At 38.0% G+C, this 140,607-nt stretch overlaps 3 protein-coding genes across 3 annotated transcripts; all 3 read right to left on the bottom strand.

Moving 5' to 3' along the window:
• Window positions 1-3,901: 3,901 nt before the first annotated feature.
• On the bottom strand, window positions 3,902-14,668 carry LOC143271162 (killer cell immunoglobulin-like receptor 3DL1). Its single transcript, XM_076563196.1, has 5 exons — window positions 14,599-14,668; window positions 9,917-10,201; window positions 8,444-8,749; window positions 6,762-7,055; window positions 3,902-4,053 (listed from the first exon to the last, which is right to left on the bottom strand). The coding sequence occupies exons 1-5, from the start codon at window positions 14,666-14,668 to the stop codon at window positions 3,902-3,904; spliced, it is 1,107 nt and encodes a 368-aa protein (XP_076419311.1).
• A 16,650-nt stretch (window positions 14,669-31,318) lies between these two features.
• LOC143271148 (killer cell immunoglobulin-like receptor 3DL1) lies at window positions 31,319-38,627 on the bottom strand. The gene is made up of 8 exons (XM_076563139.1): window positions 38,564-38,627; window positions 38,019-38,303; window positions 36,558-36,863; window positions 34,341-34,665; window positions 33,473-33,495; window positions 32,104-32,271; window positions 31,564-31,610; window positions 31,319-31,465 (listed from the first exon to the last, which is right to left on the bottom strand). Exons 1-8 carry the CDS (start codon window positions 38,625-38,627, stop codon window positions 31,319-31,321), a joined length of 1,365 nt encoding a protein of 454 aa, XP_076419254.1.
• A 31,106-nt stretch (window positions 38,628-69,733) lies between these two features.
• Window positions 69,734-117,312, bottom strand: LOC102923502 (killer cell immunoglobulin-like receptor 3DL1). The gene is made up of 10 exons (XM_076563076.1): window positions 117,249-117,312; window positions 116,679-116,963; window positions 115,229-115,534; window positions 113,301-113,594; window positions 76,332-76,616; window positions 74,879-75,184; window positions 72,899-73,192; window positions 70,636-70,761; window positions 70,061-70,083; window positions 69,734-69,958 (listed from the first exon to the last, which is right to left on the bottom strand). The coding sequence occupies exons 1-10, from the start codon at window positions 117,310-117,312 to the stop codon at window positions 69,812-69,814; spliced, it is 2,130 nt and encodes a 709-aa protein (XP_076419191.1). The 3' UTR covers window positions 69,734-69,811.
• Between the last annotated feature and the right edge of the window lie 23,295 nt (window positions 117,313-140,607).

Genomic DNA, 140,607 nt, shown 5'->3' with positions numbered 1-140,607 from the left:
TAGAGGATAATAGTATATTGATAAAAATTTAAAGTTATTTCTGTTAAATTGCATATGTGATTCTACTTTTGTTTGAGATATTTTGTGTATTGATACAAATTTGAGGTTACTTCCACTATACTTTATATATGTTTCTACCCTTTCTTAAAGAACTTTTGTATATTGATAGAAATATAGATCATTTTTGTTATAACATACTGTATATATGTTTCTACTCTTGTTTAAGGTATTAGACCTATGCAGTTCATTTAAAACATAAGGTAAAGTTCTAGTTTTTTAAAGCTATTATTATAAACTATTTAGGATAATCAAGAAACATAGGTTAGTATTGAGTAATTCATAATAATCAAATTTGTAGATATATTAGGCTTGTTTTCTAGATTATACAGAGATACATTTTAGATAAATAAATGTGTGGGATGACTCATCCTTAACAGGCCTCAGGCCAGCCAGCCCAAACCAGTAATAAGATATTTTCTGAGAGCCAAACTGTGCCTTAGCAACAGCAACTGAGCCATGATCTGAAGAAGACCTGAATCAATGACAGGCAGCCATGTATCAATAGCAGATGCATATCCATCAGTCCTTCCCCTGCGGCAGGGTGGAAGATATATAAGACTTGCCTCTCCCTTAATAAACTGAGCTTGTTATTTCAGCATTCTCCCAGAGTCTGTGTCCTCCTCCAAAAGGAACAACAGGACAGGACCCTGCCACATAAATGTTCTTCAAACACTTCAAAGACCTATAGAATGTGGCATTGATAACTTAAGATTTTTAATGACAATGAGAGACATCTGCTCCTAGAAACATAAATTTATTTCAGAGATAATGGGCATTGAAGAAACTCCTTATGGATTTTGCTGTCATCATGTAAGGTTAGCCACTGGGCAAAGAAACTGCTCTTCCTTTTGACTGCTGACAATGTGCTGTGCAGACTGGACATGTAGGACACACAAGAAGAAGGCTGTTAAACTGTGCCAAAACAAAACTGGACAATCCTTCAAAATTCTTGCTTCACAGAAGAGTCTGCCAGACATTCTGCAGCACACAAAGGAAAGCAATGGACAAACTTTGCCAATACAAGGCAGGCCAGTCCTTCAAATTTCCTGCTTTACTGAAAAGTCTCTCATATACTCTATGCATGTAGGCTAAAAGTGGATATCCCAACATTGCAGAGAAACTTTAGGTGACTGTGGAGGCAGCCAAATGTCTCTGTTGTCAGGTTGTATTACATCCTTCTGGGTCTTTTATGGAGTTGAAGATTAGATAGCTGTAGTTGTAGTTGTCCTTAGATATGATAGAAAGTAAATTAGGTATAAAACTTTGGATTCACTAAGATAGCATAGATAATGCATTATTTTCTCTAAATATGCTAACTACAAATGGACTGAATATTGTAAATGTAATTCTCACTTCATAATTGTTTTTGTTGTGTACAGTTTCACTATGTTAAAATTGAAACCTTTCATTTTTGATTGGGAAAAAAGAGGAAAACATTTTAGAATATTATTTTAAGATGTGTTATATTGGTTTATGTTTTGAAATATTCGTCTACTGATGCAAAGGCTTGCTACATTTGTTTGATTAAAGAAAATTAACCTGCAGTCAGGAGGCTGAGTCAGCAACTGGGTGACAGGAAGTGGTAGGGAGGAACAATATGCAGGCTTTTCAGTGGGGGCAGAGCAGAGGGACATGGACATGATGGTTTTGGGCAGATGCAAGCAAGGAGAGAAGGTGAGCTACTTTCTATTCAGCCTCTCTGAGCAAGCAGAATTTCGCTTCAACCCTTGAATCCTGAATTCATTAGAGGGGTAGAGATCTAGATGAAGTTTCCCATAGTGTCCTTGAGAGAGAATGCCTGAGGGCATAGAATCCCCATGGGCTATGACCCTGGGGCCATACCACTGCTGGTAGTTGCAGAGGTGCCTTTGCTGATCAGGACAACCATTGCTTAAAAAGCATTTTCTGTATTTATTGAAAAAAAAAACAGTCATCAGTACAAAGAGAGCTTTTATTTACAGATACAGAAAGAAGAATTTTTGTTAAAGTTGTACAAACCCAGGCAATTGCAAAAATAAACTCTAAGCAGCCTTTAACATTTACAAGTCCATTTTGTTATTTAGTTCTCTGCACAGAAGTTTTACACTTAGACATAAAGTTAGTCATCAATGTAACATTAGCTATCCCAGTGTATGAGGAGAAAATTATGGGAGCTGGGATGACACAGAGGTGGCTATACCTCAAAAAGCCCACACTAGCATGGGTGATGCTATGGGAAAGCTGCATCCCTGGAGCTCTCTTACATGCTGCTGGGTGAACTGGAAGGTCTCCTCTCCTCTGTTATTGTTATTACTCTTAAAACATTAGGAAGGACCCTTGTGAATCCTGTATGTTTCAGCATTTTCCTGAGATTTTTTTGAGTTTTATTTACTGAGACTTAATGAGTTCTCTTCAAAAGGCCATGTTTCAATTAATAGGAACTATTTTTTCAATAGCATAATAATGGGAAAATGTAAGAAAGAAGAGGTGCTTTACTTCAAACACATCTTAGAAAATGTTTCAATTATGTGGAAGTCTATGTTGAAATACTAATGAAATATGTAGATGATTCAAATGAGAGAAGACTTTGTCACACAGCATTGGGGTACACAGAACAGTTTAAGATAAAGTCCAATATTAAGAGGGGGCTTCCTGAATGATGTCATCAGGAATGCAGAAAGTCAAGATAGGGTAATTGGTGGGAATATAATCAAAATACATTATATAGATGTAAGAAATTGACCTGAGACTCACTATGTTGCATAACATCATTCCATATTAGTCATAAACACTAATAAAGAGTGAGCCTCCTGTTGATCTGCAATTGTGAGATACTCAACATGGTTAAAGCTTCATGTAGGTCTAGAATTTACAGCTAGTCAGGTTGTAGAGGTCTGCCAGAGTGAAATGAAATAGACACCCATGGACTAAGCAACAGCATTTGATTTCTGTCTAGTGTACAGTGAGAAGCATGTCTTTTTTTAATTAAAGAAAACCACATTTGAATTCTTGTAGGATTAATGAAGGATGGTCCCAATGTTAGAGAACTCTGTCTGCAGATTCCAGCTGTTGTTTCTCTGAATCTATTGGTCTTTGTTGGAGTAAGGGCTGTGGTCTCCAAAGAAGACTTCCTTGGATTTTTCTTTGAGAACTCATGGAGTACAGACAATCTTTCAATTTATCTCATCATTTCATAACTTTCATGCACACACTGGTACTTGTGGAGGATTTCTTGGGTCTCTGGGAAGCAGGAGTGATCAAATGTTTGAAAAAGGTCTTCATAAATTTTGGGTATAACAACTTCTACATTTCTGTTTTAGGGTTCTAGAAATGAGTAAGTATAAAGTTATATTGTATGCAGATATTATTGTAGGGTATGAGGGAAGGTAGACTGTGTAGAAGATTATTCGCTCAGGAGGGCTGTCTGTTCCATCTTCTTTGCACTTCAGAATCTTGGTCCACAATGGCTGCATTTTAGGGGACAGAAGTAATTAAAAACACCTAAGAAAGCACTTCTGCATGTTCATATCAAATACTAATGTATTAATGAGATATGTGGAAATACCCAAGGCTACTCTTCTGCCACACAGCAGAGTTGGATATGCTGCATCTCTATGTTCCAAGCCCCATCTCATCCTTGCTTTATGTTACAGGATTCTCTTTCTCTCCATCGCTCTTTCTGATAAAACCTTCTCCTAGATATTAGTCTGCATTGAATGTGAATGTAAAGTGAAGAATTAGTCACTTTACTAAGGGCTGAGGGGAAGAACAAAGGCTCAGCTGTTCTCTCTGTAAAGCCCTGAATCAGTGGACCTGTCCTGGGTTAAGTAAAAGAAGACCACACACCTGTATTCCTCCAGGTTCAGTTTTTCACACTCCTCAGATGATACTCACTAGCTTCTTCCTGATATTTATTCCTTTTGGCATAGCACCAAGAATGAACTAAGAAGATGAGGAGGACAATCATCATGAAGGCCAACAGTCTTATCAGAATATACAGGAGCTTGTGATTATCTGATGGAAAATGTGAATACAATAAGACACAAATCTTAGGATCTCTGTAATAGATTGCCTTACATCTATTGGTTGATAGATAGTGAATGTAATTTTTCATTAGGGCAGGAGTTTTAATGGGGAACTTACTACTATTATTCTGCTGAATCAACATAGTACTACACTGACTCTTGATGACTTTTCATCAACCCATGGTTTTGACCCATGCATTAATGCTTTTCTTAACCTCCAGCAGGGAAGCTTATATTTGCAACCCATGGTGATCAATACAGATATCCATAATTAGGAAATGTCCAGACAACAAGAGATTATGGAATGATTGTATCTAAATAGGACATTTATATCATATCCACCTCTCTACAGGCTCATTGTTCTTTGTGAAAATAATGGACCAAAAATGGCTGAATGACGTTGATGATAACTACAAAGAAATAGGGCCTCCTGGACACAAGAGGGCGGTTGCATATATGAACTCACAGGAACTAGTGACAGCATTCACAAGATCAGTACAAGCTGAAGCCAGACCAAATTCCAGCATGAATGGGGTAGAGGTGGACAACATGAAGTACAACCCTAGCCAAGAATCTGTAGGCAAATGAAAGCTGCTGGGAGATGGAGAGTCAGTTTCAAAAATGTTACTAGTAACTTGACCATAGTCCAGTGGGAGGTCACACATCCATGAATATATGTGCATCACAAATTGAAGTTCATCGATAAAAAAGACAACACAGAGTTTGGTGGATAGGTCCAGGAGGAGTTGGGGGAGGGGTGAATGTCATCAAAGCACATTGTATGAAATTGCCAAAGAACTAATACAAGTAAAATATTAAAGATAAGTATCCTGATGGCATATGGCATATGCTTATGTGTTCTATTCTTTCTCATATAATTCTCAGAATAAATTTAATATGTGCTATACATGTTAGGAATGAAGGTAAGGAGGACCCTTCAAGAATACCCTGGGCTCTGTTACTGTTTGCAGTGTAAAATGCCTTATGGTTTAGCTAGAATTTTCTATGGCTTCAGAGTATAAAATCCAGGATATGCAATCCTTAACATTCCATGAAGCACAGTGCAGGGGGAAAGTACTAATGCACTTTCTTTGCCAATCTGCAGCTTTCCTGAAACTTGTCACACTAGATAACCCCGAAAGCCCAATTTTTTTTTATCTCTTACAGCTTCTTTTTCATGTGACTTGTGCATGAGTGCTCCATCTCATCCATCTTATGCCACTGACAGAAAATGCCAGGACACAATGTACAGCTTATGTGTTCAGTGTCTGAATCTGAGATTCATTTCAGTGCTCAGTTAATAAGCTCTGCAACTTTTACACCTATAACACCACTGAACCAAACATTAACTTCTTCAAAAAGGAAAAATGAAGTCAAGGCCATTTCATCACAGATAGTGTCCTTATAATATGTTCCTTTCTGCTTTCTTCCTTATTCGGGTCTGATCACCTCCTCTCCAACATGAACACAGCTAGAGTGAACAATTTGTTGTTATTTGGAAGGGAGTAAAATTTCTACCCCTGTTCACTTGTAGGGGGTCACAGGTGCAGAAATTAAAGACGGTTAGTCCATAAAGGTCCCATGCTGCCCCTAAATATCTTGTCATGTTGTAGAATTTGAGAATCAGAGAAGCGATGAGAAAGCTAAGACTACAGAGCTGTGTGACGGACAGACGAGACAACGTATGAACCTAAGAGATTTTGGTGCCTAAGGTTCTACAACAGAGAAGAGAAATCATTTACTCACTAGTTTTGGAGTCTGTTTCTGTAGAAGAAGGGTAGTTTCTGGATGAGTTTGCTAAAGAATGGGAACAGGAGAGGGAGATAGGTCAGTGATACTTTCTGTCTTTTATGGAAACTTCTTTGAAGTTGGCCAGTGACCAACACCCACTTTACCCATGATTTCTGAGTCTTATGGGTTATAGGATGCCTTTGTGTAGTTTGATTAGAGGGTATTACTCTGTCCTTGGATTTCAAGTTGTGATGACTTAATAGGAGTACCATGGAGATATCGGTATGTGTGAGAGATTAGGAGGGCTGCTCCATCTCTGAGCTGGCCAAACCGGTCCAAATTCATCCCTTATGAGTCTGTCTTGACCCCTCTTTATACCTGCATGGAAACACAGATGTCTCAGTGGGTCTGGCCAAACAGAATAAAGATTATTTTGGAATTTCTCTTTCTGTCATTTTGTAATCTGATATTTTTTTCTATCAAACATGAATTATCTTTTAAAATGTTTTTAATTAGGTATAATTATATTCCTTTCTCTCTTGCTTTCAACTCTGTAGTCCCACACAGGTACTGTTCCTTCAAGTTTTCCCACACCTCCCCCATCCTTAAATTGATATCTTTTTTTCTTTGATTATTGATGTTATATGTGTGTATATATTGATACACACACACACACACACACACACACAAAGCTTACTGAGTCCTTTTTTGGAATATATATATACACATGTACATACATATATACATACACACATAGCATACACATATGTATGTGTTTTATGTATGTGTATGTATATATATATATATAAATATATGTTTATATATATTTATATGTTCAAAACATCTCCTAGAACTCCTCCATACCTTCCTATGAAAATTTCTCTCCCTCATCAGGAGAGTGATTCTCAGATATGGTTTCAGTTTTTCTTAGTCACAAGACTTGAGATAGATATGAGAATTTCTTACCTGTGACAGGAAGACACATGGGGTCACTTGGGGATGACCATGCACGTGAAGAGTTTCTGAAAGAGCCATAGCACCTATAGGTCCCTCCCTGGACCACAGGTCCAAGAAGGAAGTTGGACTGGAATGTCCCATTGTGGCTCTGCACTGCAGGCAGCCCCTGCCCCAGAGGCACCCCTTCTCTGGTCAGATGGAACATGTCAAACTGATGGTCAGAGATGCAGGACAAGGTCACGTTCTCTCCTGACATCACCACAGGGTCTATAAGGGCTGACAGAGAAGGTTTCTTGTATAAACCTGGAAGAAAGGAGGCAGAGACATTTAGAGGGGCTGCTCCCTACCAGTGTTTATTTTCTCCTCATTTCTCTCTCCTCCTTCTTGGTTTGTGATCTCTCTCTTTCTTTGTTTCTCTCTGTTTCTCTGTCTCCCCCTGTCTCTCTATCTCTCTCTGTTTCTCTCACTCTCTCTGTCCCATCTTTATCTCTCCTTTATTCTATTTTCTGATCTTTTCCCCTCTCCATCTTACCTTCTACGTTATTTTGCCAGTGTCTGCCTCTACATGCATTGGTTCATACCATCTGTGTTTTTAAGTTTGTCTTCATTAACATATGTTATCTTTTTATAGCTATTGAATTCCTTATGACATTTTCTTGTATATATAATGTATTAGTGTATTTGTTTTCAAAAAACTTGAAATTAAAATATATTAAATGATTTCATGGCTTCTTTTTAAGTGCCATTCCATATATATTTCTATATGTAATGTTGATCATTTTGTGCTGTTATTCTCTTTTGTCCATGAACTTCCCCTGATTCCATTTCTTTTCCAATTGTTCTATTTTGTCCTTTCAGTTTTTCCAAATGTTTTGTCAATGAATTCTTTTAATTAGAGGCACTTGTCATTTTGTTTTAAATAGAATGCCATGTAATGGACTTCATTAAGACATCCTCATACAGTTCTTCCTGGTTCCCTCACCTGTACCAACTTTGCAGGTCCTTTCCCCACATTTCCTCTTCCATGGCATATGTATTCCATGTCTTTCCCAAGGAAAAGCCTTGTAGCATTTTTTTCAGTCACCTAGAGTGTGTGAATAATTGGAACTTGGACAGAAAACAGTTTGGAGATGTAGAAAAGAAACAGCAATTGGAGGCCTACTCAATTTCCTAAGGCTATGCTATTCTAGGATGAATAATCAGTCAACCACAAGAAAGGAAGAATGTTAATCAACACAGAAATTCTATGTCTGTTATCTGCACCAAGGTCTCAGGACTCATGAAGAGCCAGACCTACCCAACACATAAACTCAGGTCAGACACATGATATGTCTAGGTCTTCCGATAGATGTCTTATGGATATAGAAGGTAAACAAAATCTGAATTGTTGAGGCCTTTGAACACTAGTAGAAGGACATCATTGTCTCTGATTCATATGAAGCTCACTAAGTTGTCCCTTTCACTTTACTTCTAGTTATGACTTCTTTGACCTCTCTGTATCTGTGCTAGATGATATAACAAATGGTCTGTTCTTGTGTCTCCATTTTAGTTGTTTATGTCAGTAATATACTCACTGAGGTTGCTTTTCTCTACATTTCCCATACTCATCTTCATAACCCTCCAGAACTTCCAATAGATAGAATAACTGCTCTGTATCACACAGAGCTGATTAGCAGGTAATACCCTCTTACCTGTGATCTTTATGTCAACAGGGTCACTGGATTCCGACCACTCATATGGTGTGTGATTGTAAGAACCATAGCATGTGTAAATCCCAGCATGGTCAGGTGTCACAGGACCTATTGAGAAGTTGGCTTGGGATCCCCCAATATGAGATTCTGCAGAAAGCTCAAAAGAAGCCTTTATTATTTTCTTTCTATGTGAAGTCAAAATGAAGGTTTCAAACATAATCTCTGAATGACACTCCAGGGTCATCTTCTCTCCTGCTTTTACCAGGGAAGTTTGTAGGGCCAACAAGAAAGGCTTCCTATACAGTCCTAGGAATAAGGAGATTGTGAGTATGAACCTGATGCCAGTCTATGAATCCAAGAAAATCTATGTTTTTCCCCCTTAACCTGTTCTTCCTGTCAGTGTCCCACTGTCCTGTCTCTGTTTATGTTGACTTTGTACACGGACTCCTCCATCATTCTCTGGACATTTCCCAATTCTGTGACTCTAGTACCAGCACACTATTTTCCCAATGGCTTGCTGTGAGAATGTATCTGCTGATACTGTCCACCACAGTTCCTGTTGTTCCTTTCTATGTTTTGGGAATTCTGAAAACCTGGGAATGTTTATGCCATGCTCTTTCATGAGACCTTTTTAATACTATTTTGGACTAAGTATACTAATTGGCAAGATAAGGGAATTTGAGGTGAAGGTAGGTATCAGCGCAACTCTTCTGACCTTCTCTATGGTTCAAAGTTCAAAAAGCATCCCAGATCTGGCATCATAAGCATTGTTTCTTATAACAGGTTGATGTATTACCAACTGGATATTCCTGTTCTCTGCACATCCCTGCCTAGTTCTTAATTTTTCCTTGATGTAGGTTCCTTATCCAATCACTACCATAACAAATCATCACAAATGGGATTCTTAAAGAGAACACAAGTGTTATGAAGATCAGAATTCTGAAACAAGCCCAAACAGAATAAATCAGTTATCTGCAGGGATTTGTTGCTGCTGATATCACTAGGGAAGTATCCACTACCATTTTCCTTCAACTTTTAGAAGTCTCAAGCACTCCTTAGCTTGTGGACCTGTCCTCCACTGTCAGAATTAGCAAGAGGACGTCTCCTTCATAATGCTTTGTTCTGCCTACAACTGAGTTTTCCTTATTTGGTATATGAGCCATTGTGGTTCTATAGAGTCAGGATAATTCAGGACATTCTCCAATTCTGCTGTCAACTTGTTAATGTCTGAATTCCATCTTCAAGCTCAATCTATCTGTGACACAACACTCCTTAACACTGCCTTTACACTCCCGAAGGCTTAGGCACAAGAAAGTGCATGTCCTTGGGTTTATGTTATGTCCACCATAGGACCCATTTCTGTGTGTTGAGAATTCCTTTATAATGCTGAGACTCTGACTAAAACTTGTTCTGAAAATTCAAGCATGAGGAGCTTTGGGGAAATGAAATTACACTCCAATTATGATCTCTGACCTGATATTATGATCTCCAAGGGGTCACTGTGTGATGACAGTTCATTAGGGTACTGATGATTGTAATTATAGCATCTGTAGGTTCCTCCAAATTCCGGTGTCACGGGACCCAAGAGAAGGTATTTGTAGAATTTTCTGTCATGGAACTGAGGGATAGGAGGTCCAAGTTCTTTGTACAGCTTGAACATGGAAGACTCCTTATGATAGTCACATTTAAGATCCACATATTGTCCCAGTGTAACAACATGGCTTGGCCAAGCAGACAATGAAGGCTTGTCATGAATTCCTGCAGGAAGATACACAGAAAAAAATGTATTGATTCCCCTTTTATTCCTGAGTGCTGAGTGTCAATGTTCACTTCTTCTTGGTCATTTATACAACCATTTTCTCTGAACTGAAGCATCCCTGTTTCAATGTGAGAGGTAGAAATGATCAGGGGATACAGGAGGTAAACAAACATCATATATATTGGAAAGCTGAAACTTGCAAGATTCATCAGCTTTTCCCAGTTCTGTAGAAACAGTAAGCTATAGGACTTGCTGAATTCTAAGTGGAGATATTTAACACCCGTTTATCTCCCTGCAAGTTGTGCAGAGAGCTCCCTGGTTTTGACTTTCTTGATAATCACCTACATTGAGGTGTGCTTTCAGTAATGCTTTTGAGTCAACCTTTGCTTCTGCTAATAATCCCTCATCCATACTGCTATTAGTAATCTCATTTAACTCATAAATTCACCTATTTAAACTTTGATGCAATCAGCTTGGTCTGTCATGGGCTTCATTTATGGGGTGAGCAGATTTTCATGTGTTGTATATTCCCAAGGATAGTCTCAAACACAATAGGGTCATTTTCATGTAATGAGTGTCCCCCAACTACCACATATCTATGGTTTATCTTTCTATGATAAGATATGTTAACTGATAATGTAGAGTAAGTGTTAAATAACAAAGTAGATCTGGTCATGAAAAATTGTAATTTAAAAATAAATTACATCAGATGCTAGAGTAAAAAGATTCATTTGTAAGATAACAGATGGGAATTGTGGTCACTAAGACAGCAGAAAAGGAATGCTCTTGATTCACCCTCACTGACTCTAGAAGTCTAACAATACTAAGATTAGAATTATATTGTGATTATTCCAGACCTCAGGGGTGAGGATGAGCTGTCCCATATGACCACAGAATTGAAAAAAATCTACAATAAAACAGAGGAAAATAGTCTTTGAACTACTCTGTCCCTTCTGTACTCTTGTACAGAGCTTCATTCACAGAGGTCAAACTGGTTCACGTTTTCACACCAAGAGTGATAAGTTAGAGGCAGACATATAGTTTCTCAACCATTTCAAGGCTTCTTGCATGTGGAACTTTGAAAGTATACAACTGCTCTGTCACTTGGATCACATGGTGATGAAAAGGATTTGGACTCATGATTGACAGCCCATGCATCTTGGTCTATGTTCTGTATTCACATGGTGGATATTCCTGAGGAAAGAGACAATAGCAAAACACTCCAGTGAAGACAGTATGGACTCCAGACCTGAGGACATCTTGCAACACTGTCCTGGAAGAGGCGATTATGTACCCAATGAGAAACTGTCCCCGATTGTAGAGAATAGTCAGTGATTTTACTGAACCAGAAGCACAGGAAACAACAATATCTGATCTTAAAAGAGAGGAAGCAAAGTAGTCAAACAACAGAAAATGACACCGGGATCATCCTGTACAGGGTTGCAACAATTTGTCCAGATCTATTCTCAGTTAGATTAATGGTAAAGGTCTATTTCCAACCAAAGACCTTCTGCATGTGCAGAGGAGGTGATTCTCTTCACTATGCAAGTGTGTTTTGTAAGAACTTAAGCGTGAAAATCAGAGAAGTCAAACCTGACAGAAAACAATGGCGAGACTTTGGAAGTAAACACAGAAGGAAGGAAGGCCTATGAAGCCCACAACAAGTAATTCACAGTAGTACTTTTACCAAAGTGATAGAATTATAACTATGAATAAATATTTGGAGCTAAGACCCACAGATGAGAGAATATGTGGCATTTTTTCTGGGTCTATGTTATCTCAGTTAAATGTTTTATAGTTGCATTTACTTTTTATGAAAATTTTATGGTTTCATTGTTAACCACATTATATCTGTGACACATTTTTATTATCCATTCATCAGCTGAAAGACATTCAGGTTGTTTCCATGTCCTAGCTATTGAAAATAGAGCAGCAAAGAACATGACATGAAATGTATCCATGACATAAGATGTCAATTCTTTTGATACATTCCAATGGCTAGGAATGATGCAAATATAGTACTCATTTATGAAAATCTCCAGAAATTAAATTTAAACAGGAAAATCCTTTATAAAATAAAAAGACATGATATAACTTAGAAAAGAAACTGTCTAGAATATTTTATAAAATTTGGAAGTTAATCATTCAACAAGCTAAAAATTTTGGCAACATCCCTCTTAAGTCAAGATCACAACTACTGAGTGGACAAAACATGTGGGTCATCTTGATGTGTAAATAGGAAAAGGGTCTTGCTGCCAAGCCCGATTCTCTGCATTCCATTGCTGTGACTCTCATGATGAAATTCAGAAGGTTGTCCTCTGACTTCCACACTTGTGGCATAGTACAATCAATCAATCAATAAATAAATGAAAAAATGTAAAAAGTTAATAGAATGTTTCCATAGTATACTTGACACAATAGGAGAATGTGTGGGCTTAGACCAGGCATTAAATAATCTGATGGGTAAATACAGAAACTAAATTAAAATTCAATCAAGAAGAATGGCAGGATTTTTTGATGCCATCACAATACCAAATTATGAGTCATAAAAATTCAAGAAAGGGTAAAGAAATATAAAGGTTTTCTTGGGTGTGTAGGGGGGTTAGAACTAGGATGAGTTTAGGTAGGGGTGAATATAATTAACACATTGTGTGAAATTCTAGAAAAATCAATAAACTATTAACAAAAAGAGAGAAATAAGAGAACTAATAAAAATAAAGTGAAAAATCATAGAGAAGAAAGTTTAGTATATTGTTGAAACTTGGAATAAAATGTACATGGTCAAGTACAAGAAGGTCAAAGGACACAAAAGAATTCCAACCCAAATAATCACAATCACAGAGCACATTATTATCACAAGAGATCCTGAAATCAGAATGATAAAAGAAGCAAAGAACACATGAGGGACTTTCAACATACCTAATGGCATACATCTGAGCAAAGATTTCTGGGCCCAAGTGTCCAGGATGATTTATTCGATGAAGTGAGTAGAAAAAAGAAAATCTGCCTATAAATGTCAGCAACTCTGTGCTTTAGAAATAGACATAATGAATTTCTGAGAAAAAGATTAGGGGATAGAGCTCATCACCACAAGCACAGGAAACTCTGTGGAGTTCTTCAAACTAAATGTAAAGGCTGCTATTGAGTTGCATGAAAACATCTTCATGTGGAAAAAGTAAAAGATTCTCACTGAAAGCAAGCCAAACTAAGAAGATGCAATAGTGTGCCAGTGGTACACAGATTCTATCTGTAGCATAGATGTGTGTAGATAAAAATAACAACTTCAATGGTTGTCAAGTGAGTCACATATTTAAAAAGTCATAAATTATTACACGAAATTTCAAAATATGTGGAGGTGGTCATTTTAGAGCATGGCAAGGGGGAAGATTATTTTAATTAAAAATATTGATTATCTGTCAAGTGTAATGGCCCACTGTTTTAATCATAGCAGTTGGGTGGCACAGGCAGGCAAATGTCTGAGTTCATGGGCAGCCTAGTGTAAAAAATGACTTCTTGTATATTTAGAGTTACAGAGAAAACCTGTCTTGAAAAACCAAAAAAAAAATTTAATTGATCAAAGCTGATGCCTGACTCTGCCAGGGACAGTGCCAGCGAGTATCTGGGAGAGACCTGAGAGGCTGGTTCCTTGGATCCTAACTTAGAAGTTCAGAAGACTCACCAAGGAGTCACTCACAGAAGCCACCAGTCAACACCCTGTGATATGTGCTCTCCTGTTAGAATGAAACCTATGTATTGGGATGGGTAGTATCTCAAAGTGTTAAGGATGGACCTACCTGCTTCTGTCAATGTTCTCAGGATTAGGAAGAAGCCTGCAAAGAAAAAGTCATGCTGGATGGTCCATCTCCTTCCAATAGTGTATCCATATGACCCTCCCCTTTCCTGTTGGGTCTCTGTAGAGTAGAATCAGAGTTCACTTAGTTAAGATGAACTCAGGAACCAAAATCCAGCACAGAAGTCAGTGTTTCTACTGAGGATGGTTCCAACTTCCCAGAACGACATTTCCACTCTGGTATTCAACACCCTTCATTCCCTGGAGAACTCACCAGTACACACAAGGTTTGGGAGTGGAGACAGCATGGTGTTGCTTCAGCTGACAAGAGGTAGAGCCAGAATAAAACTTACAGGATGTTGTGAGAGGCTCAAAGCATCTACCTGACCACAGCACGGAAAGCTGACCAACAGAGCACATCCGCTGTCACTCCCACGTTTATTGATTTTTTTCCACATAGAGTTTTTCTGTAGCCCTGTTTATCCTGGAACTCACTTTGTAGACCACGCTGGCTTTGAACTCAAAGTGCACCTTAATCCCATCCCAAGTGCCTGGATTAAAGGGTGCGTGTTGCCTTATGAGGCTTTGCAAATGCTTCTCGTTTACCATGGCCTTGGAGGATCACAGCTTCTTGGAATACTTCAGAGTTCAGCTCTTCAGCCACAGCATTCACCATGACTACAACTGAGTTGCATCCTGGACCAAACGCTTTTTATTTCAAATAATCAAATTTGATTATGGTACTAAAGGTTTGCATGTTGTAGCTTTTTACATCTGAGGCTGAATGTTTCCTCTGGCTTTCTGTGCATCATATTGAATGAATACTATTCATATTATAACAGCAATCCTAATGTGTCAATCAAAATAATCATCCTTGTAGTAATCCAATGTTAGGTTATAATTATTCAATTTTTTTACATGATTGTGTAGATTTTTAGAATAATAAAATTCCACTTATTTTCAAAAATCAAAGAAATAAAGCAAGTATATTTTTGTTTTAACTGAAAATTTTAAAGATGTACCATTCATATTCTTTTAAAAAATTCATTTTAAATTATGTGAATATATACATGTGTGTGTGTGAGTATGTGCATGTGAGTGCTGGTGCCTGGAAGGCCCAAAGTGGGCATTGATTGGATCCCCTGCAGCTGGAGTCTCACAGTTGTGAGCTTGGGGTGTAGGCATTGGCATATAACACTGGGTCATCTGCAAGTGCAGAGCACACTCTTCACCTCTGAGTGATCTCTACAGCCCTGTGCACCTACCATTCTTTACCCAAATGCCCAGATACATATTTATTATGCTGTGTTTTTCCACTTCATGTTTTAATGATTGAGATAGAAATTTCTGAGAATGTTTAATTTGTACAATTCTACAAATTTTTTTGCATTTTATAAACATTATTATTTTATAACCCTAGTTCTTGAGTCTACATCACTAATTCTTTAATTCAGTAGGACATATTAAATACACAATAGTGAACTGAGATAAGAAACATCAGTATTCTAATGATGTATTTTTACAAGAATCTGTCAGAGGACAATAACCTGAAAGACACTGCAAGGAAATGGGATTTTGAATCAAGGCTACACACTCTGGGAATGTACTATGTATATGTAGTATTTAATATCTCCTATATTTTATTGCATTGTTATGTTTTTTATATATTACTCTACATATTTAAACTTAAAGTTTTGTTAGTATATGTTTTCAAATAAATTATAATTCTATCATTTCTCTTGCTTTTACTCTTCTTAATCTCTCATTTATAGCTATTTTGTTCTCTTAAATACATCTTTTTTATTAAGAAATTTTCAGTGACTGATGAAAGCAGATGGAGAGCTCCACGGCCAAGTCCCAGGTGGAGCTCCAGGAGTCCAATCATCAAGAGAGAGGAAGGATTGTATGAGCAAGAGATATTAAGACCATGATTGGAAAAAGCACAGGGACAAATAGCCAAACTAGTGGAAACACATGAACTGTGAACCAATAGCTGAGGAGCCCCCATGGAACTGGATCAGGCCCTCTGGATAAGTGAGACAGTTGAATAGCTTGAACTGTTTAGGAGACCCCTAGGCAGTGGAGCCAGGACCTGTCCTTAGTGCATGAGCTGGCTTTTTGGAACCTAGGACCTATTCTGTGACACTTTGCTCAGCCTTGGTGCAGGGAGGAGTGACTGGACCTGCCTCAAATGAATCTACCAGGCTGAGCTGAATCCCCAGGGGAGACCTTGCCTTGGAGGAGGTGGGAATGGGGGGGTGAATTTGGAGGGAAATCTAGGGGGTGGGAGGAGGGAGGACAGGGGAATCCGTGGCTGATATGTAAAATTAAATTATAAAATAAAAAAGAGTTACACTTACAAAAAAAGAAATTTTCTATTCATTTTACATTCCAACCATAGATACTTCTCTTCTCCCTCCTTCTACCACCTAGCCTTCCCCCTTAAAAGACCCCACATTCGCAGCTCCTCCAAGGCAAGGCATCCCATAGGCAGTCAGCAGAGCCTGATACACTCAGTTGAAGCAGGTGCAAGCCCCACTGCACCAAGGCTGTGTAAGGTGTCCCACTACAGGTAGTGGCCTCCAAAAGGCAGTTCATGCACCAGGGATAGATCCTAATCCCACTGTCTGGGGGCTCCTTAAGCAGATCAAACTACACAACTGTCTTGCTTTTGCAGAGAGCCTAGTTCAGTCCCATGGAGGCTCCCAGCTCTTGGTTCACAGTTCATGAGTCCCCACTAGTTTGGTTTGGTTGTCTCTGTAAGTTTCCCCATCATGATCTTTTTTTTTTTAAAATTTATTTATTTATTTTTTATTTTACAACACCATTCAGTTCCACATAATAGCCACAGATTCCCATGCTCTCCTCTCCCCGCCACCCTTCCCCTCCCCCAGCCCACCTCCCATTCCCACCTCCTCCAGATCAAGGTCTCCCCCGAGGACTGGCAGGTCCAGTCCCTGCCTCCCAGACTGAGCCAAGCGTCCCTGCATAAGTCCCAGGATCCAAACAGCTAACTCATGCAACGAGCCCAGGACCTGGTACCACTGGCTAGATGCCTCCCAAACAGATCAAGCCAAATGACTGTCTCACCTATTCAGAGGGCCTGATCCAGTTGGGGTTCAGCCTTTGGTTCATAGTTCATGTGCTTCCATTCATTTGGTTATTTGTCCCTGTGCTTTATCCAACCTTGGCTTCAACAATTCTCGCTCATATAAACCCTCCTCTGCCTCACTAATTAGACTCCCAGAGCTCCACCAGGGGCCCAGCCGTGGATGTCTGCACCCAGATTCCTCAGATCACATCACCAGTGAGGCTACCTGGAAAACGGGACCCCAAGAAAGACACGGAGAAATGGATGAGATCTACATGAACAGCCTGGACATGAGTGGGACCAATGAAGGGCGACGGTCGAGGGAAAGAGAGCTGGAGATCCTAGCTGGATCAAGAAAAGAGAGGGAGAACAAGAAATAGGAGACCATGGTAAATGAAGACCACATGAGAAGGGGAGGAAGCAGAGAGCTAGGGAGGCCCACGGAGATCCACAAAGATACCCCCACAATAGACGGCTGACAATGGTTGAGAGACGGCAGGAACTGACCTACTCTGGTGATGGGATGGCCAAACACCCTGATAGTTGTGCCATAATCCCCATCATGATCTTGATGCCCCTTGCTCATAGCATCCCTCTTCACTCTCTTTGACTGGACTTTGGGAGCTCAGTCTGGTGCTTGGCTGTGGATCTCTGCATCTGCTTCCATCTCTTAATGGATGAAGGCTCTATGATGACAGGGTATTCACCAATCTGATTAACAGGGTAGGCTAGTTGGGGCATCTTTTCTACTATTGTTAGTAGTCCAAGGTGGATCCTTGTCCATGTGGATTTTTGGGAACTTCCCTAGTTGCCAGTTTTTCCCTATCCCCACGATGTCTCCCTCTATCATGGTTTCTCTTTCATTGCTCTCCCACTCCGTCCTTGTTTCATCTTGAACTTAAAACCTCAAAAACATCTTTATCTTTAATTACTTTTATGTATCTACACACACACACACACACACACACACACTACTAAATATAAAACACAATCTGACTAATCTGTATAATGCTATTATATGTATATAATTTTAGTGTTGACCACATTCTGAGGAAATGAGATCTCACAGTAAGCCTCCTTTACCTCTGGTTCTCACAATCCTTCCACCATTTCTTACCTGATGTTCCTTCAGCCTTAGTTGCAGGAAATCTGTTGTAGATGGGTCTTCTGGAGATGTAATCTGCACAATTACTTTTTATCTATATTTGTATTCATTTCCATTTTTGTAATAGTGTTTTCTTTTGAGGCTAAACAAAGTTTATTTTGATGTTGGAATTAGATTTATCTACGGGTGCAAGGGAAAATCATGTGATATTTGGAATGCAATTAGGAATTAACTTGTTTAGTAAAGTGGCAGTTGTAGATTTCTCCAAGGTCAAAGGCTGCACTAGCTCCGGATAGTTTGGTAGATTTCCAGAACCAGGCCATATTTCCTGTATTTGAGCAGAACTTGAGTCCAGTTAGACAGCTGTGATCTGCCACTAAGATATGTGTGCCACTGTTGCACACTTAAGATCACTGTGCCATGGTGGTCATGAAGAAGCTAAACACAGTTTCCATTCTTTACCTTTAGAAATGCTGAACCATCAGCAGTAGCTTCCTGGTAATGCTTCTTGACCATAAATGGCTCAATGTGTCCACAATGACTAGTTTTAAAAACAATTACTTCGGTATTTGGGAGATGACTCAAGATTGAAACACTATCTATCATCTCTCTCTACCTACCTATGTAGTTATTATTTGTCAGTTGATCATGTTTACCTGTCATCTTCAATCAATCAACACATCTGCCATTCAATCATTTATGTATTTGTTATTTATCAAACTATCTTTGTTATCTATTTATCAATTATCTTTCTTTTATAGGTCATCTACTTTTGTCTGTCTGTCTATCCTTTCTTTTATCTATCTCTAGCTCTCATATTGGTCTGTATATCCATAAGCACTTATATCTAAAAAAAGAACAGTCTTGAGAGCCACTCTTAAGGGTTTTGTCCCTTGTAGATGTAACCAACCGTCTTATTAAAATAAGATACACAGAACCAATGTAAAAGAGAAAGCCGAGAGGTCGGAGCTCAGAGCTAAAATCTTACCTCCTACAGTGCTCCTAGCTTCTACAAAAGAGAGAGCTCCTTCCTGTGTGTCTGTCTTTAAATAGTCTTTCTGTTCTGCCTTCTCATTTGTTGTAAACTCAAACACATGACCGCCTCATCACGGCCTGTAAGTACTGCCCTCCAGGTCTTAAAGGTGTGTGTCTCCAATGCTGGCTATATCCCTGAACACACAGAGATCTACCTAGCTTTTCTACCAAGTGCTGGGATTAAAGGTGTGAGCCACCACCACCACCACCACACTCTTGCTATGGTTCTAATAGCTCTGACCCCTGGGCAACTTTATTTATTAACATACAATGAAAATCACATTTAAGTACAAATAAAATACCACCATAGTCCCTCAGTGTCTTCTTTCCAGAATCCCATCGTCACCATGAAACCCAGATGATATATCATGGGTTGAATAGAGACAACCAAGCTCCACAGCTCAATACCCAGGTACAGCCACCTCGGCGGAATGCTAAGGAGAGTACAGTATCCTTGGATGCTACTACAATTAGCTAGTCTTGGTGTTAATAGAAGGTCTAGCTTTTGTGGAAGCCCCATATTACTTGCTAACTTTCATTTCAGGACTCACTGAGAGGCAGGAGTGTGGTGTCCTGTGTGGCCACGATGTTAATATGGCCTCAGCCCAGTTAGCTTCTTGTCTGTGTGTGTTCAAAACAGACAAGATACTTGTGAAAGAGTAGAATGCACAGGATGGTGAATTCTGATATCCTGACCGCATATTTCTGTATCTGTTAATCTGAAGGCAAAAGATCAGTTCCTTCTTGAAATATTTAGTTTTCAATTGATCTTGGCTGGATTCTTAGGAGAGACAGAAGAGTCCTTCTGTGTGTATTTCTGACATGTCGGAAGGTTTTCCTCAAAGCATGTCTTTCATTGCTCATATTTCTGATTCTATTTTCACCTCAAATTTCTTTTTGATTTTTTTTCTGACAGGATTTATTATGCAGTTCAGTTTACATCCAGTTTATTAAGAACAGATTGGCCTTAAACTCAAGTTTCTTCTCTCTCAGCCTGCCAAATGCTGGGAATACACGTGCACATCACCACACTTGTATTTACCCACTTTTACTTTTATTTTTCATTGAGACAAGGCTTATTTGACTCACAGTTCCATCATTGTGAGTGAGTCACAGAGATATTCCCTAGAGACAGACAACAGGTCACATTGCATCAACAGTTAAAAAAAAACAACAATAGAGAACAATGAATGCATGCTTGTGCTCAGCTTGTTTTCTTCACTCTTAAACAGCTTGGGATACCCTGCCTAGGGAATTCTGTCATTCCCTAAATAGTGGACAGGTCTTCTCACACCAATTAAATTAAACAGGTAAAATTTCCCCCAGATATGCCCATAGTCCAACTCTTTCTGATTTAGAGCAATTCTCTATCAGACTCTGTTTTGAAGTGACTCTAGATTATGGCAATTTGACATTCAAAATAAAAATAACAATAGAAGAAAAAGCAAGATGATACTACCATGTAAAATTGCCTAAAATCTTTAGACCGAAGTCTTACCACTTTATTTAACTATACCAACCAATCATGAGAATATACTGGAGGGACTCTTAGTCATCAGCACACCTAGGACACAGTTGCATATTCATGTTTACTGATCCACTAGGTCGTCACAGCTGCTGGGAGTTCCTTTGCTTCACAGCCATGTCACCAGAGACCAGCCTCTCTCGGCACTCTTCCCCGTCCTCTGGATCTTACATTATTTTCACTGGGTTCTCTTTTGTGTAGTTCCCTGAGTCCTGGAAGGTATTGATTTATATGTTTCAAGATTGCTTTTTGTTGGAGGAGTTAGGGAGATGAGTTAGCATTGGATATGACCAACATACATTGTATACGCACATGAAATTCCTTTCAAATTAAAAATTGCTTCTATTAAGAAAATATCTTCTTTTATTCCCAAGACCTTTTTTTCTAGTTTTCTATCTCTCTTACACACACACACACACACACACACACACACACACACACACACACACACACACACACACACACTTGCTCTCTCTGTCACAGACATATACAAATTGACAGAGATATATACAAATGTTATAATGAAACACAATACATTGTATGTTAACTTAAAAAGTTAATTAAAATGGAAAACTACCAGCTTACTTTCAGATAAAGTTTACACATATAAAATATGCAGTTTTATATTTCTGAATCTGGCTATTTGATGAACACAATGATTTCTAGTTGCATCCATTTTCTTACATTGGACATTTTTTTTTCTTTTGCTGCATAGAACTTTTAAGTCATACAGTCTTTGAAAATACCTTTCTGCTGCTTTCTTGGAAGGCAACTTGGAATAAAGAGACTTCAAATAAAATTCCATCTTCAGGATTCTCAGAGTCCCTGAAACTTCAATGCTTGGGATGTTGAAGCAGAAAGAACACAAGTTGGAGAAAACATAATGAATCCCTCTATCAAATTATCAATTAACAGACAGACAGAGGGACACACACACACACACACACACACACACACACACACACACACACACAGATGCATCCCACAGTCCCAGAGCATGAAAATGCAAAAGAGTGCTTACAACATAGTGTTCTAGTTATGGTTTTTGATTTGAAACAAGCTATAGCCATTAGGGAAGTGGAACTCTCAATTGAGAAGACACATCCACATGATTAGCCATAGGCAAGGCTGTTGGTCATTTTCTTAATTGATAGTTGATGTGGGGAGGCCTAGAGCACTGTGGCTGGTGCCACTTCTCAGCAGGCCATCCTAAATTGTCTAAGGAGGTAGGCTGAGCAAGGCATGGGGAACAATCCAGTATGTGCTGAATCTTCATTGAATCTACTTCTGTTCCTGTCTCCAGATTCCTGCTTTGATTCCCTCAACAAATTGGGACCTAGGATATGGGAAGGTATGCAATCCAAAGAAGCCCTTTACCCCAATTAGCTTTTGGTCATGGGGTTTTATCACAGTAAACTGAATCTATATCTAACATTGGTAGTGTGTACAAAAGTTGTGTGACTCTTATTGATCCCAAATAGGGCACCAATGACAGGTCAAATAAATGATCTACCCAGGTCTATTTTTAAGAACTATTGAGTTTATTAGGATCATGGTGTTATGGGTCTGGTGTTGCTCAGATAGTCAGCAGTCTGAGCACTAATAATATTTTTCATAAAGTATTATGTTTTTAGAATAAAAAAGATATTGCTACTTATTTTATGATCTAGTTAAAACAATTAATTTTGACAATTTTTGTGTTTGTGTTGTGTATTTTTTATTAAGAATTTTTTTCATTCATTTTACACTCCAATCAAAGATCCCCCTCTTCTCTCCTCCTGCCCCCCCAGCCTGCCCATCCCAACAAACCCCACATTCCCCCACATGAGAAGGCAAGGGCCTCCCATGGTAGGTACATCCAGTAGAGGCAAATCCAAGCACTTCCTCCAGGCTCAAGTCTCAAGTCTGCACAAGGTGTCCCATCATAGGTAGTGTGCTCCAAAAACCACGCTCATGCACCAGAGATGGATTCTGATCCTACCACCAGGGGCACCCAAGCAGATTGAGCTACAGAATTGTCTTGCCATGCAGAGGGCCTCGTCCAACCAATGCAGGCTCCACAGCCATTGGTTCAACTTTCATGAGTTCCAACTAGTTTGGTTTGGTCTCTCTGCATATTTCCCCAATATGAATCTGATGCACTTGCTCATAGAATCCCTCCACTCTCTCCTCTATTGGACTCCTGGAGCTCCACCTGGTGTTTGGCTGTGGATCTCTGCATCAGCTTCCATCAGTCTTTGGAGAGAAGCTCTGTGATGACAGTTAGGGTATCCATCGGTCTGATCACTGTGGTAAGCCAGTTCAGTTCAGGCACCATCTCCACTATTTCTAGTAGTCCAAGCTGGGGTCATCATTGGGGATTCCAGGGAACTTCCCTAGCACTGGGTTTCTCTCTATTCCCATGATGTCTACCTCTTTCATAGCTTTCCCATACTAACACTGTTCCAGCTCGACCAACCCAATCCCTTATGTTCTCATCCCCTATCCCCTACCCTCCATTGCCCAAACCTAATCCACTGTTTCTTCATGGAAATCTCAACTATTTCCTCTTCCCACAGAGATCTATGCATCCCTCTTTAGGTCTTCCCTGTTAGCTAACTTCTCTGGAGTTGTGGATTGTCATCTGGTTATTATTTGCTTTCATTTAATATTCACTTGAGTGAGTACATACCATGTTTGTCCTTCTGAATCTGGGGTACCTCACTCAGGATGATATTTTCTAGTTCCATCCATTGGCCTGCAAATTTCATGATATCATTGTTTTTTTACTACTGAGTGGTACTCCATTGTGTATATGTACCACATTTTTAAATCCATTCTTCAGTTGAGGGGCATCTAGGTTGTTTCCAGGTTCTGACTATTACGAATAATGGTGCTATGAACATAGTTGAGTTGTGTCCTTGTGGCATGATTGAGTATTCCTTGGGTATATGTCCAAGAGTGGTATAGCTGGGTCTTGAGGAAGATTGATTCCTAATTTTCTGAGAAACCACTACACTGATTTCCACAGTGGTTGTACAAGTTTTCACTCCCACCAACAGTGGAGGAGGAGTGTTCCCCTTGCTCCAAATCCTCTCCATCATAAGCCGTCTTCAGTGCTTTTGATCTTAGCTATTCTGACAGGTGTAAGATGGTATCTCAGAGTTGTTTTGATTTGCATTTTCCTGATGACTAAGGATGTTGAGCAATTCCTTAAACGTGTTTTGGCAATTTGAAATTGTTTATTTGATAATTCTCTGTTTAGCTCTATAGCCCACTTATTAATTGAATTGTTCATTATTTCGATGTCTAGTTTCTGTTTTTTAATATATATTTTGGATATCAGCCCTCTGTCAGATATTGGGTTGGTGAAGATTTTTTTTCCATTTTGTAGGCTGTCATTTTGTCTTATTTACTGTGTCCTTTGCCCTACAGAAGCTTCTCAGTTTCAGGAGTTCCCATTAATTAATTGTTGCTCTCAGTGTCTGTGCTATTGGTGTTATATTTAGGAAGTAGTCTCCTATGCCAATGTGTTCAAGACTATTTCCTACTTTCTCTTTTATTAAGTATAGTGTAACTGGTTTTATATTGAGGTCTCCGATCCAATTGGACTTGAATTTTGGGCATGGTGATAGCTATGGATCTATTTGCAATCTTCTACATGTTGATATCCAGTTATGCTAGCACCATTTGTTGAAGATGCTTTCTTTTTTCCATTGTGCAGTTTTGACTTCTTTGTCAAAAATCAGGTATTTACAGGTGTGTGGGTTATTGTCAGAGTCTTTAATTTAATTCCATTAGCCCACATGTCAGTTTTTATGCCAATATCAAGCTGTTTTTTTTATTATTTGCTCTATAGTAGAGTTTGATGTCAGGGATGCTGATGACACCAGAGGTGGCTTTGTTGTACAGGATTCTTTTAATTATTCTGGGTTTTCTGTTTTTCCAAATGCAGTTTAGTAGTGTTCTTTCCAGGTCTGGGAAGAATTGTGTTGGGATTTTGATGAGCATTGCACTGAATCTGTAGATTGCTTTTTATAAGATTGCCATTTTTACTATTTTAATCATACCTATCCAAGAGCATGGGAGATATTTCCATTTTTTCTGCTGTCTTCTTTGATTTCTTTCTTCAGAGACTTAAAATTCTTGTCAAACAGGTTTTTTTACTTGCTTAGTTAGAGTTACAACAATGTATTTTATATTATTTGTTGTTATTGTAAAGAGCGATGTTTCTATAATTTCTTTCTCAGCCCATTTATTATTTGTATATAGGAGGGCTACTGATTTATTTGAGTTAATCATTTATCCTGCCATATTACTAAACAGTATCAACTGTAGGTGTTCAATGGTAGAATTTTTGTTTTCACTTATGTATACTATCATATCAGCTGCAAATTGTGAACGTTTAAGTTCTTCCTTTTCAATTTCTATCACTTTGATCTCCCTTTTTTGTCTTATTACTCTAGCTAGAACTTCAAGTACTATATTGAATAAATATGTGGAGAGCAGACAGCCTTGTCTTATTCCTGATTTTAGTGGAATTGCTTTGGATTTCTCTCCATTTATTTTGATGTTGGCTGTTGGCTTTCTGTAAATTGCCTTTATTATGTTTAAGTATTTTACTTGTATTCCTGATCTCTCTAAGATATTCATCATGAAGGAGTCTGGATTTTTTCAAAGGCCTTTTCAGGCTCTGATGATATGATCATGTGGTTTTTGTCTTTCAGTTTGTTTATATGGTGTATTACATTGACAGATTTTCTTATGTTGAACCATTCTTGCATCTCTGGAGTGAAGCCTACTTGTTCATGGTGGATAATTTTTTTTGATGTGTTCTTGGAGTCTGTTTGCCAATATTTTATTGAGTATTTTTGCATCAGTGTTCATGAGGGAGTTTGGTCTGTAATTCTCTTTCTTTGTTGCATCTTTGTGTGGCTTGGGAATCAGAGCAACTGCAGCCTCATAAAAGGAGTTTGGTTATATTCCTTCTGTTTCTATTGTGTGTACCAATTTGAAGAGTATTAGAATTAACTCTTCTTTGAAAACCTGGTAGAATTCTGCACTGAAGCCATCTGGCTTTGGACTTTTTTTGGTTGGGAGACTTTTTCTGTTTTTGTTTTTTTTTTTTTTTTTTTTTTTTTTTTTTTAGACAGGGTTTCTTTGTGTAGCTTTGTGCCTTTTCCCGGAACTCACTTGGCAGCCCCCAGGCTGGCCTCCCAGGTTGGGAAACTTTTAATGACTGTTTCTATTTCCTTAGGGGTTATTTGTCTATTAACTGGCCACTGGGGCCAAGTTGGCCGGGTGTTACCGGGGGAATGGTTGGGGCCCAGGAATGGGTCCTAGGGGCAGGGTTCACTGGGTATGAACAGAGTCACTTACCTCTAGTCCTGATGAGAGCTGGCAATGGATTTATTGCTTTCTTCTATTTTCTTGTTTGTCTTTTCCTCAATTTCTTTAAGGGAATATATGGTGGTATTGTGTTCCCCAAAATATTGTACACCCTAATAAACTTATCTGGGGTCAGAGACTGAACAGCCACTAGATACAAAGGCTAGAAAATGGTGTCACTCACACCTTTAATCCTAGCACTCCAGAGGTAGAAATCCCTCTGGATCTCTGTGAGTTCAAGGCCACATTGGAAATGGCCAGGCATGGTAACACACACCTTTAATCCCAGAAAGCGAGCCTTTAATCTCAGGGAGTAAGGCAGAAAGCAGAAAGGTATACAAGGCGTGAGGACCAGGATCTAGAAGCATTTGGCTGGTTAAGCTTTCAGGCTTCTAGAAGCACAGTTCAGCTGAGAGCCATTCGGATATGAGGACTCAGAGGCTTCCAGTCTGAGGAAACAAGACCAGCTGAGAAGTTGGCCAGGTGAGGTTAGCTGTGGCTTGTTCTATCTCTCTGATCTTCCAGGTTCACCCCAATAACTGGCCTTAAGTTTGTTCTTTATTAATAAGAACTTTTAAGATTCATGCTACAGGAATATTTCATTTCTTCTTTAAATCCTCTTACATCTTCATGGAATTCTTTTTAAGGTTGCTTTCTTCTGCGTCTTTTACATTGTGATGTTCAGGTATTGCTGTTGTAGAAGGGCTAGGTTCTGGTGATGCCATATTGCTCTATATGTTGTTGTATGTATTTTTGCATTGGCTTCTACCAATTTTTCCCCCAATAGGTGCAAGAGGTGCCTGTGTCTAAGTGAGCTGCTATTTGTCCAATCTGTGCTTGCTGTTTCTGTGTCTCAGGGACCCCTCTGGGTCCAATCTTACCTCTTGGTCTAATTGAAGTTAGCAGATTCTGTATCTCAGGGAGCTTCTCTTGGTCCAATTTAAGCTAACTGATTCTGTAGCTCAGAGAGTCACTCTTGGTCTTATCAGGGCCCTTGTTACAGTCAAAGCTGGCAGATTTTGTGTCTCATAAGCCCCTGATGTCGCAGGGCCATGAGTATTGGATTAGGGTGTGGGTCTTGTAGATTGCTGGGTCCAAAGGGTGGTTTTGGTGGAGGAGCCTGCCCATAAGAGTTTTCCCTTTTGGCCAGCAACAGGGGCAGTGTTGGGTGGGGATTCCTGAAGACTGGCTGTGTCCCAGGGCTTACGTTCTAGAGGCTTGTGTATGTTTTATACATATGAATTTTTCTTTTTTGAAATTAAGGTTTTTTTTAGCGTACAAAATAATGGTATCATGATATTTTCATAGTACATACTGTACTCTGTTCTTGTCTCCTCCCTCTAATGTCTTTTCAGTTTTTCTTTTGCACCTCAGTTTTCTGCTGCCTAATCCCAAAACATTTCCTGAGTTCTTCTGATTTTACACCACTAACACATAAGGACAGACTGTCTAATTTCACCATGAGAAAACACACATTTCATGTCACACACACATTCATATTTATATCAAGATAATGCCTTTAAAAGAAAATATCAGATTTATAGTTACTGTCTTAACTTATTTAACTTGAGGACCCCCAGTACTATACATTTTCTTGCATATGGCATAGCTCTATTCTTTATGGCTGCATAAAAATCCATTTGAGATGCATGAACGGCATTTCTTAACACACTCATGTGTTGATAGGCATCTATCCTGGTTCCCTATCTTGGCTACTGTGAACACTGCAAGAATAAATACAGGTGTATTGGTAGAAGTATTAAGGCAACTCTATGTAGTTAAAAGGGAGGTTTTTTTGTGGGATAACTTACAAGCAAAGGGATAGGTTACATGGTTGGGGAAAGGTGTAGTGCAGTCCAGTGGTGTTCTCTGGAGAACTCTGCTTGTTCTACCTCCAGCATCTAGGATCCAGGAACCAAGAGCACCGGCACATCTGGATCTCAGATCTTAAGGGCTCCTGTTTCAGTCCAGCCTCATAGGTGTGATAGTTACCAGAAGTCTCAATGGGGGTAATACTTCCAGGTCAAAGCTGGAACAGCTACCCATTGCATCTCCCCCTTTTGTCTAAATAAGAAAGTTCTAACCTAATACAAAACTATATATAATAGGAATGATTATCAAATATTGTCCATGAGTAATAAGGAATAATGACCTAGACAAGATGGAACTACAACCAACACAAACAATATCAAACAAGGGACACATACTAAAATCCAGAGAAGTCTGGAGCATGGGTAGATGGCATGTTACAGAGATCATTCTAAAAGGTGCCCTATACTTAAGAACCTGAATCTAATACTCAATATGTTCTAGCTAAGATAGAAGATTGTAACTAACTGTTAAGTCTTCAATCCCAACTAAAAAAAGGCAGATCTCAGGGAATCCTGTTGCAGAAGGGGAGGAAGAATTGTGGGAATAAGAGGGCTAAAGGACACCACAAGAAAGCCCACAATATGAACTAAACTGGACACAGAGAGACTTGTAGAGCCTGAACTCACAACCAGAGAGCTTGCATGGCACTGATCCAGGTCCTCTGCATATATGTTATAGTTTTGATTATTATATGGTGTGGAGATATTTTTTCTGGTCCTATCTCTTTGGTGTTCTATAAACTTCTTGTTCCTCATAGGCATGTTGTTCTTAGGCTGGGAAAATTTTCTTCTATGATTTTGTTGAGTATATTTTCTGCTTCTTTGAGCTGGGATTCTTCTTCTTATATTCCTCTTACTCATAGGTTTGGCCTTTTCATAATGTCCCAGATTTCCTGGATGTTTTGTGTTTAGAATGTTTTAGAATTAACATTTTCTTTGACCAATTCATCTTCCTCCCTCCAAGATATCATCCATGCCTGTGATTTTCTCTACTATTTCATATATTCTGTTGGTGTTTGCATCTGTAGTTCCTGTTTACTTACCCAGATTTTCCATTTCCAGAAGTCCCTCCTTTTATGTTTTCTTTATTGTTTCTATTTCCATTTTCATGTCTTGAAGAGTTTCCTTTACCTATCCATTTTTCTATTAGCTTTTTTTGGCATTAGTTACGAGATTTATTTATTTGTGCCTATGTTTTATTTGTCTTTTCTTCAATTTCCTTAAGGTATTTTTAAAATTTCCTCTTTAGGGACCACTATCATCTTCATAAAGTTCATTTTAAGATCATTTCCTTTGCTTCATGTGGGTTGGAATGTTCTTGCTGTAGTAGGATAGCTGGGCTCTGGTGGTGCCATGTCCTTTCTGTTGTTGATCATGTTCTTACACTGGTATTTAGGCATGTCATATTTGGATGATTATAGGTCAATGTGTTGATCCCTGAGATTGCTACAGCTCTGCCTGTTTTATCAGAAGCCAGGCTGTTTCTAATAATCCAAGGTAAGACACCACCCACTGCCCACTAATACACCTTAAATCCTTCCCAACCACTTCAGAATGCACCCTCTGCCCCAGGCTCTATTTTCTAACCTATAACTTTGACAGAAGACTTCTGCTTTACTGGAGGCCTGTATAGTTCCAGGGACCCAAAGTAAGACATTGCCTACTGACACTAACATCTCTTAAAGTCCAACTGACAGCCCCCAAGAGTATCCCCTCTTCTTGGCTTCATACTCTACCCCACAACTTCAGAAGAAGCCTTCTGTTTACCTAAGGCAAGGCTGGATCTAGGAACCCAGGGTAAGACACTACTCACTGCCAGGTAAGATTCCCTGAAGCTGATACAACAGCTCCCAACTGCACACTCTCCCCTGAGCTCCAAATTCCAGACCACATCTTTGTCAGATTATTTCTACTATACTGAAGGCCACACTGTACTAGGAATCCCAGAGATCAAGAAGCACCCAGACACCTCAGTCAGGTGATTTTTAAAGGCCAAGTACCTAAAGTAAACATTCTGTCTATATGTAAACAGAATGTCATCTGGTACAAAGAAAGCTTTTATTTGCAGAAACAGAAAAGGAATTGTTAAATTTATATAATACCAGGCAATGACAAAAATAATCACTAAGCAGAATAAATACAATCACTTTAACATTTGCAAATTCAATTTTGATATCTAGTTATCTTAATCACAGAAATTTTAAACTTTTAAACATATAGTTAGCCATCAATGTAACATTAACCATTCCAATGTATAAGGAGATACTTACGGGTGCATGGGTGACATGAAATTTGGTTCACCTAAAAAAGCCAGTGTCAGCATGGGTGAAGATAAAGGAAACCTGCATCCCTGGGGTTCCCTGCATATTGTGCAGCTTGGTTAACTGAAGGGTCTCCTCTGCTTTTGTTTTTACTCATATGAAATTAGGGAGGACCCTTGTGAATTATGTATGTTTCAGCATCTTCCTGGCTCTTTTGAAGTTTAGGTTAGTTTTCGTGACTTAATTATTTCTCTTCCAAAAGGCAATGTTCCAATTATGACAAACTAACTTTTCAACAGGAAGGTAATTGAAAAATAAGAGAATCAGGTGCTTACTTCAACAACACCTTACTGGGGATGTATACATTGAAATATTAGAGAAATATGAGGCTGGTTCTGGTGAGAAAAGACTTTGACACACAGCATTTGGGGTGCACAGTACAGCAAATGATAAAACCCAATGTTAAGAGTAGGCTTTCAGAATGATGTCAGCAGGAGAGTTAGAAAGACAAGTTTGGGTAATTGAGTGTGAATATTATATATATATATATATATATATATATATATATATATATATATATATATATATATAGTTTGAATATTCATATTCATATATATATATATTAAATTGTTTTGAAAACCATTATGTTGTATAACATGATTACATATTAGTAACATACACTAATAAAGAGTGAGCCTCTTGTTGATCTGCAATCATGAGAACTCAATGTGGTTACAGCTTCATGTCCATCAAGAACTTACAGCTAGTAAGGTTGTAGAGGTCTGTCAAAGTGAAATGAAATAGAGACCCATGAACTAAGCAAAAGATTTTCATTTCTGTTGAGTGGGTAGTGAGGACTATAACCTTTGTAAGTAAAGGAAAGCCACGTTCAGAACCATATTACAATAATGAAGCATGGTCCCAAAGTTAGAGACCTCTGTCTTCACATTCCAGCTGTTGTTTCACTGTATGTACTAGTCTTTACTGGAGATAGGACTGTGGTCTCCACAGAAGACTTCCTCAGATCTTTCTTTGAGAACTCATGGGATGAAGAAGATCTTTCATCTCAGCTTAACATTTCCTGACTTCCATGTACACACTGGGATCTGTGGAAAATTTCTTGGGAATCTGGGAATTGGGAGTGGTCAATTTTTGTTTGAAGATCATCTGATCAAATTTTAAGTATGTCACCTCCTGCACTTCTTCTCTTTCAGGGTCCTAGAAAGAGGTAAACGTCAAGTGATGTTGTGTGCACACATTCTTGCAGAGAATGAAGAATATTAGACTGTATGGAAGAGGCAGACTCAGGACATTACCTGACTGTTCAGTATTGTTCTCACGTCAGAGTCTTGGTTCATGATGGCTGCATTTTTGGGGGACAGAAGTAATCAAACACACACAATAAAGTACTTCTGCACTCTCATTTCAAATCAGAATTACTAGTGAGAGATATGGGAGATATGTTAAAACCCAAGGTTGCTCAACCACTGCAAATTAGAACCAGATTTTCTGCTGCTTTATGTTCACAGCCCCATTCTACAATGCTGAACCCTAGAAATTCTTTCTTCAGCACATACTCTCTGCCCTCCTCCTCCCCTCCCTTTGCTTTCTCCTTCTCTCTCTCTCTCTCTCTCTCTCTCTCTCTCTCTCTCTCTCTCTCCTCTCTCTCTCTCGTTAAACCTTCTCCTTGATATTAGTGCATGCTTTGGATGTGAAGATGCAGAAGATGCATTGAGGAATTATTCATTGTCTGAAAACTGTGGGGAAGAACAAGGGCTGTGGATTTTCTCTAGAAAGCTCTGCCATAGTTTCCCTGTCTTGGTCAAAGTATTTTTATATAAATTAAGAATACACACCTCTATTTCTCTGCTCTTGTTTTCTCACACTACTCAGATGACTTTCACTGGCTTGTTCCTGAGACTTACTCTTTTTGGCAAAGCAAAAAGAAAAAAGGAGGATGATGAGGAAGACAAGGATCATGGTCACTGACAGTCCAATCAGCATATGAAGGTTCCTGTGGGTATCTGGAGGAAGATGTGAACCAAATAACAGGTAAATCTTAGTATCCCCATTTTGACAGATTGCATAGTATTTATCGATTGATGGATAATTGGTATAATATTGCTTTAGGACGAGAGTCTTGATGGAGAACCCACTAATAATATCCTGCTCAATATAAACAGTATTAAATGAACTAATGAATTATGATTATATCCATATATGAATATATTTCTCAACTCTCACCAGAGGAATCTACATTTGTGACAGATGGTAATTAATACAGATACCAACAACTGGGCAAGTTGTGGAGATGAAGAGACTATAGAATTATGGCACTAAATGAGATGTTTACATCTCAAATCCTTCTCCAAATGTTCAGTATCATTTTGAAAGATATGGAAGAAGAGATTGCAAAAAGAGGCTATGGATATCTATAAGAAAGCTGTCTTCTGTACACTGAGGGCAGGTGAAAAATGAACTTCACAGGAGGTTGAGATAGCAAGCTCAAGAATGGTGCAAGTTCAAGTATGACCAAATGTCATCATGGAGAGTGGAGGTCACATGAGGTCCCATCCCTAGTCAAGGGGCTATGGGCTATTGGTGACTGTTGGGAGAATGAGTGTCAGTTTCAGGAGCGTTGTTACTAGTAAATTGACTATGCTCCAGCAGAGGTCCACACATCCAGGAATATATAGGTGTTATGCAAGTGGCAGAAAACCGCAGGACCCTAGGTTCAAATCATGTGTTCAGTAGCTCAACCTGAGATTGATATCAGTGCTCATTAGATCTGCTTTGCTTCTGTGACACCTTGAACTAAACATTTAATTCTCTTGTAGGGAAAAAGTGAAGTCAAGTCTAATCTGTCAGAAGTAGCATTTTTTTATATAAAATTTCCCCTTCTGCTCACTTGTTTCCTTCTTCAGGCCTCATCACCTCCTCTCCAGGAGGAACAGATTTAGAATGAGCACTTCATTGATCCTGAGAAGGGAGTAAAATTTACTCTTCTTTTCTCTCACCATGGTCTCAGGTACAGAAATTAGAGATGAATAGTCATTAAATTTCCCAAACTGCTCCTAAATAACATCTAATGTTGAAGAGATCAAGAATTAGAGAGGGGAGATGAAGATGATAAGAATACAGAGTCAAGAAGGAGCTGAGACAAAAATAAACCAAAGAGCTTTTGGTCCCTAAGTTTCCAAAATAGAAGAGGAATCAGTTACTCACTGGTTGTGGAGTCTGCTTCTGTGCTTGAAGTGAAATTTCTTGTTGAGTTAACTAGAGAAGGGGACAGGAGAGGGAGAAAGTTCATCAGAGGCTGTCTGCCTTCCCCTTAAGGAAAGTTTTTTAAATTTGGACAGTGACCACCACCCACTCCACCTCTTAGTGCTGAGCCTGTAGAGTTATAGGATGACATTGAGTGGATTGCTTCTGGGTGTTGGCTCTCTCTTTGGATTTCAAGTTTTGATGATTCATAGGACTGCTGTGGGAAGATCTATGTGAGCAAGAGTTCAAGAGGGCTGCTCCATCTCTGCTCTGCCCAAACTGATATGAACCTCATTCATAATGAATCTGGCCAGACCCATTTTTATATCTGCCTCTATACACAGACATCCCAGTGTGGATGCAAAGTCATATAAATAGTTTTTGGGAGATTATTTTCTGTTATTTTGTAATCTGCTACCAAGTCCTCAATTCCATGTTTTTTCTTTTTTTTTTTACAATAGGTTTTCAGTTGAAATATAATTCTTTCCCTTTCCCCTCTCCAGTCCCTCCCAGCAACCCTTCCTCCAAGCTTTCTCATATCCCCACACCACTCTTTAGTTGATAGCCTCCTTTTCATTGAAAATTATTGTTATATGTATATCTAAAGATATGCATATTCACATATATATGTACACATGTCATATACACATACATACATACATATATGTACATATATATATCACATATGCATACACACATATATAAATGTAGCATACACACACATGACATTAGCACTCACAGCATTCCTTCTCTGTAGCTCCCAATGCTACTTTCTCTCTATCATCGATTGGAGGATTCTGAGACATGGCTTCAGTATTTCATTAGTCACACGGTATGAGATATATATGAAGTTCTCTTACCTGTGACAGGAAGGTACAAGGGGTCACTTGGGGTTGACCACAAATAGGAAGTGTTCCTGAAAGAGCCATAGCATCTATAGTACCCTGCCTGGACCACAGGACCAAGATGGAAGTTGGCTTGGAATGTTCCATTGTGGCTCTTCACTGAAGGCAGCCCTTGTTCCTTGGGGCTCCCTTCCCTGGACAGATGGAACATATCAAACTGAAGGTCAGAGACACAGGACAAGGTCATGTTCTCTCCTGGCATCACCACAGGACCCATTAGGGCTGACAGAAAAGGTTTCTTGTATAAACCTGGAAGAAAAGAGGAAGAGACAGTTAGTTACCAGTGTTCATTCACTCCTCAGTGTTCCCTCTGCCTGCGTCTATTTCTTTGATCTCTCTCTGCCTCTTACCATCTCCCTCTCTCTATTTCTCCCTTTCTTTTCTCCTCTCTTCCTCTCCTTCTCTCTCTTTATTTCTATGTTACCATCTTTAGTCTTTGACCTCACTCTGGACTCAAATATTTTTGCTTAATGATATTTTCTGCCTCTATTTGCATGGGTTCATTCCATCTGTCTTTTAAAGTTTGTTGTTATGATCATAATTAATTTTATCTAGCAATAACCTTCATAATGAAATATTCATATGCATGCATAATATATTTTTATGCTTGTTTTAAGTTTTGAAATTGAACTATATATCATTTAGTGTTTTAAAAATTATTGTTACATATATAATTATAGATGTATAATATTAACCATATTAAGGCTAGTATTCTTTATTGCCCTTCTACTTCCAATAATCACATTCATTTTAATAAATGGTATTCTTTATAGTTCGGTTTTTCCAGTTGTTTTGCAAGTCATTGGGCTCAATTAGATTTACTCATTATTTTGTTTTAATTAGCATACCAAGTAAGAGTCTTCATTATGACATCCTCATACAGCTCCTTTTGTTCATTTTCCTCCCTCTTCCCTTTCTTGTACAGCATTGCTGATCTAGTTACTCCCCTCGTTTCCTCCTCCATGTCATATGTCTTTCATTTATTTCCCACCCCTCTCTATTAAACTTTTCTTCTCATGGTCACTTGCTAATTTCATGACCTATAACTTTGTCATCCTATATATGATAAAAATCTAGAATTTAATATCATTCTATTTTTCTTTGTAGGTCTTGAATCTGTTTACACATCTGTGTTAATTAGTCTCTCTTTCAAAGTAGAGAATATTCCATATATATAATATATATTATATATATATATTATATATATTTCTCTTGAACAATGGCCATGGTGATCTTCCCTCTATTGTTACTCTTATTGTGTGTACTGCTCAAATGTGATCCGTCATCTACTTCCCAAGCACTTAGTTCAGAATTTGGTTTTTGCTTCTACCTTTATAAGACTTCTACCAAGAGAGCCAGACATATCATGTGTCTGACAAGCTCTGTTTTGGCATATTTAACATCTGCTATAATTTTTCCATCTCTACTTTCAAAGTTTCCATTCAGGCTTCTGTCTTTTTGTAGTTTTTCTCTTAGCACACATTCCATGTTTACTAATTCATAGTCCTTTCTGGGTTTCCATCTGCGTGAAAGCATAAGGATTCATTAATAACAAGTGTTTCATTAAAACACTTCTAGGCCTATGCATGGTTCAAATTGCTATAAGGCATTCCTGATCCAGAATCAAAAGCATTGTTTCCTCCCAAACATGTTGATGAATTAGCATCCTGACTTTACTGCTCTTAGAGCATCCCTTCCATGCTTCTCAATTTGCTCTTGACTTGAGTTCCTATATTATTTTCCAATTGCTAACATAACAAAAACCAATTATGTCTCAGGTCAGCCCAAATATCTGTCTGGCTCTCTCGACAGAGTTCTTATTGAGGTAGAAGTCAAATTTTTCTGAATGTTGGTAGAAAGACTTCATTCTCTCTGGTTCATATTCTCCTCACCCAATTGACACATTCTGTGTATCTCTACTTATGACTCCTTTGCACCTTCCTGTATCTATGCTTTATGTTATAACCAAGGGTCTGCTCTTATATATTACTTTTCATTGTCTATATCAGTAAAATACTCAACAAAGTTGCCTTTATGTAAATTTTCTACACTCATTTTCTTGTGGCCTTCCACAGCTTTTAGTGTAGAGAATATTTTTCTGTATCACAAAGAGAATGAAAAGTGTGTATGCACCCTCTTACCTGTGATCTTTATATCAATGGGGTCACTAGAGTCTGACCACTCATATGGTGAGTGATTGTAAGAACCATAGCATTTGTAAGTTCCAGCATGGTCAGGTGTCACAGGACCTATTGAGAAGTTGGCCTGGGAACCCCCAAGATGATATTCTGCAGAAAGCTTGAAAGAGTCCTTGATTGTTCCATTTTTGTGTGAAGTCAAAACGAAGGTGTCAAACATAATCTCTGATCGACACTCCAGTGTCACCTTCTGTCCTAAATCCACCAGGGGAGGTTGTAAGGCCAAGAGGAAAGGCTTCTTGTGGATTCCTAAAAATAAAGAAATTGTATGAACCAGATCAAAATCTCTGTGTCCTTGAAGACCTATGGTTCTCCCTCAATTGGTCTGTACTCCCTGTTAGTGCTCCAGGGCACTTGTTCTTGTCTGTTTCAACTCTAGACACAGACTTCTCTATCCGCCTGTGTCCATTTCCTACTTATCCAACTGTAGGATTATCACAATATTTTCCCACTGGCTTGTTGCAAGAATGTGTCTTTTCAACCCTTTTTTCCATAGGCACTATTGTCTTTTTCTAAGACTGGAAAGTGCAGGAAACATGGCAATTTTCACACCAGGCTGCTCTATGTGTCCTTTCTATGCAACTTTGGATAAAGTATAATCCTTGGCAGAATGAAGGAATTAGTATTGAACATGGTTATCAGGGAAACACTTCTAGCTCTATGCATGGTTCAAATTGCTATAAGGCATTCTGATCCAGAATCAAAAGCATTGTTTCCTCCCAAACATGTTGATGAAGTAGCTTCCTGACTTTAGTGCTCTAAGATCATACCTTCCATGCTTCTAAATTTGCTCTTGACTTGAGTTCCTATATTATTTTCCAATTGGTAACATAACAAATTACCACAAATTTCATTGTTAAAATGAATACAAGTCTTGTGGAGATCAGAATTCTGAAAAGTCCAAATGGCACAAATCAGGTTTCTTCAGGGATAGTAACTACTGAAATCACTAGGAAAGTATCCAATTTTTGCCCTCCAACTTCTAGAGCCTCATGCATTCCTTGGCACTTGGACCCTTCCTCCATGTTCAGAGTTTGGGATACAGTGTCCCCCTCATGATGCTTGTTTTTCCCACAAATGGATTTTTCCCTATTTTGTTATATCCACCTTTGTAGTTCTACAGACCTAGAATAATTCAGGATATTCTTGCATCCTGATATCAACTTGCTAAGATCTGAGTTCCATCTTCCAGCCCAACTTTTCCTTAACTTATTTAACACACAGGAAGCCTTAGGGACTAGAAAAATTAATGACCTTGTACGTCTTATAATGCCCAGAACATTATATATTTCTCTGTGTTGAATATTCCTTTATAAGTCCAAACCTCTTACTAACACTGTTTCTGAAAATTCCAGGGTTGGGAGATTTGGGGAAATGAAAGGAACTCAAAACATCATTTCTAACCTGAAATTATGATCTCCACAGGGTCACTTATTGCTAAAATTTTAAAAGAGTAATGAGAATCAAAACCATGGCATCTGTATGTCCCTGCATGTGCTGATGTCACAGGATTCAAGGCAAATATCTTCTGGAATGGTCTTCCCTGGATCTGAGGGATAGGATTACCATGTTCTTTGTACAACTTGAATGCGTAATAGTTAATATGAGAGTCACATTGAAGTTCCACACGCTGTCCCAAAGGAACAATATGGCTTGGCCAGGCAGAGAGTGAAGGCTTGTTATGACTCCCTGCAGAGAAATGCACAGAGAAAATATTTAATGATGCTCCTTCATCCTTGAGAGATGAGTCTCCAATTTTCTCTTCTTTGGGGTCCTTTGTATAACACTTTTCTCTGAATTGATAGAGATGTTCAGGAGATCCAGAAAGTAAACAAACTTTTTCTGTCATGGAGAGGTGAAACATTCAAGATTCATCAGTGGCCCTTCCCAGCTCTATAGAAAGAGTAAGACACGGGACCAGGTGAGCTCTGAGTGTTAATGTCTAAGACCTGTTGGGCTGCCCGCAAGTTGTGCACTGAGCGCCAGGGTTTTGGCTTCATGATAATCACTCATATTGGGGTGTGCTTTAAGTAAGGTTTGAGTCACCCTTGCTCTGTGAGTAACCCCTCATCCACACTGCTATCATTAACTTAGTAAACCCATAGATTCATAGAGTTGTGCTTTGGTGCAATTAGTGTTTGCTCTGCTATGATTTCTTTCATGAGTCAGTTTGTATGTGTTGTACACAATAGGGTCATTTTGAAGTGATGAGTGTGAGAGACTGTGGTTTTTAGAATAGTTATGGTCCACATAGACTCATCTGTTTAATTGCATGGCACATAGGGAATATCACTAATAAGAGGTATGGCCTCATTGGAGTAGGTGTGGCCTTGGTGGAGGAAGTATGTCACTGTGGAGGCACGTTTTGTGGACTCTTATGCTCAAGCTATTAACAGTGTGAAACACAGTCTCAGTCAGCTGACAGTGGATCAAAATGAAGAAATCTCTGTTCCTTCTCGAGCATCATCATCCTGACTGCCTACACACTGCTAGGTTTTCTACCATGATTTTAGTGGACTAAAACTCTAACTGTAAGTGTTTCCTTTTATTAGATTTTCCATGGTCATGGTGTCTCTTCACAGAAGTAGAAACCCTAAGACAAAGACTGTACGTGTTATCAAACCTACCATATATATGGTATATCTGTCATGTTAAAATATTCTAACTGAGAATTGTGAGTTTGGTATCATGAAGTAAATTTCATCATGAAAAAATTATAATTTAAGAAGAAATTACACCCAAAATGTAGAAGAAAATGTTAGTGTGATTGAGATGATAGATCACAATTGATCCCACCAAGGGAGCAGAAAATGTCATTTCCTGATTCACCAACTCTAGAAATCTAACAATGTTCACATGAGAATTATATCATGAATATTCCAAAACTCATGGAAGATGGACAGATAGCTCCCAGGACCACAGAATTGAGAAGATCTAGAACAACGATGAGGAATGAGTCTTTTGAACTACTTTGTCCGTTATGTACTTGTAAAAATTTTCATTCACAGAGTTTATACAGGCTCATTTTTTTCTATACTAAATGTTATAAATTAGAGGCTGATAGATACTTCCTCCATCATTTGGAGACTCCTTATGTGAAATATAGGAAGTCTAGTATAGCTCAGCATCTTGTTTACTTGTATTTAGAATGGATTTGGACTCATAATGGCCAGCCCAAGAATCTTGTTCATTTATCTGTATCCTGAGGAATGAGACAACAGCTACTCTCTGTATTCACGACTATGTAGACTCCAAGGTATACTACCACACAGATCTGGTGGACATCTTGCAACACTGGCCACCCAGCAACCATCATAGACCCTAGCCAGAGACTGTTCCTTATTGAAGAGTGTTTTGAGGCCCCTTAAATCACCAGGGAGTACATCCAGGAACAGCATCTGATCTCAAAATACATGAAGGAACCCAGCCCAAGTATAGAAACTGACACCAAAGTCAGTCAATCCAGGGTTACAACAAGTTTACCTGACTACTATCACCTGTTATACTAAATAGTAAAGGTCTTTTTACCAACACTGAGCTTCTCTACATGGCAGAGGAGTTCATTATTATTAGTGCACTGGAACCCAGGTGTAAGAGCATAAGAATTAAAATCAGAGACATAAAACATTACAGAGAACAATGGCGAGACTCAAGAAGTAAACACAAAAAAGGGAGACCTATAAACCTCATGATGAATAATTCCCAGAGTGTTTTTAATTAATTTACAGAAGTATAAGAAACCACCAACAAAACATGGGCAGGTATCTTCTGCTCATGGACAGGCCAGAACAGTCAGAAGAACAGGTGAAGGCCCCACCAGCATGAAGAGCAGATAGGCTGCACTCCAACACATGTAGCTATCTAACTCAGTAGGTTCAGTTTCCCAGGACTCATTATGCCACCACCGTTCTTGTCCCACCATCCAGAAAAATTTTCAATCACCATATATGGGAAAAGCAAAATATTCCAAGATAAAGTCAAATTCAAACAATATCTATCTCAAGATCCAGCCCTACACAAATACTAGAAAGACATCTTCATCCCAATAACTTTAACTTCACCCATGTAAAAACAGGAAATAATAATTTCACACTAGTAAAGTCAAATAATGGAAGAACATGTATGTTAATATACTTGCCAACAACAGCCCCCCCCCCGAGAGAGAGAGAGAGAGAGAGAGAGAGAGAGAGAGAGAGAGAGAGAGACTACCACTACCACAACCAAAATAACAGGAATTAACAATCATCGGTCATTACTATTTTTGGTATCAATGGACATAATTCTTCAATAAAGAGATCCAGACTATGAAAATGTTGTGAAAACAGGACCCAACCTTCTGTTGCATACAAGAAACACGACTAATATCAAAAGTAAACATCATCTCAATATCTCAGAATAAAGCACTGGTCAAAGAAATTTTAAGCAAAGTGATATAAGAAGCAGGTTGTGTTAGCCATTCTGATATCTAACAAAACAGACTTCTGTAGTGATTTGAAAGGCAATGGCCTGAAAGGGAGTGGGACATTAGGAGGAGTGGCCTTGTTGGGGTTGCTGTGGCCTTATTGGAAGAAACTAAACAGAGAAATACTGGAGCTAACAGACATGATGTCCCAAATGAACATAATAGTTATCTACATCACATATGACCCAAATGCTAAAACATATACCTTCTTCTCAGCAAATCATGATTTTTTTTTCAAAAATTGACCACATACTCTTTTCACAGAACAAGTTTCTACAGATACAAGAAAATTGAAATAACCCCTGTATTATATCAGACCACTACAGATTGAAGCAGGGATTCTGGGAAACAGAAACAAAAATAAGCCTACAAACTCATAGAAAGTTAAGAACCCTATACTGAATGAAAACTGTGTCAAGATCAAGGTAAGAAAGAAATAAAAAACATTACACAGTTCAATGAAAATGAATGCACAATGTACCCAAACCAATGGGACCCAATGAGAACAATACTAGGAGAAAAGTTCATAACTTTAAGTACCTACATATATAAATTAAAGTAATCTCATATTAGCAACTTAACCACACACCTGAAAGTTCTAGAACAAAAAATAGCAAACACATCCAAGACAGCAGGAAATAATCTAACTGAGGGCTGAAATCAACAAAAGAGAAACAGAGACAATCATATAAAGAATCAGTAAAACGAACAGTTTGTTCTTGAGAATATCAACAGAATGGACACCACCTTGTTGTGGGATGTCCTGTATGCTGTGAATGTGTGTTGCTCCGATTGGTTGATAAATAAAATGCTGATTGGCCAGTAGCCAGGTGGAAGTATAGGTGGAATAAGCAGGGCGGGAATATCCTGAGAAGAGGCAGGCTGAGTCAGGAGAAGACAGCCTGCAGTCCGGCAAGCAGCATGTAATGGCACACATGTAAAGTCACAGAGCACATGGTGACAAAAAGATTACAGAAATGGGCTGAGTTTAAGTGATTATTTTATTAGTGGCTGTGGGGTCTCTGAGGCTGGGCTGGGGAAACCTTTCAGCTATACCACCTAATCCAAACTAACTAAAAGGCAGGCAGAGAATATACAAATTAACAAAATCAGAAATGAAATGTGGGACATAACAACAGACATCTAAGATAACAAAGGCATCATTAGGACACACCTTAGGAACATATAATCTACAAAATTGAAAAATCTAAAAGAAATAAATAATTCTCTCATTGTTTACCACTTTCCAAAGTAAAATCAAGGACAGTTAAACAATATACATAGCCCTATAACCCCTAAGAAAACAGAAGTTCTCCATAAAAGCTTCCCCCAAAAAAGTACAGAGTCAGTAGATTCTAGTGAAGAATTCTTCAAGACTTAAGAAGAGCTAATGCCAATATTCCTTAAATTAATCTTAGAAACAAAAGTAACACTGCTTCATTGTATGAAAGCACCATCATTCTGATACCCAAACCATACCAAGATTCAATAAAAATATAATTACAGGCCAATCTCCCTCATGACCATTGATGCAAAAATATTCCATTAAATACTAGCAAAATGCATCCAAGAACATATCAAAAAGATCATCCTCAGTGATCAAGTAGGCTCCATCACAGAGATGTATGGGTGTTTCAATATATGAAAATCTGTCAATGTAATCCACCATATAATTCTGCAAAAAAATCCACATAATTTTCTTATTAGATGTTAAAAAAGACTTTGAAATTAATCTAACATAACTACATGCTAAAGGGATATCAGGGATACAAGGAATATACTTAAATATAACAAAAGCAATATCAAGAAGGCCTTTAGTCAACATCAAATTAAAAGGAAGGAAATTAAAAGCAATTCCATTAAAATCAGGAAAAACACAAGGCTACCCACTTTCTCTATATGTATGCAATTTATCACCAAAACTACACAGATAAAAACTGACTTAATAAACAAAAAAAAAAACAAGAAAAGAAATAGAGGTTGATCAATTGAAGACCCAAAATGTCAATCTGCAAAGCTATGAACACCTGTTTTTTGATAAAGAAGACAGAAATATACAATGGAAAAAAGAAAGCATCTTCAACAAATGGTCTAACTGATGTCTACATGCAGAAGAATGCAAATGGATGGATATCTATTACCCTTCAAAACTAAAGTCTAAGTGGATCAACATCAAACCAGAGATATCAACAGATGGGAGCAGATGCAGAGACCCACAGCCAAACATTAGGCAGCGCTCCAGGAAGCTCAAATAAGAGGGGGAAGGAAGAATTGTAGGAGCCAAAGAGGTCAAAGGCATCACCAGAACATGACCCAAGGATTCAAGTAGAATGGCTCATTACCTTCAGTTACAGAGACTGAAGAGTTCATCAGGGAACCTGTATGGGTCTACGATAGTTACTCTGTATAAGTGTTATGGATGTATAGCTTGGTGTTCTTCTTAGACTCCTGGAATTGGGAGTTGGTCCTGTCTCTGAATCTTATACCTACACTTGGAACCCTGTTCCTCTTATACGGTTTCCTTGTCCAATGTTGATTTAAGCTTATGTGCCTAGGCTTAGTGTTACTTTTTGTGCTTTGCTCTGTTAATATCCCAGAAAGCCTTGCTCTTTTCTGAATATGAAATGAATGTAGGAGAAACTGTGATAGGGATATAATGTATGAGAGAAAAACAAAAAATAATACTTGTCAATTGTTAGGAGAATAAAACACACTGATTCAGCTTTAGAGCTATTATCCAGTGACAAAATAGAAAATATGCTATTTGTTTTTCTGGGTCTGGGTTACATTGGTCAGTATAAAATTTCCTAGTTCTATCTGTGTCAGTGCTAATTCCATAGTTATTTACCTTTGAACAGTATTCCACAGTGTATATGTGTTAAAATTTCATTATCCATTTGTAGCTAGAGTTTTCCTGCCTTGCCCACAGTCAGGACAAATCTCTGTCACCCGCCAGTCCCACAGCCGCTCAGACCCAACCAAGCAAACACAGAGACTTATATTGCTTACAAACTGTATGGCCGTGGCAGGCCTCCTGTTAACTGTTCCTATATCTTAAAGTAACGCATTTCTACAAATCTATACCTTGCCACGCGGCTCGTGGCTTACCAGCATCTTCACATGCTGCTTGTCTTGGCAGTGGCTGGCAGCGTCTCCTTCTGCCTTCCTGTTCTTTTTTTTTCTCCTCTGTTAGTCCCACCTATACTTCCTGCATAGCCACGACCAATCAGGTTTTATTTATTGACCAATCAGAGCAACTTGACATACAGACCATCCCCCAGTACAGCCAAGTGCAGACCATCTCAGACACCTGCACTCAGGCCCATGGTCCTAATCATCCTCTATGCAAACCTGCTGGGTAACGCCACAAGGAACCCAAGAAGGGCTCCCACAGGACATACATTAACATCCCACAGCATCCATTCATCAGCTGAAGGACATTCAGGTTGTTTTCTTGCCCTGGCTATTGAAAATAGAGCAGCAAAGAACATGACTGAAAAAGCATTTATGCCATAGGACGTCAAGTTCTTAGGATACATTCCAAGGGGTGGAAATGATGTAAATATAATAGTTATGTATGATTTTCTCCAATATATTAAATTAACAAAGAAAATCATCTTTTATAAAAGAAAAGAGATGCAATCTAACTATGAAAAAAAGAAACTCTGGGTAGAAAATATTTTGAATTTTGAAATGAATCAACACTAACATAAAAATTTTGGAAACTACCCCCACAGACATAAAAAATCAGCTACTGAATTGGAAGAATATATGGGCCAGCTTGATGTCTAAGTGGGCAAAGGCTCTTTCTGCCAATCTTGACCCTCTGAAAACCATTGCCAGGATGCACATGGTGAAAAGAAAAAATTGATTCCAGCAGGTTTTCCTCTATCTCCACACTAGTGCCATGGCGCAAGCACACACACACACACGCACGCACGCACGCACACACTCACACACATTCACCAAATAAATGTAAAAATTAAAAGTTAATAGAACATTCCAACCGTTTACTTGATTATAATATAGGAGATGAGTGAGCTTAGATCATGCATTGCATGATCTGACATGTAAATAAAAAACCCGAATGAAAATAAATTGAAACCATCCAAATACCAAATTGCAAATTATAAAAATTCAAGAAAGGGAAAAGGAACATCGAAGTTTACTTGGGGGGATGGAGGTGGCATTTAGAATGAGTTTTTGGAGCAGAATGAATATTATTAAAAATATATGAAATTCACAAAGAAATTGTATAATATTTACATAAAGACAGAAAAACAAAGCTTAGAGAAAAAGGAGAGAAAAACTTATTTAGAAAAGTTACTGTACAACACTCTTGAGACATGAAGAAAACTGAAAATGGTCAGGTAAAAGATGGTCAAATGACATGAAACAAATTTAAATCAAATCATCAAGATCACCGAGCACATAATTGTCATGAGAGATCCTGACATCATATTGACAAAAGAGGAAAAGAACATGGGTGACTTCCAGTACAGCTAATGTCAGACTTCTGAGCAAACACCTACAGGACACAGGAGACCAGGATGACCAGCTGAGTGGAAAAAAGAAAAACTGTGCCTATAAATGTCAGCACCAGTCTCCTTCAGTGATGAAGTATATAAAAATTTTCTCAGCAAAACTGTAGCAGACAGAGTTCCTGACAATAAGCTCAGAAAAGTCTGTGGAATTCCTGAAGCTGAAAGAAAGTCTGGTCATGAGTTTCCAGGTGTTATGGCTCACACTTTTAATTGCAGCACTTGATAGGCAGAGGCAAGAGAATATCAGAATTCATGGTTAGCCTGATCTACCAAGTAAATTCTAGGATAGTCAGGGCAACACAGAGAAACCCTGTGTTGAACAACCAGAAATTAAAAGTTTATCCATTATACGTTGATGCCTGACTCAGCCGAGAGCTGTCTGGGACAATCTAGGAGAGAGCTGATGGACAGGTTTTCAGAGTCCTAATTTCACAATTCAGAAGGCTCACCAACAAGTCACTCACAGAAGCCAGCAGCCAACACCCTGTGATGCCTGCTCTCCTGTTAGAATGCAACCTATCTATTGCAATGGATAGTATCTCAATATTTAAAGATGGACTCACCTGCTAGTGCCAGTGTCCTGAAGACTAGGAAGAGGCCTGGAAAGAAAAACTCATGTTGAACTCATCTTTCTTTTTCAGTAGCCTGGCCATCTGACATCCCTATCTCCGTTGTTCTCTGTACATTAGAATCAGAGCTTACTTAGTTAAGATGAACTCATGTACTAATATAAACCATGGAGGCCAGTGTTTCTGCTGTAGCAGATTTAGCCTCCCGGGATGACGTTTCCATCCTGTTATTCCACACCATCTATTCCCAGCAGGACTCACCAGTACAGATCAGGTTTAGGAGCACAGACAGCATGGTGCTGCTTTGGCTGACGAGTGGCAGAACCAGAATAAAACATATTGGGTGTCGTAAGAGCCTTGAGGCGTTGCCTAACCACAGCTCGGAAAGCTTAACAACAGAAACATCCGCCCTTGGTGCCACCTTCATTAATTTTGTGTGTGACAGGGTTCTCTGTAGCCCTGCCTATACTGGAATGCACTTTGTAGACCAATCTACATTGGCTTTGAATTCAAAGCCCCATCAGCATCTGCCTCCCAAGTGCTTCGATTGAATATTTGTGTTCTCATACTAAGTTAAAAAAATCTCTTTTGCCATTGACTTTGAGGATCATAACTTCTTTGAAATGGTTCAGGCTTTAGCTTTTCAGCAGAAGTAGTTACCATGACTACAAGTAAATTGCATCTTGAATCCACCACCTTTATGCAAAATGGTTAAATCTGATTATTGTTCTCAAATTTTTGATGTGTTCTCTTTGCTTTTTAAATTCAAGACTCAGTGTTTCTTCTGGCATTCTATACAACATGTTCCATAATTATTTTTCATATTGTAAGAATAGTCCTAATGTGTCAGTCAAAGTGATTATATTGAATTTTTCCAGTTTTATGTTATAGTTTTTCAGTTTCTTAATTAATCATGTACATATTTAGAATAATAAAATTCCACTTTTTAAAAATCAAACAAAGTGAGTTAGCTTTTTCTGTATTTGAAATTTGTTTTTAGAAGTTAAAAAAATATCAAAAGATGGAGAATCTCTCATGCTCATGTATCAGTAGGAATTGCATAGTAAAAATGCCCATTCTCTCAAAAGTAATCTAAAGAATCTCATCTATGCAGTCACATCAGAATTTCAACACAATGCTACACAGATCTTAAAAAGACAATTTCTGGCTTTAATGTAAACACACAGAAACTGACAGTATAGTTAAACTTTCATGAACACTAATAGAACTGCTGGAGGCCTCACCATTCCTAACTTCAAGTCATTCTGTAGACCTACATTAATAAACACGCCACAGTATTGGTACAAGACAGACACATTTATCCATGAAATCAAATTGAAGACCCAGACATAATTCCAAACATCTATGCATATCTGATCTTTGATAAAGAAACTCATAACATTCACTGGAAAAAAGACAGTATCTTCAACAAATAATTTTGATCAACCTGGGTGGCTGCATGTTGAAAAGTGCAAATATCTTCATACTTATCAATTGCAACAAAACCCAAAACAATTATAACATTCTAAAGATGTACATATTTTCCTTCTAGATACATAGAAATGTAGCTCTCACACCTGAAGGGAAAAAATCCTTTGATTAGCATCAAGCAAACACCAACAAAAACCCCAAAACAAAAAAAATAGGGAGAACAGATGATTTTGATTGTCCAGGCCTAGCTCATCTATTACAACAGAACTCCTGCACCTAAGGCACAGCCAACATCATGCAAGCAGTGAAAGAAAGATTGTAATAAATAGAGCAAGAAGATGTTTGCTGTGAGGTGGCATCTGCTAGAAATGTATATATAAAATCATGTAAATATAAATAACATTATACACATTAATTTGATTACATTCATAAAATTAGGAATATATGTAGATATTCGCCGGGCGGTGGTGGCGCACGCCTTTAATCCCAGCACTCGGGAGGCAGAGGCAGGCGGATCTCTGTGAGTTCGAGGCCAGCCTGGGCTACCAAGTGAGTTCCAGGAAAGGCGCAAAGCTACACAGAGAAACCCTGTCTCGAAAAAACCAAAAAAAAAAAAAAAAAAAAATTAGGAATATATGTAGATATTTAAAGGTAATTAAAAATAAAGATGAATTTGAAAGAAGAAAATGGCTGTATATGAGAAGTTGAGAGGAGTAAGGAAAGGAAAAATGGTTTAATTATGATTTATTTGAAAAAGTATATTAATAAAAGTTTTAAGTTTAGAAATGTAGATTAATACATAAGAAAAAAGCCTAATAATATAATAAAACATTGCAGATACTAAATATTACATATGCATACTACACTCCTAGGATTTCTGTCCTATTTCAAATATTCTCAAATCTATGCAGTGTTTTGCAGCTTCTTGGCCTCTGACAGAATCTTCTAGAAATACATCATGAGAATATTGATATTTCTTGTCTATGTTCATTGTCGAGAATAGTATATGTCCTACTGAAATAAAGAACAAGTGCTGTAGAGTCAGGAAAGAGCCGTGTAAAATAAAAATGTCTGAAAATATTCAAAACCATGTTTTCAAATTGTACATATTAAACATTCTCAGATATTTCCATGTCAACCATTCAACAATGAAGTGAAACAACAGGACATAAGAATACATTTCTGGTGTCTTGGTAAAGAATGGTAAGTGTACAGGGCTAGAGAAATCCCTTATACATTAAGAGTGTGTTCTGAACTTGCAGAGGACCCAACTTCAGTTCCCAGTGCCCACAGCAGGAGGCTCACAACTGCCTGTGACTCCAGTTCCAGGGGATCCAACCAATGCCCTCTTCTGCCCTTACAAGCACCAGAACTCACTTGCACACATTCACCCACCATTTAATCAGTGTGTGCTCTCATACTATGCTAAAGGAGACTCCCCTTTTACAATTGCCTTCTGCCAATTACTAAGGACCATAGCTTGGTTTGTGTATCAGAGTAATTGTGCCTCAGAAAAAAACCTTTCTTTATATTTGTGGAATAACTTGAGTAATATTGGCATCAACACTTAGAGATTTTGGTAGAATTCTACACTAAATCTATTTCTTTTTGCTAGGGAGATATTTTATTGACTGCTTTGATTTCACTTAAATTTCTTATCAAATCTTCACTTAATCTTTATCCTTTATAAGTGGTGTGCATAGAGATAATTATCCATTTCTTCTAGATTTTCCAATTTGGTGCAGAACAGGTTTTTAAAGTATGTTATTATGATTCCCTTGATTTAATTTTGTCTATTTTTTATGTCCCATGTTTGTGTCTTATTTCTTAATTTAGATATTCTTCCTATGGTTTAGTTAAGTAGGATAAGGGTTTGTGAATGTTATTGATTTTTCTCGATGACTAAAATTGTTTTATTGTTTCTTTGTATTTATTTTGTTTGTATTGCATTAAATTCAACCATGAGTTTGATTATTTCTTGCCCTCTACTCCTGCTGGGTGTGATTTCTCCTTTTTGTTCTAGAGCTTTCTGGTGTTGCTGTTAACTTCCTTGTATTATACCTCTCCAATATTTTATTTATGTACTTAATAAGTTTGGCATATCCATTATGTATGTAACTGTGACCTGTAATCATGTTTGTATCTATTTTTCTAGCACCTATTATCTATCTATCATCTATAAATCTATTATTTATCTATCATGTGTCTAGTCATCTTTGTATTTTTTCTATGTATTTATGTATCTATCTATCCATCATCTATTTCTATATCTATCATTTAATATCTATCTATTTTCTGTCTACATACATATATACCTATTAACTATCCATTATCTTTTTTCTCTACTCTTCATTCTATCAATCAGATGATCTGTCAGTCAATTATTTATGTATTTGTGATTTATTAATCTATCTTTCAATCATCTATTTTTGCACATCTTTCTTCTACCCATTACCTATTTACCTCTGCTTGTCATTCTGTCTGCCTATTATATTCTCTTAAGTAGCTGTAAATATCATAAGTTTTTCTGTATATTCACAACATATTTTTCTTTTCAAAGTAAGCACAGTCTTGAGGATTTCCATGGTATTTTCAGTCCCTCAGTCTCCTCTCAAGAATTTTCATTCATCATGCAACCAAGACGGTATGCCATGGGTTGCAGAGAGGCAACCAAGCTTCACAGTCCCAGACACAATTACAGTCACCTTAGCAGAATGCTATGGAGATTAGACTATCCTTGCCTGCCACTAAAACAAGTCAGTATTCCTGTTAAGAGAGAGTCTAGCTTTTGTGGTAGTCCTTTCTTCCTTCATAACTCGTTTTCATTAATGACTGAATGGGGACACAGGAAGGTATTTTTTTATGGGTTCAAGTGCTGATATAGCTGCAGTCCTGTTAGCTTCCTGTTTGTGTGCCTTCAAAACCACAGGTAATTATGAGGCAGTAGGACCCACAGGAGGTGTGAGGTCTCAGTTACTGATCACACTTTTAAATTCATTACTTCACATGCAAAATAACCAGTTACTTTTTTAAATACTTAGTTTGTCTTGTGGGGAATTGCAGAAGAAACAAAGAATCCTTCTGTTTATATTTCCAGCATGAAAGGAGGGTTACCCTAAAATTGTCTAATGTTGCTCAAATTCCCGTCTCTTTTTTCTCCTTATATCTAGCCTAGGTTATACCAGAATTCAGTCATGGAGAAGATGCTAGCCTCAAACTTGAGTTAATTCTCTTCAATTCTGCCCAATTCTAGGAATATAGATGCTCATTCTAACACTTGTCTGTAAACATTTTATCTTTATTTTTATTTTTAAAGGAGAAAAGCTTTGTTTCACTTACAGTTGCATCACTCTGGGTGAATCACAGGGACTGTCACTCAAGAGACATTTGGTCAATTTGGACCCACAATTAAAAATCAGATCAACAACTCAAAAAAAATCAGTAGCCCTCCTATATACAATTGAAAAAGAGCCTGAGAAGGAAATCAGAGATACATCATCCTTTATAATAGCCACAAATGACATAAAATACCTTGTGGTAACACTAACCAAGGAAGTGAAGGACCTATATGACAAGAACTTTAAGTCCCTGAAAAAAGAAATTGAAGAAGATTTCAGAAAATGGAAAGATCTCCCATGCTCATGGATAGGCAGGACTAACATAGTAAAAATGGCAATTTTACCAAAAGCAATCTACAGATTCAATGCAATCCCCATCAAAATACCAACACAATTTTTCACAGACCTGGAAAGAATAATACACAACTTTATATGGAAAAACAAACAAAAAAAACCATAGGATACCTAAAAGAATCCTTTATAATAAAGCAACCTATGAAGGCATCCTGATCCCTGACCTCAAGCTCTACTATAGAGCTAGAGTGATAAAAACAGCTTGGTACTGGCATAAAACCAACATGTGGACCAATGGAATCAAACTGAAGACCCGGACATTAATCCAAACACCTATGAACATATAATTTTTTTTACAAAGAAGCCAAAAATGTACAATGGAAAAAAGAAAGCATCTTCAACAAATGGTGCTGGCATAAGTGGATATCAACATGTAGAAGGCTGCAAATCGATCCATATCTATCACCACGCACAGAACAATTCTAAGTGGGTCAAGAACCTCAACATAAATCCAGCTACACTGAACCTGCTAGAAGAGAAAGTAGGAAGTAGTCTTGAATGCATTGGCATTGGAGATGACTTCCTAAATATAACACCAGTAGCACAGACACTGAGAGAAACAATCGACCAATGGAACCTCTTGAAACTGAGGAGCTTCTGTAGAGCAAAGGATACAGTCAAGAGGGGAAAGTGACAGCCTATAGAATGGGAAAAGATCTTCACCAACCCCACATGTGACAGAGGACTGATATCCAGAATATATAAGGAACTCAAGAAATCAGACATCAAAACGACCAACAGTCCAATTAAGAAATGGGCTATAGAACTAAACAGAGAATTCTCAACAGAGGAAACTCAAATGGCTGAAAGACATTTAAGGAATTGCTCAACATCCCTAATCACCAGGGAAATGCAAATCAAAACAGCTCTGAGATACTACCTTATGCCTGTCAGAATGGCTAAGATCAATAACACTGAAGACAGATTATGCTGAAGAAGATGTGGAACGAGGGGAACTCTCTTCCACTGCTGGTGGGAAGGCAAGCTTGTACAACCACTTTGGAAATCAATATGGCGCTTTCTTAGAAAATTGGGAATCAATCTCCCCGAAGATCCAGGTATACAACTCTTGGGCATATACCTAAGAAATGCTCAATCATACCACAAGAGCACTTGCTCAGCTATGTTCATATCAGCATTGTTTGTAATAGCCAAAACCTGGAAACAACTTAGATGCCCTTCAACTGAAGAATGGATAAATAAATTGTGGCACATATACACAATGGAATACTACTCAGCAGAGAAAAACAATGACATCATGAGGTTTGCAGGCAAATGGATAGATCTAGAAAAATTCATCTTTAGTGAGGTAACCCAGACTCAGAAAGACAAACATGGTATGTACTCACTGATAGGAGGGTACTAGATGTGGAACAAGGATGATTGGACTGCTACTCACATCACCAGGGAGGCTACCTGGAAAACAGGACCCCAAGAAAGACACAGGGATAGCCAATGATGGAGAAATGGATGAGATCTACATGAACAGCCTGGACATGAGTGGGGTTAATGAAGGGCGAGGGTTGAGGGAAAGAGAGCTTGGGGGAGCGGGAGATCCTAGCTGAATCAAGAAGAGAAGGAGAACAAGGAATAGGAGACCATGGTAAATGAAGACCACATGAGAATAGGAAGAAACAAAGTGCTAAAGAGCCCCACAGAAATCCACAAAGATACCTCCTCAATAGATGGCTGGCAATTGTTGAGAGACAGCTGGAACTGACCTACTCTGGTGATGGGATGGCCAAACACCCTAATAGTTGTGCCAGAAACCCCATCCAAAGACTGAAGAATCTGGATGCAGACATCCATGCCTAGGCCCCGGGTGGAGCTCTGGGAGTCCAATTAGCGAGAAAGAAGAGGGTTTATATGAGTGAAAATTGGTGAGACCAAGGTTGGATAAAGCACAGGGACAAATAGCCAAACGAATGGAAACACATGAACTATGAACCAAAGGCTGAGGGGCCACCAACTGGTTCAGGCCCTCTGAATTTGTGATACAGTTGATTGGCTTGATCTGTTTGGGAGGCATCCAGGCAGTGGGACTTGGTCCTGGGCTCATTGCATGAGTTGGCTGTTTGAAACCTGGGGCTTATGCAGGGTTGCTTGTCTCGGCCTGGGAGGAGGGGAATGGACCTGCCTGGACTGAGTCTACCGGGTTGATCTCAGGGAATCTGTGGCTGATATGTAGAACTGAAATGTATTAAAAAATTAATAATAATAATAAAATAAATAAAAAAATTTAAAACTAAAAAAATCAGATCAAGGAGTATTTCCTTATAATGAATGTTTACTTTACTCTTAAAGATTTAAGGACTACCTACTTAGGAAATCATGCCACTCTCTAAATGTTGAGCAGGTCCCTTCACACCAATTGAACTAAACAGGAAAATACCTCCCCCAAGACATGCTCATATGCAAACTCTCTGTGATTTATACAACTCTTAGACTCTAGAAATTATTCTGTATTCTGGCAAATTGATATTTTAAATTAAATTCACACTAGCAGATATACCAAGATAATACTGCAATTTACAATTGCCTAAAATATTTAGAAACAAGTGCTACACCTCTCTTGAGAATATTCCTGAAGGAATTTATCATTAGCAAACCATGCATACAGTTGGCCAATCATGTTTGTTGATCCACTAGCTTATCCTGGCTGCTGTGAGTTCATTTGCAGTATTTCCTTGTCATATTCAGAGACCAGACTCTCACTCTACTCCTTCCCATCTTCTAGATCTTATGGTCATTTCAAAGCCTTCTTTTGTGATGGTCCCTGAAGCTGGAGGGGTCGTTGTAGATGTCCTAAGATGGCCGTTTGTCTCTATATAATGTTTTAGAACTCTTTGACTGATGTGTCTCAAAAATGTTTCAATTTTTCTTGGAAGACTTTAGATCACTACCACCCCTACACCTGCTGGTTTCCTTTCTACTTCTAGTTAATTCTCTCTTCTGCTTTCCTGATACATACACTTCTTACCCACCATCCTTTATTGTCCACCCTTTCATTCTCCTTTTCTCTGTCACATCTGTCTCTATTAGCCTCATGGATCATTGTAAGAGACAGCATTAGTTCTCTCTTTCTCTCTCTCTATCTCTCTTTCACATACACACACAGACACACAAACACATACACAGTATAACATATATGTGTAAATATGCCATGAAGAAACTCTATACTTTGTTAGCTAACCTAAAAATGAATAAAAATTAAAAATATAGAAATATAATTTTAAATTTTTATTCCACATAATGAAATGTGTGGTATTTATCTTTCTGAAACTTGCTCTTATGATAAATTATGATTCCCATTTGCATCCATTTTCTTGTAAACTTTCTATTTAAGTTTTCATTATGAATACATGTTGTTGAAACAAAATATTCATGCCCACTGATCACTAGGGAAACCAGGAATGTTAACCATCCATGCTTGTCTTTTCAAAAAACAGATGTATAGCCTGAATTTTTCCTGGAGATATGGGAATTAAATGTGATTAATACCTTGGTGATCTTTGTTGTCTGAAGGCTCAGATCCTATCAATCTCCTACAAGTAGGTCTAGAAGCAGGTAATAGTCTATATAATCACTGTTTTCTCTGAAAGACCAAGCCATATCAGGCTCCCAAAATGAGGACTGCAGAAACTTAATAGCCTCTGTGTCCCTTACATTATCTGCACAGCCAGGTACTCCCTCAGGCTCCAAGAACCAGGACCAGAGGTGGTTAATAGTTCAAATGACTGATAAGCTATTTATGTGATAGAGAACACACAACAGTCTACCCAAGGCCCTTAACCCAACACAGGTAGCCTATCTTTACAGTCTATCTTTTGGAACAAACCATGTTCTGACATTAGATGCCATTGTACTTCCTTTTGCACTAGGGATTGTATTATATCAGAATTTTTTTTCCCTCAAAGTGTACTGTGTTTCAATATACTTAAAACAAACTGGTTGGTGTCAGACTTCAGAAGTTTGTACCAGTGGAAACAATTAAGTCATGCTGAAACGTGTTTCCTTTTTGCCTTTCAAGTTTAATTTCTTTGCCACCCATAACATTTGCAAGGATCCCCACAGCTGACAACCAGTGTGAAGTGCTAAGTCCTCAGTGAAGGGTAAAACACTTTTCTAGTGTAAGGCAAATCCTATAATGGTATGAACATAGTTGAGCATGTATCCCTGTGGTTTCATTGAGTATTCCTTGGATATATGTCCAAGAGTTGTATAGCTGGGTTTTGAGGAAGGTTGATTGCCAATTTCTGAGAAAACGCCACACTGATTTCAAAAGTAGCTGTACAAGTTTGCACTCCAACCATCAGTGGAGGAGTGTTCCCTTTTTCCCACATCCTCTCCAACATAAGCTGTGTTCAGTGCTTTTGCTTTTAGCTATGCTGACAGGTGTATAATGGTATCTCAGACTTGTTTTTAATTTTTATCTCCCTGAGGACTAAGGATGCTGAGCAATGTCTTTTGGCCATTTGAAATTCTTCCTTTGAGCATTCTCTGTGAGTAGCTCTACAGCCTATTTCTTAATTGGATTGTTTGTTATTTTGAAGCCCAGTTTCTTGAATTCTTTATATATTTTGGAGATCAGCCTTATGTCAGATGTGGAGTTGGTGAAGATCTTTTCCCATTCTGTAGGCTGTCCTTTTGTCTTATTTACTGTGTTCTTTGCCTTACAGAAGCTTCTCAGTTTCAGGAGGCCTCATTTATTAATTGTTTCTCTCAGTGTCTGTGCTACTGGTGTTATATTTAGGAAGTAGTCTCCTGTGCCAATGCGTTCATGACTACTTCCTACTTTCTCTTCTATCAGGTTCAGTGTAACTGGTTTTATATTGAGGTCTTTGATCCAAATGGACTTGAGTTTTGTACATGGCAATAGATATGGATCTATTTGCCATCTTCTACATGTTGATATCCATTTAGGTCAGCACCATTTCTTGAATATGCTTTCTATTTTAGTTTGTCCAGTTTTGACTTCTTTGTCAAAAATCATATGTTCATAAGTGTGTGAGTAAATGTCAAGGTCTTCAATTCAATTCCATTGTTCCATATGTTGGTTTTTATGCCAATACCAAGCTGTTTTTATTACTATAGCTCTATAGTAGAGCTTGAGGTCAGGGATGCTGATGCTACCAGGAGTGGCTTTGTTGTACAGGCTTCTTTTAGCTATCCTGGTTTTTCTGTTTTTCCAAATGAATTTGAGTATTGTTCTTTCCAGGACTGTGAAGAATTGTGTTGTAATTTTGATGGGGATTGCATTGAATCTGTAGATTGCTTTTGCCAAAATTGCCATTTATACTATGCTAATCATACCTATCCATGAGCATGGGAGATCTTTCCATTTTGTGGTATCTTCTTTGATTTCTTTCTTCAGAGACTTAATGTGCTTGTCATGCAGGTTTTTCACTTGCTCAGTTAGAGTTACCCCAAGGTATTTTATATTATTTGTGGCAATTGTTTAAGGTGATGTTTCTCTGATTTCCTTCTCAGCCCATTTATCATTTGTATATAGGAGGCCTACTGATTTTTTGAGTTAATCATGTATCCTGCCAAATTACTACAAGTGTTTATCAGCTGTAGGAGTTCCCTGTTGGAATTTTGGGGGTCACTTATGTATACTATCATATCATCTGCAAATAATGTCCACTTGAATTCTTCCTTTCCAATTTGTATCCCCTTGATCTCCTTTTGGTTTCTTATTGCTCTAGCTAGGACTTCAAGTACTATGTTAAATATCCGTGAGGATAGTGGACAGCCTTGTCTTTTTTCTGGTTTTTAGTTGAATTGCATTGAGTTTCTCACCATTTAATTTAATGTTGGCTATTGGCTTGCTATAAATTGTCTTTATTACGTTTAGGTATATTCCTTGTAATCTTGACCTCTCTAAGATCTTCATCATGAAGAGGTTTTGGATTTTGTCAAAGGCCCTTCTACCATCTAAGAAAATGATTATGGGGTTTTTGTCTTTCACTTTATTTATATGGTGTATTACATTGACAGATTTTTATATGTTGAACCATTTTTATATCTCTGGAGAAGCCTACTCGATCATGGTGGATATTTTTTTTGATGTGTTCTTGGATTCAGTTTGCCAATATTTTATTGAATATTTTTGCATCAATGCTCAAGAGGGAGATTGGTGTGTAATTCTCTTTCTTTGGTGCATCTTTGTGTGGCTTGGGAATCAGAGTAACTGTAGCCCCATAAAAGGAGTTTGGTAGCTTTCCTTGTTTCTATTGTGTGGTATAATTTGAAGAGTATTGGTATTAACTCTTTGAAAAACTGTTCTAATTCTGTGTTGAAACTGTCAACTGCTGGGCTTTTTCTTTTTCTTTGGTAGGGAGAGTTTTAATGAGTCTTTCTAATTCCTTAGGGGTTATTGGTCTATTTATATTGTTTGTCTGGTCTTGATTTAACGTTGGAATGTAGTATCTGTTCAGACAATTGTCCATTTCTTTTAGATTTTCCAATTTTGTGGAGTACAGGTGCTTGAAATATGACCTGTTGAATCTTTGGGTTTCCTCATTGTCTACTGTTATATATCCCTTTGCATTTCTGATTTTGTTAATTTGGATGTTCTCTTTGCCTTTTGGTTAGTTTGGATAAGGGCTTGTTTATCTTGTTGGTTTTCACAAAGAACCAACTCTTTGTTTCATTGATTTTTTGTTTTGTTCTCTTTGTTTCTATTTTATTGATTTCAGCTCTCAATTTCATTTTTTCTTGTATCTATTCCTCCTGGGTAACTTTGCTTTGTTTTGTTGTAGAGATTTTAGCTGTGATGTTCATTTACTAATGTGATATTTCTGCAATTTGTTTATGTGGGCCTTTAGTGCTATGAATTTTCCTTTTAGCACTGCTTTCATAGTGTCTCATAAGTTTGGGTATGTAGTATATTCATTATCATTGCATTCTAGGAATTCTTTAATTTTCCTTCCTTCCTTCCTTCCTTCCTTCCTTCCTTCCTTCCTTCCTTCCTTCCTTCCTTCCTTCCTTCCTTCCTTTCTTGACCTGTTGGTGATTCAGCTGAGCATTGTTCAGTTTCCATAAGATCATACACTTTCTGTAATTTTTGTTGTTGAAATCTAACTTTAAGCCATGGTGGTTCGATAAAATACAGGAGGTTATTCCAATTTTTTGTATCTGTTAAGATTTGCCTTGTGACTGAGTATGTGTTCAATTATAGAGAAGGTTCTATGTAGTGCTGAGAAGAAGATAAATACTTTTTTGTTAGGATGGAATATTCTGTATATATATAAGGGCATTTGAGTCATAACATCTGTTAAGTCCCTTATTTATCTGTCAAGTTTTGATCTGGCAGAGCTGTCTAGTGTTTAGGGTTGAGTGTTGAAGTCTCTCACTATTTTTGTGTGGGCTTTTGATATGTGATTAAGCTTTAGCAATGTTTCTTTTACATGTGTAGGTGCCCTTGTATTGGGGGCATAAATGTTCAGAATTGAAACTTCATCTTGGTGGATTTTTCCTGTGATGAATATGTAATGTCCTTCTCTAGCTCTTTTGATTGATTTCAGATTGAAGTCTATTTTGTTAGATATTAGGATAGTTATACCAGCTTGCTTCTTAAGTACATTTGATTGGAAAGTCTTTTCCCAGTCTTTTACTCTGAGGTAGTTTCTGTCTTTGAAGTTGAGCTGTGTTTCTTGTATTTAGCAGAAGGATGGGTCATGATTTCTTTTCCCTACTTTTATCCTCTGTCTTTTTATAGGTGAATTAAGTCCATTGATATTAAGAGATATTAATGACCAGTGATTGTTAATTTCTGTTAATGTTTGGTGTTAGTATGTGTGTATTTCCCTTCTTTGGGATTTACTGCTGTGGTGTTATCTATTGCCTGTGTTTTCATGGATGTATCTGCCTTCTTTAGGTTGGAATTTTCCTACTCGTATTTCCTGTAGGGCTGGATTTGTGGATAGGTATTGTTTAAATCTGGTTTTGTCTTGGAATGTCTTATTCACTCTGTCTATGGTGATTGAAAATTTTGCTGGGTATATTAGTCTAGGCTGGCATCAATGGTCTCTTAGTGTCTGTATTACATCTGTCCAAGAACTTCTGGCTTTCAAAGTCTCCATGGAGAATTTGTGTGTTATTCTGATGGGTATAACTTTATATCACTTGGCCTTTTTCCTTTGCTGCTCTTAATATTCTTTCTTTATTCTGTAGGTTTAGTTGTTTAATTATTATGTGGCAAGGAGACTTTTTTGGGGCATCTAGTCTATTTGGTGTTATATAAGCTCCTTGTATCTTCATGGATGTTTCCTTCTTTAAGTTGGGAAAGTTTTCTTCCATGATTTTGTTGAATATAAATATATTCTTTGCCTTTGAGTTGGGATTTTTCTCCTTCTTCTATACCTATCATTCTTAGGTTTGGCCTCTTTATGGTGTCCCAGTTTTCCTGGACATTTTGTTATGACTGTTTTCGGCTTTGGTATATTCTTTGATTGATGAGTCTCTTTCCTCTATTGTATCATCTACATCTTCTTCTGAGAAGAAGGTATATACTCATTTGTTAGGGTGGAATAATATATATATATATATATATATATATATATATATATATATATATATATATGTATGTATGTATTTGAATCATAACATCTGTTAAGTCCCTTATTCATCTGTCAAGTTTTGATCTGGCAGATCTGTCTAGTGTTGAGAGTTGAGTGTTGAAGTCTCCCACTATTAATGTGTGGGCTTTGATATGTGATTAAACTTTAGCAATGTTTCTTTACATGTGTAGGTACCCTTGTATTTGGGGCATAAATATTCAGAATTGAAACTTCATCTTGGTGGATTTTTCCTGTGGTGAATATGTAATGTCCTTCTCTAGCTCTTTTGATTGATTTCAGTTTGAAATCTATTTTGTTAGATATTAGGATAGTTGTACCAGCTTGCTTCTTAAGTACGGTTGATTGGAAAGTCTTTTCCCAGTCTTTTACTCTGAGGTAGTGTCTGTCTTTGAAGTTGAACTGTGTTTCTTGTATGCAGCAAAAGGATGGGTCATGATTTCTTATCCCTACTTTTAGCCTCTGTCTTTTTATAGGTGAAATAATTCCACTGATATTAAGGGATATTAATGACCAGTGATTGTTAATTTCTGCTAACTTTTGGTGGTAGTTTGTGTGTATTTCCCTTCTTTGGGATTTACTGCTGTGGGGTTATCTATTGCCTGTGTTTTCATGGGTGTATCTGCCTTCTTTAGGTTGGAATTTTCCTACTAGTATTTTCTGTAGGGCTGGATTTGTGGATAGGTATTGTTTAAATCTCATTTTATCTTGGAATGTCTTATTCACTCTGTCTATGGTGATTGAAAATTTTGCTGAGTATATTAGTCTAGGCTGGCATCCATGGTCTCTTAGTGTCTGCATTAAATCTGCCGAAGAACTTCTGGCTTTCAAAGTCTCTATGGAGAATTTGGGTGTTGTTATCATGGGTATAACTTTATATAACTTGGCCTTTTTCCTTTGCTGCTCTTAATATTCTTTCTTTCTTTATTATGTAAGTTTAGTTGTTTAACTATTATGTGGCAAGGGGACTTGTTTGGAACATCTAGTCTATTTGGGGTTGTATAAGCTTCTTGTATCTTCATGGGTGTTTTAAGTTGGGAAAGTTTTCTTCCATGATTTTGTTTTATATATTTTTTGTGCCTTTGAGTTGGTATTTTTCTCCTTCTTCTATCTCTATTATTCTTAGGTTTGGCCTTTTCATGGTGTCTCAGTTTTCCTGGACATTTTGTTATGACTGTTTTCGGCTTTGGTATATTCTTTGATTGATGAGTCTCTTTCCTCTATTGTATCATCTACACTAGAAAATTTCTCTTCCATCTCTTGTATTATTTTGGTTATGCTTGCATTTGTGTTTCCTGTTCATTTACTCTGATTTTCTATTTCCAGTATACCCTTTGTTTGTGTCTCCTTCATTGTTTCTATTTCACTTTTCACGTCTTGAACAGTTTCCTTCACATGTTTAATTGCTTATTCGTTGTTTTCTTGACTTTCTTTAAGGGATATATTAGTTTCTTCCAATTTTTTGTTTTTCTTTTCCACAATTTCTTTAACAGATTTTTCATTCCTCCTTTAAAGCTTCTGGCATCTTCAATAAGTTCTTTTTAAGGCTGCTTTTCTCTGCTTCTTTTACATTGTGATGTTGAGGTCTTGCTGTTGTAGAAGGTGATGCCATATTGCTCTTTTTGTTGTATGTATTTTTGCATTGACATCTACCCATCTCTTCCTCCAATAGGTGTAAGATGTGCCTATGTCTGAGTAAGCTGCTATTTGTCTAATCTGTGCTTGCTGTTTCTGTGTCTCAGGGGGCCCCTCTGGGTCCATTCTTAGCTCTTGGTCTAATTGGAGTTGGCAGAATCTCTATTGCAGGGAGCTGCTTTTGGTCCAGTTCAAGCTAGCTGATTCTGTGGCTCATTGATTTGCTCTTGGTCCTATCAGGGTTCTTGTTCCAGTGAGAGCTGGCAGATTCTGTGTCTCATAAGCCACTGATGTTGCATGGTGATGAGTATTGGTTTGTGGTGTGGGTCTTGTAGATTGCTGGGTCCAATGGGTAGTTTTGGTGGAGAAGCCTGCCTGTAGGAGATATCCCTGCTGGCCAGCTGTGGGGGAGATTTGGGTGGGGGTTCCCTAAGACTGCTTATGTCCCAGTACTTGGGTCCTAGAGGCTTGTGTAATTTTTATACATATGAATTTTTCTTTTTTGAAATTAAGGTATTTTCTAAGTGTACAAAAGAATGGGATCATGATATTTTCATAATACACATTGTACCATGTTCTTGTCTCTTCCCTCTACTATCTTCTTCACTCTTATTTTGCACCTCAGTGTTCTCTTGTCTGTTTCCAAAACATCTCCTGAGTTCTTCTGATTTTACACCACAGACATATAAATACAATTGTCTAATTTCACCATGAGAAAACATACATTTCATGTCACACATTCATATTTAAATCATGATTATGCCTTTGAAAGAAAATGTCAGATTTATCTTTAATAGCCTAAATTATTTCATTTACCTTGTGGACTTCCCAGTGGTATACTTTTTCCTACAAATGGCACAGCTTTATTTTCCTTTATGGATGCATAAAAATCCATTGAAGATGCATGAACGGCATTTCTTATCACACTCATGTGCTGATAGGCATCTGTCCTCGTTCCCTATCTTGGCTACTGTGAACACTGCAGTAGTAAACCTGGGTGTGCACGTGTTTCTGGCTTTTGACTTTCCATCTTTTCAACCACACACCCAGGAGTTATACTTGAGCTTTTCTATGCCATTTTCTCCTCAGATCAGTTTTATACTTTTAGAAAAAATTTACAATACTAATTTTATATCCATGTGCATGTGTGTCTGTACACTCACATGTGTGTTACATACCCTGAAACGGGAGTTCTAGGTTGTTGTGATCCAGCACACATGAGTGAGAAGAACCGAACTCAGGCCCTCTGCTATAGCAAAGCACTCTTAACTGGTGAGCCATCTCTCTAGCCCTGTTCTCAGCAGTTTGGAAGCCATCACTTTTAGTCTGTATGTTTTGCACAGCTTAAAATTCAACCCTGGGTCTTTTATAAGTTATCAGAGCACTCTGCAAATGAACCACATCCCCAGCAATTTTTAGAAGACATCACCTTCTAAGTAGCAAAGGCTGGTCTGTGTATTCAAAGTTGTCTATTGCTTAATGCCTGGAAATAGTCCTTGTGTCTTAAATATACTTGTAATGCCAACCCAGGTGGTGTTTTTTTGGTACCATTTCCCCCTATTATCATGTAACTACACTATGGACTTCCCAAGTTAATTCAATATCAACTTATTAAATTCAGATGGGCAAATGCATCAAGAGGGTCTGAATGTCTAGAAACTCCCAAGGCCTTCAGAGCAGGGCAGTAGCTCTGATAATGGCTGGATCTCCAGCAGCAAGGCAAAATCACCAGATAATCTTAGAGCTGGATGGGGCCTTTGACATTGTCCCAGCACTTTTCCAAATTGAAAGAGATGTTGAACTAGAATTTAAGCTTTCTGAATCTTCCCTTATGTATGACACCTTATCTTTTAAGGCCATCAGGTGAGTGTGATAAAAAAATAAGTATAGAGCTCACAATGTGAGGCATAATGTTCTATTTGGCTGTTTGATTTCTCTATTTTTCTATCATCCATCTCTCCATCTTTCTCTCTATATCTATAAACTATTTGTATGTATGTATCATCTATCTATCTGTCTATCTATCTATCCATCATCTATCTATTATCTATCTATCTATCTATCTATCTATCTATCTATCTATCTATCATCTATCTATCTATCTATCTATCTATCTATCTATCTATCTATCTATCTATCATCTCTATCTATCGTCTATCTATCTATCTATCTATCTATCTATCTATCTATCTATCTATCTATCTATCTATCTATCTATCATCTATCTCTCTATCTTTCATCTATTTATCTATTACCTATCTACGTAATATCCATCCAATATCTACCATCATTTGTACTGTCTAGTCTATGTCAACTTGACACACAAACTAGTGTAGGCAAATTTCAAAGTGGTCTTATTAAATAAGAAACATGGAGCCAAATGTAGGGATGAAAGTCTTAGAGTTCAGGGAAATAATGAGAGCCACCAGCTAATCTAAACTCACCACACTGTAGTGTGCTACCGCTGCCTGACTTTTATATTAATGGCTTGCTATTTCCTCTGATCCCCATGCAAATTTTACTTGTTAACATACAAAAAAATATCACCACAGTTCAGCACAAATAAAGTATCACCACAAACTAGAGTTGTCTGAAAGTAGGAAACCTTAAATGAGAAAATGCCTCCATGAGATCCAACTTTAAGGCCTGTTCTAAATTGCTTATTTATGGTGATGAGCCCAATCCCTGGTGGATGATGCTGTTCCAGAGCTGGTCGTCATGGGCTCTGTAACAGAGCAGGTTGAGCAAGCCATGAGGAGCAAACCAGTAAGTAGCACTCATTCATGGCCTCTGCATCTACTCCTGCCTCCATGTTTCTGCCCTGTTTCAGTTCCTGTCCTGATATCCTTTGAAGATGAGCATAAATATAGAAGTATATGCCAAATAAATCTTATCCTCCTAAACTTGTTCTTTGGTCATGGTGTTTCATTGCAGCAATAGAAACTCTAACTAAGAAATTGTCTACTAACTTTTCATCCACCTACACAATTCTGTCCCTCCTATTTACCTGTATATACACATGCATGTGCCTTATAAATATAAACATATAAAAACTAAATTGCCTAAAGTCCTTTTTGATATAGTTGGAATGAGTTATTTCCTTTTATTAGATGCTCACCAACTTATGTTTCAAATTTTTATTTTTTGTATATGGGTATTTTACCTGAATGTATGTCTGTGTACAGTGGGGACATCTGGTATCTGTGGACTCCAGAAAACAGCACTTGATTCTCTGGAGTTGGAATTACAGGTGGATGTGAGCTGCCATGTGGTGCTGGGAATTGATTCCAGGTCTTATGGAAGAGTATCCAGTGCTTTTATCCACTGGGCTATTCTCCAATCCTGCAAACAACTTTTTTATAAACAAAATATTCTTAATTTAATATTACCAAATTATTCTCAAAATAAATACATAACTTCTTAATTTAAAATTATGTAATTATCCTCAAACTTGGGGTCAGTCATAACATAGGAGTTAGAGTTTTACTTGGATGGGTAAAATTAGTTTTGTTTGTATTAAAAACCCTGAACTTACTGGACAGAGCAGGTGAGTAGAGGGTCTTTCTCTTTCTATCCCTTCTCTTCTCCCTTGCATCTTACCAGACAGTGTCATCATTTGAGGATATCTGTACTCTTATTTATATTTTTAAATTCATTCACTAGCTTTTCCAGCCAATCACAGTGTGCCCTCCCTCTTTTCTATTGTTCATTCATCTAACCTTCCTTCTTCCTTCCATCCACTTCTCCTGTCTCTTCAGAAAAGGGTAGGTTTTCCATGTATATCAGTCGGACATGGCACATCAAGTCACAGCAAGCCTATGTATCTCCTTCCTGTTAAAGCCTGATTGGCAACATAGTAGGAGGAAAGGGTTCCAATAGTAGGTAACAGAATGGGAGGCAGCCCCTGCTCCCATTGTTAGGAGTCCCACAAGAAGATCAAGTTATAGAACTGTCACATATATGCAGAGGGCCTAGATCAGTACCATGCAAGCTCTCTGGTTGTCATTTCAGGCTCTGCACGCCTCTCTGAGTCCAGGTTGTTCATATTGTGGGCTTTCTCGTGGTGTCCTTTAGCCGTCTTACTCCCACAATTCTTCCTCCCCTTCTGCAACAGGATTCCCTCAGATCTGCCTAATGTTTTGTCTGTTTGTTGACAAATTTCTAAATGATCTTATTAAATAAAAAATGTGGAGCCAAATATAGGAGTGAAAGCCTTAGATCAGGGAAATAGTGAGAGCCACCAGCCAACCTTCCTCACCTACTCTGCAGCTTCCAAATGCTACAACTTCCTGTCTACCCAGGATTTTATTGCCTTGTTGTTCTGCCCTCTCATTGGCTATTTAGCCCAGATACCTCATTTCCTCTTCCTACACAGCTCTGTTACTTTCTGTCCATCTGCACAGACCTCCAGATCTCTATGGTTGGTACTGAAATTAAAGGTATGTGTCACCATGCTGGGCTCTCTTCCCTAGTGTGGTTTTGAACACACAGAAAATCTGCCTGCTAAGTGCCTCCACTGCTGGTGGGAATGCAAGCTTGTACAACCACTTTGGAAATCAATATGGCGCTTTCTTAGAAAATTGGGAATCAATCTCCCCCAAGATCCAGCTATACCACTCCTGGGCATATACCCAAGAAACGCTCAATCATACCACAAGAGCACTTGCTCAGCTATGTTCATATCAGCATTGTTTGTAATATCCAAAACCTGGAAACAACCTAGATGCCTTTCAACTGAAGAATGGATAAATAAATTGTGGCACATATACACAATGGAATACTACTCAGCAGAGAAAAACAATGACATCATGAGGTTTGCAGGAAAAAGAATGGATCTAGTAAAACTTTCCTCTTAACACTGCTTTTATTATGTCTCATAAGTTTGGTAGTATGTGTATTCATTTTCATTCATTCTAGGAAGTCTTTAATTCCTTTCTTCATTTATTCCTTGACTCAGTTGTGATTAGGCAGACAGTTATTCAGTTTCCATGACTTTGTAGGCTTTCTGTTGTTTTTGTTATTTTTGAAATACATCTTTAATTCATGGTGTTCTGAGAGGATGCAGGGGCTGACTTAAATTTTCCTGTATCTGTTGGGAGTTGCTTTGTGACTCACTATAAGGTTAATTTTGGAAAGATTTGATGGGAAGAAGGTATATTCTTTTGTGTTTGGGTGAAATGTTCTGTAGATATCTGTTAGACCCATTTGATTCATAAAGCCTGTTAGCACTATTATGTCTCTTTTTGTTTTGTCCTGATGACCTTTTCATCGGGGGTAGTGGGGTATTGAATTCTCCCATAATTAATGTGTGAGGTTCAATGTGCGATTCAAGCTTTCGGTATGTTTCTTTTACAAATGTAGATGCCCCTGTGTCTGGGGCATAGATGTGAGGAATTGCTATGTCTTCTCAATGGGTTTTTCCTTTAATGAGTTTGAAATATCCTTCCCTATCCCTTTTGATTTTTTTTGGGAAGAAGTCTATTTTGTTGGACATTAGAATAGCTACATCAGTTTGCTTCTTAGGTCCATTTGCTTGGAAACACTTTTTCATCCTTTTCCTCTTAGACAATGTCTATGTTTAGTGTTGAGGTGTATTCCCTGCATGCAGCAAAGGGATGGATTGTGTTTCCATATTCATTCTGCTAGTTTGTGTCTTTTTATTGGGGAATTGAGTTCCATTGCTACTGAGAGATATTAAGGACCACTGCTTGTTAATTCCTATTATTATGTTGTTGGTAGTGTGTGTGTGTGTGTGTGTGTGTGTGTGTGTGTGTGTGTTTCAGATCTCTGGGATTTGCTTATGTGTGTTTATTTATTGCCTGTGTTTTCATGGATATATTTCACCTCCCTGGGTTAGAATTTTCCTGCTTGTACCTTCTCTAGGTCTGTATTTGTGCATAGATATTGTTTACATTTGACTTTTAAATGAAATGTCTTGTTCCATCCATTTGTGGTGATTAAAATTTTTGCTGGGTATCATATTCTGTGCTTGCATCTCTGTTCTCTTACCGTCTATAAAGCACCAATCTAGGCCCTCCTGGCTTTTAAAGTGTCTATTAAGAAGTCATGTGTCATTCTAACAGTTCTGCCTTTATATGTTACTTGGCTTTTTTTTCTTTCCAGCTTTTAATAACCTGTCTTTTTTACTGTATATTTTGTGTTTTGATTATTATATGGTGTGGGAACTTTTTTTTTCTTTTCCTATCTATTTGGTGTTCTGTAAGCTCCTTGTTCCTCATAGGCATTTTGTCTTTAGGTTGGGAAAATTTTCTTCTATGATTTTGTTGAATATATTTTCTGCCCATTTGAGCTGGGGTTCTTCTTTTTCTTATATTCCTCTTATTCATAGATTTGGCTTTTTCATAATGTCCCAGATTTCCTGGATGTTTTCTGTTCAGAATATTTTAGAATTAACATTTTGTTGGACTGATTCATCTCTTCCCTCCAATATATCTTCTATGCTTGTGATTCTCTCTACTATCTCATATATTCTTCTGGTGATGTTTGCATCTGTAGTTCCTGTTCACTTACTCATATTTTCTATTTCCAAAGTCCTTCGTTTTATGTTTTCTTTACTGCTTCTATTTCCATTTTCATGTCTTGAAGAGATTCTTTCACCTGCCTTTTTTCTATTAGCTTTTTTGGCATTATTCATGAGATTTATTTATTTTTTCCTATGTTTTATTTTAGCCCACAACTTCAGAACAAACCTTCCTCTTACACAAGGCAAGGCTGGATCTAGGGACCCAGAGTAAGACACTACTCACTGCCAGCTAAGATTCCCTAAAGATGACCCAACAGCTCCCAACTGCACCCTCTACCCTGAGCTCCAAATTCAAGACCACAACTTTGTCAGATAATTTTTACTATACTAGAGACCACACTAAACTAGGAATCCCAGAGACCAAGCAGTTCCCAAACACCTCAGTCAGGTAATTGTTAAATGCCAAGTACCTAAAGTAAACATTCTGTCTTTGTACAAACAGAATGTCATCTGGTACAAAGAAAGCTTTTATTTGCAGAAACAGAAAAAAAATTATTAAATTTATATAATACCAGGCAATGACAAAAATGATCGCTAAGTAGACTTTAACATTTGCAAATTCAATTTTGATATCTCATTATCTTTTTTTCCAGAGCTGAGGACTGAACCCAAGGGTTGAGCTTGCTAGGGAAGCGCTCTACCACAGAGCTAAATCCCCAACCCCGATATCTAGTTATCTTAATCACAGAAATTTTAAACTTTTAAACACATAGTTAGCCATCAATGTGACATTAGCCATCCCAATGTATTAAGAGATACTTATGGGAACATGGGTGACACAAAATTTGGTGCACCCTCAAAAGCCAATGTCAGTGTGGGTGAAGATAAAGAAAACCTGCATCCCTGCATATTGTGTAGCTTGGTTAACTGGAGGGTCTTCTCAGCTTTTGTTATTACTCATATGAAATTAGGGAGGACCCTTGTGAATTCCGTATGTTTCAGAATCTTTCTGAGCCTTTTGAAGTTTAGTTTAGTTTAGTTCTGGTGACTTAATTATTTCTCTTCCAAAAGGCAATGTTCCAATTCTGAGGAACTAACTTTTCAACAGGAATGTAATTGAAAAAGAAGAGTGCTTATTCAACCATACCTTAGAAAATGTTTCAATAATGGGGATGTATACATTGAAATATTAAAGAAATATGAGGCTGGTTCTGGTGAGAGAAGACATGACAAACAGCATTTGGGGTGCACAGTACAGCAAATGGTAAAACCCAATGTTAAGCGTAGGCTTTCAGAATGATAACTCTAACAGCAGAGTTAGGAAGACAAGATTGGGTTACTGAGTGTGAATATGATATATATGAAATTGTTTTGAAACCCATTATGTTGTATAACATGATTATATATTAGTAACATACACAAATAAAGAGATGAGCCTCTTGTTGATCTGCAATTGTGAGATACTCAACATGGTTACAGCTTCAAGTACATCAAGAACTTACAGCCAGTCAGGTTATAGAGGTCTGCCAGAGAGAAATTAAATAGAGACCCATGAACTAAGGAAAAGAGTTTGATTTCTGTTGAGTAGGTTGCAAGGACCATAACCTTTGTAAGTAAAGGAAAGCCACTTTCAGAATCATATTACAATGATGAAGCATGGTCCCTAAGTTAGAGACCTCTGTCTTCACATTCCAGCTCTTTTTTTCATTGCATCTATTGTTCTTTACTGGAGAAAGGGCTGTGGTCTTCCTCAGAACTTTCTTTGAGAACTCATGGGATGAACATCTTTCATCTCAGCTTAACATTTCCTGACTTCCATGTATAAACTGGGATCTGTGGAAAATTCCTTGGGAATCTGGGAATCGGGAATGGTCAATTTTTGTTTGAAGATCATCTGATCAAATTTTAAGTATGTCACCTCCTGCACTTCCTCTCTTTCAGGGTCCTAGAAAGAGGTAAACATTAAGTGATATTGTGTACACATAATCTTACACAGAATAAAGGTATATTAGACTGTATGGAAGAGAGAAGACTCAGGAGGACCTACCTGTCTGTTCAGTGTTGCTCTCACTTCAGAGCATTGATCCATGATGGCTGCATTTTAGAAGACAGAATTAATCAAACCTATGTAATAAAGTACTTCTGCACTCTCATTTCAAATGCAAGGTAATAGTGAGAGATATGGAAAAACCCAAGTTTGCTCACCCACTGCAAATTAGAACTAGATTTTCTACAACGCTGTACCCTAGAAATTCTTTCTTCAGCAAATACTCTCTGCCCTCTTCCTCCTTTCCTCCCTCCCTCCTTCTGTTCCTCCTTCTCTCCCTGCCTCCCAATCTGTCTCTCTCTGTCTCTGTCTCTCTCTCTGTCTGTCTGTCTCTGTCTGTCTCTGTCTCTCTCTCTCTTGTTAAACCTTCTCCTTGATATTAGTGCATGCTTTGGATGCGAAGATGCATTGAGGAATTATTCAGTAGTCTGAAAACTGTGGGGATGAGCAGGGGCTGTGGATTTTCTCTAGAAAGCTCTGTCTTAGTTTCCTTTTCTTGGTCAAAGTATTTTCCATAAATTAAGAAAACATACCTCTACTTCTCTGGTCTTGTTTTCTCACACTACTCAGATGACATTCACTGGCTTGGTCCAGAGACTTACTCTTTTTGGCAGAGCACCAAGAATAAAGCAGGATGATGAGGAAGGCAAGGATCATGGTAACTGATAGTCCAATCAAAATATGCAGGTTCCTGAGGTTATCTGGAGGAAGATGTGAACCCAATAAGAGGTATATCTCAGTATCCTCATTTTGACAGATTACATAGTATTTATCGATTAATAGATAACTGATAAAATATTGCTTTAGGACAAGAGTCTTGATGGAGAACCCACTAATAATATCTGCTCAATGGAAACACTATTAAATGCACTTCTAATTAAATATTATTATACCCAGATATGACTATATTTCTCAATTCTCGTCAGAGGAATCTATATTTGGGTTAGATGGTGATTAATACAGATACCCACAACTGGGCAAGTTGTGGATATGAAGAGACTATAGAATTATGGCACTAAATGAGATGTTTACATCTCGAATCATTCTCCAAATGTTTAGCATCATTTTTAAAGATATGGAGGAAGAGATTGCAAAAAGAAGCTATGGATAACTATAAGAAAGCCGTCTTCTGTACACTGAGGGCAGGTGAAAAATGACCTTCACAGGAGGTTGAGATAGCATGCCTAAGTATGGTGCAAGTTCAAGCATGACCAAATCCCATCATGGAGAGTGGAGGTGGACATGAAGTCCCATCCCTAGTCAAGGGGCTATGGGCTATTGGTGACTGTTGGAGAATGAGTGTCAGTTTCAGGAGTGTTGTTACTAGTAAATTGACTATGCTCCAGCACAGGTCCACACATCCAGGAATATATTGGTGTTATGCAAGTGGCAGAAAACTGCAGGACACTTGGTTCAAATCATGCGTTCAGTAGCTCAATCTGAGATTGAGATCAGTGTTCATTAGATCTGCTTTGCTTCTGTAATACTCTGAACTAAACATTTAATTCTCTTTGGGGAAAAAAGTGAAGTCAAGTCTAATCTGTCAGAAGTAGTATTTTTATATAAAATCTTCCCTTTTGCTAACTTGTTTCCTTCTTCAGGCCCCATCACCTATCCAGGAAAAACAGAGCTAGAATGAGCACTTCATTGAACCTGGAAAGGGAGTAAAACTTACTCTTCTTTTCACTCACCAAGGTCTCAGGTACAGAAATTAGAGATGAATAGTCCATATATTTCCCATGCTGTTCCTAAACAACTTCTAATTTTGAAGAGTTCAAGAATCATAGAGGGGAGATGATGATGATAAGACAGAGTAAGGAAGGAGCGGAGACAAAATAAGCCAAAAAGCTTTGGGTCTCTAAGTTTTCACAATAGAGAAGAGGAATCAATTACTCACTGGTTGTGAAGTCTGCTTCTGTGCAAGAAGTGCAGTTTCTTGTTGAGTTAACTAGAGAAGGGGACAGGAGAGGGAGAAAGTTCATCAGAGGCTGTCTTCCTTCCCCTTAAGGAAAGTTTTTTAAATTTGGACAGTGACCACCACCCACTCCACCTCTTAGTGGTGAGCCTGTAGAGTTATAGGATGACATTTAGTGGATTGCTTCTGGGTGTTGGCTCTCTCATCTGATTTCAAGTTTTGATGATTCATAGGACTGCTGTGGGAAGATCTATGTGAGCAAGAGTTCAGGAGGGCTGCTCCATCTCTGCTCTGCCCAAACTGATATGAACCTCATCCCTAATGAGTCTGGCCAGACCCATTTATATATCTGCCTCTATATATATACATCCCAGTGTGGATGCAAAGTCATATAAGGAGTTTTGAGGAGACTCCCTCTCTGTTATTTTGTATTCTGTTTTCAAGTCCCAAATTCCATGTTTTTTTTTACAAAAAGTTTTCAGTTGAAATATAATTATTTCCCTTTCCCCTCCCTTTCCTCTCTCTAGTTCCTCCCAGCAACCCTTCCTCCAAGCTTTCTCATATTCCCACACCACTCTTAAATTGATAGCCTCTTTTTCATTGAAAATTATTGTTACATATATGGCTAAACCTATGCATATTCACACATATATGTACACATGTCATATATACACATACACACACATATATATGTATACATGTACATATATACACATCACATATGTATACACACATATATAAATGTAACACACACACACACACATATATATATGTTTAATTCCATACACGTGACATTAGGACTCACAACAGTGCTTTGGAGCTCCCAATGCTATTTTCTCTCTATCATCAATTGGAGGATTCTGAGACATGGCTTCAGTATTTCATCAGTCACAAGATATGAGGTATATATGAATTTCTCTTACCTGTGACTAGAATGTACAAGGGGTCACTTGGGGTTGACCACAGATGGGAAGAGTTCCTGAAAGAGCCATAGCATCTATAGTTTCCTGCCTGGACCACAGGACCAAGATGGAAGCTGGCCTGGAATGTCCCACTGTGGTTCTGCACTGAAGGCAGCCCATGTAGCTTGGGTACCCCTGTCCTGGACAAATGGAACATGTCAAATTGAAGGTCAGAGAAACAGGTCAAGGTCATGTTTTCTCCTGACATCACCACAGGACCCATCAGGGCTGACAGAAAAGGTTTCTTGTATAAACCTGATAGAAAAGAGGCAGAGATAATTAGTTACCAGTGTTCATTCACTCCTCAGTGTTTCCTCTGCCTGCATCTATTTCTTTGATCTCTCTCTGCCTCTTACCATCTCCCCCTCTCTATGTCTCCATTTCTCCTCTCCTCTCTTTCTCTCATTCTATTTTTATGTTACCATCTTTAGTCTATGACCTCAATGGTATTTAAATATTTTATGCCAATTTTTGCTAAATGATATTTTCTGCCTCTATTTGCATTGGTTCATTCCATCCGTCTTTTAAAGTTTGTTTTTATGAGCATAATTAATTTTATTTAGCAATAACCTTCATAATGAAATATTCATATGCATGCATAATATATTTTTATGCTTGTTTTGAAAATATTTCTTAATTTTTGAAATTGAATTATATCATTTAATGTATTTATATCATTTAATGTTTTTAAAAAATTGTTACATATATTTATAGATGTATACTATTAACAATATTAATGCTATTATTCTTTCTTCCCCCCAACTACCACTAATCACACTCATTTTTCTAATTGGTCTTCTCTATACTTTCACTTTTTTCCAATTGTTTTACAAGTAAATGGGTTCAAGTAGAGTTACTCATGATTTTGTTTTAATTAGCATACCGAGTAACAGTCTTCATTATATAATCCTCATACAGCTCCTTTTGTTCATTTTCTTCCCTCTTCCCTCCCTTGTACAGCATTGCTGATCTCTTTATTCCCCTCATTTCCTCCTCCATGTCACATGTCTTTCATTTCTTTCCCACCCCTTTCTATTAAATTTTTCTTCTTGGTCACTTGCTAATTTCATGACCTATAACTTTGACATCCTATGTATAATAAAAATCTAGAATCTAATGTCATTCTGTTTTTCATTCTTGTGTCTGTTTACATATCTGTGTTAATTAATCTCTCTTTTCAAAGTACATAATACTTCATAAAATTCTATATTTCTTATGAACATTGACCATGGTGATCTTTCCTCTCTTGTTCCTCTTAGTGTGTGTACTGCTCAAGTGTGATCTGTCATCTGCTTCCTAAGCACTTAGTTCAGAATTTGTTTTTTGCTTCTGCCTTTATAAGTCTTCTACCAAGAGAGCCAGACATATCATGTGTCTGACAAGCTCTGTCTTGAAATATTTAATATCTGCTCTAATTTTTCCATCTCTACTATCAAAGTTTCCATGCAGGCTTCTGTCTTTGTGTAGATTTTCTCTTAGCACACATTTCATGTTTACTAATTTTCAGCCCTTCCTGGGTTCCACCTGTGTGAAGGCTTAAAGACTCATTAAGTACCAGCCCAATTAAGTAGACTCAGGTCAGACAAATGATGTTTCTTGCTCTTTTGGTAGACTTCTTATAGAGGTAGAAGTCAATAATTTTCTGAATGTCAGTAGAAAGATTTCACACCCTCTGGTTCATATTATTCTTGCCTAATTGTCATTTTCTGTTTATATCTACTTATGATTCCTTTGCACTTCCCTGTACCTGTGCTTTATGTTATAACCAAGGGTCTTTTCTTGTGTATTTCTTTTCATTGTCTATGCCAGTAAAACACTTAACAAGGTTGCCTTTATATAAATTATTTACACTCCTTTTTCTGGTGACCTTGCACAGTTTTTAGTGTATAGAATATTTTTCTGTATCACAAAGAGGATGATGAGCAGGTAACATGTTCTTACCTGTGATCTTTATGTCAATGGGGTCATCAGATTCAGACCACTCATATGGTGTGTGATTGTAAGAACCATAGCATGTGTATGTCCCAGCATCATCAGGTGTCACAGGACCTATTGAGAAGTTGGCTTGGGAAACCCCATGATAATGTTCTGCAGAAAGCTTGAAAGATTCTTTGATTGTTCCATTTTTATGTGAAGTCAAAATGAAGGTGTCAAACATAATCTCTGATCGACACTCCAGTGTCACCTTCTCTCCTAAATTCACCAGGGGAGGTTGTAAGGCCAAGAGGAAAGGCTTCCTGTAGATTCCTAAGAATAAAAACATTGAATGAAATGATCAAAATCTCTGTGTCCTTGAAGACCCGTGGTACCCCATCAATTGGTCTGTTCTCCCTGTTAGTGCTCCAGTTTACTTGTTTTTGTTTGCTTCTACTCTGGACACAGACTCCTCCATCTTTGGGTCCATTTCCCATTTATTTGACACTAGGATTAGCACAATATCTTCCCACTGGCTTGTGATGACAATGTGTCTTTTGAATCTTACTTCCATAGGCCCTATTGTCTTTTTCTGAGACTGGATAGTGCAGGAAACATGGCAAGCTTCACACCAGGCTGCTTTATGTGTCTTCTTTATGCAACTTTTGATTAAGTATAATCCTTGGCAGGATAAATGAATTAGTATTGAACATAGTTATAAGGGAAAGACTTCTAGCTCTCACTGTGGTTCAATCCTCTATAAGGCATTCCTAATCCAGAATCATGAACATTGTTTCCTCCAACACATTGATGAATTAGCATCCTGATTTTACTGCACTCAGAGCATCCCTTTTTTGTGACTTAATTTGCTTTTTACTTGAATTCCTATATTATTTTCTAGTTGCTAACATAGCAAATTACAACAAATTTGATTCTTAAAAAGAATACAAGTACTGTAGAGATCAGAATTCTGAAAAGCCCAATGGCATAAATCAGGTCTCTTCAGGGATAGTTACTACTGAAATCACTAGGAAAGCATTCATTTTTTTGCCTTCTGGCTTCTAGAGTCTCATGCTTTCCTTGGCACTCGAACCCTTCATCCATGTTTAGAGTTAGCAACAGGGTATCTCTCTCATGATGATATCTTTGGCCCACAACTGAATTTTTCCTTTTTTTGTTACATCAACCCTTGTAGTTCTACACACCTGAAATAATTCAGGATATCCTTGAATCCTGATATCAACTGGTTAAGATCTGAGTTCCACCCTCCAGCCCAATTTTCCTTGACTCATTTAACACACAGGAAGCCTTAGGGACTAGAATAATGTGTGATGTATATTTTATTATGCCCAGAATATTATATATTTGTCTGTGTTTAATATTCCTTTATGAGTCCAAACCTCGTAATAAGACTGTTTCTGAAAATTCCAGGGTTGGGAGATTTGGGGAAATGAAAGGCACTCACAACATCATCTCTAACCTGAAATTATGATCTTCACAGGGTCACTGTTGGCTGAAATTTTAATAGGGTAATGATCATTAAAACCATAGCATCTGTATGTCCCTGCATGTTCTGTTGTCACAGGTTCAAAGACAAATTTCCTCTGGAATGGTCTTCCATGGATGTGAGGGATAGGATTACCAAGCTCTTTGTACAACTTGAATGTGTAATAGACACTATGAGAGTCACATCGAAGTTCCACACGCTGTCCCAAAGGAACAATATGGCTTGGGCAGGCAGAGAGTGAAGGCTTGTCATGACTTCCTGCAGGGGAATGCACAAAGAAAAAAAATTTAATGATGTTCCTTGCATCCATGTGAGAGGCTGAGATGTTCAGGAGATTCAGAAAGTAAACAAACTTTCTCTGTCATGCAAAGGTGAAACATTCAAGATTCATCAGTGGCCCTTCCCAGCTCTATAGAAAGAGTAAGACACTGGACCAGCTGAGCTCTGAGTGTTAATGTCTAAGACCTGTTGGGCTGCCTGCAAGTTGTGCACTGAGCTCCAGGGTTTTGGCTTCCTGATCATCACCCATATTGGGGTGTGTTTTAAGTAAGGTTTGAGCCACCCTTGCTTCTGTGAGTAACCCCTAATTCACACTGCTATCAGTAACAGAGTAAATCCATGGTTTCACAGAGTTAATCTTTGGTGCATTCACTGTTTGGTCTGCCATGGATTTCTTTTTTTTTTAAATTTATTTATTATGTATTCAGAAGACACCAGATCGAATTATAGATGGTTGTGAGCCACCACGTGGTTGCTGGGAATTGAACTCAGGACCTCTGGAAGAGTAGCGAGTGGTCTCAACCTCTGAGCCATCTCTCCAGCTCTGCCATGGATTTCTTTCATGAGTCGGTTTGTATGTGTTGTACACAATAGGGTCATTTTGAAGAGATGAGTGTGAGAGACTGTGGTTTTTAGAATAGTTATGGTCCACATAGACTCATCTGTTTTAATGTAGAGCACATAGGGAATGTCAGTAATAGGAGGTATGTCCTCATTGGAGTAGGTGTGGCCTTGGTGGCAGAAGTGTGTCACTCTGGAGGCACACTGTGTAGTCTCTTATGCTCAAGCTATTAACAGTGTGAAACACAGTCTCAGTCTGTTGCCAGTGGATCAAAATGATAAAATCTTTGCTCCTTCTCGAGCATCATCATGACTGCCTACACACTGCTAGGTTTTCTACCATGATTTAAATGGACAAAATCTCTAAACTGTACATCAGCCCCAGTCAGATGTCTCCATGTATTAGAATTTCCATGGTCATGGTGTCTCCTCACACAGCAATAGAAACCCTAAGACAAAGATTGTAAGTGTTATCCAACATAATATATCTACATATCTATATCTATATATCTGTATCTATATCTATATCTATATCTATCTATCTATCTATCTATCTATCTATCTATCATCTATGATATATCTTTCATGTTATGATATTCTAGCTGAGAATTTTGAGTTTGGAATCATGAAGTAAATTTCCTCATTATAATTTAAAAAGAAATTACACCAGAAGTTTAGCAGGAAAGGTTAATGAGTTTGAGATGATAGATCATAATTGATACCACCAAGGATGCAGAAAATGGCAGCTCTTGATTCACCAACTCTAGAAATCTAACAATATTCAGATTATAAATATATCATGAATATTCCAAAACTCATGGATGATGGAGAGGTAGCCCCCAGGAGCACAGAATTAAGAAGATTTATAACATTGATGAGGAAAGAGTCTTTTGAACTACTTTTCCCCTTATAAAGTACCTTTGAATGTATGTACTTCTGTAAAAATTTTACAGAAGTTAGTGTTATTGGGATGAAATGCAAAAGTATGTACATGTGTAAAAATTGTTATTCACAGAGTTTATACTGCTCTTTTTTCTACACTAAGTGTAAGCTAGAGGCTAATGTATAGTTCCTCCATCATTTCAAGTCTCATTTTATGGGAAATCTTGGTAGTATAGTATAGCACAGCAACTTGTTTATTTGTATTTAGAATGCATTTGGACTCATAATGGCCAGCACATGAATCTTGTTCATTTATCTGTATCCACCTTGTGGATATTCCTGAGGAATGAGACAATAGCTGGTCTTTGTAGTGAAGACCATGTAGACTTCAAGCTATACTACCAGTCAGGTCTGGTAGACATCTTGCAACACTGGCCACCCAGCAGCCATCATAGATCCTTGCCAGAGAATATTCTTTATTGCAGAGTGTTTCCCGGCCTCTTAAAGCACCAGGAAGTACATCCAGCAGCAGCAGCTGATCTCAAATTACAGGAAGGAACCCAGCCCAAGTATAGAAACTGACACCAAAGTCAGTCAATCCAGGGTTGCAACAAATTGACCTGACTTCTATCACCAGTTATATTAAATAGTAAAGGTCTGCTTACTAACAGTGAACTCCTCTAAATGACAGAGGAGTTTATTATTATTAGTGCACAGGCATCCAAGTGTAAGAGCATAAGCATGGAAATCAGAGATGTAAAACATAACAGAGAACAATGGTGAGACTCAAGAAGTTATCACAAAAAAGGGAGACCTATAAACCCCATGATGAATAATTCCCAGAGTGTTTTTAGTTAAGTTACAGAAGTGTAAGAAACCACCAACAAAACATGGGCAGATATAAGCTGCTCATGGACAGGCCAGAGCAGTCAGAAGAACAGGTGAAGGCCACCATCAGCAATAAGAACAGATAGACTGCCCTCCAGCATATGTAACTCTCCAACTCAATAGGTTCAGTTTCCCAAGATTCAATATACTGCTTCCCTTCTTGACCTACTATCCAGCAAAGCTTTAAATCACCATATATGGGAAAAGCAACATTTTCCAAGATAAAGTGAAATTTGAACAATATCTGTCTCCAGATCCAGCCCTACAGAAATACTAGAAAGACATTTGCATCCCAATAACACTAACTACACCCATGTAAAAAGAGAATATAAACAATTTCAAACTATAAAGGCAAATAATGAAAGAACATATATGTTCACGTACTTGCTAACACACAGACACACAGACACACAGACACACACAGACACACACACACACACACAGAGAGAGAGAGAGAGAGAGAGAGAGAGAGAGAGAGAGAGAGAGAGAGAGAGAGAGACTACCCCTACTACCACCAAAATAATAGGAATTAACCATCATTGGTCATTAATATTTTTCAATACCAATGGACACAATTCCTCCATGAAAAGATCTAGAGTAGAAGAATAGTGTGAAAACAGGACCCATTCTTCTGTTGCATACAAGAAAAACCCCTAATATCGAATGTAAACATCACCTCATTATCTCAGAATAAAGCACTGGTCAAAGAATTTCTAAGCAAATGGATATAAGAAGCAGGTTGGTTTTTCCATTCTAACATGTAACAAAATAGACTTCTGTGATGACTTGAAAGGCAATGGCCTGAAATGGACTGGGCTATTAGGAGGAGTGGCCTTGTTGGGGTTGCTGTGGTCTTGTTGGAGGAAACTAAACAGAGAAATACTGGAGCTAACAGACATGATGTCCCAAATGAACATAATAGCTATCTACATCACATATCACCCAAATGCTAAAGAATGTACCTTCTTCACAGCACCTCATGAATTTTTTTTTCAAAAATTGACCACATACTAATTCACAGAACAAGTTTCTACAGATACAAGAAAATTGAAATAATCACTGTATTATATCTGACCACTACAGACTGAAGCTGGAATTCAGGGAAACAGAAACAAAAGAAAGCCTGCAAACTCATAGAAAGTTAAGAACCCTATACAGAATGATAACTGGGTTAAGATCAAGGTAAGAAAGAAATGAAAAACATTACACAGTTCAATGAAAATGAATGCACAACGTACCCAAACCAATGGGCAAAATGAGAACATTGCTACGAGAAAAGTTCATAACTTTAAGTGCCTCCATATATAAATTGAAGAGATCTCATGTTAGCAACTTAACAGCATATCTGAAAGATCTAGAACAAAAAAAATCAAACACATCTAAGACAGCAGGAAATAATCTAACCGAGGGCTGAAATCAACAATGGAGAAACCAAGAAAATAATACAAATAATCAATGAAATGAAGAGTTCATTCTTTGAGACAATCAACAGAATGGATACTACCTTGTTGTGGGATGTTCTGTATGCTATGAATATGTGTTGCTCCTATTGGTTGATAAATAAATGCTGATTGGCCAGTAGCCAGGCAGGAAATATAGGCAGAATAAGCAGAGAAGGAGAATTCTGGGAAGAGGCAGGCTGGGTCAGGAGAGGACGGCCTGCATTCCGGGAAGCAGCATGTAATGGCAAACAGGTAAAGCCACAGAGCACATGGCAACAAAAAGATTCACAGAAATTGGCTGAGTTTAAGTGATTATTTAAAAAACAGCTATGGGTTCCGTGGGGCAGGGCTGGGGAAACCTTTCACCTACACCACCTAATCCAAACTAACTATAAGCCAGGGAGAGAATATACAAATTAACAAAATCAGAAAGGAAATGTGGGACATAACAACAGACATCTAAGATAACAAAGGCATCACTAGGGCACACATTAAACACCTGTAATCCACAAAACTGAAAAACCTAAAAGAATTGAATAATTTTCTCATTGTTTACCATTTTCCTAAGTAAAAGCATGGTCAGATAAACAATATAAAGAGCCCTATAACCCCCAAGGAAACAGAAGTTCTCCATTAAAGTTTCCCAAGGAAAAAATACAGAGTCAGTAGATTCCAGTGTAGAATTCTTCCAGACTTAAGAAGAGCTCATGCCAGTACTCCTTAAATTATTCTTAGAAACAGAAGTAACATTGCCTCATTTTATGAAAACATAGTCACCCCAATACCCACACCATAACAAGTTTCAATATAATTACAAAATATAATTACAGGCCAATTTCCCTCATGAACATTGATACAAAAATATTCCTCTAAATACTAACAAAATGCATCCAAGAACACATCAAAAAGATCATCCACAAGATCAAGTAGGCTCCACCACAGAGATGTATGGGTGTTTCAACATATGAAAATCTGTCAATGTAATCTACCATATACTTCTGAAAAAATTCCACATAATTTTCTTATAAAATGCTGAAAGTCTTTGAAATTAATCTAAAAATTCTCCATGATGAAGGGATATTAGGGGTACAAGGAACATACATAAATATAACAAAAGCAATATACAGAAGGCCTTTAGTCAACATCAAATTAAATGGAGAGAAACTCAAAGCATTTCCATTAAAATCAGGAAAACCACGAGGTTGTCCAATTTCTCTGTATGTATGCAATTTGGTACCAAATCTACAGAGAAACTCTGTCTTAAACACCCCCCCCCCCCGCAAAAAAAAGAGGTTAGAGAGGTTGATTGATAAAAAGACAGAAATATACAACAGAAAAAAGAGCATCTTCAACATATGGTCTAAGTGGATGTCTACATGCAGAAGAATGATAATGGTTGGATAACTATCACCCTTAAAAGTGAAAGTCTAAGTGGATCAAAGACCTCAACATCAAACCAGAAATATCAACAGATGGGGTCAGATGCAGTGATCCACACCCAAACATTAGGCAGTGCTCTAGGAAGCCCAAATAACAAGAGAAAGGAAGGATTGTAGGAGCCAAAGAGGTAAAGGCATCACCAGCGCTTGAGTCAGTCATTCAAGTAGGATGGGCTCCTGGCCTGCAGTTACAGAGACTGAAGAGTCCATCAGGGAACTTGTATAGTTACTGTGCATATGTGTTATGGATGTGTAGCTTAGTGTTTGTTCTTGGACTCCTAGAATTGGGAGTTGATGCTATCTGTGATTTTTATATCTACATTTGGGACCCTGTTCCTCCTACTGGGTTTCCTTGTCCAGTGTTGACACAAGCATATGTGCTAGGCTTAGTGTTACTTTTTTTGTTTTTTTTCAAGACAGGGTTTCTCTGTGTATCTTTGGGACTTTCCTGGAACTCACTCTATAGCCCAGGCGAGCCTCGAATTTACAGAGATATGCCTGCCACTGTCTCACAAATACTGGGATTAAAGGCATGTGCCACCATCACCTGGATTAGTCTTACTTTTAGTGCTTTTCTCTGTTGATGTCCTTGGGAGCTTTGCTCTTTTCTGAAGGGAAATGAAGGAGGGGTAGATCTGGAGAAGGTGTGTGTGTGTGTGTGTGTGTGTGTGTGTGTGTGTGTGTGTGTGTGCTGGAGAAGTGGAAGTAGGAGAAACTGTGGTAGGGTTATAAAATATGAGAGAAGAATAAAAAATCACTGTCAATTATTAAGAGAATAAAACACATATAAAGCTTTAGAGCTATCAGCTACTGACAAAAGAGAAAATATGCCATTTGTTTTTCTGGGTCTGGGTTACCTTGGTCAGTATAACATTTCTTAATTTATCTATGTCAATGCTAATTCCATTGATATTTAACTTTGAACAGTATTCCACAGTGTACATGTGTTAAAATATTATTATCCATTCATCAGCTGAAGGACATTCAGGTTGTTTCCTAGTCCTGGCTATTGAAAATATAGCAGCACAGATAATGACTGAACAAGCATTTATGCCATAGGATGTCAAGTTCTTTGGATACATTCCAAGTGTTGGAAATGATGTACATAGAACTGTTATGTATGAAATTCTCCATATACTTAATTTATAATGAAAAACATCTTTTATAAAAAAAGATGCAATCTAACTATGAAAAAAATAAACTCTGGGTAGAAAATGTTTTGAAATTTTGAAATGAATCACCAACAGCATAAACATTTTGTAAACCACTCCCACAGACAAAAAAATCATCCACTGAATTGGAAAAACATATGCACCCACTTGATGTCTAAGTGGGCAAAGGCTCTTTCTGGTAAGTTTTACTCTCCAAAAGCCACTGCCAGGATGCACATGGTTAAAAGAGAAATTTGATTCCAGCAGGTTTTTCTCTAACTACACTCTTGTGTCATGGTGCATGTACACACACACACACACACACACACACACACAGAGTCACACACTCACATTCACCAAAGAAATGTAAAAATTAAAAAGTTAAGAGAACATTCCAACAGTTTACTTGATTATAATATAGGAGTCTGAGTGAGCTTAGATCATGCATTACATGATATGTCATGTAAATACAAAACCTGAATGAAAATACAAAGAAAATAAATTGAAACCATCCAAATTCCAAATTGTAAGTCATAAAAATTCAAGAAAGTGTAAAGGAACATTGAGTTTTCCTTGGGAGGATGGAGGTGGAATGTAGAATGAGGTTTTAGGTGCAGGATGAATATTATTAAATATATAATTTGAAATTCACAAAGAAATTGTTTAATATTTACAAAAACACAGAAAAACAAAGCTTAGAAAAAAGGAGAGAAAAACTTACTTAGAAAAGTTACTGTACAACACTCTTGAGACATGAAGAAAACTGAAAATGTTCAGACAAAAGATGGTCAAATGACATGAAACAAATTCAAATCCAATGATCAAGATCACTGAGCATATAATTGTCATGAGAGATCCTGACATCAGATTGACAAAAGAGGAAAAGAACAGGGCTGACTTCCAGTACAGCTAATGTCAGACTTCTGAGAAAACACCTACAGGACACAGGAGACCAGGATGACCAGCTGAGTGGAAAAAGGAAAAACTCTGCCTATAAATGTCAATAGCACTCTCCTTAAGAGATGAAGTATATAAAAATTATATCAGAAAACTTATAGCAGACAGAGTTTTTCACAGTAAGCTCAGGGAAATCTGTGGAATCCCTTATGCTGAAATAAATGCATGTCATAGGTTTCCCGGTGTTTTATTTGCACCACTTGAGAGGCAGAGGTGAATATCTGAGTTCATGGGTAGCCTGGTCTACCAAGTAAATTCTAGGATAGTCATGGCAACAAAGAAAAACCCTGTGTTGAGAAACCAGAAATTAAAAATTTATCCAATATGTGTTGGTTCCTGACTCAGGCAAGAGCTGTATCTGGGACAATGTATGAAAGAACTGAGTGGCAGGTTTTCAGAGTCCTAATTTCAAAAATCAGAAGGCTCACCAACAAGTCACTCACAGAAGCCAACAGCCAACACCCTGTGATGCCTGCTCTTCTGTTAGAATGAAACCTATCTATTGCAATGGATAATATCTCAATATTTAAGGATGGACTCACCTGCTTGTGCCAATGTCCTCAGGATTAGTAAGAGACCTGGAAAGAAAAACTCATGATGAACTCATCTTTCTCTTTTCAGTAGCCTGGCCATCTGACATCCCTGTACTGTTGGTCCTCTGTATATTAGAATCAGAACTTACTTAGTTAAGATGAACTCATGCATTAATATAAACCATGGATGCCAGTGTTTCTGCTGCAGGCAGATTCAGCCTACCAGAATGATATTTCCACCCAGTTATTGCACACCATCTATTCCCAGCAGGACTCACCAGTACAGATCAGGTTTAGGAGCACAGACAGCATGGTGCTGCTTTGGCTGACAAGAGGCAGAACCAGAATAAAACTTATAGGATGTGAGAGGCTGGAGGTGTCTACCTGACCACAGCACGGAAAACTTACCAACAGAAACATCCGCTCTCACTGCCTCATTTATGGTGTGTGTGTGTGTGTGTGTGTGTGTGTGTGTGTGTGTGTGTGTGTGTGTGTGTGTCAGGGTTTTTCTGTCGTCCTGGCTATACTGGAAAGCACTTTGTAGACCAAGCTACGTTGGCTTTGAATTAAAAGCCCTACCAGCATCTGCCTCCCAAGTGCTTCGATTAAATGTGTATGTTCTCATAGTAGGTTAAAAAAATCTCTTTTGCCATTGACTTTGAGGATCATAACTTCTTGGAATTTGTTCAGACTTTAGCTTTTCAGCAAAGGCATGGACCCTGACTACAAATGAATTGCATCTTGAACCCAGTCCCTTTATTCAAAATGTTCAATCTGATTATTTTTCTCAAATTTTTGATGTGTTCTTTGCCTTTTTAATTCACGACTCAGTGTTTCCTCTGGCATTCTATACAACATGTCCCATAATTATTTTTCATATTGTAAGAATAGTCCTAATGTGTCAGTCAAAATGATTATACTGCTATTATTCAAGTTTTAGGTTATAGTTATTCAATTTCTTAATTAATCATGTTGGTATTTAGAATAATAAAATTCCACTTTTTAAAAATCAAACAAACAAAGCATGTAAGGTTTTGCTGTATTTGAAATTTGTTTTAAAAAGCTGAAAAAATATCAAAAGATGGAGAATCTCTCCTGCTCATGTATCAGTAGGAATTTCATAGTAAAAATGGCCATCCTATCAAAAGTAATCTAAAGAATCTCATCTATGCAATCACATCAAAATTCCAATACAATGTTACACAGATCTTAAAAAGACAAATTCTGGCTTTAATGTAAACACACAGAGAAACTAACAGGATAGTTAAACTATCATGAAAACTCAAACAAATGCTGGAGGTCTCACCACTCCTAACTTCAAGTCATACTATAGACCTATGTGAATAAACACACCACAGTATTGGTGCAAAGACAGACAGGTTCATCAACGGAATCAATTTGAAGGCCCAGACAGAATTCTAAACATCTATGTGTATCTGATCTTTGCTAAAGAAACCCAAAACATTCACTCGAAAACAAGACAGTATCTTCAACAAATGGTTTGATCAAACTGTATGGCTGCATGTAGAAGAATGCAAATAGCTTCATACTTATCAATTGCAATAAACTCAAAATGAGTATAATCCCTAAGTGCATTCTAAATATGTAAATATTCTCCTTATAGATACATGGAAATGTAGCTCTCACACCTGACAGAATCTTCTAGAAAGAATATTCTCTATTATGAGAATATTGATGTTTCTTTTCTAGGTTCCTTGTCGAGATGACATATGTCCTACTGAAGTAAATAGCAAGTGCTGTAGAGTCAGGAAAGAGCCTTGTAAAATAAAAATGTCTGAAAATATGCAAAAACATTTGTCAAATTATACATATTAAACATTCTTAGATATTTCTAAGTCAACCATTCAACAATGAAGTGAAACAACACGACATAAGAATACATATCTGGTGTTTTTGGTAAAGAATGTTGAGTGTACAGGGCTAGAGAAATCATTTATCCATTAAGAGTGTGTTCTGAACTTGCAGAGGACCCAACTTCTGTTCCTAGTGCCCACACAAGAGGCTCACAACTGCCTGAGACTCCAGCTCCAGGGGATCCCATCAATGTCCTCTTCTGCCCTTATAAGCACCATAACTCACATGCACATATTCACACATCATTTAATCAGTGTGTGCTCTTACACCAGGCTAAGAAATTCCCCCTGTCTTTCTGTATATTCACAGCACCTTTTCTTTTCAAATAAGCACAGTCTTGAGGGTTTCTATGTAGTTTTCAGTCACTCATTGTCCTCTCAGTAACGTTCATTCACCCTGAAACCCAGACAGAATGTCATGGGTTGAAGAGAGGCAGCCAAGCCCCACAACTCCAGAAACAGTTTCAGTCACATTAGCAGAATGCTTAGGAGGTTAGACTATCTTTGCCTGCCACTAAAATAAGTTAGTCTTCCTGTTAAGAGACAGTCTAGCTTTTGTGGGAGCCTTGTCATCCTTGATAACCTGCTTTCATTAAGGACTCACTGGGGACACAGGAAGGTGTTTTTTTGTGTGTTTAAATGCTGATATAGCTGCAGTCCAGTTAGCTTCCTGTTTGTGTGCATTCAAAACTACAGGTACTTGAGAGGTAGTAGGACCCACAGGATGTGTGAGGTCTCAGTTACTGACCACACATTTCTAAATTTGTTACTTCACATGCAAAATAAGCAGTTCTTTTTTGAAATACTTAGCCTTGTGAAGAGTTGCAGAAGAAAGAAAGAATCCTTTTGTTTATATTTCCAACATGAAAGGAGGGTTTCCCTATAAATGTCTAAGTTTGCTCAAATTCCTGTCCCTCTTTCCATCTTAAATTTATTTTTATATTTTTCCTGGCAGCCTATATTGTGCAGTCCAGGTTTTACCAGAATTCAGTCATGAAGCCAAGACTGGTCTCAAACTTGAGTTAATTCTCCTCCATCCTGCCCAAATCTGGGAATATAGGTGTTCACTACCATACTTGCCTGTAACCATTTTTATCTTTATTTTTATTTTTGAAGGAGCAAAGTTTTGTTTCACTTGCAATTTCATCATTGTGGATGAATCAAAATTACTGTCACTGAGGAGACAGTGGTCAAATTGTATCTACAAATAAAAATCAGATCAAGGAATGTATGCTTATACTTAACTTGTGTACTTCATTCTTAAAGGTTTAAGGACTTCCTCCTAAGGAAATTATGCCACTCACTAAATATTGGGTAGGTCTCTTCACACCAATAATACTGAACCAGAATATTTCCCTCCAGACAAGCCCATATGCAAACTCTCTGTGATTTCTACAACTCTTAGATTCTTGAAATGATTCTTGATTCTGGCAAGTTGACATTTTAAATTAAAATTCATACAAGTAGATATATCAAGATAATATTGCCATTTACAATTGCCTAAAACATTTAGAAACAAGAGGACACCTTTCTTGAGAATATTTATGAAGGACTGTTAGTCATCAGCACACCATGGATACAGTTGCACATTCATGTCTGTTGATCCACTAGGTAGTTTTACAGCTGTGGTGCTTTCATTTGTATAACAGCCTTGTCATGTTCAGAGACCAGCCTCTCACTGTACTTCTTCCCATCTTCTAGTTCTTATGCGCTCTTCAAAGCCTTCTTTTGTGATGATCCCTGAAGCTTGGATGGGTTTGCTGTAGATGTTCCAAGATGGCCATTTGTCTCTATATAGTGTTTTAGGACTCTCGGGCTGATGTGTCTGAGAAATGCCTGAATTTGTTCTTGAAAGACTTTAGATCACACCCACTGCTCCTGCTGGTTTCCTTTCTACTTCTAGCTTGGTATCTCTTCTGCTTTCCTGTTACATGCACTTGTCTCCCACCATCCTTAATTTTTATTCTCCTCTTCTCTCTCTCTCTCTCTCTCTCTCTCTCTCTCTCTCTATATATATATATATATATATATATATATATATATATATATATACACACACACACATATATATATATACATATATATATATATATATATACATATATGGCATAAATGCTATATTTTGTTGCTAACAAAAAATAATAAAATTAAAAATATAGAAACATAATTCTTAATTTAATTCAACATAATGAAATATGTGGTAGTGTAGATGTAACCAATCGTCTTTTTAAAATAAGAAACACAGAGCCAATGTAAAAGAGAAAGCCGAGAGGTCAGAGCTCAGAGATAAAATCTTACCTCCTGCAGTGCTCCTAGCTTCCCAGAGAGAGCTACTTCCTGTTTTTCTGTGTTTAAATAGTCTTTCTGTTCTGCCTTCTCATTGGTTGTAAACCCAACCACATGACAGCCTCATCACTGCCTGTAAATACTGCCCTCCAGATCTTAAACGCGTATGTCTCCAATACTGGCTGTATCCCTGAACACACAGAAATCTACCTAGCTCTTCTAACCACCATGCTCTTGCTATGGCTCTAATAGCTCTGACCCCAGGGCAACTTTATTTATTAACATAAAATTAAAATCACATTTCAGTACAAATAAAATATCACCATATTTCCCCTTTTCTATTTTAATAAAAAGAAAATAGGCAAAAGGTTATAACTAACAAAAGAAAAACTATATACAAAAGTACAATAACTATATACAATATATACAAGTAACAAATACCTAAACGATGTCTAGTCCATTTGTATTTAACAAATCAGAGAAAATAATTCCCTTATCTATCTTATTTTAGTAAGTCCAAAATGTATCTAATTCACTTTCTATCCTAATTAATCTTCAACTATAACTAACTAATCTTCAACTCCCTCAGAGACCCAAGAAGGAAATAATATTAGCTAACAAAAATAAAAACAGGAAGTGCACAAAAGCAACTTCCAAAAATTTTGTGAGTTGACAGAAACAGCCAGCTGCCTGGGCAGTCATGTGAGGTTTCTTCGCAGTTTTGGGGCATAATCTTCAGCCTATAGGCTTATCGTATCTGACAGACTCATTTGTGAAGTAGGTTGTACACAAGGTCAACAGTTCAACCTCACATTGGGTGAGAGCAGTCCATGTACCAGAAACACCTGAATTCCACTAATGTCATGTCATGATTCAGGATTTTGAATTCTGGAAATTGTTGATGGTTTTTTGAATTCAGCTGTCCATTCTTCTTGGCTGTGTATATATGGCTTCATCTCAGCATCCCCTTCTTCTCCACATCCCTCTATTAAATGCCAGTCTACTATCAAGAGGCGTGAGCTTTCAATTGTTGTTCCATTGCACAACAGAAGCCATCAGCCCACTGCCTGTTCAGCTGCCTTCGAAGAAAAGGGCACTGTACCTTTTCCGGATTGTGAAGGCCACTTCAGGGATGGTGCCATATTGTCCTGGCCTCAGAAGATGCCTTTTGATAAAGCCATAACCACATTTGTTTTGGCAGGAATCGGTAGTCCTTTGTTTCGTGTTCTGTCTGTCCATTTTGTCCTGTTGATTCGAGGATACTTTGTTGTCCAGTGGCTAACTTTTGCCACAATGAAAGTTGACTCCATATGCAGTTTCTTCAATGCCCATATTTTCTCTAAAGTAGATTGGTACTGCCAGGAGCCGACATGTCTCAAAAAAGAAAAATTTTCTAAGTTATTAAAACATTTTAAATGCCATATTCGGTAGATCTCTGAAGGGTTTGAAGATGACCTGTCTAAAACATCTCTGCTCGATTTTTAAAACATTATCTAATATGACTACAAGCTCTATGGTAATGTCTAACTACTAACTTTCATTTCTTTATATCCTAATAGTTGGTAATAATGTAAAGTATTTACAACTAGTAATTGTCTTTTTCTTTTCTTTTCTTTCTTTCTTTTTTTTTAAAAAAACAAGAACCTTAAATCTAATCTACTTTGCTTAGCCTTTTTCCTAACCCTTGACAACAACTTGTAACCTACCCCCCTAAATAATGAAAATTATCCCAGACCCAAAAACCATTAAAAAGACCAAAAAAAACCACCCGCCCCACACCAACTCTTTGGGAATGTGGGCATCATTCTTAAAATTGCTTCCTGCTGGGTATGGGTGAAGTTATCTTTATCCTGAAAGAAAAAATTTAGGTTAATTGTCAAATTCTAGGAAAGGTAACTATATCCTTCATTATTATCCAGTCTGTGTATAATACCAAAGTTCAGGGTTTATCTCAAGTCCTTATTCAAGTAGTCTTTGAGACTGGAGTGAAAGCAAAAGTGAAAGTGAAAGCATAGCCAGCTAATGCTTAAATCCAGCCACTTGTTCCCTCTTGAGCCGAGTCAAGGCTTGGCTTGACAGGCAGGGGCCCTGCTTGGCAGGGCAGGCCTGAGTTGTTTGTAGCACTGGCTTTAAACAAGCAGCTCACAGTCCGGCCTGAGGACAAGCAGACCAGGGCCGGGGCTAGGGAGCCAGCTGCTCTGGCTAGGGAGCCGGCTGCTCGGGCTAGGGAGCCAGCTGCTCCAGCTAGGGAGCTGGCCCCAAGCAGTTTTTAATGGATTCTTGTCACGTTGGGCGCCAGATGTAGATGTAACCAATCATCTTTTTAAAATAAGAAACACAGAGCCAACGTAAAAGAGAAAGCCGAGAGGTCAGAGCTCAGAGATAAAATCTTACCTCCTGCAGTGCTCCTAGCTTCCCCAAGATAGAGCTACTTCCTGTTTTTCTGTGTTTAAATAGTCTTTCTGTTCTGCCTTCTCATTGGTTGTAAACCCAACCACATGACTGCCTCATCACTGCCTGTAAGTACCGCCCTCCAGGTCTTAAAGGCGTATGTTTCCAATACTGGCTGTATCCCTGAACACACAGAAATCTACCTAGCTCTTCTAACCACCATGCTCTTGCTATGGCTCTAATAGCTCTGACCCCAGGGCAACTTTATTTATTAACATATAATTAAAATCACATTTCAGTACAAATAAAATATCACCATATGGTAGTTTATCTTTCTGAAACTTGCTCATTAGGATAAACTATGATTTCCAGTTGATGCCAGTTTTCTAAAACATTTCTATTTAATTTTTTCATTATGTATACATGTTAGGAAAACAAAATATTTGTGCCCAGTTCCAACTAGTGAAGCCAGGAATGTCAACCATCCATGGTTGTCTTTTCAAAAAACAGATGTATATCCTGATTTTTTCCTAGAGAGCTGGTAATTAAAAGTGATCAATAGCCTGGTGTCTCTATTGTCTGAAGGGGCAGAATCTATGAATTACCTATAAGCTGGCCTAGAAGTAGCTAATAGTCTGTATAAACTGTTTTCTCTGAAAGGCCAGGCCATATGAAGCTCCCAAAATGAGGACTGCAGATGCTTAATAGTCTTTGAATCCTTTACATTATCTGCACAGTCAAGTACTCCCTCATGCTCCAAAAAACAGGAACAGAGATGGTTAATAGTCCAATGACCACTAAAGTATTTTTGTGATAGAAAACACATAGCAGCCTTCCCTAGGCCTTTTTAGCACTTTGTTTCTTCCTTTTCTCATGTGGTCTTGATTTACCACGGTCTCCTATTCCTTGTTCTCCCTCTATGTTCTTTATCCAGCTGGGATCTCCTGCTCTCTTTCCCTCACCCTTTGCCCTTCATTGTTCCCACTCATGTCCAGGTTGTTCATGTAGATCTCAGCCATTTCTCCATTATTGGGTGATCCTCATGTCTTTCTTTGGGTCCTGTTTTCCAGGTAGCCTCACTGGTGATGTGAGTAGCAGTCCAGTCATCCTTGTTCCACATCTAGTATCCTCCTATGAGTGAGTACATACCATATTTGTCTTTCTGAGTCTGGGTTACCTCACTCAGGATGATTTTTTTTAGATCCATCCATTTGCCTGCAAACCTCATGATGTCATTGTTTTTCTCTGCTGAGTAGTATTCCATTGTGTATATGTGCCACAATTTATTTATCCATTCTTCAGTTGAAGGGCATCTAGGTTGTTTCCAGGTTTTGGCTATTACAAACAATGCTGATATGAACATAGCAGAGCAAGTGTTCTTGTGGTATGATTGAGGATTTCTTGGGTATATGCCCAAGAGTGGTATAGCTGGATCTTGGGGGAGATTGATTCCCAAATTTCTAAGAAAGTGCCATATTGATTTCCAAAGTGGTTGTACAAGCTTGCATTTCCACCAGCAGTGGAGGAGAGTCCCCCTAGTTCCACTTCGTCTCCAGCATAAAGTGTCTTCAGTGATTTTTATCTTTGCCATTCTGACAGGCAAAAGGTGGTATCTCAGAGTTGTTTTGCTTTGCATTTCCCTGATGATTAGGGATGTTGAGCAATTCCTTAAATGTCTTTCAGCCATTTGAGTTTCCTCTGTCGAGAATTCTCTGTTTAGTTCTATAACCCATTTCTCATTTGGACAGTTGGTCGTTTTGATGTCTAATTTCTTGAGTTCCTTATATATTCTGGATATCAGTCCTCTATCAGATGTGGGGTTGGTGAAGATCTTTTCCCATTCTCTAGGCTGTCGCTTTGCCTTGTTGACTGTAACTTTTGCTCTACAAAAGCATCTCAGTTTCAAGAGGTCCCATTGATTGATTGTTTCTCTCAGTGTCTGTGCTATTGGTGTTATATTTAGGAAGTGATCTCCTATGCCAATGCATTCAAGACTACTTCCTACTTTCTCTTTTAGCAGGTTCAGAGTAGCTGGATTTATGTTAAGGTCCTTGATCCACTTGGACTTAAGTTTTGTACACGGTGACAGATATGGATCTATTTGCAGCCTTCTACATGTTGATATCCAGTTATGCCAGCACCATGTATTGAAGATGCTCTCTTTTTCCATTGTACACTTTTGGCTTCTTTGTCAAAAATTATATGTTCTTAGGTGTGTGGGTTAATGTCAGGTCTTCAATTCGATTCCATTGGTCCACATGTCAGGTTTTATGCCAATACCAAGCTGTTTTTATTACTGTAGCTCTATAGTAGAGCTTGAAGTCAGGGATTGCGATGCCTCCAGAGGTTGTTTTATTGTACAAGATTCTTTTGGCTATCCTGGGTTTTTTGTTTTTCTATATGAAGTTGAGTATTATTCTTTCCAGGTCTGTGAAGAATTGTGTTGGTATTTTGATGTGGATTGCATTGAATCTGTAGATTGCTTTTGATAAAATTGCCATTTTTACTATGTTGGTCCTGCCTATCCATGAGCATGGGAGATCTTTCCATTTTCTGAAATCTTCTTCAATTTCTTTTGTCAGGGACTTAAAGTTCTTGTCATATAGGTCCTTCACTTGCTTGGCTAGTGTTTCCCCAAGGTATTTTATGTCATTTGTGGCTATTGTAAAGGGTGATGTATCTCTAATTGCCTTCTCAGCTTCTTTGTCCATTGTATATAGGAGGGCTACTGATTTTTTTGAGTTGATCTCGTATCCTGCTATTTTGCTGAAGGTGTTTATAAGCTTTATGAGTTCCTGGGTGGAATCTTTGGGGTCACTCAAGTATACTATCATGTCATCTGCAAATAGGGAAAGCTTGACTTCTTCCTTTCCAATTTGTATCCCCTTAATCTCCTGATGTTGTCTTACTGCTCTTTCTAGAACTTCAAGTACTATATTGAATAAGTATGGGGAGAGTGGACAGCCTTGCCTCGTTCCTGATTTTAGTGGAATTGCTTTGTGTTTCTCTCCATTTATTTTGATGTTGGCTGTTGGCTTGCAGTAAATTGCCTTTATTATGTTTAGGTATGTTCCCTGTATTCCTGATCACTCCAAGACTTTTATCATGAAGGGGTGTTGGATTTTGTCAAATGCCTTTTCTGCATCTAGTGAGATGATCATGTGTTTTTTTTTCTTTGAGTTTGTTTATATGGTGTATTACATTGACAGACTTTCGTATGTTGAACCACCCTTGCATCCCTGGGATGAAGCCTACTTGATCATAGTGGATAATTGTTCTGATGTGTTCTTGGAGTTTGTTTGCCAGTATTTTACTGAGTATTTTTGCATTAAAGTTCATGAGGGAGATCGGTCTGTAGTTCTATTTCTTTGTTGTATCATTGTTTGGTTTAGGAATCAGGGTAATTGTAGCCTCATAGAAGGAGTTTGGTAATGTTCCTTCTGTTTCTATTATGTGGAACAATTTAGAGAGTATTGGTATTAACTCTTCTTTGAAGACCTGGTAGAATTCTGCGCTGAAACCAGCTGGTCCTGGCCTTTTTTTGGTTGGGAGACTTCTAATGACTGTTTCTATTTCCTTAGGGGTTATTGGACTATTTAAATAGTTTATCTGGTCTTGATTTAACTTAGGTATGTGGTACCTATCCAGAAAATTCTCCATTTCTTTTACATTTTCCAGTTTTGTGGAGTAGAGGTTTTTGAAATATGACCTGATAATTCTCTGGATTTCTCAATGTCTATTGTTATGTCCCCCTTTTCATTTCTGATTTTGTTGATTTGGATTCTCTCTCTCTGTCTTTTGGTTAGTTTGGATAATGGCTTGTCTATCTTGTTGATTTTCTCAAAGAACCAACTCTTTGTTTCATTATTTTTGTATTATTCTCTTAGTTTCTATTTTATTAATTTCACCTTTCACTTTGATAATTTCCTGGCGTCTATTCTTCCTGGGAGACTTTGCTGCTTCTTGTTCTAGAGCTTTCAGGTGTGCTGTTAAGTCACTAGTGTGAGATTTCTCCAACTTCTTTATGTGGGCATTTAGTGCTATGAATTTTTCTCTTAGCACTGCTTTCATAGCGTCCCATAAGTTTGGGTATGTGGTGTCTTCATTTTGGTTGATCTCTAGGAAGTCTTTAATTTCTTTCTTTATTTCTTCCTTAATCCATTGATGATTCAGTTGAGCATTATTCAATTTCCATGAGATTGTAGGTTTTCTGTAGTTTTTGTTGTTATTGAAATCTAACTTTAAATCATGGTGGTCTGATAGAACACAGGAGGTTATTCAATTGTTTGGTATCTGTTGAGATTTGCTTTGTGGCCAAGTATGTGGTCAATTTTAGAGAAAGTTCCATGGGGTGCTGAGAAGAAGGCATATTCTTTTTTGTTAGGATGGAATGTTCTGTAGATAACTATTAGGTCCAATTGGGTCATGACATCAGTTAAGTCCTTTATTTCTCTGTTAAGTTTTGATTTGGGAGATCTGTCCAGTGGTAAAAGTGGGGTGTTGAGATCTCCCACTATTAATGTGTGGGGTTTTATATGTGGTTTAAGCTTTAGTAATGTTTCTTTTACATATGTGGGTGCCCTTGTGTTTGGGGCATAAATGTTCAGAATTGAAACTTCATCTTGGTGGATCATTCCTGTGATGAGGATGTGATGCCCTTCTTGATCTCTTTTGATTGATTTTAGTTTGAAGTCTATTTCCTTGGATATCAGGATGGCTACACCCACTTGTTTCTTAAGACCATTTGATTGGAAAGTGTTTTCCCAGCCTTTTATTCTTAGGTAGTGTCTGTCTTTGAATTTGAGATGTGTTTCTTGTATGCAGCAGAAAGATGGGTCCTGCTTTCGTATCCATTCTGTAAGCCTATGTCTTTTTATAGGTGAATTAAGTCCATTGATATTAAGGGATATTAACAACCAGTGATTGTTCATCACTATTATTTTTGGTGGTAGTGTGTGTGTACTTCTCTTCTTTTGGGTTTACTGCTGTGGCTTTATCTATTGCCTGTGCTTTTGAGTGTGTATCTGACTTCCTTCTGTTAGAATTTTCCTTCTAGTGCTTTCTGTAAGGCTGGGTTTGTGGATAAGTATTGTTTAAATCTGGCTTTGTCTTAGAATGTCTTGTTTACTCTGTCGATGATGATTGAAAGTTTTGCTGGGTATATTACTCTGGGCTGACATCCATGGTCTCTTAGTGTCTGCATTACATCTGTCCAGGTCCTTCTGGCTTTCAAAGTCTCCACTGAGACATCAGATGTTATTCTGATGGGTTTGCCTTTATAGGTCATTTGGCCTTTTTCCTTTGCTGCTCTTAATATTCTTTCTTTATTCTGTACATTTAATTGTTTAATTATTATGTGTCGAGGGGACTTTTGGGGGGTCTAGTCTGTTTGGTGTTCTATAGGCTTCCTGTATCTTCATAGGCATTTCCTTCTATAAGTTGGGAAAGTTTTCTTCTATAATTTTGTTGAATATATTTTCTGTGCTTTTGAGTTGGTATTCTTCCCCTTCTTCTATATCTATAATTCATAGGTTTGGTCTTTTCATGATGTCCCAAATTTCTTGGACATTTTGGTTCAAGACTTTGTTGGCTTTAGTGTTTTCTTTGACTGATGAAACTATTTCTTCTACTGTATATTCTATGCCAGAGATCCTCTCTTCCATCTCTTGCATTCTGTTGGTTATATTTGCATCTGAAGTTTCTGATCCTTTACTCAGATTTTCTATTTCCATCATTCTCTCTGTGTCTTCTTCATTTTTTTCTATTTCCCTTTTCAGGTATTGGACTTTTTCCTTTATTTGTTTCATTGCTTTTTCATGATTTTCTTTCAGTACTTTATTGTTTTCTTCCAGGACTTTATTTTTTTCTTCCAGGACTTTATTGTTTTCTTCTTATTTGTTTGCCCTTTCCTCTAGTTGTTTATAGCATTCTTCCCATTTTTTTTGTCTTTTCCTCTACACAAGCCTCTACCTTCTTCATGATGTTATCCATAAGGCTGTTTTCTTCTGCTTCTTCCCATTTTTGATGTTCAGGTCTAGATGTTGGAGGTGGGCTAGGTTCTGGTTATGCTGTATTGCTCTTCATTTTGTTGTATGTACATCTGCCTTGACGTCTGCCCATCTCCTTGTGGTTCGTTCTTGGTCTTATCAGCGCACTTGGTTCAGACAGAGCTGACAGATTCAGGAAGTCTCTCTCTCTCTCATCCAGATGGGAGCTCTCTTGTCCAAATGGGAACTCCAGAGTAGGATGGAAGCTCTTATCTGGACAGGCAGTCTGGGTCAGGATGGGAGCTTTTGTCCAGACAGGAATTCTGGGGTAGGATGGGCACTCTTGTCCAGAAGGGAAGTCCGGTGCAGGATGTGAGCTCTTGTCCAGAAGGGAAGTCCAGGTCAGGATGTGAGCTCTTGTCCAGAAGGGAAGTCCAGGCCAGTATGGGAGCCCTCTTGTCCAGATGGGAAGTCCAGGGCAGGATGGGAGCTGGGGGCCAGTCTCTAAGTCTCAGGAAGTGGCTGGGCTCTCTGGCAGATGGCCGTGGGGGCAGGGTGTGGTGATTGCAGGGCCTGCTGGGGGGCTTGGAGAAGGGGATCCTTCCTGGTGGGGCTAGAAGGGGACCTGCCCGGTGGCCAGAACCTGGGGCCAAGTTGGGCAGGTCTTCCTCGGAGTGGCTGGTGCCCAGGGATTGGTTCTGTGTTGGGACGGATACTCACCTCTTGTCCATAAGGAAAGTTGGGGGCAGGATGGAAGCTGAGGGCCGGTATCTAAGTCTCAGTGTGTGGCTGGGGTCTCAGGCAGATGGGCATGGGGCAGGGCATGGAGATTGCAGGGGGTGCCAGGGGTCTTGGAGAAGGGTATCCTTCCAGGAGGTGCTATAAGTGGACCTGCCTGGTGGCCAGAACCTGGGCCAAGTTGGGCAGGTCTTCCCCGGATTGCCTGGTGCCCAGAGATGGGGTCTGGGTTGGGCCCGGATACTCACCTCTGGGGGGTTGTGTTCTTAAGATTACTTCCTGCTGTCTGGATATGACAACATCTTTAGGGAATCCTGTAAAGTAATTGGGTTAATTTTCAAGTCTTGGAAGAGCTAGCTGTATCATTTGTTGTCCAGTCTTTTCATAATTGGAAAAAGCAGACTTATTAGTCTGTGAAGCTGAATCGTTTCAGCTCATTACCCTGAAATTGTCCTGAGCAGTTTGCAGTCCAAAGACAAACTTTAGGTGATGTTTGTCAGCTTAGTGGCATTGTCAGATTCCTGCTGGAATCATTGCTGTGGAGCCCCATCCTCCTTTTGGAGACTTCACGCTTAAATATTAGGTCATATTTAAACTTTTTCAGGTAGTTCTCTCTTCTTCTTTGGAAGCTTATTTATCCAAAGTTCTTTAAATTCTTCAAGATGGTTCTTTTATTTTCCTGGAAAGACAAAATAAAACTCTGCCTCAACACTAACATGGGGAGTTCCCTTTTCCAAATTATAGCTGATCAAATGAAAAGCATTTGTTAGTCATGTAAATTAGTTTAGATTGAACGGTCATGCTGTTTGATAAACTATCATCTCTGCTAATTAAGAGGACTCTCTTGTTCAAATCTAATCTTTATCAGTTATTATTTATGGTTTTCCTTGAAATATTAATTTAATTTTGAAAGCTGCTCTATGATCAAGAGCAATGTGATTTTTTACAATTGGTATTAGGTTCTTTAATTGCTGTGAGAAGGAGTTTCCTCCATGATGATAGGAAATGACTGAACCCAATTTGACAGGGGGGACTGTAAGAGGCACCTCAAAGGATTTCTGAATGGTGAAGGGTTACCTTGGCTGTCCCTTGTTGATTTGCATTCATTGGTCCAGTGTCTGACTTTGCCACACCTTCTACATAGACCAGAAGGCAGGGGTCATCTGTTGAGATTGTTCTTAGAAAAAAAAAACTTTTTTGGTAGGAAAGTCCTGTTTTTAAGCTATTTTTAATTGACCTTTAAGCACCTAACATTTTTTTTCTTCTTATTTTTTTTAAACCCTTTTTTAAAATTTATTTTACAACACCATTCAGTTCAACATAATAGCCACAGATTCCCCTGTTCTCCCCCTCTCGCCCCCTTCCCCTCCCCCCAGCGCACCCCCCATTCCCACCTCCTCCAGATCAAGGTCTCCTCCGAGGACCGAGGTCGACCTGGTAGACTCAGTCCAGGCAGGTCCAGTCCCCCCTCCCAGACCGAGCCAAGCGTCCCTGCATAAGTCCCAGGATTCAAACAGCCAACTCATGCAATGAGCTCAGGACCCGGCACCAACACACAGCTGCCTCCCAAACAGATCAAGCCAAAAGACTGTCTCACCCATTCAGGGGGCCTGATCCAGTTGGGGGCCCCTCAGCCTTTGGTTCATAGATCCTGTTAAGCACCTAACATTTTAATTTTTCTTTAAACCTCTGGAAATTACCTTTGTATCTAAGTATCCTCATAGTTATGAGTGGTTATGAGATTCAATATTTACTGTATGTCAGATTCATCCCTCCAAGGGTTCTGATCTTGCCTTAAATGGCCTAATTTCCCTTTTGCATTATAAATTAACATTTCCAAAAACCAGAGATTCAACTATTTTATTGGGCCTTGTATAACTTTAGTAAGTGACTCACTTTTCTTTACTACTTCTTCAATTCTGTACCAAGCATTCAAAGCTGGTACAAGGCATAAAGGCATGGTGTGGTCATCATATAGAGATATCCTTTGTACATCAGCATAATATTCCTCTCTATGAAGTTGGTCTTGGGAGATTTCCATATCTCTAGCCCTACTTTGTTGTTCAATGGTCCTTATTCTTCCACCAGGTCCTCCATTGTAGTTGAGGACCAGGCTCCAATAGTGGTGTAACCAAATCTTTCCAGTCTTGAGGGATATAGTTCTATTAGAAGTTGACCATGAGTTTAACATCTGTTTCACATATGATGAATGCATGCCACATGACACTATCAGTTCGTTGAGTCTCCTGAAATCTAACATTTACACAGGAACCCATTCATCTGTTATACACCTTGGGGATAACTATCATTTAGCAGTTCCTGTGAGGTTACTGGATAAATTCAGGTTGGCTGTTTTTAAACCTTAGGCTGTTCCTCTCTAACCTTATATTCAATGCTCAGATTGGTTTTCCTTTAAATTCCTCTGCCTGAGTCTGAATATTTCTATGATCTGTTTTAATAAGTTTTTCTAAAACTTGTATCTTGGCACTCATATTAACCAACGTTTTAATGATAAAACAGGAATCTTCAAACAAATAGTATTTATAATTGATAATATGCAAATCCTCTCTATACTAATTACCCTCCAATTTAATTGCTCCATTTTCAAACTGTCCAGCATATTATCGTACAGATACCTAACTCCTTCTATTGTAATAGTGTTTCCATTTCTTTAATGTGCTAGAATCTCTCTCTTTCAATTAATTCTCCTTTTGAGAATTCCCTATTTTCTCACCAAATCTGCCAATGATGATGGTAAGACATGAGGCTGACTGCTTCTGTGTAGAACAGGAGAAGCCTGAGATGTTTTCAAGGTAGTTACCTAGTGTGGCAGCAGCCTGAGGAGGGTGTCCAGGAAAAGACCAAAACCCACACAGAGAGAAGAACCCAAAGAGCCAGCCATGTGCATGGAAGAATGTGCAAAAGTGTCTAACTCCTGCGGGTTTTGGAGTTTGCCTCAGACAAGCTGCAACAGAAAAATCCCACCTCACTCAGAGGCTTGAGAAAAAGCAAAAAACCTTAGCCTCCATGGTAGTGACAACTTTGGCTGTTTATAGCTCTGGCTTATCCTGGCAGCTGCAAAGTCACAGGCAATCAGCTTTTTTTGTGAATTGGTGCCCCACAAGTTGGACCCAGATGTATTCCAAATCCTAATGGGTGTTTACAATAAGACCTGAGGCCAGCTATCTGGGTAAATGCTGAAAGGTTAGAGGCAAAGGAACAAGCCACAGCCACCTCTTACCTCTCACCAAGTTCTCAGGCAAAAAAAGTGGGAACACCTGTCTCTGCCCTGCCTTATCACTTTCTGTTTCCTCCAAACCAGTGCTGGGATTAAAGGTGGGTGCCCATTGTCTGGACTCTGTGGTTAACTAGTGACTAGCTCTACACTCTGATCTTTAGACAAGCTTTATTTGGTAGAGTACAAATAAAATATTACCACTATTAGGGTTTTATGAAACTCTGGCCTCTCACACAAGGGTTCACACCCCTAAGTTAGACAGCATAATTAACATAGGTTCTAATCAGTCCTTTGAGTCAAATAATTTATAAGAATTATTGGATGTTTGCTAAGACTAAAAGTAAATGTAACAAAATATTCAGAACAATAGCTCTACAATTTCATTCACATAAGAACTAGTATAAGTAGAGCTTACAAATGGGAGATAAAATCCCTGCCAATTATTTTGGAAGCCAGAGAACAGTAATATTTGCTCATTCCCTTTCGGGAAGAATAAATGCAAAAGAATAAAAGGAGAGAGGAAGGAGAGGGACAGAGAGAGACAGAGAGAGTCAGAGACAGAGACAGAAAGAAATTGAGTAATAGGTGGAGAAGGAAGTGAGTTTTCTACTTGAGACATCTTGTCTACTCTCAGATAGGTGATGGTCCTAGTGGTCTTTGCAGCTGATCCAATTAGAGGATATCCACATCCATTCAGGGTTCACCCTCCAAAGCTATGTGAGTAGAATCAAATTATCTAGCTATACCTGTCTTGCTTATATCGTCAGGATACTCAAAATCCTTGAAAACTTAACTCTTGGTAGGTTGATGCAGGATTATGCCAAGTTGGAGGGCACTAAGGCCATCCCTGTTTCAAATCAACAGACTGACCGACCGACGGACAGACAGACATAATACTCACAAAAAAGTGTTACATCTCACAGTACCAGCATGAGAAACGTGTACTCTACCAAATTGAAAAATCTAAAGGAAATGAATGATTTTCTTGATAGGGACCACATACCAAAGTTAAATCAAGAACAGATAAACAACTTAAGAAAATAGAAGCAGTCATTAAAGGCTCCCAACTAAAATCAAAGCCCAGGGCCAGATGGTTTCATCACAGAATTCTCACAGAGCTTCAAATAAGAGCATATACCAATACATCTCTAATTTTTTCACAAAATAGAAATAGAGGGAATATTGCCAAATTCTTTTTATAAAGCTACAGCTACCCTGATATTCAAACCACTAAAAAATGCAACAAAAAGAGAATTACAGAACAATGTCCCCCATGAACATTGATGCAAAAACATTCAATTAAATACTGGAAAACTGAATCCTAGAGCACACAAAAATTCATCCACCATGACCGAGTTGGCTTCATCCCATAGATGCAGGAATGGATCAACATACAAAAATCTGTCAATGTAATCCACCATATGAACAAACTGAAAAAAAAAACAATTTTCATCTTATTAGATGCTGAAGAGGCCTTTGACAAAATTGAACACCCCTTCATGAAAAGGTCTTGTAGAGATCAGGGGTACAATGAACATGTTTAAAAATATAATAAAACCAATATAAACTAGTATAAAGCAGGCTAACAACCAACATCAAATCAAATGGAGAGAAACTCAAATCAATTTACTAAAATCAGGAAAAAAACAAGCCTGTCCACTTTATCTACATCTATTCGATATAGTACTCAAAGTTCTAGATAGAGCAATACAAGAAGAAAAGGAGAACAAGGGGATACTAATTGGAGAGGAGGAAGTTGACCTTTCACTATTTGCAGATGATATGATAGCATACATAAGTGACCACAATATTCTACCAGGGAACTCCTACAGCTGATAAACACCTTCAGTAGTGTGTTGGGATACAAGATTAACTAAAAAATTCAATAGCCCTCCTATATGCAAAGGAGAAATGTGGTGAAAAAGAAATCTAAGAAATATCACCCTTTACAATAGTCACAAATAGTATAAAATATCTTTGGGTAACTCTAACCAAACAAGTCCTGCATGAAAACAACTTTAAATATTTAAAGAGAAAAGTTGGAGAAGATATCAGAATGGAAAGCTCTCCCTGCCCATTGATAGGTAGGGTTAACATAGTAAAAACTGCAATCTTATCAAAAGCAATCTACAGATTCAGTGCAATCCCCTAAACCCAAACACAATTCTTCACATAACTTGAAAGAACAATACTCAATTTCATAGGGGAAAACAATACCCAAATTGCTAAAACAATTATTCTTAATAAAGTAACTTCCAGAAGCATCACCACTCCTGATTTCAAGCAATACTATAGAGCTCTAGTAAGAAAAACAGCTTGGTATTGGCATTAAAAGAGACATGTGAATCAATGGAATCAAATTGCAGACCCTGATCTAATTTCACACAACTATGAACATATGATTTTTGACAAAAAAGCGCCAAAATTAGACAATGGAAAAAAAGCATCTTCAACAAATGGTGCTGGCATAACTGGATGTCGACATGTAGAAGAATGCAAATCAAACCATAGAACTCACCCTGCACAAACTGAAGTCCAAGTGGATCAAAAACCTCAACATAAATCCAATAACACTGAACCTGATAGAAGAGAAAGTAGGAAGTAGCCTTGAACACATTGGCACAGGAAACCATTTCCTGAATTTAACACCAGTAGCATAGACATTGAGATCAATAATTAATAAATGGGACCTCCTGAAATGGAAAAGCTCTTGAAAGGCAAATGACATGGTCAATAAGATAAAATAGCAACCTAGAGATTGGGAAAAGATCTTCACCAACCCAACATCTGACAGAGGGCTGATCTCCAAAATGTATTTAAAAAACCCTCAGTCATTTAGGCATCAAAATATTAAATAATCTGATTAAAATGTGGGATCCAAATCTAAACTGAGAATTCTTAACAGTAAAATCTTAAATGGCCAAAAGAAATTTAAGGAATTGCTAAGCATCCTTAGTCATCAGGTAAATGCAAATCAAAATGACTCTGATATACCATCTTACAACTGTCAGAATGGCTAAGATAGAAAACACTGATGATAGATCATGTTGGAGAGAATGTAGAGTAAGAGGAACAGTGCTCCATTGTTGGTGGGAGTGCAAACTTGTACAGCCACTTTGAAAATCAATAAAGAAGTTTCTCAGAAAATTGGGAATCAATCTTCCTCAAGACCCAGTTATATCACTTTTGGGTATATACCTGAAGGATGCTCAAAGATACAACGAGGACACTTGGCCAACTACATTCATAGTAGCATTGTTCATAATAGCCAGAACCTGGAAACATCTTAGATTCCTCTCAACCAAAGAATGCATAAAGAAAATGTGGTACATTTGAAAACAATGAGGTCATGAAATTTGCAGGGAAATGGATGGAACTCCAAAAAAATCATTATGAGTGAGGTATCCCAGATCCAGAAAGATAAACCTGGTATATATACACTGATAAGTGAATACTAGGAGTAAAGTATAGGATAATCCACAGCCCCAAAGAGGCTAGATAACATGGAGGGCCCAAAGAGGGATGCATGGATATCCCAGGGAAGGTAAAATAAAAGAGATCTCCTGGGTAAACTGAAGGGAATGGAGGGCAGGAATTGAGAGATGGGAATTTGAAAAAGTGAGTTTGGTGGGCTGGTGCTGGAAGCGGGAAGGAGGTAGGACAGAGGGAGATTGTAATGAAAGAGATGTCATAATCGGGAGGCATTTTAGGGTTACATAGAAACCTGGCCCCAGAGAAACCCCCAGGAATTCACAAAGATAACCACTGCTAAGACTCTTAGCAGTAGTGGAGAGAGTGCCTGACCTGGCCATTACTGTTAATTGTCTTCAGAGATACTCTATCTAGTGACTGATGGAGGCAGATTTGTGATCTGCAGCCAATCACTGGACTGAGCTCCAGGAAATTTGCTGAAGAAAGGGAGGAGGAATTGTTGGAGCCAGAGGGACCATGACTGGGAAACCCACAGAGATAGCTGACCTGAGCTGGTGTGAAGTCATGGACTTTGGCCCACCAATTAGGGAACTTCCCTGGGAAAGACCTAGGCCCACTGCATATGTGTGATAGTTGTGTAGCTCCAGCTCTTTGTAAGGATCCTAGCAGTGAGATCAAATCCTGTCCCTGGTGCTTATCTGGAATTTGGGAATCTATTCCCCATGCTGGATTACCTTGCTGAGCCTTGATGAACAGGAAAGAGCTTGGTTCTGCCTCTACTTGATGTGCCATGTCTTGTTCAAACCAGTGGGAGGCTAGGCCATTTCTGAATGGATATGGAGGAGGAGTGGAAGTCAGGGCTAGATGGGAAGACAAGGGAGACTGGAAGGAGAGTAGAAGGGCAAACTGCAGTGAGTAGGAAAAAAATTTAAAAAGTTATACCAATAAAATAAAATAAAATAAAATAAAATAAATTAAAATGATGGGGCTTCTTATCTAATGAAGTGTATGGAGCAAATCCCACTTCTTTATATCTGCATTGAACAAACTAATATCTGAGTCATAAACACATTTATCTTTTGTTAAATCTATTAAATTTAAGAAAGTTTTAGAAAACATCACTTACTGTAACATGTACTTATTAATAGTAAATAAATGGATGGATTGACCATTGATTCCTTATTTGATTTGGGTTGTTGAAAACTACAAGTTATGGAAAACAAAGTCCAGATGAGTCACTAGTTGTTAGTATAGATTCACTCTTAATTTTAAGACCTGAATAAGTTTCAATATTTTGCCAAAAGTCCTTTGATAAAGGACTTCACTATAACAAAAATCAAGTACTGTGAATGTTTTCCCCACATCAATAATCATAGTTAGATCTTATGGTCCCCAAATGATAAATGTAAAACCCGAGTCTCAGAAAATTACCCAGGAGCATACACCTACAAATATCACACCCGGGAATCTAGCTTATATTCTCAAAACTTAGATAAGACTGGGTTGTACTGTTTTTGCTCTATCATGCTCACACTCTGCCATGTGCAGGAAGAAGTTTGTGTCCCACTAGTGAACTCCCTAAAAAACAATGGAGACTTACTAATTATGAAACCTCAGCAGATAGCTTAAGTTTGTTTCTAAATAGTTCTCATAGCTTAAATTTACCCATATTTTTAAATCTACATTCTTTTAAGTGGCTTAGTTTCCCTTATTTCTACTCACTATCCTGCTTTCTCTCTGTCTAGATGGTGACTGTGTCCTTCTTCCCAGTGTTCTCTCAGTCTGGTTCTCCTGCCTAACCTATTCCTGCCTAGCTATGAGACAGTTTGCTCTTTATTAAACCAGTGAGAGTAACTTATCTTCAGAGTGTACAAAAGATAATGTCACAGCAGTGATGCATAAGTTGGGATCATTTATCAACATTTCTTTATGCAATGGCACATTGGAAATTAAGTACTTACTAAGGCTAAGATGTCTGCTTCTAGGAGAGACATTAGTTGACTGACCCTCAAATCAGTGTAATATAGGACAAGAAGACAATCTGTTGAATAGCTCAGCTGTTCTTTTTCATTTAACAAACACATTTTGTCATATATCAAAACAAAGAAAATGCAAAAGAGAACCTATTTGGTAGTGTCCCAGTTATTTACTTATTTATTTTTGTCAGTTTGAAACAAGATATAGTCATTTGGGAAGTGGAACTATCAGTTGAGAAGATGCATCCACACAAATTGCCTGGAGGCAATCTGTTGGGAATTTTCTTGTTACAAGGTTGATGTGGGAAGGCCTAGACCTCTATGGGTAGTTCTACTTCTTGACAGGTCATCATCAATTGCAGAATAATGCAGGCTGACCAAGCCATGAAGAACATTCAAGTATGTGGTGAATCTTCATTGCATCTGTTTCATTTCATTCATCCATGTTCCTGCCTTGGCTTCCCTCAATGGATTGTGACCTGGCATATTTAAGATATGTGAGCCAAAGAAACCCTTTACCTCAATTAGCTTTTGATCATGGGCTTTTATCACAGCAACAAAATTGAATTTAAGAATTTTAGTGTGTACAAAGGTTTTGTGAATGTTTCTGGTAAAACGAGAGTATACATCTCTTGATTCTAGCAGATAGGGCACCCATGACAGATCCAATAAATGAACCAGACAGATCTATTTTATTGAACTAAGAAGGTATTGTGATATTGTGATTACTTACAGGATCATAGCGTTATGGAAGTGGGCTCATTCAGAGATTCACCTCTCTGATCATTAATAAATTTCAAGAAAGCAAAGGTTTTTATTCACATACTGATACCAGATATATACCTGAGACTTGGGGTTCCCAAAGGCAGCCCCAAGACACCTCAATCAGGGGATTTTAAAGGCAGAGTACCTAACATTACACTCTATCTTCAGGCAAACAGAAGGTCATCTGGTACCCAGCAAGCTTTAATTTACAGAAACATGCAAAGAAATTTTGTTAAAGTTGTGCAAGATTAGGCAATTACAAAAATGAACCCTTAGCAGGCTTTAACATTTCAAGTCTAATATCATATTATAGTTTGATTTCTCTCCAAAGGAAAAGTGAGAACCATAGCATTTTAAGTGTAGGAAATCCACATTAAGATCCATATCAGAATAATGACAAATGGTGCCAAAGTTAGAGACCTCTATCCTATGATTAGAGCAATTATTTCACTACGTCTATTAATTTTTGCTTCCAAAAGAGCTGTGGTCTTTAGAGAAGAATTCCTGATATCTTTCTTTGAGAACTCATAGGGTACCAACAACCTTTGATCTCAGCTCGTCATTTCATAACTCCCATGCACACCCTGATACATGTGGAGTCTTCCTTGGGCTGTGAGGAACTGGTCCTGATAAATTGCTGTTTGAAGATCCACTGATCAAATTCTGTGCATGTCACTTTCTGCGTTTATTTTCCTTCAGGGTCCTAAAAAGAGGCAAATGTTGAGTGCTTTTATATGAACATATTCTTGTGCAGTATGAGGGGATGTAGGACTCAACCTTCATGGGAAAGTGTGAGTTCATGAGGACCTATCCCTTCCAAATTCTTTTCATTTCATACCCTTGGTCATTGATATTGCATTTTTAGAGCATAGGAGTAACTAATTACATCTAAGAAAGTACTTTTGCATGCTCATTTCAAGTACCAATTTATTAATGAGAGATATGGTAAAAACCCAAGGTTTCTCTTCTCCCATACATGAGAACCAGATGTTCTGTATCTCTATGTTCCAGCCCGATCTCTTTCTTCCTCTATGCTCCTAGTTTTCTCTTTAGTGCTCTCTCTTTCATAAAACCTTCTTCTAGATATTAGTTTGCTTTGAATGTGAATATACAGTGAAGAATTAGTCACTGCTCTGAGAACTGAGGGAAAGAACAAGGGCTCAGCTGTTCTCTCTGCAAAGACCCACATCAGTGTCCCTGTACTAGCCCAAGTAAATGAAGATCACACACCTGTATTCCTCCAGGTTCAGTTTCTCATGTTACTCAGATGACACTCACTTCCTTCTTCATATACATTCCTTTTTGCATGGCACCAAGAATGGATGAGAAAAATGAGCAAGAAAACCATCACGTAGAATGACAGTCTAATCAGAATATACAGGAGCCCATGATTATCTGATGGAACATATGAATGCAATAAATATGATGACAATCATAAGATCCCTGTAATAGATTGCCTAACATTTATTTATAGATGGATAACTAATATATTATTAATCTTTAGGACAAGATTCTTGATGAAGACGCTACTATTCTCATTCTGCTAAATGCACACAGTATTAAACTGGCTCCTATGACTTCGCTTTGGATCCCTATTTTAATGCATCCCTCAAACCTCAGCAGGGAAGTTTATATTTGCAATATATGGTGATCAATACAGGTACCCACAATAGCCAAAGTGCAGTGTAACATGAATCTTAAATAATCTTATTAATAAAAACAAACCTGGAGCCAGGTATTGGGGTGAACGCTGGAAGATCAAAGAAGCAGAATAAGCCACAGCTTCCTCACCTCGCCAGTTCCTCAGCTGATCCTGTTTCCTCAGACTGGAAGCTTCTGTGTCCTCATCCAAATGGATCTCAGCTGAACTGTTGCTCAAAGCCTACAAGCTTAACCAGCCTAGTTCCTGGTCCTCATGCATTATATACCTTTCTGCTTTCAATCACTTCCTGGGATTTAAAGCTCTTGTTAACACTCCTGGGTGTTTCCAGTGTGGCCTTGAACTCTCAGAAATCCAGTCACATCTCTGCCTCCAGAATGCTAGGATTAAAGGTGTAAGTGTCACCATTTTCTGGTCCCTGTATCTAGTGGCTATTCTGTTCTCTGACCCCAGATGAGTTTATTAGGGTCCACAATGTTTTGGGGAACACAAATTCTCCACACTACAGAGCATAAAAGACTATGGAACGCTTGGCTCTAAATATGACATTTACATGACATCTAATTCTACAATGTCTCAGTCTTAGTTGTGGAAATGATGGATCAAAGGTTTATGATAATTAAAAAGAAATAGTATCTACTGGGCACAAGAAGAAAGTTGCATAGATGAATTCAAATGCAGATGTGACAGCATGCACAAGAACAGTACATGTGCATGCTAGACAAAATCCTAGCATCCATTGAGGCCACATTCATGAAGTCCCACCATTAGTCAAGGGGCTATAAGCAAATGATAGCTGTTGGGAGAGTCAGTTTCAAAAGAGTTGTGACAAGTAATTTGACCATGCTCCAGTGAGAGGCTACACATTCTCGAATATATGTGCATCACAAATTGAACTTCATGGACAAAAGAGATAAAACCTGGTTTAGGTAGGTCCAGGAGGATTTGAGTAAGGGGGTGTATATGATTAAAGCCCATTGGTTGAAATTGTCAAAAAATAATGCAAATCAAGTATTAAGAAATATTGATCTAGATGGCAAATGTCCTATGACTATGTGTTCTGCATTTTCTAAAATGTAATTCTAAGAATTAATATAACATGTACTGTATATGGTATGAATGGAAGTAAGGAGGAACATTCCAGAATAACCTGGGCTCTGTTTCTGCCTACACTACAAATGCCATATAGTTTAGCTGTATGTTCCTATGGCTTCAGTGTATAAAATCCAGGATGGGCTGTCTTTCATCTTCCATGAAGCACTGTGCAGAAGGAAAGTATTGATACAATGCCATTGTCATTTTACAAAATTCCTTGACCGATAGACTCTAATAACTAGAAACATCAATTTGTATCTCTTATACCTTACTTGTAAGTAATTCTATTTCATGTGACTTGTGCCTAAGTTTTCAATCTCATCACCCCTATGGCACTGGCAGAAAAATGGCAGGACACATTGTAAAGGTCCTGTGTTAAGTGTCTTAATCTGAGATTCATATCAGTGTTCATTGAATCTCCCGTGGAACTAGTATATCTACAACACCACTGAACCAACATTAACTTCTTCCAAAGGAAAAAAGTGAAGTCAAGGCCATTCCATCACAGATATTATTTCTAAAGTTAGTAATGTTCCCCTTGCTTCCTACCTTTACCAGGCCAGATCATCCCTCTTCTGAACTATAGAGAGGAATTATAACTTCACTGTTATTTAGAAGGGAGTCAAATTTCCCCTTCTCTTTACTTACAGGGGACTCAAGTCAAGACATAAGGGATTGAGAGTCCCCATGGATCCCATGGTGCCAGTGAATAATTTCTGATTTTGCTGAGTTTGAGAGTCAGAGAAGAGAAGTGACTGGGCAAACTTTACAGAGCTGTGAGGCAGCTGACAGAGCACATGACCCCAAGAGGTTTGTTTAACTACAGTTTTACATAAAAAAAGAGGAATAATTTATTCACTAGTTTTGGAGTCTCATTCTGTGCAGGAAGAACAATTTCTGGATGAGTTTACCATGTAATGGGAAGAGGAGGGGGGGTTGTCAATGATGCTGTCTGTCTTCCTCCTATGTAAAGTCCTTTCAGGTTGGTCAGTGACCAGCATCCACTTTGTCCTTAGTTCTGAGTGTCAGTGTCATAGGAGGCCTTCATATGGTTTGCTTAGAGGCTGGCACTCTGTCCTTGGATTTCAAGTTGTGATGAGACAATAGGAATACTGTGGAGAGATCTATGTGATTGAGATATCAGGAGGGCTGCTCCATCTCTGCTCTACCCAACTGATCTCAACCTCATCCATTATGAGTCTTTCCTGACCACTTTCTATATCTGTATATACATACGATGTCCTGGTGTGTCTGGCCAAGCAAGGTCAGAACTATTTGGGATGCTCCCATTAAACTTCATCTGTTTTTATTTAAAAAGTTTTTAATTGATATAAAATTATATCCCTTCTCTCTCCCTTGCATCTTTCTAGCACTTCCCAGGTATCCTTACTCCAATTTTCCCATATAACCCACCATTCTTAAGTTGATATTCTCTTTTTCTTTGATTATTATATTTGTTTCTGTTGTATGTGTCTATATATTGATATATTGTAGTGATATATATCACTACACACACACACACACACACACACACATATATATATATATGCTCAGTATAGTATTTTAATACACACCACATATGTGTATCTATAAATCTGGAATAAACACACATATGTACAAATATACATATACATGAACAATTATAGGCAAGTGTCTCTGGACACAGTAGGGCAGACACATATATGAACTGCACAAGAGGTTTTGACTGCATTTCCATGACCAGTGCAGGCTCAAGTTAGAGAAAATCTTAGCATGGGGACTGGAGATGAACATGAAGTCCCACCCCTAGCCAAGGTAGTATAGACAATTGGTAATTATTCAGAGAAGAGTCAGTGTTAGGAATGTTGTTACTAGTAAATTGACTATGGCAGAATGCACAGATCCAAGGATATATTTACATTTTGCTATTGGCAGAAACCTGCAGGACCCTATATGTAAATCATGTGTTCAGTTTCTCCATCTGAGATTGTCACCAGTGCTCAGCTAAGCTGCTTTGCAACTTCTACTTCTACAACACCTTGAACTAGACATTGAATTCTCTTGTAGAGAAAAATGGAAGTCAAGGCTATTTTGTCAGAAGTAGTATTTTTATATAAAATCCTCCCTTCTGCTCACTTGTTTCCTTCTTCAGGCCCCATCACCTCCTCTCCAGGAGGAACAGAGCTAGAAAGAGAACTTCATTGATCCTGAGAAGGGAGTAAAATTTACTCTCCTTTTCACTCACCAAGGTCTCAGGTATAGAAATTAGAGATGAATAGTCATTAAATTTCCCATACTGCTCTAAATAACATCTAATGTTGAAGAGTTCAAGAATCAGAGAGGGGAGATGATGATGATAAGAATACAGAGCAAGATGGAGTTGAAATAGAAATAAACTAAAGAGCTTTGGGTCTCTTAGCTTCCACAATAGAAGAGGAATCAATTACTCACCCTTTGTGGAGTCTACTTCTGTGCATGAAGTGCAATTTCTTGTTGAGTTAACTAGAGAAGGGGACAGGAGAGGGAGAAAGTTCATCAGAGGCTGTCTTCCTTCCCCTTAAGGAATGTTTTTAATTTGGACAATGACCACCACCCACTCCACCTCTTAGTGCTGAGCCTGTAGAGTTATAGGATGACATTTAGTGGATTGCTTCTAGGTGTTGGCTCTCTCATCTGATTTCAAGTTTTGAATGATTCATAGGACTGCTGTGGGAAGATCTATGTGAGCAAGAAGTCGGGAGGGCTGCTCCATCTCTGCTCTGCCCAAACTGATATGAACCTCATCCCTAATATGTCTGTCCTGACACATTACAATATCTACCTCTATTCATAGATATCCCAGTATGGATGCATATAAGTCGTATAAGACGTGTTCAGGCAGATGTCTGTCTGTTACTTTGTAATCTGCTCCCAAGTCCCAAATTCCATGATTTTTTTAAAAAAGGTTTTCAGTTGAAATATAAATCTTTCTTTGTCCCATCCCTTTCCTCTCTCCAGTCCCTCCCAGCAACCATTCCTCCAAGCTTTCTCATATCCCCACACCACTCTTAATTTGATAGCCTCTTTTTCATTGAAAATTATTGTTACATATATGGCTAAAGCTATGCATATTCACACATATATGTACACATGACATATGTGCACACACACATATATATATATATGCATACATGTACATATATACACATCACATATGCATACACACATATATAAATGTAACATACACACACATATATATGTTTAATCCCACACACATGACATTAGAACTCACAGCAGTCCTTTGTAGCTCCCAATGCTACTTTCTCTCTATCATCTATTGGAGGATTCTGAAACATGGCTTCAGTATTTCATCAGTCACAAGATATGAGGTATATATGAATTTTTCTTACCTGTGACAAGAATGTACAAGGGGTCAGTTGGGGTTGACCACAGATGGGAAGAGTTCCTGAAAGAGCCATAGCATCTATAGTTCCCTGCCTGGACCACAGGACCAAGAAGGAAGTTGGCCTGGAATGTCCCATTGTTGTTCTGCACTGAAGGCAGCTCATGTCCCTCAGGCACCCCTTCCCTGGACAGATGGAACATGTCAAACTGAAGGTCAGAGAAACAGGTCAAGGTCATGTTCTCTCCTGACATCACCCCAGGACCCATCAGGGCTGACAGAGTAGGTATCTTGTATAAACCTGAAGAAAAGAGGCAGCGATAGTTAGTTATCAGTGTTCATTCATCCTCAGTGTTCCCTCTGCTTGCGTCTATTTCTTTGATCTTTCTCTGCCTCTTACCATCTCCTCCTCTCTATGTCTCCATCTCTCCTCTCCTCTCTTTCTCTCATACTCTCAATTTTTATGTTACCATCTTTAGTCTATGACCTCACTGGTACTCAAATATTTTATGCCAACTTTTGCTCATTGACATTTTCTGCCTCTATTGGCATTGGTTCATTCTATCTTTTAAAGTATGTTTTTATGAGCATAATTAATTTTATCTAGCAATAACCTTCATAATGAAATATTCATATGCATGCATAATATATTTTTATGCTTGTTTTGAAAATATTTCTTAATTTTTGAAATTGAACTATATCATTTAATGTTTTTTAAAAATTGCTGTTACATATATTTATAGATGGATACTATTAACAATATTAATGTTATTCTTTCTTCCTCCTAAACTTCCACTAATCCCACTCATTTTTCTAATTGTTCTTCTCTATACTTTCACTTTTTCTCCAGTTGTTTTACAAGTCAATGGGTTCAATTAGAGTTACTCATATAATTTTGTTTTAATTAGCATACCAAGTAACAGTCTTCATTATATTATCCTCATACAGTTTCCTTTTTCCTCCCTTGTACAGCATTGCTGATCTCTTTATTCCCCTGATTTCCTCCTCCATGTCATATGTTTTTCATTTATTTTTTATCCCTCTTTATTAAATTTTTCTTCCTTGGTCACTTGCTAATTTCATGACCTTTAACTTTGCCATCCTATGTATAATAAAAATCTAGAATCCAATGTCATTCTATTTTTCATTCTTGTATCCTTTAACATATCTGTTAATTAATCTCTCTTTTCAAAGTACATAATACTTCATAAAATTCTATATTTCTCTTGAACATTGAGCATGGTGATCTTTCCTCTCTTGTTCCACTTAGTGTGTGTACTGTTCAAGTGTGATCTATCATCTGCTTCCTAAGCACTTAGTTCAGAATTTGTTTTTCACTTCTGCCTTTGTAAGACTTCTACCAAGAGAGCCAGACATATCATGTGTCTGACAAGCTCTTTCTTAAAATATTTAATAGCTGCTATAATTTTTCCATCTCTACTATCAAAGTTTCCATGCAGGCTTCTGTCTTTTTGTAGATTTTCTCTTAGCACACATTCCATATTTACTAATTTTCAGCCCTTCCTGGTTCCACCTATGTGAAGGCTTAAAGACAGCCCAATTAAGTATTTGGACTCAGGTCAGACACATGATCTGTCTGGCTGTCTTGACAGACTTCTTATAGAGGTAGAATTCAGTAATTTTCTGAATGTCAGTAGAGAGACTTCATTCTCTCTGGTTCATATTATGCTCATCTAATTGTCATTTTCTGTTTATATCTACTTTGTACCTCCCTGTATCTGTGCTTTATGTTATAACCAAGGGTCTGTTCTTCTGTATTTCTTTTCATTGTCTATGCCAGTAAAACAATTAACAAGGTTGCCTTTATGTAAAGTATTTACACTCCTTTTTTTCTGGTAATATCCCTTAGTTTTTAGTGCATAGAATATTTTTCTGTATCACAAAGACAATGATGAGCAGGTGACATGCTCTTACCTGTGATATTTATGTCAATGGGGCCACTGGATTCAGACCACTCATATGGAGAGTGATTTAAGGAACCATAGCATGTGTATGTCCCAGCATCATCAGGTGTCACAGGACCTATTGAGAAGTTGGCTTGGGAACCCCCATGATAATGTTCTGCAGAAAGCTCGAAAGAGTCTTTAATTGTTCCATTTTTATATGATGTCAAAATGAAGGTGTCAAACATAATCTCTGATCGACACTCCAGTGTCACCGTCTCTCCTAAATTCACCAGGGGAGGTTGTAAGGCCAAGAGGAAAGGCTTCCTGTAGACTCCTAAGAATAAAAAAATTGTATGAACCTGGTCAAAAATCTCTGTGTCCTTGAAGACTGGTGGTTCCCCTCAACTGGCCTGTTCTCCCTGTTAGTACTCCAGTTTACTTGTTTTTGTTTGCTTCTACTCTGGACACAGACTCCTCCATCTTTGTGTCCATTTCCTACTTATTTGAGTCTAGGATTAGTACAATATCTTCCCACTGGCTTGTTATGAGAATGTGTCTTTTGAGTACTACTTCCATAGGCCCTATTGTCTTTTTTAAGCCTGGAAAGTGCAGGAAACATGGCAAGCTCAACCACCAGGCTGCTTTATGTGTCTTCTTTATGCAACTTTTGATTCAGTATAATCCTTGGTAGGTTAAAGGAATTAGTATTGAACATAGTTATGAGGGAAAGACTTCTAGCACTCACTGTGATTCAAACCCCTATAAGGCATTTCTGATCCAGGATCATGAACATTGTTTCCTCCAACACATTGATGAATTAGCATCCTGACCTTACTGCTCTCAGAGCATCCCTTTTTTGTGACTTAATTTGCTTTTTACTTGAGTTCCTATATTACTTTCCAGTTGCTAACATAACAAATTACAACAAATTTGATTCTTAAAAAGAATATAAGTATTGTGGAGATCAGAATTCTGAAAAGCCCAATGGCATAAATCAGGTTTCTTCAGGGATAGTAACTACTGAAATCACTAAGAAAGTATCCATTTTTTGACTTCCAGCTTTTAGAGTCTCGTACATTCTTTGGCACTTGTACCCTTCATCCATGTTTAGCATTAGCGACAGGGTGTTTGTCTCATGATGATATCTTTGGCCAACAACTGAATTTTTCCCTTTTTTTGTTACATCAACCCTTGTAGTTCTACAGACCTGAAATAATTCAGGATATTCTTGCATCCTGATATCAACTGGTTAAGATCTGAGTTCCAGCCCAATTTTCCTTGACTCATTTAACACAAGGGAAGCCTTAGGGACTAGAAAAATGTATGATGTTGTATATTTTATTATGCCCAGAACATTATATATTTGACTGTGTTAAATATTCCTTTATGAGTCCAAATCTCTTAGTAACACTGTTTCTGTAAATTACAAGGTTGGGAGATTTGGGGAAATGAAAGGCACTCAAAACATCATCTCTAACCTGAAATTATGATCTTCACAGGGTCACTGTTGGCTGAAATTTTAAAAGGGTAACGATCATTAAATCCATAGCATCTGTATGTCCCTGCATATTCTGTTGTCACAGGTTCAAAGACAAATTTCCTCTGGAATGGTCTTCCCTGGATGTGAGGGATAGGATTACCAAGCTCTTTGTACAACTTGAATGTGTAATAGACACTATGAGAGTCACATCGAAGTTCCACACGCTGTCCCAAAGGAACAATATGGCTTGGCCAGGCAGAGAGTGAAGGCTTGTCATGACTTCCTGCAGAGGGGTGCACAGAGAAAAAAATTAATGATGTTCCTTCATCCCTGAGAGCTGAGACTCCAATTTTCCCTACTTTTTGTTCCTTTGTATAACACTTTTCTCTGAATTGAAACATCCTTGCATCCATGTGAGAGGCTGAGATGTTCAGGATATTCAGAAAGTAAACAAACTTTCTCTGTCATGCAAAGGTGAAACATTCAAGAGTCATCAGTGGCGCTTCCCAGCTCTATAGAAAGAGTGAGACCCTGGACCAGCTGAGCTCTGAGTGCTGATGTCTAAGACCTGTTGGGCTGCCTGCAAGTTGTGCACTGAGCTCCAGGGTTTTGGCTTCCTGATCATCACCCATATTGGGGTGTGCTTTAAGTAAGGTTTGAGTCACCCTTGCTTCTGTGAGTAACCCCAAATCTACACTGCTATCAGTAACAGAGTAAATCCATGGTTTCACAGAGTTAATCTTTGGTGCAATCACTGTTTCGTCTGTCATGGATTTCTTTCATGATGTGAGCAGATTTGTAAGTGTTGTACACATAGGGTCATTTTGAAGTGATGAGTGTGAAAACTGTGTTTTTTTGAATAGTTATGTTTTCCATAGATGCATCTGTTTCAATGTAGAGCACATAGGGAATGTCAGTAATAGGAGGTATGTCCTCATTGGAGTAGGTGTGGCCTTGGTGGAGGAAGTATGTCACTGTGGAGGCACACTGTGTAGTCTCTTATTTTCAAGCTATTAACAGTGTGAAACACAGTCTCAGTCTGCTGCCAGTGGATCAAAATGAAGAAATCTCTGCTCCTTCTCGAGCATCATCATCATTACCACCCTACATACTGCTAGGTTATCTACCATGATATAAATGGACAAAATCTTTAAACTGTACATCAGTCCCGATCAGATGTCTCCATTTATTAGAATTTCCATGGTCATGGTGTCTCTTCACACAGCAATAGAAAATCTAAGACAAAGATTGTGTTATCCAACATAATATATCTATATCTATATATCTGTATCTCTATCTATCTATCTATCTATCTATCTATCTATCTATCTATCTATCTATCATCTGTCTATCTATCATCTATGTTATATCTTTCATGTTATGATATTCTAGCTCAGAATTTTAAGTTTGGTACCATGAAGTAAATTTCATCATTATAATTTAAAAAGTAATTACACCAGAAATGTAGCAGGAAAGGTTAGTGTGATTGAGATGAGAGATCACAATTGATGCCACCAAAGGAGCAGAAAATGACAGCTCTTGATTCACCAACTCTAGAAATTTAATAATATTCAGATTATAAGTATATCATGAATATTCCAAAACTCATGGATGATGGAGAGGTAGTCCCCAGGAGCACAGAATTAAGAAGTTTTATAACATTGATGAGGAGTGAGTCTTTTGAACTACTTTACCCCTTATAAAGTACTTTTGAATGTATGTACTTTTGTAAAAATTTTTACATGGGTGTAGTTAGTGTTTTGGGGGTGCAAATGCAAAAGTATGTACATTTGTAAAAATTGTAATTCACAGTGGTTATTCTGCTCATTTTCTACACTAAGTGTGATAAACTAGAGGCTAATATATAGTTCCTCCATCATTCCAAGTCTCATTTTATGTGAAATGCTGGTAGTATAGCATAACACAGCAACTTGTTTATTTGTATTTAGAATGCATTTGGACTCATAATGGCCAGCCCATGAATCTTGTTCATTTATCTGTATCCACCTTGTGGATATTCCTGAGGAAAGAGACAATAGCTGGTATCTGTAGTGAAGACCATGTAGACTTCAAGCTATGCTACCAGTCAGCTCTGGTAGACATCTTGCAACACTGGCTACCCAGCAGCCATCATAGATCCTTGCCAGAGACTATTCTTCATTGCAAAGTGTTTCCCGGCCTCTTAAAGCACCAGGAAGTACATCCAGCAACAGCAGCTGATCTCAAATTACAGGAAGGAATGAGGTCAAACTACAGAAGCTGACACCAAAGTCAGCCCATCCAGGCTTGCAACAAATTGACCTGACTACTATCACCAGTTATACTAAATAGTAGAGGTCAGCTTACTAACAGTACGCTCCTCTAAATGACAGAGGAGTTCATGATTATTAGTGCACAGGTATCCATGCATGAGAGCCTAAGAATTAAAATCAGAGAAGTAAAACATTACAGAGAACAATGTTGAGATCAAGAAGAAAACACAAAAATGGGAGACATCTAAAACCCATGATGAGTAACTGCAGAGTGTTTTTAATTACAGAAGTATAAGAAACCACCAACAAAACCTGGACATATATCTGCTGCTCATGGACAGGCCAGAATATTCTGAAGAACAGGTGAAGGCCACCATCAGCAATAAGAACAGAGAGGCTGCCCTCCAGCATATGTAACTCTCCAACTCAATAGGTTCAGTTTCCCAACACTCAATATACTGCTTCCCTTCTTGACCTACCATCCAGCAAAGCTTTCAATCACCATATATGGGAAAAGCAACATATTCCAAGATAAAGTGAAATTTGAACAATATCTGTCTCTAGATCCAGCCCTACAGAAATACTAGAAAGACATTTTCATCCCAATAACACTAACTACACCCATGTAAAAAGAGGATATAAACAATTTCAAACTAGTAAAGGCAAATAATGAAAAAACATGTATGTTCATGTACTTGCCAGCACACACACACACACACACACACACACACACACACACTCACACACACACACACACACACACACACACACACAGAGACAGACAGAGAAAGAGAGAGACAGAGAGACTACCCCTACCACCACAAAAATAACAAGAAACAACAGTCATTTGTCATTAATATTTTTCAATATCAATGGACACCATTCCTCAATAAAAATATCCAGACTAGCAGAATGGTGTGAAATCAGGACCCATCCTTCTGTTGCATACAAGAAAAACCTCTAATATCAAAGGTAAACATCACCTCATTATCTCAGAATAAAGCAGTGGTCAAAATATTTCTAAGCAAATGGATATAAGAAGCAGGCTGGGTTAGCCATTCTATTATCAAACAAAATAGACTTCTGTGGTGATTTGAAAGGCAATGGCCTGAAATGAATTGTGCTACTTGGGGCAGTGACCTTGTTGGGGTTGCTGTAGTATTATTGGAGGAAACTAAACAGAGAAATACTAGAGCTAACGGACATGATGTCTCAAATGAACATAATAGCTATCCATCACATAACACCCAAATCTAAAGAATGTACCTTCTTCACAGCACCTCATGAATTTTTTTTTTCAAAATTTGACCACATACTAATTCACAGAACAAGTTTCTACAGATACAAGAAAATTGAAATAATCACTGTATTATATCTGACCACTACAGATTGAAGCTGGAATTCAGGGAAACAGAAACAAAAGAAAGCCTACAAACTCATAGAAAGTTAAGAACCCTATACTGAATGAAAACTGGGTCAAGATCAAAGTAAGAAAGAAATGAAAACATTACACAGTTCTATGAAAATGAATGCACAACGTACCCAAACCAATGGGCAAAATGAGAACAGTGCTAAGAGAAATGTTCATAACTTTAAGTGCCTCCATATATAAATTAAAGAGATCTCATATTAGCAACTTAACAGCACACCTGAAAGATCTAGAACAAAAAAAATAGCAAACAAATCCAAGACACCAGGAAATCTAACCGAGGGCTGAAATCAACAACAGAGAAACCAAGAAAATAATTCAAAGAATCTATGAAATGAAGAATTCATTCTTTGAGATAATTAACAGAATGGATACTACCTTGTTGTGGGATGTTCTGTATGCTGTGAATATGTGTTGCTCTTATTGGTTGATAAATAAATGCTGATTGGCTAGTAGCCAGGCAGGAAATATAGGCAGAACAAGCAGAGAAGGAGAATTCTGGGAAGAAGCAGGCTGGGTCAGGAGATGAAGGCCTGCAGTCCGGGAAGCAGCATGTAATGGCACACAGGTAAAGCCACAGAGCACATGGAGACAAAAAGATTCACAGAAATGGGCTGAGTTTAAGTGATTATTTACAAAATGGCTGTGGGTTCCATGGGGCAGGGCTGGGGAAAATTTTCAGCTACCTAATCCAAAGTAACTATAAGCCAGGCAGAGAATATACAAATTAACCAAATCAGAAAGGAAATGTGGGAAACAACAGACATCTAAGATAATAATGGCATCATTAGGGCACACATTAAAAACCTGTAATCCACAAAACTGAAAAATCTAAAAGAAATGAATAATTTTCTCATAATTTACCATTTTCCTAAGAAAAAGCACGCTCAGATAAACAAAATAAAGAGCCCTGTAACCCCCAAGGAAACAGAAGTTCTCCTTTAAAGTTTCCCAAAGAAAAAATAGAGTCCAGTGTAGAATTCTTCCAGACTTAAGAAGAGCTCATGCCAGTACTCCTTAAATTATTCTTAGAAACAGAAGTAACATTGCCTCATTTTATGACAGCACAGTCACCCTGATACACAAACCATACCAAGTTTCAATAAAAATATTTTTTACAGGCCAATTTCCCTCATGAACATTGATGCAAAAATATTCCATTAAGTACTAGCAAAATGCATCCAAGAACACATCAAAAGATCATCCACAGTGATCAAGTAGGCTCCACCACAGAAATGTATGGGTGTTTCAACATATGAAAATCTGTCAATGTAATCTACCATATACTTCTGAAAAAATTCCACATAATTTTCTTATTAGATGCTAAAAAAAGCCTTTGAAATTAGTCTAAAAATTCTTCATGATAAAGGGATATTAGGGATAAAGGAACATACGTAAATATAACGAAAGAAATATACAGAAGGCCTTTGGTCAATATCAAATTAAAAGGAGAGAAACTTGAAGCATTTCCATTAAAATCAGGAAAACCACAAGGTTGTCCAATTTCTCTGTATGTATTCAATTTGGTACCAAATCTACAGAGAAACTCGGTCTTAAAAAAAACAAACAAAAAAAAAGAGGTTAGAGAGGTTGATTGATAAAGAAGACAGAAATATACAACGGAAAAAAAAGCATCTTCAACAAATGGAAGAATGATAATGGATGGATAACTATCATGCTTAAAAGTGAAAGTTGAAGTGGATCAAAGACATCAACATCAAACCAGAAATAACAACAAACATTAGGCAGTGCTCTAGGAAGCCCAAGAGGAAGGAAGGATTGTAGGAGCCAAAGATGTAAAGGCCTCACCAGAACATGACTCAGTGTTTCAAGTAGGATGGGCTCCTGGCCTGCAGTTACTGAAGAGTCCATCAGGGACCTTGCATGAGTCTATAATAGGTAGTGTGCATATGTGTTATGGATGTGTAGATTAGGGTTTGTTCTTGGACTCCTACAATTGGGAGTTGGTGCTATCTATGATTTTTATACCTACCTTTGGGACCCTGTTCCTTCTACTGGGTTTCCTTGTCCAGTGTTGATACAAGCATATGTGCCTAGGCTTAGAGTTCCTTTTTTTGTTTTTTGTTTTTTTTTTCAAGACAGGGTTTCTCTGTGTATCTTTGGGACTTTCCTGGAACTCACTCTGTAGCCTAGGTTGGCATCCAACTTAAGATATATACCTGCCACTGCCTCCCAAATGCTGGGATTAAAGGCGTGCACCACCACCACCTGGATTAGTCTTACTTTTAGTGCTTTTCTCAGTTCATGTCCTAGGGAGCTTTGCTCTTTTCTGAAGGGAAATGAAGGAGGGGTAGATCTGGAGAAGATGAGTGAGTGTGTGTGTGTGTGTGTGTGTGTGTGTGTGTGTGTGTGTGTGTGTGCTGTAGAAGTGGAAGTAGGAGAAACTGTGGTAGGGTTATAATATATGAGAGAACAATAAAAAATCATTGTCAATTATTAAGAGAATAAAACATATATAAAGCTTTAGAGCTATCAGCCACTGACAAAAGAGAAAATGTGCCATTTGTTTTTCTGGGTCTGGGTTACCTTGGTCAGTGTGACATTTCTTAATTTATCTATGTCAATGCTACTTCCATTGTTATTTACCTTTGAACAGTATTCCACAGTGTACATGAGTTAAAATTTCACTATCCATTCATCAGTTGAAGGACATTCAGGATTTTTCCTAGTCCTGGTTATTGAAAATACAGCAGCAAAGAACATGACTGAACAAGCATTTATGCCATAGAATGTCAAGTTCTTTGGATACATTCCAAGGGGTGGAAATGATGTACATAGAACTGTTATGTATAAAATTCTCCATATATTTAATTTATAATGAAAAACATCTTTTGTAAAAAAGATGCAATCTAACTATGAAAAAATAAACTCTGGGTAGAAAATGTTTTGAAATTTTGAAATGAATCACCAACAGCATAAAGATTTTGTAAATCACTCCCACAGACAAAAAAAATCATCCACTGAATTGGAAAAACATATGCACCCGCTTGATGTCTAAGTGGGCAAAGGCTCTTTCTGGTAAGTTTCACTCTCCAAAAGCCACTGCCAGGATGCACATGGTTAAAAGAGAAATTTGATTCCAGCAGGTTTTTCTCTAACTACACACTTGTGTCATGGTGCATGTACACACACACACACACACACACACACACACACACACACACACACTCACTCACATTCACCAAAGAAATGTAAAAATTAAAAAGTTAAGAGAACATTCCAACAGTTTACTTGATTATAATATAGGAGACTGAGTGAGCTTTGATTATGCATTACATGATCTCACATGTAAATACAAAACCTGAATGAAAATACAAAGAAAATAAATTGAAACCATCCAAATTCCAAATTGTAAGTCATAAAATTCAAGAAAGGGTAAAGGAACATTGAGTTTTCCTTGGGAGGATGGAGGTGGAATGTAGAATGAGTTTTGGGAGCAGGATGAATATTATTAAATATATGAAATTCACAAAGAAATTGTATAATATTTACAAAAACACAGAAAAACAAAGCTTAGAAAAAAGCAGAGAAAAACTTACTTAGAGAGAAATACTTTACAAAACTCTTGAGACATGGAGAAAACTGAAAATGGTCAGGTAAAAGATGGTTAAATGCCATGAAACAAATTCAAATCCAATCATCAAGATCACCGAGCATATGATTGTCATGAGAGACCCTGACATCAGATTGACAAAAAAGGAAAAGAACACGGGTGACTTCCAGTACAACTAATGTCAGAATTCTGAGCAAACACCTACAGGACACAGGAGACCAGGATGACCAGCTGAGTGGAAAAAGGAAAAACTCTGCCTATAAATGTCAACAGTACTCTCCTTCAGAGATGAAGTATATAAAAATTTTATCAGAAAACCTGTAGCAGAGTTCTTCACAGTAAGCTCAGGGAAATCTGTGGAATCCCTCATGCTGAAATAAAGGCTGGTCATATGTTACCAGGTGTTTTATTTGCAGCACTTGAGAGGCAGAGGTGAATATCTGAGTTCATTGGTAGTCTGATCTACCAAGTAAATTCTAGGATAGTCATGGCAACAAAGAAAAACCCTGTGTTGAGAAACCAGAAATTAAAAGTTTATCCAATATATGATGATTCCTGACTCAGCGAAGAGCTGTATCTGGGACAATGTATGAAAGAGCTGAGTGGCAGGTATTCAGAGTCCTAATTTCAAAATTCAGAAGGCTCACCAACAAGTCACTCACAGAAGCCAGCAGCCAACACCCTGTGATGCCTGCTCTCCTGTTAGAATGAAACCTATCTATTGCAATGGATAGTATCTCAATATTTAAAGATGGACTCACCTGCTTGTGCCAATGTCCTCAGGATTAGTAAGAGACCTGGAAAGAAAAACTCATGATGAACTCATCTTTCTCTTTTCAGTAGCCTGGCCATCTGACATTCCTGTCCTGTTGGTCCTCTGTACATTAGAATCAGAACTTACTTAGTTAAGATGAACTCATGCATTAATATAAACCATGGAGGCCAGTGTTTCTGCTGTAGACAGATTCAGCCTACCAGAATGATATTTCCACCTTGTTATTGCACACCATCTATTCCCATCAGGACTCACCAGTACAGATCAGGTTTAGAAGCACAGACAGCATGGTGCTGCTTTGGCTGACAAGAGGCAGAACCAGAATAAAACTTATAGGATGTGAGAGGCTGGAGGTGTCTACCTGACCACAGCTCGGAAAACTTACCAACAGAAACATCCGCTCTCACTGCCTCGTTGTGTGTGTGTGTGTGTGTGTGTGTGTGTGTGTGTGTGTGTGTGTGTGTGTGTGTCTGTGTGTGTGTGTGTCAGGGTTTCTCTGTAGCGCTGGATATATTGGAAAGCACTTTGTAGACCAAGCTACGTTGGCTTTGAATTAAAAGCCCTACCAGCATCTGCCTCCCAAGTGCTTCGATTAAATGTGTATGTTCTCATAGTAGGTTAAAAAAATCTCTTTTGCCATTGACTTTGAGGATCATAACTTCTTGGAATTTGTTCAGACTTTAGCTTTTCAGCAAAGGCATGGACCCTGACTACAAATGAATTGCATCTTGAACCCAGTCCCTTTATTCAAAATGTTCAATCTGATTATTTTTCCCAAATTTTTGATGTGTTCTTTGCCTTTTTAATTCACGACTCAGTGTTTCCTCTGGCATTCTATACAACATGTCCCATAATTATTTTTCATATTGTAAGAATAGTCCTAATGTGTCAGTCAAAACGATTATACTGCTATTATTCAAGTTTTAGGTTATAGTTATTCAATTTCTTAATTAATCATTTTGGTATTTAGAATAATAAAATTCCACTTTTTAAAAATCAAACAAACAAAGCATGTAAGGTTTTGCTGTATTTGAAATTTGTTTTAAAAAGCTGAAAAAATATCAAAAGATGGAGAATCTCTCCTGCTCATGTATCAGTAGGAATTTCATAGTAAAAATGGACATCCTATCAAAAGTAATCTAAAGAATCTCATCTATGCAATCACATCAAAATTCCAATACAATGCTACACAGATCTTAAAAAGACAAATTCTGGCTTTAATGTAAACACACAGAGAAACTAACAGGATAGTTAAACTATCATGAAAACTCAAACAAATGCTGGAGGTCTCACCACTCCTAACTTCAAGTCATACTATAGACCTATGTGAATAAACACACCACAGTATTGGTGGAAAGACAGACAGGTTCATCAACAGAATCAATTTGAAGACCCAGACAGAATTCTAACCTTATATGTGTATCTGATCTTTGCTAAATTAACCCAAAACATTCATTGGGAAAAAGACAGTATCTTCAACAAATGGTTTGATCAAACTGGATGGCTGCATGCAGAAGAATGCAAATAGCTTCATTCTTATCAATTGCAATAAACTCAAAATGAGTATAATCCCTAAGTGCATTCTAAATATCTGAATATTCTCCTTATAGATACATGGAAATTGAGCTCTGACATCTGACAAAATCTTCTAGAAAGAATATTCTCTATCATGAGAATATTGATGTTTCTTTTCTCGGTTCCTTGTCGAGGATGGCATATGTCCTACTGAAATAAAGAGCAAGTGCTGCAGAGTCAGGAAAGAGCCTTGTAAAATAAAAATGTCTGAAAATATGCAAAAACATTTGTCAAATTATACATATTAAACATTCTTAGATATTTCTAAGTCAACCATTCAACAATGAAGTGAAACAACACGACATAAGAATACATATCTGGTGTTTTTGGTAAAGAATGGTGAGTGTATACGGCTAGAGAAATCACTTATCCATTAAGAGTGTCTTCTGAACTCGCAGAGGACCCAACTTCAGTTCCCAATGCCCACACAAGAGGCTCACAACTGCCTGAGACTGCAGCTCCAGGGAATCCAATCAATTCCCTCTCCTGCCCTTACAAGCGCCATAACCCACATGCACATATTCACACATCATTTAATCAGTGTGTGCTCTAATACCAGGCTAAAAAAAATTCCCCCGGTCTTTCTGTATATTCACAACACATTTTCTTTTCAAATAAGCACAGTCTTGAGGGTTTCTATGTAGATTTCAGTCACTCATTGTCCTCTCAGTAATGTTCATTCACCCATAGAGTATGTCATGTGTTGAAGAGAGGCAGCCAAAACCCACAGCTCCAGACGCAGTTACAGTCACATTAGCAGAATACTTAGGAGGTTAGACTATCCTTGCCTGCCACTAAAATAAGTTAGTCTTCCTGTTAAGAGACAGTCTAGCTTTTGTGAGAGCCCTGTCTTCCTTGATAACTCGCTTTCATTTAGGACACACTGGGGACACAGGAAGGTTTTTTTGTGGGCTGAAATGCTGATATAGCTGCAGTTCAGTTAGCTTTCTTTTTGCATGCATTCAAAACCACAGGTAATTGTGAGGTAGTAGAACCCACAGGATGTGTGAGGTCTCAGTTACTGACCACACTTTTCTAATTTTGTTACCTCAAATGCAGTTACTTTTTGAATACTTAGTTCATCTTGTGGGGAATTTCAGAAGAAACAAAGAATCCTTCTCTTTATATTTACAACATGAAAGGAGGTTTTCCCTAAAAATGTTAAAGGTTGCTCAAATTCCTGTCTCTCTTTGCATCTTAAATTTCTTTTTATATTTTTCCTGGCAGCCTATACTATGCAGCCCAGGTTATACCAGAATTCAATCATGAATCCAAGACTGGCCTCAAACTTGAGTTAATTCTCCTCCATCCTGCGCAATTCTGGGAATATTGGTGTTCACAACCACACCTGCCTGTAAATATTTTTATCTTTATTTTTATTTTTGAAGGAGAAAAGTTTTGTTTCACTTGCAATTTCATCTTTGTGGATGAATCAAAAGTACTGTCACTCAAGAGACAGTGGTCACATTGTATCTACAAATAAAAATCAGATCAAGGAATGTATGCTTGTACTCAACTTGTTTACTTGACTCTTAAAACTTTAAGGACTTTCTACTTAGGAAATTATGCCACTCACTATATATTGAGCAGATCTCTTCATACCAATTATACTGAACCAGAAAATTTTCCTCCAGGCATGCCATTATGCAAACTCTCTGTGGTTTATTCAACTCTTAGATATTTGAAATGATTCTGGATTCTGGCAATTTGACATTTTAAATTAAAATTCACACTAGCAGATATATCAAGATAATACTGACATTTACAATTCCCTAACACATTAAGAAACAAGAGCTACACCTCTCTTGAGAATATTTATGAAGGTCTGTTAGTCATCAGCACACCATGGAAACAGTTGCACATTCATTTTGCTGATCCACTAGGTAATTTTACAGCTGTGGTGCTTTCATTTGTATAACAGCTTTGTCATGTTCAGAGACCAGCCTCTCCTGTACTCCTTCCCATCTTCTAGCTCTTATGCTCTCTTCAAGGCCTTCTTTAGTGATGATTCCTGAAGCTTGGAAGTGGTTGCTGTAGATGTTCCAAGATGGCTGTTTGTCTCTATATAGTGTTTTAGGTCTCTTGGGCTGATGTGTCTGAGAAATGCCTGAATTTGTTCTTGGAAGAATTTAGATCACACCCACTGCTCTTTCTTTCTTCTTTTCTTTTCTTTTCTTTTCTTTTCTTTTCTTTTCTTTTCTCTTCTTTCTTTTCTTCCTTCCTTCTCTCTTTCTCTCTTTCTCTCTTTCTCTCTTTCTCTCTTTCTCTCTTTCTCTCTTTCTCTCTCTTTCTCTCTTTCTCTCTTTCTCTCTTTCTCTCTTTCTCTCTTTCTCTCTTTCTCTCTTTCTCTCTTTCTTTCTTTCTTTCTTTCTTTCTTTCTTTCTTTCTTTCTTTCTTTCTTTCTTTCTTTCTTCTTCTAGCTTGGACTAACTTCTGCTTTCCTGTTACATGAACTTCTTTCCCACCATCCTTTATTCTCCACCCTTTTTATTTTCCTCTTCCTCTCTGTCACATCTGTCTCACAAGTCTCATGGATCATCATAAGAGACAGCATTGTTTCTCACTCTCTCTCTCTCTGTCACAGACACAAACACACATACAGTATAATTCACATATATGTATATATACATATATATAAATACATCATAAGGAAATGCTATATTTTGTTAGCTAACATAAAATTATTAAAAATTAAAATATAGAAGGATAGTTTTTAATTTTATTCAACAAAACTAAATATATGTTATTTTATATTTCTGAAACTTGCTCATTATTATAAACTATGATTTCCAGTTGATTCCATTTTCCTGAAAACTTTCTATTTAATTTTTCATTATGAATACATGTTAGGAAAACAACATATTTGTGCCCAATGACCACTAGGGAAGCCAAGAAGTTCAAACATCCATGGTTGTCTTTTCAAAAAAACAGATGTGTAGCCTGATTTTTTCCTTGAGATCTAGGCATTAAAAGTGATCAATAACCTGGTGATCTCTGTTGTCTGAAGGTTCAGATCCCATCAATCTCCTATAAGCATGTCTAGAAGTAGCTAATAGTCTATATAAACACTGTTTTCTCTGAAAGGCCAGGCCATATCAAGCTCTAAAATGAGGACTGCAGATGCTTAATAGTCTGAATCCTTTTCAGTATCTGCATAGCCAGGTAATCCCTCAGGCTCCAAGAACCAGGAACAGAGTTGGTTAATAGTCCAATGATCACTAATCTATTTGTGTGATAGAGAACACATAAGAGCCTACCCTAGACCCTTAAACTGATAAAGGTAGCCTATCTCTACAGTCTATCTTTGGATTACATGTGAATGTTTTGACTTTTGATGCCATTATACTTCCTTTTGCATTAGGGACTGCATTATATCAGGATACTTTTTTTTCCCTTCAAAGTGTACTGTTTCAATGTGCTTAAAACAAACTGTTTGTTTTCAGACTCCAGAAGTTTGCGCAAGTCAGGACAACTAAGTCATGCTGAACTGAGTTTCCTTCTTTTCTTTCAATGTTTATTTCTCTGCCACCCATAGCATTTGCAAGGATCCCCACAGCTGACAACCAGTGTGAAGGGCTAAGTCCTCAGTGAAGGTTAGAACACTTTTCCATTGTAGCTTGAATCCTAATTGGTATTAAAATAAAGACTCAGAGCCAGATATCAGTGTAAATGCTGAAAGACCAGAGAGACAAAGGAGCTAGCCACATCATCTCCTATCTCAATAAATCTACAGCCTAGAATGGGAGCCAAGTTCCTGTCTCCACCCCATCTCATCACTTCCTCTCTCTGCCCAGCCACATCACTTCCTCTTTCCTTCTCCCATGTGTTAGATTAAATGCATGTGACACCACTTCCTGGCCTCTATGCTTAACTCATGGCTAGCTCTGCCCTCTGATTTCCAAGCAAGCTTTTTTTTTGTTAGAGCACAAAAAATAACATTACCACATTTCTCCTTTTTGTCTAAATTTTTAAAAAGTAGGGTAAAACTAATGTAAGAAAAACTATATACAATAAGTACATAACTATATACAATATATACAGGCAATGAGTACATCAAAAATGTCTAGTCCATAAACATTTGACAAATTCAGAGGAAATACTCCATAATCTATCCTATCTTGGTGAGTCCAAAAGTTGTATCTAATTCATTTTCTATCCTAATTGCATTATCAAAAGTGCCTTTTAATGTCCCTCAATCCTATATACTTTACATATCTTAGTGAGTTTAATATCTGAATCTGTAACATGGAAAATTATCAGTATAGATATAAAGTTTTTAATTTCCTCAGAGATTGGAGAAGGAAGTAATATGATCTTAGTATGCAGAGAGTGTAGGCAAGTGACTTCCAAAATTGTGAGAAATGGCAGAAATGGTGAGCTGCCTAGACAGTCACCCAAAGTTCATCTGTAATGTTGGGGCATCCATCTTTGTACTACAGGCCTAGACTATATGACTGACTTTTCTGTGAAGCAGGATATTCTGAAGGGCTGTTCTACTTAGTCTTGGCAAAATTATGGCAGCTGCTTTCTTTTGTGTCCTGCTTGTCCAATTTGGACACAAACTGCCAGCAGTCGAGGCAAGAGCACTTTCTTGCCCAGTGGCTCTCTTTTGCCACAAAGAAAGTAAAGTCCTGTGGATTTTCTGCAATTCCCATCATCTTCTCTGATGTGGATTGGTGCTGCCATGAGCAGACATGTCTCATTGTAAAAAAAAAAGAACCTTTGTATCTTTTAAAATATCTTAAATGACGTATTCTGTAAATCTCTGAAGTGTTTGAATACAACCTGTCTATCTAAAATATATATCTCTGTTTGACCATGAAAACATACCTTATATGACTACAAGTTTGATTGTAATGAATAACTACTAACTTGCATTTCTTTATATCCTACTTAGTTGCTAATAATAACTTTCCAGGACTAGAAATTTGTATTACATTGTTAAATGAGTTATATGGGTATAATGCTTGCATAAGAGTAGACATGTTCTAAGAAAAATAACCTTAAATTTTTATCAATATACAAAGATCCAAATCCATGTAAAATACTTAATACTAGTAGTTGCTTTTTAAAATGAAATTCAATAACATGAATTATTTTTTAATCTTATCATTTTTATATCCCCCTTTTTTTGTTTTCAGAGTAGATTCAAAGAGCTACTCTTCTATCTTATAATATCGGTATCCTCCACTTTTCATTTCAAAACATGCACCCTGAATCTTATCTCCTTTGTTTAGCTTTTTTCCTGACCATTACCAGTAACAACTTGTAAACAACCACCCTAAACAATGACAAATATCCATAACCTATTGACAGACCAAATAAACCACACAGCCTACTTCTTGGGAATGTTGGGGTTGTGTTCTTAAGATTACTTCCTCCTGTCTGGGTGTGACTGAATCTTTAGGGGATCCTATAAAGAAATTGGGTTAATTGTCAAGTCCTGGAAGAGCTAGCTGTATCATTTGTTGTCCAATCTTTTCATAATGGGAAACAGCAGGCTTATTAGGCTGTGAGGCTGGATCATGTCAGCTAGTCATCCTGAATTGTCCTGAGCAGTTTGCAGTCCAAAGCCGATCTTTAGGTGGTGTTCGTCAACTTAGTGGCATTGTCATAGTCCTGCTAGAATCTTTGCTGTGGGGCCTCATCCTCCTTTTGGAGACTTCAGAGATCACATTAGATCATAATAAAAATTTTCCAGGTAGTTCTCTCCTCTCCTTTGGAAGGTTATTTGTCCAAAGTTGTTTTGATTCCTCAAGATGGTTGTTTTATTTTCCTGGAAAGACAAAAACAAAATTCTGCCCAAACCCTAACATGGGGGGTTCCCTTTTGGCACGTTATATCTGCTCAAATGAAGATCATTTTTTTAGTGATATAAATTAGTTTAGATTGAACGGTCATGCTGTTTAATGAACTATCATCTCTGCTAATTAAGAGGATTCTCTTGTTCAAATCTAATAATTATCAATTTTTTATTTATACTTTCTCTTGAAATATTCATTTTATTTTTGAAAGCTGTTCTATTATTGAGAGAAATATGATAGTTTTTACAGTAGGCATTAGGTATTTAATTGCTATGAGAAGGACTTTCCTCCATGATGACAGGAAATGACTGAACTCAATTTGACATGGGGGCTGTGAGAGGCCCCTCAAGGCATTTCTGAATGGTGAAGGGTTACTTTGACTGTCCCTCATTGATTTGCATTCATTGGTGCAATGTCTGCCTTTGCCAAACCTTCTGCATAGTCCAGTAGGGAGGGCTCTTCTGTTGAGATTATTCTTAGAAAAAAACATTTGATTGTAACGAATAACTACTAACATGGATTTCTTTATATTCTATTTAGTTGCTAATAATAACTTTCAAGGGCTAGAAATTTGCATTACATTGTTAAATGAGTTATATGGGTACAATGCTGGATTCCTACCTCAACTTGATGTGCCATGTTTTGTTCAAACCAGTGGGAGGCTAGCCCATTTCTGAATGGATATGGAGGAGGAGTGGAAGTCAGGGCTAGATGGGAAGTCACAGGGTACTAGGAGGAGAGTAGAAGGGGAAACTGCAGTTGGCAGGAAAAATAAATTAAAAAGGTTATAACGATAAAATAAAATAAAATAAAATGATGGGGCTTCTTATCCCATTGGTCATCATAGGATTGTATGGAGTACATCATACTTCTTTCTATTTGTATTGAACAAACTAATATCTGAGTCATAAACATAATTGTCTTCTGTTAAATGTTAAATTTAAAACAGTTTTAGAAAAGATCATCTACTGTGACATGTACTTATTAGTAGTAAATAAATGGATGGATTGGCCACGAATTTCTTATTTGATTTGGGTTATTGAAAACTACTAGTTATGGAAATCAAGTCCAGATATGAGTCACTAGTTGTTAGTATAGATTCACTCTTAATTTTAAGACCTGAATAAGTTTCAATATTTTGCCAAAAGTCCTTTGATAAAGGACTTCCCTATAACAAAATCAAGTACTGTGAATGTTTTCCCCACATCAATAATCATAGTTAGATTTTATAGTCCCCAAATGATAAATGTAAAACCCGAGTCTCAGAAAATTACCCCGGAGCATACACCTAGAAACATCGCACCCGGGAATCTAGCTTATATTCTCAACACTTAGATAAGACTGGGTTGTACTGTGTTGCCTCTGTCATGCTCATGCTCTGCCATGTGCAGGAAGAATTTCTGTCCCACTAGGGAACTCCCTAATAACCAATTGTAGACTTACTAATTATGAAACCTCAGCAGATAGCTTAAGTTTGTTTCTAACTAGTTCTTATCACTTAAATTTACCCATATTTTTAAATCTACATTCTTGTAAGTGGCTTAGTTTCCCTTATTTCTACTCCCTATTCTGCCTGCTTTCTCTCTGTCTAGATGTTGACTGTGCCCTTCTTCCCAGTGTTCTGTCAGTCTGGTTCTCCTGCCTAACCTATTCCTGCCCAGCTATTAGACAGTTTCCTCTTTATTAAACCAGTGAGAGTAACTTATCTTCAGAGTGTACAAAAGATTATGTCACAGCAGTGATGCATGAGTTTGGATCATTTATCAACATTTCTTTATGCAATGGCACATTGGAAATTAAGTACTTACTAAGGCTTAGATGTCTGCTTCTAGGAGATACATTAGTTGACTGACTCTCAAATCAGTATAATATAGGGCAAGAAGACAATCTGTTTCAGCTTTTGGGTTTCATTTAACAAACACATTTTATCATATATCAAAACAAAGAAATTGCAGAAGAGAATATATGGGGTAGTGTCCCAGTTATTTATTTATTTATTTATTTATTTATTTATTTATTTATTTATTTATTTATTTTTCAGTTTGAAACAAGATATGGTCATATGGGCCTATCAATTGAGAATATGCATCCACATAAATTGCCTGGAGGCAATCTGTTGGGAATTTTCTTGTTTCAGGGTTGATGAGGGAAGGCCTAGACCTCTGTGAGTAGTTTCACTTCTTGCCAGGTCATCATAAATTGCAGAGTAATGCAGGCTGACCAAGCCATTAAGAACATTCAAGTATGTGGTGAAACTTCATTGCATCTGCTTCAGTTCTTTCATCCATGTTCCTGCCTTGGCTTCCCTCAATAGATTGTGACCTGGAATATTTAAGATATGTTAGCCAAATAAACCCTTTACCTCAATTCGCTTTTGATGATGGGGTTTTATCACAGCAACAAAAAAACGAATTTAAGATTTTTAGTGTGTACAAAGGTTGTGAGAACCTTTCTGGTAAGCATGAGCATTCATCTCTTGATTCTAGAAGATAGGGCACCAATGACAGATCCAATAAATGATCCAGACAGGTCTAATTTATTGAACTAAGAAGGTTATTATGATTACTTACAGGATCATGGTGTTATGGGTGTGGGGTCACTCAGAGATTCACCTCTCTGATCATTAATAAATTTTAAGAAAGCAAAGGCGTTTATTCACATATTGACACCAGATATATAGTTGAGACTTGGGGCTCTCAAAGGCAGCCCCTAGATACCTCAATCAGGGGATTTAAAGGCAGAGTACCTAACATTACACTCTGTCTTCAGGCAAACAGAAGGTCATCTGGCACAAAGCAAGCTTTAATTTACAGAAACATGCAAAGAAGTTTTTTTAAAGCTGTGCAAGACTAGGCAATTACAAAGATGAACCTTTAGCAGGCTTTAACATTTCAAGTCTCATTTCACTTTATAGTTTGATTTCTCTCCAAAGGAAAAGTGAGAACCATAGCACTTAAATATTGGAAATCCACATTCAGATACATTTCAGAACAATGACAGATGGCACCAAAGTTAGAGAATTCTATCCTATGATTTCAGCAAATGTTTCACTACATCTATTCATTTTTTGCTTCCAAAAGGGCTGAGGTCTTTACAGAAGAATTCCTGATATCTTTCTTTGAGAACTTATAGGGTACCAAAAATCTTTGATCTCAGCTTGTCATTTCATAACTCCTATGCACACCCTGATACATGTAGAGGCTTCCTTGGGCTGTGAGGAGCTGGTTCTGATAAATTGCTTTTGAAGATCCACTGATCAAATTCTGTGCATGTCACATTCCGCGTTTATTTTCCTTCAAGGTCCTAAAAAGAGGCAAATGTTGAGTGCTTTTATATGAACATATTTTTGTGCAGTATGAGGGGATGTAGGACACCCTTCATGGGAAAGTGTGAGTTCATGAGGACCTATCTCGTCCAAATTCTTTTCACTTCAGACCCTTGTTCATTGATGCTCCATTTTTAGAGGAGAGGAGTAATTAGTAACACCTAAGAAAGCACTTTGCATGCTCATTTCAAGTACCAATTTATTAATGAGAGATATGGTAAAAACCCAAGGTTTCTCTTCTCCCATACATGAGAACCAGATGTTCTGTATCTCTATGTTCCAGCCCGATCTCTTTCTTCCTCTATGCTCCTAGTTTTCTCTTTAGTGCTCTCTCTTTCATAAAACCTTCTTCTAGATATTAGTTTGCTTTGAATGTGAATATACAGTGAAGAATTAGTCACTGCTCTGAGAACTGAGGGAAAGAACAAGGGCTCAGCTGTTCTCTCTGCAAAGACCCACATCAGTGTCCCTGTACTAGCCCAAGTAAATGAAGATCACACACCTGTATTCCTCCAGGTTCAGTTTCTCATGTTACTCAGATGACACTCACTTCCTTCTTCATATACATTCCTTTTTGCATGGCACCAAGAATGGATGAGAAAAATGAGCAAGAAAACCATCACGTAGAATGACAGTCTAATCAGAATATACAGGAGCCCATGATTATCTGATGGAACATATGAATGCAATAAATATGATGACAATCATAAGATCCCTGTAATAGATTGCCTAACATTTATTGATAGATGGATAACTAATATATTATTAATCTTTAGGACAAGATTCTTGATGAAGACGCTACTATTCTCATTCTGCTAAATGTACACAGTATTAAACTGGCTCCTATGACTTCGCTTTGGATCCCTATTTTAATGCATCCCTCAAACCTCAGCAGGGAAGTTTATATTTGCAATATATGGTGATCAATACAGGTACCCACAACTAGCCAAAGTACAGTGCAACATGAATCTTAAATAATCTTATTAATAAAAAACGAACCTGGAGTCAGGTATTGGGGTGAACGCTGGAAGATCAGAGAAGCAGAACAAGCCACAGCTTCCTCACCTCGCCAATTCCTCAGCTGATCTTGTTTCCTCAGACTGGAAGTTTCTGAGTCCTCATCCAAATGAATCTCAGCTGAACTGCTGCTCAAAGTCTACAAGCTTAACCAGCTCTAGTTCCTGGTCCTCACGCCTTATATGCCTTTCTGCTTTCTGCCATCACTTCCTGGGATTAAAAGCTGTTACCACTCCTGTCTGTTTCCAGTGTGGTCTTGAACTCACAGAGATCCAGTCAGATCCCTGCCTCCAGAATGCCAGGATTAAAGGTATGTGTGCCACCATTTTCTGGCCTCTGTATCTAGTGGCTGTTCCTTTCTCTGACCCCAGATGTGTTTATTAGGGTGCACAATATTTGGGGAACAAAATGTCACCACAGTGCAGAGCATAAAGGACTGTGGAATGCTTGGCTCTAAATATGACATTTACATGACATCTAAGTCTACAAATAATCAGTCTTAATTGTGAAAATGTTGGACCAAAAATGACTGAATGAGGTTTATGATGATTAAAAAAGAAATAGTATCCACTGGACACAAGAAGGAAGTTGCACACATGAATTCAAATGCAGATGTGACAGCATGCACAAGAACAGTACATGTGCAAGGTATACCAAACCCTAGCATGCACTGAGGCTGTGGACATGAAGTCTCACCCTTAGACAAGGGGCTATAATCAAATGATAGCTGTTAGGTGAGTCAGTTCCAAGAGAGTTGTGACAAGCAAGTGGACCATGCTCCAGTGAGAGGTCACACATTCATGAATATATGGACATCACAAATTGAACTTCATGGACAAAAGAGATAACAGCTGGGTTGGGTAGGTCCAGGAAGATTTGAGTAAGGGGGTGTATATGATTAAAGCCTATTGGTTGAAATTCTCAAAAAACTAATGCAAATCAAGTAATAAGAAATAGGGATTTAGTTAGCATATGTGCTATGACTATGTGTTCTGCATTTTCTCACATGAAATTCTAAGAATAAATATAACAGGTGCTCTATATGGTATGAATGGAGGTAAGGAGGAACATTCCAGAATATCCTGTGTTCTGTTTCTGCCTACACTACAAATGCCATATAGTTTAGCTGTATGTTCCTATGGCTTCAGTGTATAAAATCCATAATGGGCTGTCTTTCATATTCCATGAAGCACTGTGCAGAAGGAAAGCATTGATGCAATGCATTGTCATTCACAAAATTCCTTGACCGATAGACTCCAATAACTTGAAACCTCAATTTTTATCTCTTAAATCTTACTTGTAAGTAATTCTATTTCATGTGACTTATACATAATTTTCCATCTCATCACCCCTATGCCACTGACAGAAAAATGGCAGGACACATTGTAAAGGTCACGTGTTCAGTGTCTTAACTGAGATTCATATCAGTGTACATTGAATCTCCTGTGGAATTAATATATCTACAACACCACTGAACCAACATTAATTTCTCTCAAAGGGAAAAAGTGAAGTCAAGGCTATTGTGTCAGAAGTAGTATTTTTATATAAAATCCTCCCTTCTGCTCACTTGTTTCCTTCTTCAGGCCCCATCCCCTCCTCTCCGGGAGGTAGTAATGTTCTGCTTGCTTCCTACCTTTTTCAGGCCAGATCATCCCTCTTCTGAACTATAGAGAGGAATTATCACTTCACTTTTATTTAGAAGAGAGAAATTTTCCCCTTCTCTTCACTTACAGGGGACTCAAGTGAAGACATAAGGGACTGAGAGTCCCCATGGATCCCATGGTGCCAGTGAATAATTTCTGATTTTGCTGAGTTGGAGAGTCAGAGAAGAGAAGTGCCTGGGCAAACTTTACAGAGCTGTGAGTCAGCTGACACAGCACATGGTCCCAAGAGATTTGTTTACCTCCAGTTTTACATAAAAAGAGCAATAATTTATTCACTAGTTTGGAAGTCTTGTTTTCTGCAGGAAGAACAATTTTTGGATGTGTTTACTATGTAATGGGAAAAGGAGTTAGAGAGAGAGAGAGAGAGAGAGAGAGAGAGAGAGAGAGAGAGAGAGAGAGAGGTTGTCAATGATGCTGTCTGTCTTCCTCTTATGTAAAGTCCTTTCAGGTTGGTCAGTGACCAGCACCCACTTTACCCTTAGTTCTGAGTGTCAGTGTCATAGGAGGCCTTCGTATGGTTTACTTAGAGGCTGGCACTCTGTCCTTGGATTTCAAGTTATGATGAGACAATAGGAATACTGTGGAAAGATCTATGTGATTGAGATATCAGGAGGGCTGTTTCATCTCTTCTCTGCGAAACTCATCCCAATCCCATCCATTATGATTCTTTCCTGACCACTTTCTATATCTGTATGTACATACGATGTCCTGGTGTGTCTGGCCAAGCAAGTTCAGGACTGTTTGGGATGCTCCTGGTCTATTAATTTGTAGTCTGATATCCTTACTCAAACTTCATCTGTTTTTATTAAAAAAGTTTTAATTGATATAAAATTATATCCCTTCACTCTCCCTTGCATCTTTCCAGCACTTCCCAGGTATACTTACTCCAAGTTTCCCATATCACCCACCACTCTTAAGTTGTTATTTTCTTTTTCTTTGATTATTATTTTTGTATGTGTTATAGTATTTATATATTGATATATTGTAATGTTTATATATAATGTATGTATCATGCTGAGTATTGTGTTTTAATATACACCACACACACAAACACACACACACATATGGAATAAACACATATATACATATATACATATATATGAATAACTACAGGAAATTGTCTCTGGACACAGTAGGGCAGACACATATATGAACTCCACAAGAGGATGTGACTGCAATTCCATGACCAGTGCAAGCTCAAGTTAGAGAAAATCCTAGCATGGGGACTGGAGGTGGACATGAAGTCCCACCCCTAGCCAAGGTAGTATAGACAACTGATAACTATTCAGAGGCGAGTCAGTTTTAGGAGTGTTGTTACTAGTAAATTGACTATGGCCCAGCAGAAAGTGACACATCCAAAGATATATTTGCATTATGCCATTGGCAGAAACCTGCAGGACCCTATGTGTAAATCATGTGTTCAGTTTCTCCATCTGAGATTGACACCAGTGCTCAGCTAAGCTGCTTTGCAACTTCTACAACACCTTGAAGTAGACATTGAATTCTCTTGTAGGGAAAAAGCGAAGTCAAGGCTATTTTGTCAGAAGTAGTATTTTTATATAAAATCCTCCCTTCTGCTCACTTGTTTCCTTCTTCAGTCCCCATCACCTCCTCTCCAGGAGGAACAGAGCTAGAATGAGAACTTCATTGATCCTGGCAAGGGAGTAAAGTTTACTCTCCTTTTCACTCACCAAGGTCTCAGGTACAGAAATTAGAGATGAATAGTCCTTAAATTTCCCATACTGCTCCTAAATAACATCTAAGGTTGAAGAGATCAAGAATCAGAGAGGGGGGATGATGATGATAAGAATACAGAGCAAGATGGGAGTTGAAATAGAAATAAACTAAAGAGCTTTGGGTCCCTAATTTTCCACAATAGGAGGGGAATCAATTACTCACCCTTTGTGGAGTCTACTTCTGTGCATGAAGTGCAATTTCTTGCTGAGTTAACTAGAGAAGAGGACAGGAGAGGGAGAAAGTTCATCAGAGGCTGTCTGCCTTCCCCTTAAGGAAAGCTTTTTAAATTTGGACAGTGGCCACCACCCACTCCACCTCTTAGTCCTGAGCCTGTAGAGTTATAGGATGACATCGAGTGGATTGCTTCTAGGTGTTGGCTCTCTCCTTGGATTTCAAGTTTTGATGATACATAGGACTGCTGTGGGAAGTTCTATGTGAGCAAGAGGTCGGGAGGGCTGCTCCATCTCTGCTCTGCCCAAACTGATATGAACCTCATCCCTAATGAGTCTGTCCTGACACATTACAATATCTACCTCTATTCATAGATATCCCAGTATGGATACATATAAGTCGTATAAGAAGTGTTCAGGAGGCTGTCTGTCTGTTATTTTGTAATCTGCTACCAAGTCCCAAATTCCATGTTTTTTTGCAAAAGGTTTTCAGTTGAAATATAATTCTTTCCCTTCCCTTTCCTCTCTCCAGTCCCTCACAGCAACCCTTCCTCCAAACTTTCTCATATCCCCACTCCATTCTTAAGTTAATAGCCTTTTTTTCA

The sequence above is a fragment of the Peromyscus maniculatus genome, chromosome 1 (genome assembly GCF_049852395.1).
Source record: "Peromyscus maniculatus bairdii isolate BWxNUB_F1_BW_parent chromosome 1, HU_Pman_BW_mat_3.1, whole genome shotgun sequence".
Taxonomy (NCBI): Eukaryota; Metazoa; Chordata; class Mammalia; order Rodentia; family Cricetidae; genus Peromyscus; species Peromyscus maniculatus.
The sequence above is the reverse complement of the archived record's forward strand: the minus strand, read 5'-3'. Positions and strand labels throughout refer to the sequence as shown.

What these genes read in the sequence shown, in the direction of transcription:
- LOC143271148 (XM_076563139.1), bottom strand. Translation starts at nt 38,627, where the DNA reads ATGAGTGATTATCATGAAGCCAAAACCCTGGCGCTCAGTGCACAACTT. An exon ending in ACTTGCGGGCAGCCCAACAG is followed by an intron (nt 38,304 to 38,563) that starts GTCTTAGACATT and finishes ATTTCTCTGCAG; the next exon opens with GGAGTCATAACAAGCCTTCA. An exon ending in GAACAATACTGAACAGTCAG is followed by an intron (nt 31,466 to 31,563) that starts GTAATGTCCTGA and finishes ACCTCTTTCTAG; the next exon opens with GACCCTGAAAGAGAAGAAGT.
- LOC102923502 (XM_076563076.1), bottom strand. Translation starts at nt 117,312, where the DNA reads ATGGGTGATGATCAGGAAGCCAAAACCCTGGAGCTCAGTGCACAACTT. An exon ending in TGTGAAGATCATAATTTCAG is followed by an intron (nt 115,535 to 116,678) that starts GTTAGAGATGAT and finishes TTTTATTCTTAG; the next exon opens with GAGTCTACAGGAAGCCTTTC. An exon ending in CATTGACATAAATATCACAG is followed by an intron (nt 113,595 to 115,228) that starts GTAAGAGCATGT and finishes TCTTTTCTTCAG; the next exon opens with GTTTATACAAGATACCTACT.
- LOC143271162 (XM_076563196.1), bottom strand. Translation starts at nt 14,668, where the DNA reads ATGGTGAATGCTGTGGCTGAAGAGCTGAACTCTGAAGTATTCCAAGAA. An exon ending in TGTGATCCTCCAAGGCCATG is followed by an intron (nt 10,202 to 14,598) that starts GTAAACGAGAAG and finishes ATCTTCCTGCAG; the next exon opens with GAATTCATGACAAGCCTTCA. An exon ending in CATGTGTCTTCCTGTCACAG is followed by an intron (nt 4,054 to 6,761) that starts GTAAGAAATTCT and finishes ATTTTCCATCAG; the next exon opens with ATAATCACAAGCTCCTGTAT.